Source organism: Salmo salar, chromosome ssa09 (assembly GCF_905237065.1).
Source record: "Salmo salar chromosome ssa09, Ssal_v3.1, whole genome shotgun sequence".
Taxonomy (NCBI): domain Eukaryota; kingdom Metazoa; phylum Chordata; class Actinopteri; order Salmoniformes; family Salmonidae; genus Salmo; species Salmo salar.
This window is the reverse complement of record NC_059450.1, coordinates 138,993,841-139,136,424: the sequence shown is the minus strand read 5'-3', so window position 1 is coordinate 139,136,424 and position 142,584 is coordinate 138,993,841. Positions and strand designations below refer to the sequence as shown.

The window sequence follows — 142,584 nt, the reverse complement described above, 5'->3', positions numbered from 1 at the left end:
GAAGATGGGCAACACCTGGAGGGGGTGGAGACAAGCACAAGGACAGGTGAAACACATCAGGGAGTGACAATTCTCTATATCAAATTTCAGACAGAACAAACAGCCAGCCCGAGCCGCCTGCACACCCAACCCCCACCAGTCTAGTCAATAACTCAACTCTGTCCCAACACAATTGCCTTCCTAGTTCACACCTTTCATTTCTTTTATTCCCAAGAGAAAGGTTTGATAGAAAAAAAACACACATACACCTTAAATATGTATTAACACACAGAAACAGCAAATCCTCCATATAATGAATCTCATAGGACTAATAGTACTGTAGCGCTCTTTTTACTTGCACACAATATACCTTGGTCACCCCGTTCTGTCCCTAGGGGTCCGACACCCTGCAGCGCCTCAACCCAACAGACCCCCCTCAGCTTTAGGATCTTAGTGAAACATTCATTATTGCGTCCAGGTGTATTAGGCCAAGTCCAGAGTGACAACCCACAGGACGGCAGACCCCCAGGGCCAGGACTGAGCAGCCAGCAGCTAGGGATTGCCTAAATAGGTGTCTCCCCTGACGTGGGCATGCTTTCAATACATACTCCTTTAGTCGTATTGTATTCCATATAAGGCATCCAGACCTTATGAAAGTTGCACAGTATACACTTAATCTTGTAATGAATCAAATCTAGTGATACATAACTTGACATTGTGGGAGGATAACCAACCTTCCAATTAAGTGAAATGCATTTCTTAGCTGCTATAAATGTTTGGTTGCATAGTTTCTTCAGATAACAGTCTCCAGTATCAGCAAACAAAAACAGGGAGAAGGGAGAATCTGTAGACATGCTGAGATAAAAGAATATACTCTTTGCCAGAAATCAGCCAGCCTTCACAAGACCATAACATATGCAAATATTTCCTCTTTTTGTGTTTTACACCTCCAGCAGAGGAATGACATCTCTGAGTGCATGTAATTCAGTTTCACTGGCATATAGTACGTTCTATGGATGGTCTTAAACTGCAGCAATTTATGTCTGAGATGATATGAACATGACTGGGCATTCAAACATATCGGTGTCAATTCATCATCATCATCAATAGCTTCTACCAGGTCTTCCACACATTTTTGTTATACATGTTTTGTGTCATCGGGAAAAGCCTTGATACAGTTTGGAAATCAACTTTGGAGGTTTGTCATACTGCCTTAAAATAGCATCTGGCTTGTCCAGTGTTTGCTGCACAGAGAGAATAAAAATTCACCTTACCTGTCATAGACTTCCCTGGCTACCTGACCCTGCTGAGATCCCTGTCACCGTCTGATCCTAAAATGAGGCATGACAAAGTATTACCTTGCCGTACATTTATACATTATATTATCCAAGAATAGAATCAATGGTTCAATAATTGAAATGACAGTTATTCCCAGATCCCAGACTGTAATTTTGAGCCTAAACTGCTATGCTGTAGATAATGTAGGTCTACCCATCAATTCAAGATGGAACTTTGTATCATTCACTGTAGACATGCTGAGATAAAAGAACATGCTCTTTGCCAGAATTCAGCCAGCCTTCACACCATAGACTGTGTCGTGTCTTTGGCATCATTAAAACGGAAGACATGTTTATCAAATAACTCTCTTTAATTATTATTACGCGTTTAAACTGATTAATCGTGTAACTGTAATTAACTAGGTTGGGGCACCAAGGAAAATATTCAGATTACAAAGTTATAACTTTCCTAATATAACTTTCAGATATTATAATATCTGATCGATTAGTCTCCTTTAATGATGTTAGTTTACCTCACGTCAATCTCATTCCAAACGTCGTAAATTGTTGGTTATCTGCACGAACCCAGTCTTCACTATGAGTCATCCATACATCAATTGTCTTAAAATCATTTATTTACTAACTAAATAATTCACAGAAATGCATAAAACAGATATGGTTACAAGGAAATGATAGGAGAATGTGCCCTAGTGGGCTAAACCGGCATGGCGGCTTGTTAGACAAAGAAAGGGGGTTGGGCTTGAATGAAAGAGCGGGAAGACTGAGGAACAGAGAAACAGCTCTGCCATTTTAAATACAGTATCGTATGCATTCTAAATTACCGCCCATTTGTAAAAGGAAAATGCAATAAATATTTACTCTGAGCTGCGCATAGATGCTGGCCGTGTTGGCCAACAGAGATCTTCCTGTCCTCGGAAGAATGTCACTGGTGGTAAATTGGATACGTTGTAGTATCTTCGTTGTGTGTTAGATTGGATCCGTCATCCGTCCTTTCCTAGCCCACGTCTACAGCGGCCGCTGCTAACTCAACGACTAGGAAGTATCACTTCTGTAGTGAATAAAAGTTCAAAGGTCATACCATTCGCAACCAAAGCTCACGCTGAGGTTGGCTTAGTTCTGTACTTGACATGTGTGTCCTTTTAACGCAGAGGCTGCAGACCTCACGTACCCGGAACAGGCTGGTTACATTTTGTCACTGGCTTATATAGTGGCGAGGGGAGAAGGGTGTGTTTCATCGTTTATAACCCCTGTCTCTTCACAGGGGCGGGCCACTGATTGGTCAGGGCTCTTTCCTTATGAAAACCCAATTCTCTCATTTGGAAGCTAAAATTACATTTAATCTCCTAACAAACAGTTTCAATATCAAACATTTAAATTGCACAACAATTCCATGTGAATCTGATAACTAGAATGTGTAGACTTTCCCAGATACAGTTTATGTCTTCCTGTCATCAGTCATAATGTCTCAGATGACAACAGAACTGACATCCATACTCATTACGTTCCAAAGCATATTTCCAACTGGTTTTATTACCAAAATATGGTTCCTTTCCCCCAACTTGTTTGATGTTCCCAGACTCTCTTTATTTAACACATGCTATTCAAGTCCTTCAGTAGGGTCCGAGAGAGAGGGGAAGGGAGAAAGGTATTTATGGGGGGTCATTAACCTTACCCACAGGCCAACGTCATGACAACTGGTCATTCCCTGGCTGTTTGATCCTGCTGGGACCCCTGTCACCATCTCATCCTGCTAAGATATAATGAGCAAGGTGTTGTGTACTGACTGCATTAGAGGACTGCATTCCCGCCAGATACTTTTTCATGCTGCGGGCGGGAGCGGGCGGTCAGACAGACGACTTTGGGATGAAAATATTATTGTTGTCCCACAGATTATTTGGAAACGGTCCTCTTTCTGCTTTTTATGCATTAGCCTACCTATTGTATTAAAAGCACATCTTTTTCACATTATTCACACACTCACAATTCACTACTTCAACTCACTACCTCTCCTAGTTTGGCGTGAGAGTTCAAGTGTCCCTAGTATGTGTGGTCTCATTAAAATAGAGTAGGCTGCCGACATGGGTGGAGAATGAAGTGGCTGTTAACTTGAATAGGAAATTAACTTAAATATGATTAGACTGTAGTTTACAGTGTCTATAAATAAATGTTAATAATGGAAAGATGTGGAGGGCGCTCAACCAACGTGAGTCAAAGTGCAATCAAAAAATGTAATCATCAATGAAAAGGAAAAGGCACAACACTTACATAGGTTAGGCTACTAAGCAAACATTGTGCCTTTTCATTTCAATAAATATTGATTACACACTTATTTGTCTCTGCCTGCAAGTCGTCCTCTTAAAAGGTAAACCGGTGTTATAAAGTACTTAAGTAAAAATACTTTAAAGTATTACTTATGTCGTTTTTTTAGGTATCTGTACTTTAATTTACATTTTATATTTTTGACTACTTTTACTTTACTTCACTACATTCCTAAAGAAAATAATGTACTTTTTACTCCATACATTTTCCCTGACATCCAAAAGTACTCGTTACATTTTCAACGCTTAGCAGGACAGGAAAGTGGTCCAATTCACTCACTTATCGAGATAATATCTCTGGTCATCCGTACTGCCTCTGATCTGGAGGACTCACTAAACACAAATGCTTAGTTTGTAAATTATGTCTGCATGTTGTAGTGTGCCCCTGGCTATCCATATATTTAAAAACAAGAAAATTGTGCCATCTGATTTTCGTATTATAAGCAATTTGAAATTACTCATACTTGTACTTTTACTTTTGATACTTAAGTATATTTGTGCAATGAGATTTACTTTTAATACTTAAGTATATTTAAAACCAAATACTTTTAGACTTTTACTCAAGTACTATTTTTCTGGGTGACTTTTGCTTGAGTCATTTTCTACAAAGGTATCTTTACTTTTACTCAAGTATGAAAATTGGGTACTTTTTCCACCACTGAGGTAAACTATATCCTATAGGCCTATACAAAACATAGCAAATGTCGCTGTCTTCATTATTGCTGCTTCCAGTTCAGTAGCCATACCTGCGAGATCAGGTGCACATGTGGTCTCAATTAAATAGAGTTGGCTATAGCCTATGCATTGGCAGAGAAGCACTGAACAGTTATCCTTCCAAGGAAATGTACTTCCTAAATAGGCCTATGATTAGGCTATAGTTTACTACATTGCCTAGAAATAGGCCTAAATATTGATCACCCATATTTCTCCATCTGAAAATCTTCCCACTCCTAAAAGGTAGGCTATAAAATAGCTCAAGAGAAAGTGCAAGTCTCTCCAACTCTGCTCACTTCAAACTACATCTAGCATATTGGCTGCTCTAGCCCAGTAATACAATATTAGGGCCATGTTAGAATCCCTGGTAATTTAACCTATTTCTTAAGTTATTTTTGCGCATTTGATATTTTGCCTATAGGACGCAAAATTGCTGGTCTGTGGTTGGGTTTGGGACCAGTTCTTGCGGTAGAGGGTGGGAGTCAGACCGAAAACTAGTGGGTGCAGGCGGGAGTGGGATGAAGAAATCAGTCCCACACAGACATCATGACAGTGAAGCCTGTAACATTAGAGCTGTTTAGTGTGTCAGTGTGAAAAGTAAGGAATTAGCTAGAGAAACTGTCAGATCAATAACGTTACATTGTCATACTGACTAATGAAACTCACATTGCACTGAAAAAACATCATAATATCAATCTTCAATCGTTGGCCAAAGGTTTCATCGTGTGATTCAGAAGAAAATAGCTAACATTAGCCAACTTTTGGCCAGCTAGCCAAGTTAATTTACTTCTGAAACGGGACAAAACAAAGGCTACAAAACATTTCTGCAAAAACAACAGCTGTTAGATAGTAATAACAGTCAAGTCATATCACTATCTGACAGATAACTAGAGGCTAGAGCTGACCTGGCTTTGGTAGCTACTAGCTAGCGTAGCTAATTCATTCACCTCAATCGAGAGGGGATGATACATTAGCTAACCTAACATGTCAGTTAGAATACTAGCTCAGCACAGCAAATAAACACTAGTTTAGTTGTTTTCTGTTAAGATAAAAAGCAGTTACCTTGCCAGGTACATCAGTCAACTAAAGAGTAGCCAGTTTCTGCTCTGATTGCTTTTACAACTCGGTTAAAGAGCGCAACACATACACACCGAACTAAGCTCAACTCTACCATGCTGGTCCAGCCAGCCTTCCAGATGCTTTGCCTTCACACAGCCTGTCAGCCCGCTCTGTGGTGTCCACACGGTCCTAAATCCAGCTGGCTGAACACTCCAAACAGCCTACCCGATCGCTCGGAGGCGTCCGCATGGTCCTAAAGCACACCGTTGCTGCTTTTTGTATCGCATTGCAATTATAAAACTGGGAGGGACAACAATGCAATTTCAGAATGTTGGGGGGACATGATCCCCCCTCCCCTGTCCCCAGTGAAAGTGGCGTCGCTGCTCAGAAGTAAACCCACTGAAAGAAGAGCAGAGCAACACTCTCTCACTGTGAAAAATGGGACAGACAGACCTAAACCAAAGCATTTGATCAGAAGTAGGATTGATATGTTTTTGTAAGAACAAATGCTAAATACTGGAGAGGAAGACTACTTAACGATTAGGTTAAGAGAAAGAGAGTGAGATATTCACAAAGTGAAGGAGAGGATTGCTGGCTTTATATCAACATGAAGATATGTAAAGTAAAAAAACTGCATAATAAGAATTGACAAAGGTATGTACAATTCATACAATCACATCTTGTGTACTCTGCACACCCCCACTGGTTTCCATCATGTAGTCCAGGAGGATAGCTCTCCAGGAACAGGGTTGGAGAGCCCTGATATAGTCACACACCCAGAGCCAAACACTCTGAAATAATTTTCCATGATATTCCATAGCGCCTCACTCCTCTTTCAAACCCCATCATTTGACTTTCAAACACATACACACTCACACACACTCACACAACAGCTGTGCAGTCAGCGGGGTCGCTGGCCCGTGGTAATGACAGAGGGGCTGATGGGATGGCAGCTGAATGTTTAGTGGCTTCGGAGGGTGATCCCAGCGTGTCTCCCCCCGTGCCACCCTCCCACCCATCTACAGACCTCTCTCTCTCGGCGATATGAGAGGGGGGAGGAGAGGGAGAATTGGGTGACATATGGAGAGAGAAGAGAAGAGGGAATGCTAGAAGGAAACAGCAAGGGAGCTATAGCTGGAAAAGAGGAGTGGGGAGAGGGGGATCTATAGCTGGAAAAGAGGAGTGGGGAGAGAGGGAGCTATAGCTGGAAAAGAGGAGTGGGGAGAGGGAGCTATAGCTGGAAAAGAGGAGTGGGGAGAGAGGGAGCTTTAGCTGGAAAAGAGGAGTGGGGAGAGAGGGAGCTATAGCTGGAAAAGAGGAGTGGGGAGAGGGAGCTATAGCTGGAAAAGAGGAGTGGGGAGAGAGGGAGCTATAGCTGGAAAAGAGGAGTGGGGAGAGAGGGAGCTATAGCTGGAAAAGAGGAGTGGGGAGAGAGGGAGCTATAGCTGGAAAAGAGGAGTGGGGAGAGGGATCTATAGCTGGAAAAGAGGAGTGGGGAGAGAGGGAGCTATAGCTGGAAAAGAGGAGTGGGGAGAGAGAGAGCTATAGCTGAAAAGAGGAGTGGGGAGAGAGGGAGTTATAGCTGGAAAAGAGGAGTGGGGAGAGAGGGAGCTATAGCTGGAAAAGAGGAGTGGGGAGAGAGCTATAGCTGGAAAATAGGAGTGGGGAGAGAGGGAGCTATAGCTGGAAAAGAGGAGTGGGGAGAGAGGGAGCTATAGCTGGAAAAGAGGAGTGGGGAGAGGGAGCTATAGCTGGAAAAGAGGAGTGGGGAGAGGGTGCTATAGCTGGAAAAGAGGAGTGGGGAGAGGGAGCTATAGCTGAAAAGAGGAGTGGGGAGAGAGGGAGCTATAGCTGGAAAAGAGGAGTGGGGAGAGAGGGAGCTATAGCTGGAAAAGAGGAGTGGGGAGAGAGGGAGCTATAGCTGGAAAAGAGGAGTGGGGAGAGAGGGATCTATAGCTGGAAAAGAGGAGTGGGGAGAGAGGGAGCTATAGCTGGAAAAGAGGAGTGGGAGAGAGGGAGCTATAGCTGGAAAAGAGGAGTGGGGAGAGGGAGCTATAGCTGGAAAAGAGGAGTGGGGAGAGGGAGCTATAGCTGGAAAAGAGGAGTGGGGAGAGAGGGAGCTATAGCTGGAAAAGAGGAGTGGGGAGAGAGGGAGCTATAGCTGGAAAAGAGGAGTGGGGAGACAGGGAGCTATAGCTGGAAAAGTGGAGTGGGGAGAGGGAGCTATAGCTGGAAAAGAGGAGTGGGGAGAGGGAGCTATAGCTGGAAAAGAGGAGTGGGGAGAGGGAGCTATAGCTGGAAAAGAGGAGTGGGGAGAGGGATCTATAGCTGGAAAAGAGGAGTGGGGAGAGAGGGAGCTATAGCTGGAAAAGAGGAGTGGGGAGAGAGGGAGCTATAGCTGGAAAAGAGGAGTGGGGAGAGGGAGCTATAGCTGGAAAAGAGGAGTGGGGAGAGAGATCTATAGCTGGAAAAGAGGAGTGGGGAGAGGGGAGCTATAGCTGGAAAAGAGGAGTGGGGAGAGAGGAGCTATAGCTGGAAAAGAGGAGTGGGGAGAGGGATCTATAGCTGGAAAAGAGGAGTGGGGAGAGGGAGCTATAGCTGGAAAAGAGGAGTGGGGAGAGAGGGATCTATAGCTGGAAAAGAGGAGTGGGGAGAGGGAGCTATAGCTGGAAAAGAGGAGTGGGGAGAGAGGGAGCTATAGCTGGAAAAGAGGAGTGGGGAGAGGGAGCTATAGCTGGAAAAGAGGAGTGGGGAGAGAAGATGCTATAGCTGGAAAAGAGGAGTGGGGAAAGAGGGAGCTATAGCTGGAAAAGAGGAGTGGGGAGAAGGAGCTATAGCTGGAAAAGAGGAGTGGGGAGAGAGGGAGCTATAGCTGGAAAAGAGGAGTGGGGAGAGAGGAGCTATAGCTGGAAAAGAGGAGTGGGGAGAGGGAGCTATAGCTGGAAAAGAGGAGTGGGGAGAGAGGGAGCTATAGCTGGAAAAGAGGAGTGGGGAGAGAGGGAGCTATAGCTGGAAAAGAGGAGTGGGGAGAGAGGGAGCTATAGCTGGAAAAGAGGAGTGGGGAGAGAGGGAGCTATAGCTGGAAAAGAGGAGTGGGGAGAGGGAGCTATAGCTGGAAAAGAGGAGTGGGGAGAGGGAGCTATAGCTGGAAAAGAGGAGTGGGGAGAGAGGGAGCTATAGCTGGAAAAGAGGAGTGGGGAGAGGGAGCTATAGCTGGAAAAGAGGAGTGGGGAGAGAGGGAGCTATAGCTGGAAAAGAGGAGTGGGGAGAGAGGGAGCTATAGCTGGAAAAGAGGAGTGGGGAGAGAGGGAGCTATAGCTGGAAAAGAGGAGTGGGGAGAGAGGGAGCTATAGCTGGAAAAGAGGAGTGGGGAGAGAGGGAGCTATAGCTGGAAAAGAGGAGTGGGGAGAGAGGGAGCTATAGCTGGAAAAGAGGAGTGGGGAGAGAGGGAGCTATAGCTGGAAAAGAGGAGTGGGGAGAGAGGGAGCTATAGCTGGAAAAGAGGAGTGGGGAGAGAGGAGCTATAGCTGGAAAAGAGGAGTGGGGAGAGAGGGAGCTATAGCTGGAAAAGAGGAGTGGGGAGAGAGGGAGCTATAGCTGGAAAAGAGGAGTGGGGAGAGAGGGAGCTATAGCTGGAAAAGAGGAGTGGGGAGAGAGGGAGCTATAGCTGGAAAAGAGGAGTGGGGGAGAGGGAGCTATAGCTGGAAAAGAGGAGTGGGGAGAGAGGGAGCTATAGCTGGAAAAGAGGAGTGGGGAGAGGGAGCTATAGCTGGAAAAGAGGAGTGGGGAGAGAGGGAGCTATAGCTGGAAAAGAGGAGTGGGGAGAGAGGGAGCTATAGCTGGAAAAGAGGAGTGGGGAGAGAGGGAGCTATAGCTGGAAAAGAGGAGTGGGGAGAGAGGGAGCTATAGCTGGAAAAGAGGAGTGGGGAGAGAGGGAGCTATAGCTGGAAAAGAGGAGTGGGGAGAGGGAGCTATAGCTGGAAAAGAGGAGTGGGGAGAGAGGGAGCTATAGCTGGAAAAGAGGAGTGGGGAGAGGGGAGCTATAGCTGGAAAAGAGGAGTGGGGAGAGAGGGAGCTATAGCTGGAAAAGAGGAGTGGGGAGAGAGGAGCTATAGCTGGAAAAGAGGAGTGGGGAGAGAGGGAGCTATAGCTGGAAAAGAGGAGTGGGGAGAGAGGGAGCTATAGCTGGAAAAGAGGAGTGGGAGAGGGAGCTATAGCTGGAAAAGAGGAGTGGGGAGAGGGAGCTATAGCTGGAAAAGAGGAGTGGGGAGAGAGGGAGCTATAGCTGGAAAAGAGGAGTGGGGAGAGAGGGAGCTATAGCTGGAAAAGAGGAGTGGGGAGAGAGGGAGCTATAGCTGGAAAAGAGGAGTGGGGAGAGGGAGCTATAGCTGGAAAAGAGGAGTGGGGAGAGAGGGAGCTATAGCTGGAAAAGAGGAGTGGGGAGAGAGGGAGCTATAGCTGGAAAAGAGGAGTGGGGAGAGAGGGAGCTATAGCTGGAAAAGAGGAGTGGGGAGAGAGGGAGCTATAGCTGGAAAAGAGGAGTGGGGAGAGAGGGAGCTATAGCTGGAAAAGAGGAGTGGGGAGAGGGAGCTATAGCTGGAAAAGAGGAGTGGGGAGAGAGGGAGCTATAGCTGGAAAAGAGGAGTGGGGAGAGAGGGAGCTATAGCTGGAAAAGAGGAGTGGGAGAGAGGGAGCTATAGCTGGAAAAGAGGAGTGGGAGAGAGGGAGCTATAGCTGGAAAAGAGGAGTGGGGAGAGGGAGCTATAGCTGGAAAAGAGGAGTGGGGAGAGAGGGAGCTATAGCTGGAAAAGAGGAGTGGGGAGAGGGAGCTATAGCTGGAAAAGAGGAGTGGGGAGAGAGGGAGCTATAGCTGGAAAAGAGGAGTGGGGAGAGAGGGAGCTATAGCTGGAAAAGAGGAGTGGGGAGAGAGGGAGCTATAGCTGGAAAAGAGGAGTGGGGAGAGAGGGAGCTATAGCTGGAAAAGAGGAGTGGGGAGAGGGAGCTATAGCTGGAAAAGAGGAGTGGGGAGAGGAGAGCTATAGCTGGAAAAGAGGAGTGGGGAGAGAGGGAGCTATAGCTGGAAAAGAGGAGTGGGGAGAGAGGGAGCTATAGCTGGAAAAGAGGAGTGGGGAGAGAGGGAGCTATAGCTGGAAAAGAGGAGTGGGGAGAGGGAGCTATAGCTGGAAAAGAGGAGTGGGGAGAGAGGGAGCTATAGCTGGAAAAGAGGAGTGGGGAGAGAGGGAGCTATAGCTGGAAAAGAGGAGTGGGGAGAGAGGGAGCTATAGCTGGAAAAGAGGAGTGGGGAGAGGAGGCTATAGCTGGAAAAGAGGAGTGGGGAGAGAGGGAGCTATAGCTGGAAAAGAGGAGTGGGGAGAGAGGGAGCTATAGCTGGAAAAGAGGAGTGGGGAGAGAGGGAGCTATAGCTGGAAAAGAGGAGTGGGGAGAGGGAGCTATAGCTGGAAAAGAGGAGTGGGGAGAGGGAGCTATAGCTGGAAAAGAGGAGTGGGGAGAGAGGGAGCTATAGCTGGAAAAGAGGAGTGGGGAGAGGGAGCTATAGCTGGAAAAGAGGAGTGGGGAGAGAGGGAGCTATAGCTGGAAAAGAGGAGTGGGGAGAGAGGAGCTATAGCTGGAAAAGAGGAGTGGGGAGAGAGGGAGCTATAGCTGGAAAAGAGGAGTGGGGAGAGAGGGAGCTATAGCTGGAAAAGAGGAGTGGGGAGAGAGGGAGCTATAGCTGGAAAGAGGAGTGGGGAGAGGGAGCTATAGCTGGAAAAGAGGAGTGGGGAGAGAGGGAGCTATAGCTGGAAAAGAGGAGTGGGGAGAGGGAGCTATAGCTGGAAAAGAGGAGTGGGGAGAGAGGGAGCTATAGCTGGAAAAGAGGAGTGGGGAGAGAGGAGCTATAGCTGGAAAAGAGGAGTGGGGAGAAGGAGCTATAGCTGGAAAAGAGGAGTGGGGAGAGGGAGCTATAGCTGGAAAAGAGGAGTGGGGAGAGAGGAGCTATAGCTGGAAAAGAGGAGTGGGGAGAGGGAGCTATAGCTGGAAAAGAGGAGTGGGGAGAGAGGGAGCTATAGCTGGAAAAGAGGAGTGGGGAGAGAGGGAGCTATAGCTGGAAAAGAGGAGTGGGGAGAGGGAGCTATAGCTGGAAAAGAGGAGTGGGGAGAGGGAGCTATAGCTGGAAAAGAGGAGTGGGGAGAGGGAGCTATAGCTGGAAAAGAGGAGTGGGGAGAGAGGGAGCTATAGCTGGAAAAGAGGAGTGGGGGAGAGAGGGAGCTATAGCTGGAAAAGAGGAGTGGGGAGAGAGGGAGCTATAGCTGGAAAAGAGGAGTGGGGAGAGGGGAGCTATAGCTGGAAAAGAGGAGTGGGGAGAGGGAGCTATAGCTGGAAAAGAGGAGTGGGGAGAGAGGGAGCTATAGCTGGAAAAGAGGAGTGGGGAGAGAGGGAGCTATAGCTGGAAAAGAGGAGTGGGGAGAGAGGGAGCTATAGCTGGAAAAGAGGAGTGGGGAGAGGGGAGCTATAGCTGGAAAAGAGGAGTGGGGAGAGAGGGAGCTATAGCTGGAAAAGAGGAGTGGGGAGAGGGAGCTATAGCTGGAAAAGAGGAGTGGGGAGAGAGGGAGCTATAGCTGGAAAAGAGGAGTGGGGAGAGGGAGCTATAGCTGGAAAAGAGGAGTGGGGAGAGGGAGCTATAGCTGGAAAAGAGGAGTGGGGAGAGAGGGAGCTATAGCTGGAAAAGAGGAGTGGGGAGAGGGAGCTATAGCTGGAAAAGAGGAGTGGGGAGAGAGGGATCTATAGCTGGAAAAGAGGAGTGGGGAGAGAGGGAGCTATAGCTGGAAAAGAGGAGTGGGGAGAGGGAGCTATAGCTGGAAAAGAGGAGTGGGGAGAGGGAGCTATAGCTGGAAAAGAGGAGTGGGGAGAGAGGGAGCTATAGCTGGAAAAGAGGAGTGGGGAGAGAGGGAGCTATAGCTGGAAAAGAGGAGTGGGGAGAGGGAGGAGCTATAGCTGGAAAAGAGGAGTGGGGAGAGAGGGAGCTATAGCTGGAAAAGAGGAGTGGGGAGAGGGAGCTATAGCTGGAAAAGAGGAGTGGGGAGAGAGGAGCTATAGCTGGAAAAGAGGAGTGGGGGAGAGGGAGCTATAGCTGGAAAAGAGGAGTGGGGAGAGAGGAGCTATAGCTGGAAAAGAGGAGTGGGGAGAGGGAGCTATAGCTGGAAAAGAGGAGTGGGGAGAGAGGGAGCTATAGCTGGAAAAGAGGAGTGGGGAGAGGGAGCTATAGCTGGAAAAGAGGAGTGGGGAGAGAGGAGCTATAGCTGGAAAAGAGGAGTGGGGAGAGAGGGAGCTATAGCTGGAAAAGAGGAGTGGGGAGAGAGGGAGCTATAGCTGGAAAAGAGGAGTGGGGAGAGAGGGAGCTATAGCTGGAAAAGAGGAGTGGGAGAGAGGGAGCTATAGCTGGAAAAGAGGAGGGGGAGGGAGCTATAGCTGGAAAGAGGAGTGGGGAGAGGGAGCTATAGCTGGAAAAGAGGAGTGGGGAGAGGGAGCTATAGCTGGAAAAGAGGAGTGGGGAGAGGAGCTATAGCTGGAAAAGAGGAGTGGGGAGAGGGAGCTATAGCTGGAAAAGAGGAGTGGGGAGAGGGAGCTATAGCTGGAAAAGAGGAGTGGGGAGAGAGGGAGCTATAGCTGGAAAAGAGGAGTGGGGAGAGGGAGCTATAGCTGGAAAAGAGGAGTGGGGAGAGAGGGAGCTATAGCTGGAAAAGAGGAGTGGGGAGAGGGAGCTATAGCTGGAAAAGAGGAGTGGGGAGAGAGGGAGCTATAGCTGGAAAAGAGGAGTGGGGAGAGAGGGAGCTATAGCTGGAAAAGAGGAGTGGGGAGAGGGAGCTATAGCTGGAAAAGAGGAGTGGGGAGAGGGGAGCTATAGCTGGAAAAGAGGAGTGGGGAGAGAGGGAGCTATAGCTGGAAAAGAGGAGTGGGGAGAGAGGGAGCTATAGCTGGAAAAGAGGAGTGGGGAGAAGGAGCTATAGCTGGAAAAGAGGAGTGGGGAGAGGGAGCTATAGCTGGAAAAGAGGAGTGGGGAGAGAGGGAGCTATAGCTGGAAAAGAGGAGTGGGGAGAGAGGGAGCTATAGCTGGAAAAGAGGAGTGGGGAGAGGGAGCTATAGCTGGAAAAGAGGAGTGGGGAGAGGGAGCTATAGCTGGAAAAGAGGAGTGGGGAGAGGGAGCTATAGCTGGAAAAGAGGAGTGGGGAGAGGGATCTATAGCTGGAAAAGAGGAGTGGGAGAGAGGGAGCTATAGCTGGAAAAGAGGAGTGGGGAGAGAGGGAGCTATAGCTGGAAAAGAGGAGTGGGGAGAGGGAGCTATAGCTGGAAAAGAGGAGTGGGGAGAGAGGAGCTATAGCTGGAAAAGAGGAGTGGGGAGAGGGGAGCTATAGCTGGAAAAGAGGAGTGGGGAGAGAGGAGCTATAGCTGGAAAAGAGGAGTGGGGAGAGAGGGAGCTATAGCTGGAAAAGAGGAGTGGGGAGAGAGGGAGCTATAGCTGGAAAAGAGGAGTGGGGAGAGAGGGAGCTATAGCTGGAAAAGAGGAGTGGGGAGAGAGGGAGCTATAGCTGGAAAAGAGGAGTGGGGAGAGGGAGCTATAGCTGGAAAAGAGGAGTGGGGAGAGAGGGAGCTATAGCTGGAAAAGAGGAGTGGGGAGAGGGAGCTATAGCTGGAAAAGAGGAGTGGGGAGAGAGGGAGCTATAGCTGGAAAAGAGGAGTGGGGAGAGGGAGCTATAGCTGGAAAAGAGGAGTGGGGAGAGAGGGAGCTATAGCTGGAAAAGAGGAGTGGGGAGAGAGGGAGCTATAGCTGGAAAAGAGGAGTGGGGAGAGGGAGCTATAGCTGGAAAAGAGGAGTGGGGAGAGAGGAGCTATAGCTGGAAAAGAGGAGTGGGGAGAGAGGGGAGCTATAGCTGGAAAAGAGGAGTGGGGAGAGGGAGCTATAGCTGGAAAAGAGGAGTGGGGAGAGAGGGAGCTATAGCTGGAAAAGAGGAGTGGGGAGAGGAGCTATAGCTGGAAAAGAGGAGTGGGGAGAGAGGAGCTATAGCTGGAAAAGAGGAGTGGGGAGAGAGGGAGCTATAGCTGGAAAAGAGGAGTGGGGAGAGAGGGAGCTATAGCTGGAAAAGAGGAGTGGGGAGAGAGGGAGCTATAGCTGGAAAAGAGGAGTGGGGAGAGAGGGAGCTATAGCTGGAAAAGAGGAGTGGGGAGAGAGGGAGCTATAGCTGGAAAAGAGGAGTGGGGAGAGGGAGCTATAGCTGGAAAAGAGGAGTGGGGAGAGAGGGAGCTATAGCTGGAAAAGAGGAGTGGGAGAGAGGGAGCTATAGCTGGAAAAGAGGAGTGGGGAGAGGGAGCTATAGCTGGAAAAGAGGAGTGGGGAGAGAGGGAGCTATAGCTGGAAAAGAGGAGTGGGGAGAGGGAGCTATAGCTGGAAAAGAGGAGTGGGAGAGAGGGAGCTATAGCTGGAAAAGAGGAGTGGGGAGAGAGGGAGCTATAGCTGGAAAAGAGGAGTGGGGAGAGAGGGAGCTATAGCTGGAAAAGAGGAGTGGGGAGAGAGGGAGCTATAGCTGGAAAAGAGGAGTGGGGAGAGGGAGCTATAGCTGGAAAAGAGGAGTGGGGAGAGAGGGAGCTATAGCTGGAAAAGAGGAGTGGGGAGAGAGGAGCTATAGCTGGAAAAGAGGAGTGGGGAGAGAGGGAGCTATAGCTGGAAAAGAGGAGTGGGGAGAGAGGGAGCTATAGCTGGAAAAGAGGAGTGGGGAGAGAGCTATAGCTGGAAAAGAGGAGTGGGGAGAGAGGGAGCTATAGCTGGAAAAGAGGAGTGGGGAGAGGGAGCTATAGCTGGAAAAGAGGAGTGGGGAGAGAGGGAGCTATAGCTGGAAAAGAGGAGTGGGGAGAGAGGAGCTATAGCTGGAAAAGAGGAGTGGGGAGAGGGAGCTATAGCTGGAAAAGAGGAGTGGGGAGAGGGAGCTATAGCTGGAAAAGAGGAGTGGGGAGAGGGAGCTATAGCTGGAAAAGAGGAGTGGGGAGAGAGGGAGCTATAGCTGGAAAAGAGGAGTGGGGAGAGAGGAGCTATAGCTGGAAAAGAGGAGTGGGGAGAGGGAGCTATAGCTGGAAAAGAGGAGTGGGGAGAGGGAGCTATAGCTGGAAAAGAGGAGTGGGGAGAGGGAGCTATAGCTGGAAAAGAGGAGTGGGGAGAGGGAGCTATAGCTGGAAAAGAGGAGTGGGGAGAGAGGGAGCTATAGCTGGAAAAGAGGAGTGGGGAGAGGGAGCTATAGCTGGAAAAGAGGAGTGGGGAGAGGGAGCTATAGCTGGAAAAGAGGAGTGGGGAGAGAGGGAGCTATAGCTGGAAAAGAGGAGTGGGGAGAGGGAGCTATAGCTGGAAAAGAGGAGTGGGGAGAGAGGGAGCTATAGCTGGAAAAGAGGAGTGGGAGAGAGGGAGCTATAGCTGGAAAAGAGGAGTGGGGAGAGAGGGAGCTATAGCTGGAAAAGAGGAGTGGGGAGAGAGGGAGCTATAGCTGGAAAAGAGGAGTGGGGAGAGAGGGAGCTATAGCTGGAAAAGAGGAGTGGGAGAGAGGGAGCTATAGCTGGAAAAGAGGAGTGGGGAGAGGGAGCTATAGCTGGAAAAGAGGAGTGGGGAGAGAGGGAGCTATAGCTGGAAAAGAGGAGTGGGGAGAGAGGGAGCTATAGCTGGAAAAGAGGAGTGGGGAGAGAGGGAGCTATAGCTGGAAAAGAGGAGTGGGGAGAGAGGAGCTATAGCTGGAAAGAGGAGTGGGGAGAGGGAGCTATAGCTGGAAAAGAGGAGTGGGGAGAGAGGGAGCTATAGCTGGAAAAGAGGAGTGGGGAGAGAGGGAGCTATAGCTGGAAAAGAGGAGTGGGGAGAGGGAGCTATAGCTGGAAAAGAGGAGTGGGGAGAGAGGGGAGCTATAGCTGGAAAAGAGGAGTGGGGAGAGAGGGAGCTATAGCTGGAAAAGAGGAGTGGGGAGAGAGGGAGCTATAGCTGGAAAAGAGGAGTGGGGAGAGGGAGCTATAGCTGGAAAAGAGGAGTGGGGAGAGAGGGAGCTATAGCTGGAAAAGAGGAGTGGGGAGAGAGGGAGCTATAGCTGGAAAAGAGGAGTGGGGAGAGAGGGAGCTATAGCTGGAAAAGAGGAGTGGGGAGAGAGGGAGCTATAGCTGGAAAAGAGGAGTGGGGAGAGGGGAGCTATAGCTGGAAAAGAGGAGTGGGGAGAGAGGAGCTATAGCTGGAAAAGAGGAGTGGGGAGAGAGGGAGCTATAGCTGGAAAAGAGGAGTGGGGAGAGAGGAGCTATAGCTGGAAAAGAGGAGTGGGGAGAGGGAGCTATAGCTGGAAAAGAGGAGTGGGGAGAGAGGGAGCTATAGCTGGAAAAGAGGAGTGGGGAGAGAGGGAGCTATAGCTGGAAAAGAGGAGTGGGGAGAGGGAGCTATAGCTGGAAAAGAGGAGTGGGGAGAGAGGGAGCTATAGCTGGAAAAGAGGAGTGGGGAGAGGGAGCTATAGCTGGAAAAGAGGAGTGGGGAGAGAGGGAGCTATAGCTGGAAAAGAGGAGTGGGGGAGAGGGAGCTATAGCTGGAAAAGAGGAGTGGGGAGAGAGGGAGCTATAGCTGGAAAAGAGGAGTGGGGAGAGGGAGCTATAGCTGAAAAAGAGGAGTGGGGAGAGAGGGAGCTATAGCTGGAAAAGAGGAGTGGGGAGAGGGAGCTATAGCTGGAAAAGAGGAGTGGGGAGAGAGGGAGCTATAGCTGGAAAAGAGGAGTGGGGAGAGAGGGAGCTATAGCTGGAAAAGAGGAGTGGGGAGAGGGAGCTATAGCTGGAAAAGAGGAGTGGGGAGAGAGGGAGCTATAGCTGGAAAAGAGGAGTGGGGAGAGAGGGAGCTATAGCTGGAAAAGAGGAGTGGGGAGAGAGGGAGCTATAGCTGGAAAAGAGGAGTGGGGAGAGAGGGAGCTATAGCTGGAAAAGAGGAGTGGGGAGAGGGAGCTATAGCTGGAAAAGAGGAGTGGGGAGAGAGGGAGCTATAGCTGGAAAAGAGGAGTGGGGAGAGAGGGAGCTATAGCTGGAAAAGAGGAGTGGGGAGAGGGAGCTATAGCTGGAAAAGAGGAGTGGGGAGAGGGGAGCTATAGCTGGAAAAGAGGAGTGGGGAGAGGGAGCTATAGCTGGAAAAGAGGAGTGGGGAGAGAGGAGCTATAGCTGGAAAAGAGGAGTGGGGAGAGAGGGAGCTATAGCTGGAAAGAGGAGGGGAGTATAGCTGGAGAGGAGTGGGGAGAGGGAGCTATAGCTGGAAAAGAGGAGTGGGGAGAGAGGGAGCTATAGCTGGAAAAGAGGAGTGGGGAGAGAGGGAGCTATAGCTGGAAAAGAGGAGTGGGGAGAGGGAGCTATAGCTGGAAAAGAGGAGTGGGGAGAGAGGGAGCTATAGCTGGAAAAGAGGAGTGGGGAGAGAGGAGCTATAGCTGGAAAAGAGGAGTGGGGAGAGAGGGAGCTATAGCTGGAAAAGAGGAGTGGGGAGAGAGGGAGCTATAGCTGGAAAAGAGGAGTGGGGAGAGGGAGCTATAGCTGGAAAAGAGGAGTGGGGAGAGAGGAGCTATAGCTGGAAAAGAGGAGTGGGGAGAGAGGGAGCTATAGCTGGAAAAGAGGAGTGGGGAGAGAGGGAGCTATAGCTGGAAAAGAGGAGTGGGAGAGAGGGAGCTATAGCTGGAAAAGAGGAGTGGGGAGAGAGGGAGCTATAGCTGGAAAAGAGGAGTGGGAGAGAGGGAGCTATAGCTGGAAAAGAGGAGTGGGAGAGAGGAGCTATAGCTGGAAAAGAGGAGTGGGGAGAGAGGGAGCTATAGCTGGAAAAGAGGAGTGGGGAGAGAGGGAGCTATAGCTGGAAAAGAGGAGTGGGGAGAGGGGAGCTATAGCTGGAAAAGAGGAGTGGGGAGAGGGAGCTATAGCTGGAAAAGAGGAGTGGGGAGAGAGGGAGCTATAGCTGGAAAAGAGGAGTGGGGAGAGAGGGAGCTATAGCTGGAAAAGAGGAGTGGGGAGAGAGGGAGCTATAGCTGGAAAAGAGGAGTGGGGAGAGGGAGCTATAGCTGGAAAAGAGGAGTGGGGAGAGAGGGAGCTATAGCTGGAAAAGAGGAGTGGGGAGAGAGGGAGCTATAGCTGGAAAAGAGGAGTGGGGAGAGAGGGAGCTATAGCTGGAAAAGAGGAGTGGGGAGAGGGAGCTATAGCTGGAAAAGAGGAGTGGGGAGAGAGGGAGCTATAGCTGGAAAAGAGGAGTGGGGAGAGAGGGAGCTATAGCTGGAAAAGAGGAGTGGGGAGAGGGAGCTATAGCTGGAAAAGAGGAGTGGGGAGAGAGGGAGCTATAGCTGGAAAAGAGGAGTGGGGAGAGAGGGAGCTATAGCTGGAAAAGAGGAGTGGGGAGAGAGGGAGCTATAGCTGGAAAAGAGGAGTGGGGAGAGAGGAGCTATAGCTGGAAAAGAGGAGTGGGGAGAGAGGGAGCTATAGCTGGAAAAGAGGAGTGGGGAGAGGGAGCTATAGCTGGAAAAGAGGAGTGGGGAGAGAGGGAGCTATAGCTGGAAAAGAGGAGTGGGGAGAGGGAGCTATAGCTGGAAAAGAGGAGTGGGGAGAGAAGATGCTATAGCTGGAAAAGAGGAGTGGGGAGAGGGAGCTATAGCTGGAAAAGAGGAGTGGGGAGAGGGAGCTATAGCTGGAAAAGAGGAGTGGGGAGAGAGGGAGCTATAGCTGGAAAAGAGGAGTGGGGAGAGAGGGAGCTATAGCTGGAAAAGAGGAGTGGGGAGAGAGGGAGCTATAGCTGAAAAGAGGAGTGGGGAGAGAGGGAGCTATAGCTGGAAAAGAGGAGTGGGGAGAGAGGGAGCTATAGCTGGAAAAGAGGAGTGGGGAGAGGGAGCTATAGCTGGAAAAGAGGAGTGGGGAGAGAGGGAGCTATAGCTGGAAAAGAGGAGTGGGGAGAGGGAGCTATAGCTGGAAAAGAGGAGTGGGGAGAGGGGAGCTATAGCTGGAAAAGAGGAGTGGGGAGAGAGGGAGCTATAGCTGGAAAAGAGGAGTGGGGAGAGGGAGCTATAGCTGGAAAAGAGGAGTGGGGAGAGGGAGCTATAGCTGGAAAAGAGGAGTGGGGAGAGAGGAGCTATAGCTGGAAAAGAGGAGTGGGAGAGGGAGCTATAGCTGGAAAGAGGAGTGGGGAGAGGGAGCTATAGCTGGAAAGAGGAGTGGGGAGAGAGGAGCTATAGCTGGAAAAGAGGAGTGGGGAGAGGGAGCTATAGCTGGAAAAGAGGAGTGGGGAGAGAGGGAGCTATAGCTGAAAAGAGGAGTGGGGAGAGAGGAGCTATAGCTGGAAAAGAGGAGTGGGGAGAGAGGGAGCTATAGCTGGAAAAGAGGAGTGGGGAGAGGGAGCTATAGCTGGAAAAGAGGAGTGGGGAGAGGGAGCTATAGCTGGAAAAGAGGAGTGGGGAGAGAGGGAGCTATAGCTGGAAAAGAGGAGTGGGGAGAGAGGGAGCTATAGCTGGAAAAGAGGAGTGGGGAGAGAGGGAGCTATAGCTGAAAAGAGGAGTGGGGAGAGAGGGAGCTATAGCTGGAAAAGAGGAGTGGGGAGAGGGAGCTATAGCTGGAAAAGAGGAGTGGGGAGAGAGGAGCTATAGCTGGAAAAGAGGAGTGGGGAGAGAGGGAGCTATAGCTGGAAAAGAGGAGTGGGGAGAGAGGGAGCTATAGCTGGAAAAGAGGAGTGGGGAGAGAGGGAGCTATAGCTGAAAAGAGGAGTGGGGAGAGAGGGAGCTATAGCTGGAAAAGAGGAGTGGGGAGAGGGAGCTATAGCTGGAAAAGAGGAGTGGGGAGAGAGGGAGCTATAGCTGGAAAAGAGGAGTGGGGAGAGAGGGAGCTATAGCTGGAAAAGAGGAGTGGGGAGAGAGGGAGCTATAGCTGGAAAAGAGGAGTGGGGAGAGAGGAGCTATAGCTGGAAAAGAGGAGTGGGGAGAGAGGGAGCTATAGCTGGAAAAGAGGAGTGGGGAGAGAGGGAGCTATAGCTGGAAAAGAGGAGTGGGGAGAGAGGGAGCTATAGCTGGAAAAGAGGAGTGGGGAGAGAGGGAGCTATAGCTGGAAAAGAGGAGTGGGGAGAGGGAGCTATAGCTGGAAAAGAGGAGTGGGGAGAGGGAGCTATAGCTGGAAAGAGGAGTGGGGAGAGAGGAGCTATAGCTGGAAAAGAGGAGTGGGGAGAGAGGGAGCTATAGCTGGAAAAGAGGAGTGGGGAGAGAGGGAGCTATAGCTGGAAAAGAGGAGTGGGGAGAGAGGGAGCTATAGCTGGAAAAGAGGAGTGGGGAGAGAGGGAGCTATAGCTGGAAAAGAGGAGTGGGGGAGAGGGAGCTATAGCTGGAAAAGAGGAGTGGGGAGAGAGGGAGCTATAGCTGGAAAAGAGGAGTGGGGAGAGAGGGAGCTATAGCTGGAAAAGAGGAGTGGGGAGAGGGAGCTATAGCTGGAAAAGAGGAGTGGGGAGAGAGGGAGCTATAGCTGGAAAAGAGGAGTGGGGAGAGAGGGAGCTATAGCTGGAAAAGAGGAGTGGGGAGAGAGGGAGCTATAGCTGGAAAAGAGGAGTGGGGAGAGAGGGAGCTATAGCTGGAAAAGAGGAGTGGGGAGAGAGGGAGCTATAGCTGGAAAAGAGGAGTGGGGAGAGAGGAGCTATAGCTGGAAAAGAGGAGTGGGGAGAGAGGTGCTATAGCTGGAAAAGAGGAGTGGGGAGAGAGGGAGCTATAGCTGGAAAAGAGGAGTGGGGAGAGGGAGCTATAGCTGGAAAAGAGGAGTGGGGAGAGGGAGCTATAGCTGGAAAAGAGGAGTGGGGAGAGGGAGCTATAGCTGGAAAAGAGGAGTGGGGAGAGAGGGAGCTATAGCTGGAAAAGAGGAGTGGGGAGAGAGGGAGCTATAGCTGGAAAAGAGGAGTGGGGAGAGAGGGAGCTATAGCTGGAAAAGAGGAGTGGGGAGAGAGGAGCTATAGCTGGAAAAGAGGAGTGGGGAGAGAGGGAGCTATAGCTGGAAAAGAGGAGTGGGGAGAGAGGGAGCTATAGCTGGAAAAGAGGAGTGGGAGAGAGGGAGCTATAGCTGGAAAAGAGGAGTGGGGAGAGAGGGAGCTATAGCTGGAAAAGAGGAGTGGGGAGAGGGAGCTATAGCTGGAAAAGAGGAGTGGGGAGAGAGGGAGCTATAGCTGGAAAAGAGGAGTGGGGAGAGGGAGCTATAGCTGGAAAAGAGGAGTGGGGAGAGAGGGAGCTATAGCTGGAAAAGAGGAGTGGGGAGAGGGAGCTATAGCTGGAAAAGAGGAGTGGGGAGAGGGAGCTATAGCTGGAAAAGAGGAGTGGGGAGAGAGGGAGCTATAGCTGGAAAAGAGGAGTGGGGAGAGAGGGAGCTATAGCTGGAAAAGAGGAGTGGGGAGAGAGGGAGCTATAGCTGGAAAAGAGGAGTGGGGAGAGAGGGAGCTATAGCTGGAAAAGAGGAGTGGGGAGAGAGGGAGCTATAGCTGGAAAAGAGGAGTGGGGAGAGAGGAGCTATAGCTGGAAAAGAGGAGTGGGGAGAGAGGGAGCTATAGCTGGAAAAGAGGAGTGGGGAGAGGGAGCTATAGCTGGAAAAGAGGAGTGGGGAGAGGGAGCTATAGCTGGAAAAGAGGAGTGGGGAGAGAGGGAGCTATAGCTGGAAAAGAGGAGTGGGGAGAGAGGGAGCTATAGCTGGAAAAGAGGAGTGGGGAGAGAGGGAGCTATAGCTGGAAAAGAGGAGTGGGGAGAGAGGGAGCTATAGCTGGAAAAGAGGAGTGGGGAGAGAGGGAGCTATAGCTGGAAAAGAGGAGTGGGGAGAGAGGGAGCTATAGCTGGAAAAGAGGAGTGGGGAGAGAGGGAGCTATAGCTGGAAAAGAGGAGTGGGGAGAGAGGGAGCTATAGCTGGAAAAGAGGAGTGGGGAGAGAGGGAGCTATAGCTGGAAAAGAGGAGTGGGGAGAGAGGGAGCTATAGCTGGAAAAGAGGAGTGGGGAGAGAGGGAGCTATAGCTGGAAAAGAGGAGTGGGGAGAGAGGGAGCTATAGCTGGAAAAGAGGAGTGGGGAGAGAGGGAGCTATAGCTGGAAAAGAGGAGTGGGGAGAGAGGGAGCTATAGCTGGAAAAGAGGAGTGGGGAGAGAGGGAGCTATAGCTGGAAAAGAGGAGTGGGGAGAGAGGGAGCTATAGCTGGAAAAGAGGAGTGGGGAGAGAGGGAGCTATAGCTGGAAAAGAGGAGTGGGGAGAGAGGGAGCTATAGCTGGAAAAGAGGAGTGGGGAGAGAGGGAGCTATAGCTGGAAAAGAGGAGTGGGGAGAGAGGGAGCTATAGCTGGAAAAGAGGAGTGGGGAGAGGGAGCTATAGCTGGAAAAGAGGAGTGGGGAGAGAGGGAGCTATAGCTGGAAAAGAGGAGTGGGGAGAGAGGAGCTATAGCTGGAAAAGAGGAGTGGGGAGAGAGGAGCTATAGCTGGAAAAGAGGAGTGGGGAGAGAGGGAGCTATAGCTGGAAAAGAGGAGTGGGGAGAGAGGAGCTATAGCTGGAAAAGAGGAGTGGGGAGAGAGGGAGCTATAGCTGGAAAAGAGGAGTGGGGAGAGAGGGAGCTATAGCTGGAAAAGAGGAGTGGGGAGAGAGGGAGCTATAGCTGGAAAAGAGGAGTGGGGAGAGAGGGAGCTATAGCTGGAAAAGAGGAGTGGGAGAGAGGGAGCTATAGCTGGAAAAGAGGAGTGGGGAGAGAGGGAGCTATAGCTGGAAAGAGGAGTGGGGAGAGGGAGCTATAGCTGGAAAAGAGGAGTGGGGAGAGAGGGAGCTATAGCTGGAAAAGAGGAGTGGGGAGAGAGGGAGCTATAGCTGGAAAAGAGGAGTGGGGAGAGAGGGAGCTATAGCTGGAAAAGAGGAGTGGGGAGAGAGGGAGCTATAGCTGGAAAAGAGGAGTGGGGAGAGAGGGAGCTATAGCTGGAAAAGAGGAGTGGGGAGAGAGGGAGCTATAGCTGGAAAAGAGGAGTGGGGAGAGAGGGAGCTATAGCTTGAAAAGAGGAGTGGGGAGAGAGGGAGCTATAGCTGGAAAAGAGGAGTGGGGAGAGAGGGAGCTATAGCTGGAAAAGAGGAGTGGGGAGAGGGAGCTATAGCTGGAAAAGAGGAGTGGGGAGAGAGGGATCTATAGCTGGAAAGAGGAGTGGGGAGAGAGGGAGCTATAGCTGGAAAAGAGGAGTGGGGAGAGAGGGAGCTATAGCTGGAAAAGAGGAGTGGGGAGAGAGGGAGCTATAGCTGGAAAAGAGGAGTGGGGAGAGAGGGAGCTATAGCTGGAAAAGAGGAGTGGGGAGAGGGAGCTATAGCTGGAAAAGAGGAGGGGAGAGGCCAGAGAGAGGGAGCTATAGCTGGAAAAGAGGAGTGGGGAGAGAGGGAGCTATAGCTGGAAAAGAGGAGTGGGGAGAGGGGGAGCTATAGCTGGAAAAGAGGAGTGGGGAGAGAGGGAGCTATAGCTGGAAAAGAGGAGTGGGGAGAGAGGAGCTATAGCTGGAAAAGAGGAGTGGGGAGAGAGGGAGCTATAGCTGGAAAAGAGGAGTGGGGAGAGAGGGAGCTATAGCTGGAAAAGAGGAGTGGGGAGAGAGGGAGCTATAGCTGGAAAAGAGGAGTGGGGAGAGAGGGAGCTATAGCTGGAAAAGAGGAGTGGGGAGAGAGGGAGCTATAGCTGGAAAAGAGGAGTGGGGAGAGAGGGAGCTATAGCTGGAAAAGAGGAGTGGGAGAGAGGGAGCTATAGCTGGAAAAGAGGAGTGGGGAGAGAGGGAGCTATAGCTGGAAAAGAGGAGTGGGGAGAGAGGGAGCTATAGCTGGAAAAGAGGAGTGGGGAGAGGGAGCTATAGCTGGAAAAGAGGAGTGGGGAGAGAGGAGCTATAGCTGGAAAAGAGGAGTGGGGAGAGAGGGAGCTATAGCTGGAAAAGAGGAGTGGGGAGAGAGGGAGCTATAGCTGGAAAAGAGGAGTGGGGAGAGAGGGAGCTATAGCTGGAAAAGAGGAGTGGGGAGAGAGGGAGCTATAGCTGGAAAAGAGGAGTGGGGAGAGAGGGAGCTATAGCTGGAAAAGAGGAGTGGGGAGAGAGGGAGCTATAGCTGGAAAAGAGGAGTGGGGAGAGGGAGCTATAGCTGGAAAAGAGGAGTGGGGAGAGAGGGGAGCTATAGCTGGAAAAGAGGAGTGGGGAGAGAGGGAGCTATAGCTGGAAAAGAGGAGTGGGGAGAGGGAGCTATAGCTGAAAAAGAGGAGTGGGGAGAGGGAGCTATAGCTGGAAAAGAGGAGTGGGGAGAGAGGAGCTATAGCTGGAAAAGAGGAGTGGGGGAGAGGGAGCTATAGCTGGAAAAGAGGAGTGGGGAGAGAGGGAGCTATAGCTGGAAAAGAGGAGTGGGGAGAGAGGGAGCTATAGCTGGAAAAGAGGAGTGGGAGAGAGGAGCTATAGCTGGAAAAGAGGAGTGGGGAGAGAGGGAGCTATAGCTGGAAAAGAGGAGTGGGGAGAGAGGGAGCTATAGCTGGAAAAGAGGAGTGGGGAGAGAGGAGCTATAGCTGGAAAAGAGGAGTGGGGAGAGAGAGGAGCTATAGCTGGAAAAGAGGAGTGGGGAGAGAGGGAGCTATAGCTGGAAAAGAGGAGTGGGGAGAGAGGGAGCTATAGCTGGAAAAGAGGAGTGGGGAGAGGGAGCTATAGCTGGAAAAGAGGAGTGGGGAGAGAGGGAGCTATAGCTGGAAAAGAGGAGTGGGGAGAGAGGGAGCTATAGCTGGAAAAGAGGAGTGGGAGAGAGGGAGCTATAGCTGGAAAAGAGGAGTGGGGAGAGAGGAGCTATAGCTGGAAAGAGGAGTGGGGAGAGGGAGCTATAGCTGGAAAAGAGGAGTGGGGAGAGAGGGAGCTATAGCTGGAAAGAGGAGTGGGGAGAGAGGGAGCTATAGCTGGAAAAGAGGAGTGGGGAGAGAGGGAGCTATAGCTGGAAAAGAGGAGTGGGGAGAGAGGGAGCTATAGCTGGAAAAGAGGAGTGGGGAGAGAGGGAGCTATAGCTGGAAAAGAGGAGTGGGGAGAGAGGGAGCTATAGCTGGAAAAGAGGAGTGGGGAGAGAGGGAGCTATAGCTGGAAAAGAGGAGTGGGGAGAGAGGGAGCTATAGCTGGAAAAGAGGAGTGGGGAGAGAGGGAGCTATAGCTGGAAAAGAGGAGTGGGGAGAGAGGGAGCTATAGCTGGAAAAGAGGAGTGGGGAGAGAGGAGCTATAGCTGGAAAAGAGGAGTGGGGAGAGAGGAGCTATAGCTGGAAAAGAGGAGTGGGGAGAGAGGGAGCTATAGCTGGAAAAGAGGAGTGGGGAGAGAGGGAGCTATAGCTGGAAAAGAGGAGTGGGAGAGAGGGAGCTATAGCTGGAAAAGAGGAGTGGGGAGAGAGGAGCTATAGCTGGAAAAGAGGAGTGGGGAGAGGGAGCTATAGCTGGAAAAGAGGAGTGGGGAGAGAGGGAGCTATAGCTGGAAAAGAGGAGTGGGGAGAGAGGGAGCTATAGCTGGAAAAGAGGAGTGGGGAGAGGAGCTATAGCTGGAAAAGAGGAGTGGGGAGAGCTAGCTGAAAGAGGTGGGAAAGGAGCTATAGCTGGAAAAGAGGAGTGGGGAGAGAGGGAGCTATAGCTGGAAAAGAGGAGTGGGGAGAGAGGGAGCTATAGCTGGAAAAGAGGAGTGGGGAGAGAGGGAGCTATAGCTGGAAAAGAGGAGTGGGGAGAGAGGGAGCTATAGCTGGAAAAGAGGAGTGGGGAGAGAGGGAGCTATAGCTGGAAAAGAGGAGTGGGGAGAGAGGGAGCTATAGCTGGAAAGAGGAGTGGGGAGAGAGGGAGCTATAGCTGGAAAAGAGGAGTGGGGAGAGAGGGAGCTATAGCTGGAAAAGAGGAGTGGGGAGAGAGGGAGCTATAGCTGGAAAAGAGGAGTGGGAGAGAGGGAGCTATAGCTGGAAAAGAGGAGTGGGGAGAGAGGGAGCTATAGCTGGAAAAGAGGAGTGGGGAGAGAGGGAGCTATAGCTGGAAAAGAGGAGTGGGGAGAGAGGGAGCTATAGCTGGAAAAGAGGAGTGGGGAGAGAGGGAGCTATAGCTGGAAAAGAGGAGTGGGGAGAGAGGGAGCTATAGCTGGAAAAGAGGAGTGGGGAGAGAGGGAGCTATAGCTGGAAAAGAGGAGTGGGGAGAGAGGGAGCTATAGCTGGAAAAGAGGAGTGGGAGAGAGGGAGCTATAGCTGGAAAAGAGGAGTGGGGAGAGAGGGAGCTATAGCTGGAAAAGAGGAGTGGGGAGAGAGGGAGCTATAGCTGGAAAAGAGGAGTGGGGAGAGAGGGAGCTATAGCTGGAAAAGAGGAGTGGGGAGAGGAGCTATAGCTGGAAAAGAGGAGTGGGGAGAGGAGAGCTATAGCTGGAAAAGAGGAGTGGGGAGAGAGGGAGCTATAGCTGGAAAAGAGGAGTGGGGAGAGAGGGAGCTATAGCTGGAAAAGAGGAGTGGGGAGAGAGGGAGCTATAGCTGGAAAAGAGGAGTGGGGAGAGAGAGCTATAGCTGGAAAAGAGGAGTGGGGAGAGAGGGAGCTATAGCTGGAAAAGAGGAGTGGGAGAGAGGGAGCTATAGCTGGAAAAGAGGAGTGGGGAGAGAGGGAGCTATAGCTGGAAAAGAGGAGTGGGGAGAGAGGAGCTATAGCTGGAAAAGAGGAGTGGGGAGAGAGGGAGCTATAGCTGGAAAAGAGGAGTGGGGAGAGAGGGAGCTATAGCTGGAAAAGAGGAGTGGGGAGAGAGGGAGCTATAGCTGGAAAAGAGGAGTGGGGAGAGAGGGAGCTATAGCTGGAAAAGAGGAGTGGGGAGAGAGGGAGCTATAGCTGGAAAAGAGGAGTGGGGAGAGAGGGAGCTATAGCTGGAAAAGAGGAGTGGGGAGAGAGGGAGCTATAGCTGGAAAAGAGGAGTGGGGAGAGGGAGCTATAGCTGGAAAAGAGGAGGGGGAGAGAGCTATAGCTGGAAAAGAGGAGTGGGGAGAGGGAGCTATAGCTGGAAAAGAGGAGTGGGGAGAGAGGGAGCTATAGCTGGAAAAGAGGAGTGGGGAGAGAGGGAGCTATAGCTGGAAAAGAGGAGTGGGGAGAGGGAGCTATAGCTGGAAAAGAGGAGTGGGGAGAGAGGGAGCTATAGCTGGAAAAGAGGAGTGGGGAGAGAGGGAGCTATAGCTGGAAAAGAGGAGTGGGGAGAGAGGGAGCTATAGCTGGAAAAGAGGAGTGGGGAGAGAGGGAGCTATAGCTGGAAAAGAGGAGTGGGGAGAGAGGGAGCTATAGCTGGAAAAGAGGAGTGGGGAGAGAGGGAGCTATAGCTGGAAAAGAGGAGTGGGGAGAGAGGGAGCTATAGCTGGAAAAGAGGAGTGGGGAGAGAGGGAGCTATAGCTGGAAAAGAGGAGTGGGGAGAGAGGGAGCTATAGCTGGAAAAGAGGAGTGGGGAGAGAGGGAGCTATAGCTGGAAAAGAGGAGTGGGGAGAGAGGGAGCTATAGCTGGAAAAGAGGAGTGGGGAGAGAGGGAGCTATAGCTGGAAAAGAGGAGTGGGGAGAGAGGGAGCTATAGCTGGAAAAGAGGAGTGGGGAGAGGGAGCTATAGCTGGAAAAGAGGAGTGGGGAGAGAGGGAGCTATAGCTGGAAAAGAGGAGTGGGGAGAGAGGGAGCTATAGCTGGAAAAGAGGAGTGGGGAGAGAGGGAGCTATAGCTGGAAAAGAGGAGTGGGGAGAGAGGGAGCTATAGCTGGAAAAGAGGAGTGGGGAGAGAGGGAGCTATAGCTGGAAAAGAGGAGTGGGGAGAGAGGGAGCTATAGCTGGAAAAGAGGAGTGGGGAGAGAGGGAGCTATAGCTGGAAAAGAGGAGTGGGGAGAGAGGGAGCTATAGCTGGAAAAGAGGAGTGGGGAGAGAGAGCTATAGCTGGAAAAGAGGAGTGGGGAGAGAGGGAGCTATAGCTGGAAAAGAGGAGTGGGGAGAGAGGGAGCTATAGCTGGAAAAGAGGAGTGGGGAGAGAGGGAGCTATAGCTGGAAAAGAGGAGTGGGGAGAGAGGGAGCTATAGCTGGAAAAGAGGAGTGGGGAGAGAGGAGCTATAGCTTGAAAAGAGGAGTGGGGAGAGGGAGCTATAGCTGGAAAAGAGGAGTGGGGAGAGAAGGAGCTATAGCTGGAAAAGAGGAGTGGGGAGAGAGGGAGCTATAGCTGGAAAAGAGGAGTGGGGAGAGGGGAGCTATAGCTGGAAAAGAGGAGTGGGGAGAGAGGGAGCTATAGCTGGAAAAGAGGAGTGGGGAGAGAGGGAGCTATAGCTGGAAAAGAGGAGTGGGGAGAGAGGGAGCTATAGCTGGAAAAGAGGAGTGGGGAGAGAGGGAGCTATAGCTGGAAAAGAGGAGTGGGGAGAGGGAGCTATAGCTGGAAAAGAGGAGTGGGGAGAGAGGGAGCTATAGCTGGAAAAGGAGTGGGGAGAGAGAGCTATAGCTGGAAAAGAGGAGTGGGGAGAGGGAGCTATAGCTGGAAAAGAGGAGTGGGGAGAGAGGGAGCTATAGCTGGAAAAGAGGAGTGGGGAGAGAGGGAGCTATAGCTGGAAAAGAGGAGTGGGGAGAGGGAGCTATAGCTGGAAAAGAGGAGTGGGGAGAGAGGGAGCTATAGCTGGAAAAGAGGAGTGGGGAGAGAGGGAGCTATAGCTGGAAAAGAGGAGTGGGGAGAGAGGGAGCTATAGCTGGAAAAGAGGAGTGGGGAGAGAGGGAGCTATAGCTGGAAAAGAGGAGTGGGGAGAGAGGAGCTATAGCTGGAAAAGAGGAGTGGGGAGAGAGGGAGCTATAGCTGGAAAAGAGGAGTGGGGAGAGAGGGAGCTATAGCTGGAAAAGAGGAGTGGGGAGAGAGGGAGCTATAGCTGGAAAAGAGGAGTGGGGAGAGAGGGAGCTATAGCTGGAAAAGAGGAGTGGGGAGAGGGAGCTATAGCTGGAAAAGAGGAGTGGGGAGAGAGGGAGCTATAGCTGGAAAAGAGGAGTGGGGAGAGAGGGAGCTATAGCTGGAAAAGAGGAGTGGGGAGAGAGGGAGCTATAGCTGGAAAAGAGGAGTGGGGAGAGAGGGAGCTATAGCTGGAAAAGAGGAGTGGGGAGAGGGAGCTATAGCTGGAAAAGAGGAGTGGGGAGAGGGAGCTATAGCTGGAAAAGAGGAGTGGGGAGAGAGGAGCTATAGCTGGAAAAGAGGAGTGGGGAGAGAGGGAGCTATAGCTGGAAAATAGGAGTGGGGAGAGGGAGCTATAGCTGGAAAAGAGGAGTGGGGAGAGAGGGAGCTATAGCTTGAAAACAGGAGTGGGGAGACAGAGAGCTATAGCTGGAAAAGAGGAGTGGGGAGAGAGGGAGCTATAGCTGGAAAAGAGGAGTGGGGAGAGAGGGAGCTATAGCTGGAAAAGAGGAGTGGGGAGAGAGGGAGCTATAGCTGAAAAGAGGAGTGGGGAGAGAGGGAGTTATAGCTGGAAAAGAGGAGTGGGGAGAGAGGGAGCTATAGCTGGAAAAGAGGAGTGGGGAGAGAGCTATAGCTGGACAATAGGAGTGGGGAGAGAGGGAGCTATAGCTGGAAAAGAGGAGTGGGGAGAGAGGGAGCTATAGCTGGAAAAGAGGATTGGGGAGAGGGAGCTATAGCTGGAAAAGAGGAGTGGGGAGAGAGGGAGCTATAGCTGGAAAAGAGGAGTGGGGAGAGGGAGCTATAGCTGGAAAAGAGGAGTGGGGAGAGAGCTATAGCTTGAAAATAGGAGTGTGGAGAGATGGAGCTATAGCTGGAAAAGAGGAGTGGGGAGAGAGGGAGCTATAGCTTGAAAACAGGAGTGGGGAGAGAGGGAGCTATAGCTGGAAAAGAGGAGTGGGGAGAGAGGGAGCTATAGCTGGAAAAGAGGAGTGGGGAGAGAGGGAGCTATAGCTGGAAAAGAGGAGTGGGGAGAGGGAGCTATAGCTGGAAAAGAGGAGTGGGGAGAGAGGGAGCTATAGCTGGAAAAGAGGAGTGGGGAGAGAGGGAGCTATTGCTGGAAAAGAGGAGTGGGGAGAGAGGGAGCTATAGCTGGAAAAGAGGAGTGGGGAGAGAGGGAGCTATAGCTGGAAAAGAGGAGTGGGGAGAGGGAGCTATAGCTGGAAAAGAGGAGTGGGGAGAGAAGATGCTATCGCTGGAAAAGAGGAGTGGGGAGAGAGGGAGCTATAGCTGGAAAATAGGAGTGGGGAGAGAGGGAGCTATAGCTGGAAAAGAGGAGTGGGGAGAGAGGGAGCTATAGCTTGAAAACAGGAGTGGGGAGACAGAGAGCTATAGCTGGAAAAGAGGAGTGGGGAGAGAGGGAGCTATAGCTGGAAAAGAGGAGTGGGGAGAGAGGGAGCTATAGCTGGAAAAGAGGAGTGGGGAGAGAGGGAGCTATAGCTGGAAAAGAGGAGTGGGGAGAGAGGGAGTTATAGCTGGAAAAGAGGAGTGGGGAGAGAGGAAGCTATAGCTGGAAAAGAGGAGTGGGGAGAGAGGGAGCTATAGCTGGAAAAGAGGAGTGGGGAGAGAGGGAGCTATAGCTGGAAAAGAGGAGTGGGGAGAGAGGGAGCTATAGCTGGAAAAGAGGAGTGGGGAGAGGGAGCTATAGCTGGAAAAGAGGAGTGGGGAGAGAGGGAGCTATAGCTGGAAAAGAGGAGTGGGGAGAGGGAGCTATAGCTGGAAAAGAGGAGTGGGGAGAGAGGGAGCTATAGCTGGAAAAGAGGAGTGGGGAGAGGGAGCTATAGCTGGAAAAGAGGAGTGGGGAGAGAAAAGGGGGTGAGGGAGAGAAAGGATGGGAGAGAGAAGAGGGCAGAGAGAGGGAGAGAAAAGAGGGGAGAGAGAGGGAGAGAAAGGAGGGGTGGTTGGAGAAGAGAGAAGGAGAGTTGAAGTGCATGTGTGTGTCTCCAACATAAACATTATCATTCAGGCGAGAAAGTTATTGACAGGTGTCGTCAACAAGGGCTGCCGTTGTTTCTTTGTGTTTGTTGCCAGTGGCCCATTTTTACTTGTGTACGTTGCACGTACAAGCCTGCTTGTGCATGCACGTGTGTGTGTGTGTGTGTGTGTGTGTGTGTGTGTGTGTGTGTGTGTGTGTGTGTGTGTGTGTGTGTGTGTGTGTGTGTGTGTGTGTGTGCGTGCGTGCGTGCGTGCGTGCGTGCGTGCGTGCGTGCGTGCGTGCATTAATGTTTAGTGCTTATGGCGTTTGTGTCTGGCTGTGTAAAGCTGATAGAACAGAAAGGAGCACGTGTTTGCATGCTGTGCTGGAGCTCACTTATTTCCCTCTTTTATATCCAAAACCAACAAGCCTCCATGGAGGAAAGTGGACTTGAGTTGAGCACCATACATCACTCTAAACGTTCATTACTTTCTGTGTCAATTTAATGGCCAATTAGTCATCAGCAACAATTTGAAACAATACATTTTCTAAACGACCAGGAAAAGGGAAATCAGACAATGAAAAATGGAGTGAGATCAAAGTTATTAATTATTGGCATTTGGAGGTTCATTATTAAAAGTCAACGGGTGGGTTTTCAATCGGGTGGTACGGCATTCAAATCAGCGGGAAGAGATTAAAGTTTCAGCATTAAAACACTCCACAGATTAAACATTAGCGGCTTATTTAAGCTTTGATTTGTTTCAATTGTTTCATTTAGTTAAACACAAATAATAGGCCTGAAACATGGAAATGGTAGTATGATCATACTAGGTTTGGGCGCAGCACACACACACAAACACACACACACACACAGGTGTACGGAGGATGTGGGCTTACAAGTGTGTGTGTGGAATGCGCATGTATGTTATGTGTATGTGTCTGTATAATGTACATCTATGTCGTGTGTGTAGGAACTGCATACGTGATTGGAGGGGAAGGGGTTATTGCAGGTGACAGGGAATTAAGAAGAGATCTTTGAAAACGAGTCCTGAAGGTGGCTCCTCATTTACAAAAGGCAATTGGAATCAATGTTAATTAAAGCACAACCATGCAATAACTGTCATCTCATTACGGGGAATAATAAAATTCAAATCACAACGTCACTCTCTCAAATGCCGACTGGTCTCTTGGAGAAAGAAAATTACAATTGAGTTTAGAGTGATCGTTCCCCTCGTCTCCTTGCCTCATCCTTTCTCTCATCCCTTTCACTCGGTCGTAGGCTGTTGCTGGTGGGTTGGGGGTAGCTTGAAGGGGGGTGGAGCTGTGGAGGGGGAGATATAGGGGCCTGAGGGGTATTGGGGATTGTTACACATGACATATGAAATGAGGAAAGATCTAACAGAATCTCAGAATCATGCCATCCATGCCCATGGGCGCTTGTTTTCTGTGTTTGTATTCAGGTCCTATAGTGAGTAGAGCCAACCCACTTGTTTTTGTATTCAATTGCCATATTCAATCCGATTGCATTTTGTCTGCTATGCACACATTATAGCCAATGTTCCAGTGTTCACAGAGACCATATTCCCTAAATGCTGCATATGTCGCCTCAATCGGAAGTTACCTTTAAATATTAATCGCGCTATAACGCGGATCTTCCATGGTTCGGATTGAATCTAGACCTTAATCTTAGCACCCAGAACCAAATGATTATGGCCTTCTGTAACTGGGAACAGTTATGTTTTTGGCTTCTGTCTTTGTGTGCCTTCGGTTTGCCAGTGTAACTAACCCCGACGGCGGGGTTAGCAAACAATCTTTGGACTGGTAATTAGTCTAGCCAGCTATCCAAACTTGTAGTAATCATGGCTGAATACCTACCGGTCACGCATGGTACATGCCCCCCTCCAAGGGGCCACCTTTATTTTGTTAGTCATTCTCACACAGATATCACATTAACATGACATAAGTCGTTACAAAATTGTAGAAATGCAGGAAATGAGCTTTAAAAATGCCAAAATGTGTCTTTGCCCCATGGCAAAATGTGTACAATTGCAGAAAACTTTCTTAAAAAACATTCATGGCATATTTTTTTTAAATTGCAGTAAATCAACTTTCTCCACCGTCAGTTAAAATGTTTTACTGCGAGGTGGCGACCCCCCCAAAAAAACATCTTGGGTAGGGCCCCCGAAAGCCACCCCGAAAGCCATCCATCCAAATAGGAACATGGGTGCTGTTTGGCAAATGGACAACATGTCACTACTATTGTTGAGGGCCAGCTCCTTTTTGTGTGTGTGTGTGTGTGTGTGTGTGTGTGTGTGTGTGTGTGTGTGTGTGTGTGTGTGTGTGTGTGTGTGTGTGTGTGTGTGTGTGTGTGTGTGTGTGTGTGTGTGTGTGAGAGAGAGTGTGCTTGGGTGTGGAGAGTTCAGGTGGTCAGTCCAATTCAAGTGTTCAGCAGATAGAAACTGTCTCTGGGCCTGTTTGTATTAGACCTCAGCTTGTGGCTGGGGTGTGTGGGGTCCGTATGGTTTGTGTGGCTCCAGTTACCGTGACCATCTCTTCATTGCTTACCGTAAAACAGTGATTATGAGAGAAAGAGAGATGGAGAGGGAGAGAGCGACACATTCTCCTACAGCACATACAATTTAATTACAGCCACAATCAATCTGATTTACGCACTTACACACACTCACAGAGAGAGAGAGAGAGAGAGAGAGAGAGAGAGAGGGATCGAAAGAGAAACACAGAGAGAGGGAGAGAAAATACACTTAAGCAAGCCCTTGGTCTTACTAATACACACTTACATACTAACACACACTAATACATATGCCCAAACTCACAATTCAGTAAAGAAAAACATACTCACACCCTAAAAAATGCACTTACACACTACACACATACACAGTTTCCTTTGCCAGAGGGTACTACAACAAATAAGGCTTGATGGATTGATTTAATTTTTATTAAAAAAATCACCTTTATTTAACCAGGTAGCCCAGTTGAGAATAAGTTCTCATTTACAACTGCGACCTGGCCAAGATAAAGCAAAGCAGTGCGACAAAAACAACAACACAGAGTTACACATGGGATAAACAAACGTACAGTCAATAACACAAGAGAAAAATCTATGTACAGTGTGTGCAAATGCAGTAAGGTTAGGGAGGTAAGGCAATAAATAGGCCATAGTGGCAAAATAATTACAATTTAGCATTAACATTTGAGTGATAGATGTGCAAATGATGATGTGCAAGTTGAGATACTGGGGTGCAAAAGAGCAAAATAAATAAATAACAATATGGGGGTGAGGTAGTTGGGTGGGCTATTTACAGATGGGCTGTGTACAGGTACAGTGATCGGTAAGCTGCTCTGACAGCTGGTGCAGTTAGTGGGAGATATAAGTCTCCAGCTTCAGTGATTTTTGCAATACGTTCCAGTCATTGGCAGCAGAGAACCGGAAGGAAAGGCGGCTAAAGCAGGTGTTGGCTTTGGGGATGACCAGTGAAATATACCTGTTGGAGCGTGTGCTATGGGTGGGTGTTGCTATGGTGACCAGGGAGCTGAGATAAGGCGGGGCTTTACCTAGCAAAGACTTATAGATGACCTGGAGCCAGTGGGTTTGTCGACAAATATGTAGCAAGGGCCAGCCAACGAGAGCATACAGGTCACAGTGGTGGGTAGTATATGGGGCTTTGGTGACAAAACGGATGGCACTGTGATAGACTGCATCCAATTTGCTGAGTAGAGTGTTGGAGGCTATTTTGTAAATGACATCGCCGAAGTCAAGGATCGGTAGGATAGTCAGTTTTACAAGGGTATGTTTGGCAGCATGAGTGAAGGAGGCTTGTTGCAAAATAGGAAGCCGATACTAGATTTCATTTTGTATTGGAGATGCTTAATGTGAGTCTGGAAGGAAAGTTTACAGTCTAACCAGACACCCAGGTATTTGTAGTTGTCCACATATTCTAAGTCAGCACCGTCCAGAGTAGTGATGCAAGTCGGGCGGGCGGGTGTGGGCAGCGATCGGTTGAAGAGCATGCACTTAGTTTTACTAGCATTTAAGGGCAGTTGGAGGCCACGAAAGGAGTGTTTTATGGCATTGAAGCTCGTATGGAGGTTTGTTAACACAGTGTCCAAGGAAGGGCCAGCTGTATACAGAATGGTGTCGTCTGATAAGACGTGGATCAGAGAATCACCAGCAGCAAGAGCGACATCATTGATATATACAGAGAAAAGAGTCGGCCCGAGAATTGAACCCTATGACACCCCCATAGAGACTGCCAGAGGTCCGGACAACAGGCCCTCCGATTTGACACACTGAACTCTATCTGAGAAGTAGTTGGTGAACCAGGCGAGGCAGTCATTTGAGAAACCAAGGCTGTTGAGTCTGCCGATAAGAATGTGGTGATTGACAGAGTCGAAAGCCTTGGCCAGGTCAATGAAAATGGATGCACAGTACTGTCTTTTATCTATGGCGGTTATTATATAGTTTAGGACCTTGAGCATGGCTGAGGTGCACCCATGACCAGCTCGGAAGCAAGATTGCATAGTGGAGAAGGTACGGTGGGATTTGAAATGGTCGGTGATCTGTTTGTTAACTTGGCTTTCAAAGACTTTAGAAAGGCAGGGCAGGATGGATATAGGTCTGTAACAGTTTGGGTCTAGAGTGTCTCCCCCTTTGAAGAGGGGGATGACCGCGGCAGCTCTTCAATCTTTAGGGATCTCAGATGATATGAAAGAGAGGTTGAACAGGCTAGTAATAGGGGTTGCAACAATTTCGGCTGATAATTTTTGATAAAGAGTGTCCAGTCTCGCCCAGCTGATTTGTTGGGATCCAGATTTTGCAGCTCTTTCAGAACAGCAGCTATCTGGATTTGGGTGAAGGAGAAGCGGGGGGGGGGTGGTACGCAGGGGGTAAGGTGGAAAGCATGGCCAGCTGTAGAAAAATACTTCTTGTAATTCGCGATTATTGTAGATTTATCGGTGGTGACAGTATTTCCTAGCCTCAGTGCAGTTGGCAGCTGAGAGGAGATGGTCTTATTCTCCATGGACTTTAAAGAGTCCCAAAACATTTTGGAATTAGTGCAAAAGGATGCAAATTTCTGTTTGAAAAAGCTAGCCTTAGCTTTCATAACTGACTGTGTATATTGGTTCCTGACTTCCCTGAAAAGTTGCATATCGCAGAGGCTATTCGATGCTAATGCAGTACACCACAGGATGCTTTTGTGCTGGTCAAGGGCAGTCAAGTCTGGAGTGAACCAAGGGCTATATCTGTTCTTAGTTCCACATTTTTTGAATGGGGCATGCTTATTTAAGATGGTGAGGAAAGCACTTTCAAAGAACAGCCAGGCATCCTCTACTGACGGGATGAGGTCAATATCCTCCAGGATCCCCGGGCCAGGTCGATTTGGAAAGGCCTGCTCACAGAAGCGTTTTAGGGAGCGTTTGACAGTGATGAGGGGTGGTCGTTTGACCACGGGCCCATTACGGACGCAGACAATGAGGCAGTGATCGATGAGATCCTGGTTGAAGACAGCAGAGGTGTATTTAGAGGGCAAGTTGGTCAGGATGATATCTATGAGGGTGCCCATGTTTACGGATTTAGGGTTGTACCTGGTAGGTTCCTTGATAATTTGTGTGAGCCGGGGCTAGCAGATGGGTCTTCGGTGACATCGCAACGGAAAAGCCTGTTGAAACCACATCGGACAATTACGTAGGCAGACCAGTCGTGATGGATTGGTGTGGCTCCGTGTCGGCAATAAAGGGTCCAGGCCAATTGGCAAAAGAGGTATTTTAGCCCACGAATTAGCGGGTATACCTCTTCGGCTATCCGGGAGATGGGCCTAGCTCGAGGCTAACTGGTGCTTACTTCGGGACAGAGGCATTAGCCAGCCGTAGCCCCTCGGTTGCAGCTAGCTAGCTGTGATGATCCGGCGTAATGGCCCAGAGCTTGCGGCAGGAATCCGGTGATGTGGTGGAGAAAAGCAGTCCGATATGCTCTGGGTTGATATCGCGCTGTGCAGACTGGCAGGTATTGACCGAGCTAAAACTGGCTGGTGTCCGAGCTAAAGGTGAAGACCGCTAGCCGTGGCTAACAGTGACTACTAGCTTTCCTACTAGCTCTGACTTTGCTTATAACTACATTGTTGAGGGAAAATGTACTTGCTACAATTGTGATATGTTGTTGTCTCACCTAGCTACAGTATCTTAAAATGAATGCACTAATGTAAGTCATGCTGCATAAGAGCATTTGCTAAATTACTAAAATGTATAAAAAAATATGATATCATAAGAGGTGCGTCTGTGAGACCTATCCAATCACAGTAAAGATACTTTACCTCTTCACAAATGATTGAATCAAAGGGTTTATAAATGTAACATGTTTCCCTTCACTCCTAAAAGGCTCAAAAGAAAAAATGTCCCAAATGACCTACTAAATCACATTAACGCTGAGTAGGGACAGTCTGGATGACGGTCGCTGGCTTCTTAACAGCCCAAGCTCCCAAGCTTAATTAAATAGATGTATGTCTTTGTAGGATGACATAAGTGACACAGTCAGCATTTTTGCTCATGTTCTTATTTAATATATAATAATAATATATGCTTTTATCCAATGCGACTTACAGTCATACATGCATAGATTTTACATATTGTTGGTCCCGGGAATCAAACCCACTACCCTGGCATTACATGCACCATGCACAACCAACTGAGCTACAAAGGGCATTGGAAGTGTGGTTCCCTGTGGCATTTTCATATTGTATGTTCATTACCCTTGTAGAGATATCATATTATCTGTTCATCACCCTTGTAGGGATATCATATTGTCTGTTCAATACCCTTGTAGGGATATCATATTGTCTGTTCATTATCCTTGTAGGGATATCATATTGTCTGTTCAATACTCTTGTAAAGATATTGATTCACCTCATAATGTGCAATTGGCATGAAAAACATGTAGCACATAATGCTGAAAAATAGGTATATCATGTTTCCATGACTACAATCAATGTCCATGTGTGGTGATTTGCCACTTTTGTGTTGGAGGCATTTCTACACAGGAAGTATTATTTTAGAGGATGTCAGAATTGTACCATTTTCTATTATGATGGTGATGGTTGTGTTCAAAGTTTCCAGCTTTCATTTCCCCCTTTTCTCTACTTTAAGAATACAGCTGGTAAAATGGATCAAGTAAATCTCAATCTGAATGTGACCATGACCTTGCTCTAAGGTGAAGCACTACAGGCCTCCTTTAGTATTCTGGTTGCTCAAGGCTTCTATAAACATCACGAGGAAAGATTCTGGTGACAGACCCACTCCAGGTAGAGATGAAGTGATGAAGTATAGATGTGCCCATTTATGAGTATACTTACAGTACAGTTTGTGTTTGCACAGCAAAACAAAATTGGTTCAGTGAATGTTCCCAGAACATTTCATTACGTTGTAGAAAAAGGTGTATGAACATTTCTCCCAAAAGTTCTAATAACACAAAATCTGTCCAGTTGTGCTGATGATTATACAATGTTTGTATTAGGATGCATGGAAAATTCCTCTGATGTTGCAAGAATGTTCACAGAACACACTTTTAATGTTCTCTAAAAGTTCCCAAAACATTTTATTTTATTAGGTTGAGGGAACAGTGTGAGGACATTAGGATATAGGTTCCCAAAACACAAAATATGTCCTGAAGTGATAAAAAAAGTGTATCAGGATGCAGAAAACATGCCACTGATGTTGAATGTTCACACAAAAATGTATTTGCATTCTTTAGAGGTTACCAACATAGTATATTTTGTTTTTACCCAACATTTTCCAATGTTCTTAGAATTATAGTATTGGGTTCATAGAATCATAAAATTGCATTGGAAATGATTGACAACCAGATTGTGGTAACATGTCAATAGATGCACATATCTACTAAGACAAACAGTACTCTATATCCATGAGACTTGAAATTCTTAGCCTATGTGACACAATAGATAAGCTCCATCCTGGTCCCCACTTCTTCACATTATATGTTGGACAACATCTAAACATTAATTGATACCGATAAGCCATCAGAAGGTTCCAAGATGGCATAGCAGTCAGACGTCCATTGTCCTCGTCTTGTCGTGTCCCGTGTATATATATATTTACATATTTTCTTTGCATACCTTTTTATATATATTTTTTTCAAAAAACTCAACTCAACCTCAAAACACTCTCCTGCAACCTGCATCACCAATTTTTAAAAAAAGGTATTACTTACCTCAAATCTGAAATCCACAACAGAAGCTAGCCAGAAGTTAGCCAGTTCACTAGCTAATGTTAGAATTCAGCTAACCACGGTTGGCGGTCATCAGCTATCCCTTAGCTCGAAAGCTATCGCCAGTTTTGTACAACGCGACTCAGACCAGAGCATACCGGACCTATTTTCTCTCCATATCCCCGGATTCCTACTGCAAGCTCTGGACATTTACACCTGGATCTTGCAGCTAGCTAGCTGCTATCCGAGTGACTATTGGCTAATGTCGGTCCCGGAGCTAACATCAATTATTCCGGAGCTAGCCAGCTGAAGAGTTCCATCAGCCACTCCTGGGCTACAATCACCTATCCGGACCCGTTTTACTGCCGATGCAGAGCCCCATCGGGCCTTCACGACTGGACTACCAACGTTATCTGCCCGAGGGAGTTATCCAACTGGCCCCTCCGTCACGACGTAACCTGAACGCCCATCTGCGGCCCACTAATCGTTAGCTGTCTTATCGGTTGCTATCTGAATAGGTGTATCGGACAATTGTCTTGGGCCACTATAACTATTTTGCCAATTGGATTGGTCCCCCCCTACCACACTGAACCCCACTAATCTACAGACGGAAATGCACGAGGAGGCAAAAAATCCGACCTCCCTCCATCTTCTGCCAGCTTGCTACCTATGGCCCGGCTAACTGTCTGAATCTCACTGGACCCTTATGATCCCTCGGCTAAGCATGCCTCTCCTTAATGTCAATATGCCTGGTCCATTGCTGTTCTGGTTAGTGTTTATTGGCTTATTTCACTGTAGAGCCTCTAGCCCTGCTCATTATACCTTATCCAACCTTTCAGTTCCACCACCCACACATGCTATGACATCTTCTGGTTTCAATGATGTTTCTAGAGACAATATCTCTCTCATCATCACTCAATGCCTAGGTTTACCTCCACTGTATTCACATCCTACCATACCTTTGTCTGACATTATACCTTGAAGCTATTTTATCGCCCCCAGAAACCTGCTCCTTTTACTCTCTATTCCGGACGTCATAGACGACCAATTCTCATAGCTTTTAGCCGTACCCTTATCCTAGTCCTCCTCTGTTCCTCTGGTGATGTAGAGGTGAATCCAGGCCCTGCAGTGCCTAGCTCCACTCCTATTCCCCAGGAGCTCTCTTTTGATGATTTCTGTAACCGTAATAGCCTTGGTTTCATGCATGTTAACATTAGAAGCCTCCTCCCTAATATTGTTTAATTCACTGCTTTAGCACACTCTGCCAACCCGCATGTCCTAGCCGTGTCTGAATCCTGGCTTAGGAAGGCCACCAAAACCTCTGAAATCTTCATCCCTAACTACAACATTTTCAGACAAGATAGAATGGCCAAAGGGGGCGGAGTTGCAATCTACTGCAGAGATAGCCTGCAGAGTTCTGTCCTACTATCCAGGTCTGTACCCAAACAATTTGAACTTCTACTTTTAAAAATCAATCTCTCTAAAAACAAGTCTCTCACCGTTGCCGCCTGCTATAGACCACCCTCTGCCCCCAGCTGTGCTCTGGACACCATATGTGAACTGATTGCCCCCCATCTATCTTCAGAGCTCGTGCTGATAGGTGACCTAAACTGGGACATGCTTAACACCCCAGCCATCCTACAATCTAAGCTTGATGCCCTCAATCTCACACAAATTATCAATGAACCTACCAAGTACCACCTCAATGCCGTAAACACGGGCACCCTCATAGATATCATCCTGACCAATTTGCCCTCTAAATACACCTCTGCTGTTTTCAACCAAGATCTCAGATATCACTGCCTCATTGCCTGCATCCGTAATGGGTCAGCGGTCAAATGACCTCCACTCATCACTGTCAAACGCTCCCTGAAACACTTCAGCGAGCAAGCCTTTCTAATCGACCTGGCTCGGGTATCCTGGAAGGATATTGACCTCATCCCGTCAGTAGAGGATGCCTGGTTATTTTTTTTAAATGCCTTCCTCACCATCTTAAATAAGCATGCCCCATTCAAGAAATTTAGAACCAGGAACAGATATCGCCCTTGGTTCTCTCCAGACCTGACTGCCCTTTACCAACACAAAAACATCCTGTGGCGTTCTGCATTAGCATTGAACAGCCCCCGTGATATACAACTTTTCAGGGAAGTTAGAAACCAATATACACAGGCAGTTAGAAAAGCCAAGGCTAGCTTTTTCAAGCAGAAATTTTCTTCCTGCAACACAAACTCAGAAAAGTTCTGGGACACTGTAAAGTCCATGGAGAATAAGAACACCTCCTCCCAGCTGCCCACTGCACTGAGGATAGGAAACTCTGTCACCACCGATAAATCCACTATAATTGAGAATTTCAATAAGCATTTTTCTACGGCTGGCCATGCTTTCCACCTGGCTACCCCTACCACGGTCAACAGCACTGCACCCCCCACAGCTACTCGCCCAAGCCTTCCCCATTTCTCCTTCTCCCAAATCCAGTCAGCTGATGTTCTGAAAGAGCTGCAAAATCTGGACCCTACAAATCAGCTGGGCTAGACAATCTGGACCCTTTCTTTCTAAAATTATCTGCCGAAATTGTCGCAACCCCTATTACCAGCCTGTTCAACCTCTCTTTCGTGTCGTCTGAAATTCCCAAAAATTGGAAAGCAGCTGCGGTCATCCCCCTCTTCAAAGGGGGGGGACACTCTTGACCCAAACTGCTACAGACCTATATCTATCCTACCCTGCCTTTCTAAGGTCTTCGAAACCCAAGTCAACAAACAGATTACCGACCATTTCAAGTCCCACCGCACCTTCTCCGCTATGCAATCTGGTTTCAGAGCTGGTCAGCCACGCTCAAGGTCCTAAACGATATCGTAACCACCATCGATAAGAAACAATACTGTGCTGCCGTATTCATTGACCTGTCCAAGGCTTTCGAACTCTGTCAATCACCACATCCTCATCGGCAGACTCGATAGACTTGGTTTCTCAAATGATTTCCTCGCCTGGTTCACCAACTACTTCTCTGATAGAGTTCAATGTGTCAAATCGGATGGCCTGTTGTCCGGGCCTCTGGTAAGTCTCTATGGGGGTGCCAAAGGGTTCAATTCTTGGGCCAACTCTTTTCTCTGTATTCATCAATGATGTCGCTCTTGCTGCTGGTGTGTCTCTGATCCATCTCTATGCAGACGACACCATTCTGTATACTTCTGGCCCTTCTTTGAACACTGTGTTAACAACCCTCCAGACGAGCTTCAATGCCATACAACTCTCCTTCCGTGGCCTCCAAATGCTTTTAAATACAAGTAAAACTAAATGCATGCTCTTCAACCGATCGCCGCCTGCACCTGCCCGCCCGTCCAGCATCACTACTCTGGACAGTTCTGACTTAGAATATGTGGACAACTACAAATACCTAGTTGTCTGGTTAGACTGTAAACTCTCCTTCCAGACTCACATCAAACATCTCCAATCCAAAGTTAAATCTAGAATTGGCTTCCTATTTCGCAACAAAGCATCCTTCACTCATGCTGCCAAACATGCCCTCATAAAACTGACCATCCAACCGATACTTGACTTCGGCGATGTCATTTACAAAATAGCCTCCAACACCCTACTCAATAAACTGGATGCAGTCTATCACAGTGCCATCCGTTTTGTCACCAAAGCCCCATATACTACCCACCACTGCGACCTGTACGCTCTCGTTGACTGGCCCTCGCTTCATACTCGTCGCCAAACCCACTGGCTCCAGGTCATCTACAAGACCCTGCTAGGTAAAGTCCCCCCTTATCTCCGCTCACTGGTCACCATAGCAGCACCCACCTGTAGCACGCACTCCAGCAGGTATATCTCTCTGGTCACCCCCAAAGCTACCTCTTTCCCTACTGCATTTATTTATTTTGCTCCTTTGCACCCCATTATTTCTATTTCTACTTTGCACTTTCTTCCACTACAAATCTACCATTCCAGTGTTTTACTTGCTATATTGTATTTACTTTGCCACCATGGCCTTTTTTGCCTTTACCTCCCTTATCTCACCTCATTTGCTCACATTGTATATAGACTTTTCGACTGTATTATTGACTGCATGTTTGTTTTACTCCATGTGTAACTCTGTGTTGTTGTATGTGTCGAACTGCTTTGCTTTATCTTGGCCAGGTCACAATTGTAAATGAGAACTTGTTCTCAACTTGCCTACCTGGTTAAATAAAGGTGAAATAAAAAAGTTTTAAAAAATCTACATAAACATAATGGAACATTAAAATAGTGTTTTCTCATAAACACTTTCATTGTATTCAGGAAATATTGCTGAAGTATGTTGAGGGGAAACATTATTGGAAAAATCAAGTCATAATATCACACTGTAACTTTATGAGACCATTCCCTGCTGTTTGTTAACAGTGTTTTGAATAACATCTCCAACAACGTAAGCAGATCGTTCCTGTAATGTTTTCTTAGAACCTCTTCTACTGCTCCCACATTTTGTTGCGGCAATATGTTGTTATCGCATTACTGCAATATTGTGTTATTACATTCCCTGGCAACCTAACAAGAACCTCAGGGGAATGTTCTGTGGTAGTTGTCACAAATATGTACATTTAGTGAATATTAGAAGAACATTCCACAGATATTTAATGTCAATCATTTTCTTAGAAAAAAACATTTTGTTAGATCAAACCTTATTTAGAACTGAACAAGAATGTAAGCTAATGTCGTGGGAATGTTTTCAGTTTGCTGGGAAGGATCACACACTGATCCAGAAGAGCTGACTTAGGATCATTTTCCACTGGACAAGTCGTCATCATAACCATCAGGAGCTCAAATGCTAAAACTGGCACTGGGCCAGTTGTTAGAGGAACAAGGCTACATTGCTTTTAACTTTTCACCTTGAGGATGCAGTTGACCAAAATCTATTCATCTGTTTTCCTCTGAGTTGCTGGAGGACTGAAGTGTTACAGTGGCGTTATCGTAGGTGGTAAAATACCACAGAGGAAAACATGATGCTGATGGAAAGAGTTGTATTATTTTTGTAACTTCTTGGTCTGAAGACTCTGCATCTTTTATCCATATAATCTCGCCCTGCTTTCACATACAATGATAATACTGATTATTCTACAATCATATTCAATCTTACTAGCCTGGTCCCAGATCTGTCAACTCATTGCCACTCATGATGGCACAAACAGACTGGTAGCCAGGCTACAATCATACAATAGTCTACATGGCACAAACAGACTGGTAGCCAGGCTACAATCATACAATAGTCTACATGGCACAAACAGACTGGTAGCCAGGCTACAATCATACATTAGTCTACATGACACAAACAGACTGGTAGCCAGGCTACAATCATACAATAGTCTACATGACACAAACAGACTGGTAGCCAGGCTACAATCATACAATAGTCTACATGGCACAAACAGACTGGTAGCCAGGCTACAATCATACAATAGTCTACATGACACAAACAGACTGGTAGCCAGGCTACAATCATACAATAGTCTACATGGCACAAACAGACTGGTAGCCAGGCTACAATCATACAATAGTCTACATGACACAAACAGACTGGTAGCCAGGCTACAATCATACAATAGTCTACATGACACAAACAGACTGGTAGCCAGGCTACAATCATACAATAGTCTACATGACACAAACAGACTGGTAGCCAGGCTACAATCATACAATAGTCTACATGACACAAACAGACTGGTAGCCAGGCTACAATCATACAATAGTCTACATGACACAAACAGACTGGTAGCCAGGCTACAATCATACAATAGTCTACATGGCACAAACAGACTGGTAGCCTTATTGTTTATACAGGTTATTCCCATTTAGATCATGTATTTTTCAAGAGTGACCTACCTGTTCAAGAGTTTGTTTAAAGTGACAATCCGTAGCTGAAACAATAACAAAGTGTTACCCCGCCCTTGTTTCTGTAAAACGCTGAGGGATGGGGCTAGAGAAATGTAACCACTCCGAAATTCATAGCCAGCACTATGGATGCAAGGATTGACCATCCATGATAACACAATTATAGTTTTAACAATGTTTTGAGGCTTTATAGTGTGAATTTATTACCTTTACTTTGTTTACAAACATTTGAGTAAAACAAGTTTATATTTTGGGTTCTGATTGGTGTACAAGAGTTGAACTAAGCTCATGAGGCACTTATATGTTTATAAGAATCAATGGGTACATAAACTCAGCAAAAAAAGAAACGTCCCTTTATCAGAACCCTGTCTTTCAAAGATAATTCATAAAAATCCAAATAACTTCACAGATCTTAATTGTAAATGGTTTAAACACTGTTTCCCATGCTTATTCAATGAACCATAAACAATTAATGAACATGCACCTATGGAACAGTCTATAAGACACTAACAGCTTACAGACGGTAGGCAATTAAAGGTCCCAGTCATGAAAACGTAGGACACTAAAGAGGCCTTTCTACTGACTCTGAAAAACACCAAAAGAAAGATGCCCAGGGTCCCTGCTCATCTGCGAGAACGTGCCTTAGGCATGCTGCAAGGAGGCATGAGGACTGCAGATGTGGCCAGGGCAATAAATTGCAATGTCCGTACTGTGAGACGCCTAAGACAGCGCTACAGGGAGACAGGACAGACAGCTGATTGCCCTCGCAGTGGCAGACCACGTGTAACAACACCTGCACAGGATTGGTACATCCGAACATCACATCTGCGGGACATGTATAGCATGGCAACAACAACTGCCCGATTTACACTTTGGAATGCACAATCCCTCCATCAGTGCTCAGACTGTCCGCAATAGGCTGATAGAGGCTGGACTGAGGGCTTGTAGGCCTGTTGTAAGGCAGGTCCTCACCAGACATCACTGGCAACAACGTCACCTATGGGCACAAACCCACCATCACTGGACCAGACAGGACTGGCAAAAAGTGCTATTCTCTGACGAGTCGCGGTTTTGTCTTACCAGGGGTGATGGTCGGATTCGCGTTTATCGTCGAAGGAATGAGCGTTACACCGAGGCCTGTAGTCTGGAGCGGGATCGATTTGGAGGTGGAGGGTCTGTCATGGTCTGGGCGGTGTGTCACAGCATCATCGGACTGAGCTTGTTGTCATTGCAGGCAATCTCAACGCTGTGTGTTACAGGGAAGACATCCTCCTCCCTCATGTGGTACCCTTCCTGCAGGCTCATCCTGACCCTCCAGCATGACAATGCCACCAGCCATACTGCTCGTTCTGTGCGTGATTTCCTGCAAGACAGGAATGTCAGTGTTCTGCCATGGCCAGTGAAGACCCCGGATCTCAATCCCATTGAGCACGTCTGGGATCTGTTGGATCGGAGGATGAGGGCTAGGGCCATTCCCCCCAGAAATGTCCGGGAACTTGCAGGTGCCTTGGTGGAACAGTGGGGTAACATCTCACAGCAAGAACTGGCAAATCTGGTGCAGTCCATGAGGAGGAGATGAACTGCAGTACTTAATGCAGCTGGTGGCCACACCAGATACTGACTGTTACTTTTGATTTTGACCCCCCCCCCCCCCTGTTCAGGGACACATTATTCCATTTCTGTTAGTCACATGTCTGTGGAACTTGTTCAGTTTTATGTCTCAGTTGTTCAAATCAAATTTATTTATATAGCCCTTCGTACATCAGCTGATATCTCAAAGTGCTGTCCAGAAACCCAGCCTAAAACCCCAAACAGCAAGCAATGCATGTGAAAGAAGCACGGTGGCTAGGAAAAACTCCCTAGGAAAAACTCCCTAGAAAGGCCAAAAACCTAGGAAGAAACCTAGAGAGGAACCAGGCTATGAGGGGTGGCCAGTCCTCTTCTGGCTGTGCCGGGTGGATATTATAACAGAACATGGTCAAGATGTTAAAATGTTCATAAATGACCAGCATGGTCAAATAATAATAATCATAGTAGTTGTCGAGGGTGCAACAAGCACGTCCGGTGAACAGGTCAGGGTTCCATAGCCGCAGGCAGAACAGTTGAAACTGGAGCAGCAGCACGGCCAGGTGGACTGGGGACAGCAAGGAGTCATCATACCAGGTAGTCCTGAGGCATGGTCCTAGGGCTCAGGTCCTCCGAGAGAAAGACAGAAAGAGAGAAAGAGAGAATTAGAGAGAGCATATTTAAATTCACACAGGACACCGGATAAGACAAGAGAAATACTCCAGATGTAACAGACTGACCCTAGCCCCCCGACACATAAACTACTGCAGCATAAATACTGGAGGCTGAGACAGGAGGGATCAGAAGACACTGTGGCCCCATCCGATGATACCCCCGGACAGGGCCAAACAGGCAGGATATAACCCCACCCACTTTGCCAAAGCACAGCCCCCACACCACCAACTTACCGTCCTAAGACAAGGCCGAGTATAGCCCACAACGATCTCCGCCATGGCACAACCCAAGGGGGGGCGCCAACCCAGACAGGAAGACCACGTCAGTGACTCAACCCACTCAAGTGACGCACCCCTCCCATGGACGGCATGGAAGAACACCAGTAAGCCAGTGACTCAGCCCCTGTAAAAGGGTTAGAGGCAGAGAATCCCAGTGGAAAGAGGGGAACCGGCAAGGCAGAGACAGCAAGGGCAGTTCCTTGCTCCAGCCTTTCCGTTCACCTTCACACTCCTGGGCCAGACTATACTTAATCATAGGACCTACTGAAGAGATAAGTCTTCAGTAAAGACTTAAAGGTTGAGACTGAGTCTGCGTCTCTCACATTGGTAGGCAGACCATTCCATAAAAATGGAGCTCTATAGGAGAAAGCCCTACCTCCAGCCGTTTGCTTAGAAATTCTAGGGACAATTAGGAGGCCTGCGTCTTGTGACCGTAGCGTACGTGTAGGTATGTACGGCAGGACCAAATCGGAAAGATAGGTAGGAGCAAGCCCATGTAATGCTTTGTAGGTTAGCAGTAAAACCTTGAAATCAGCTCTTGCCTTAACAGGAAGCCAGTGTAGGGAGGCTAGCACTGGAGTAATATGATCAAATTTTTTGGTTCTAGTCAGGATTCTAGCAGCCGTATTTAGCACTAACTGAAGTTTGTTTAGTGCTTTATCCGGGTAGCCGGAAAGTAGAGCATTGCAGTAGTCCAGCCTAGAAGTAACAAAAGCATGGATTAATTTTTCTGCGTCATTTTTGGACAGAAAGTTTCTGATTTTTGCAATGTTACGTAGATGGAAAAAAGCTGTCCTTGAAACAGTCTTGATATGTTCTTCAAAAGAGAGATCAGGGTCCAGAGTAACGCCGAGGTCCTTCACAGTTTTATTTGAGACGACTGTACAACCATCCAGATTTATTGTCAGATTCAACAGAAGATCTCTTTGTTTCTTGGGACCTAGAACAAGCATCTCTGTTTTGTCCGAGTTTAAAAGTAGAAAGTTTGCAGCCATCCACTTCTTTATGTCTGAAACACAGACTTCTAGCGAGGGCAATTTTGGGGCTTCACCATGTTTCATTGAAATGTACAGCTGTGTGTTGTCCGCATAGCAGTGAAATTTAACATTATGTTTTCGAATGACATCCCCAAGAGGTAAAATATATTGTGAAAACAATAGTGGTCCTAAAACGGAACCTTGAGGAACACCGAAATTTACAATTGATTTGTCAGAGGACAAACCATTCACAGAGACAAACTGATATCTTTCCGACAGATAAGATCTAAACCAGGCCAGAACTTGTCCATGTAGACCAATTTGGGTTTCCAATCTCTCCAAAAGAATGTGGTGATCGATGGCATCAAAACCGGCACTAAGATCTAGGAGCACGAGGACAGAAGCAGAGCCTCGGTCTGACGTCATTAAAAGGTCATTTACCACCTTCACAAGTGCAGTCTCAGTGCTATGATGGGGTCTAAAACCAGACTGAAGCGTTTCGTATACATTGTTTGTCTTCAGGAAGGCAGTGAGTTGCTGTGCAACAGCTTTTTCTAAAATTTTTGAGAGGAATGGAAGATTCGATATAGGCCGATAGTTTTTTATAATTTCTGGGTCAAGATTCGTCTTTTTCAAGAGAGGCTTTATTACTGTCACTTTTAGTGAGCTTGGTACACATCCGGTGGATAGAGAGCCGTTTATTATGTTCAACATAGGAGGGCCAAGCACAGGAAGCAGCTCTTTCAGTAGTTTAGTTGGAATAGGGTCCAGTATGCAGCTTGAGGGTTTGGAGGCCATGATTATTTTCATCATTGTGTCAAGAGATATAGTACTAAAACACTTTAGTATCTCCCTTGATCCTAGGTCCTGGCAGAGTTGTGTAGACTCAGGACAATGGAGCTTTGGAGGAATACCCAGATTTAAAGAGGAGTCCGTAATTTGCTTTCTAATGATCATGATCTTTTCCTCAAAGAAGTTCATCATTTTATTACTGCTGAAGTGAAAGCCATCCTCCATTTGCGAAGGCTGCTTTTTAGTTAGCTTTGCGACAGTATCAAAAATAAATTTCGGATTGTTCTTATATTCCTCAATTAAGTTGGAAAAATAGGATGATCGAGCAGCAGTGAGGGCTCTTCGATACTGCACGGTACTGTCTTTCCAAGCAAGTCGGAAGACTTCCAGTTTGGTGTGGCACCATTTCCGTTCCAATTTTCTGGAAGCTTGCTTCAGAGCTCGTGTATTTTCTGTATACCAGGGAGCTAGTTTCTTATGACAGATGTTTTTAATTTTTAGGGGTGCAACTGCATCTAGGGTATTGCGCAAGGTTAAATTGAGTTCCTCGGTTAGGTGGTTAACTGATTTTTGTCCTCTGATGTCCTTCGGTAGGCAGAGGGAGTCTGGAAGGGCATCAAGGAATCTTTGGGTTGTCTGAGAATTTATAGCACGACTTTTAATGCTCCTTGGTTGAATCTTATGTTCATACAAATATTTACACATGTTAAGTTTGCTGAAAATAAACTCTTTCTTTTATTATCATTCATCATTCAAGTCCAGATTGCCCCTTTAATGTAAAACAGAAGAAAAAAAACATTTTGTTATCAAAAACATTCTTAGAGTGTTTGTGGGATGGTATCATCCTAATGTTAGATAAAACCATAACTAGAACTTATTGTAAGTATTTAGACATACCATGTGCGCTTCAATCCACACACTCATACACACCGCACACTCTCTCTTATCACTCTCTATGTCACACACACACACGCCAAGGTGTGGTGGTTTGGTTCTGTCTGAGAGAATTCCTATCCTAGCAGGAGCGTTTTTCTCCTGTCTTTTTTCCTTAATGAGCCAGTGAAGCTTCGCTCATCAGCCCTTTGTCAGCGGGTGGCTGGAGCTTTACAGCCGGATTAAAACCGATTATGTTTTCATTTCACGCTCTTTTATTGGGCCCGATAATAGAATTTGGTGTAGTGGCTTAGGAAGAAGAGAGGGAGGGAGATAGAGGGATGAGAACACAGAAAGAGTGTCTTTCTAACCCCCCCCTTTCTTCTACTCATCTCTCTCTCTCTCTCTCTCTCTCTTTCTCGTGAATACACGCTCACGACTGATCAAAATAATATCCAATTATAGAGACTAACCTACAAGCACAGTCATAAATTCACACCTCTCTTCGCTTTACTCTTTTTCACCCTTTCTTTTCCCTGTCCTCTCTCGTTCTCTTTTCTATCTCTCTTTCTCTCTCTCGCTTCTCTCTTTCGTTCTCTCTCTCTTTCTCTCTCACTCTCTCTATCTCTCACTGTGCCACTAAACATTTTCTGGCCCATTCCTCTCTCTCGGTCTCTTTCCAATCAAACTCAAGGCAATGACTTTTGGCCTCTGTGAATTCTGTATATATCCCCTTCTCCCTCACCCTCACTCTTGCTCTCGCCGTCAATCAATCATCCATACCCTTCTAACTCACCCCCCCATCTCGCTGCCGTCGCCACCATAACACTTTAATTACGCTGAATAAAAATTACGAGCCGGAACACCAAGTCGCAAGCAGGTTGGCTTTAATTGCCTTGGTTTTAATTCCAGTCTGCGGAGAGAGTTTCATAAGAGAGAGAGAGAAAGAGAGAGGAAGAAAGGGATGAGAGGGGAGGGAGAGAGCGAGAGTGTGACTTTCAGATGACCTCCTTATCAATCGACAACCAATAGCATGAGACTGCGTTTTCCATTTCTCCTGCACACACAACGCCTCCTCAATAAAAACAAAAGATTAAGATGGGCAAAAGAACACAGACACTGGACAGAGGAACTCTGACTTGAAGGCCAGCATCCCGGAGTCGCCTCTTCACTGTTGACGTTGAGACTGGTGTTTTGCGGGTACTATTTAATGAAGCTGCCAGTTGAGGACTTGTGAGGCATCTGTTTCTCAAACTAGACACTCTAATGTAGTTGTCCTCTTGCTCAGTTGTGCACCGGGGCCTCTCACTCCTCTTTCTATTCTGGTTAGAGCCAGTTTATGCTGTTCTCTGAAGGGAGTAGTACACAGCGTTGAATGAGATCTTCAGGTTCTTCGCAATTTCTCGCATGGAATAGCCTTCATTTCTCAGAACAAGAATAGACTGATGAGTTTCAGAAGAAAGTTCTTTGTTTCTGGCCATTTTGAGCCTGTAATCGAACCCACAAATGCTGATGCTCCAGATACTCAACTAGTCTAAAGAAGGCCCGTTTTATTGCTTCTTTAATCAGTACAACAGTTTTCAGCTGTGCTAACATAATTGCAAAAGAGTTTTCTAATGATCAATTAGCCTTTTAAAATGAAAAACTTGGATTAGCTAACACAATGTGCCATTGGAACACAGGAGTGATGGTTGCTGATAATTGGCCTCTGTACGCCCATGTAGATATTCCATAAAAAAATATTCAGTTTCCAGCTACAATAGTCATTTACAACATTAGCACATTACCCCCCCCCCCAGCCCCCCTAGACCCTTGGCAGCGACCTGAGGGAGAAATAAAGAAAACATCCCCCAACCTCGCTCTCTCCCACTTCCTTCTGTGCATTTATAATGAGTATGATTTATAGATCCTCCCACAGCCAGGGTCACTACTGTAAACACTCAGAGATATTAAAATGGAGGCCCTGCCACCGCCCACTTTCAAATCTAGACTGCTGGGAGAGGAGGATGAGATGCCAAAATAACAGCACTGAATAGTTACCATCATCCAATCAAGAACGGTAAATACAAGCACTAACCATGCCCTGATGGTTGGCGATTCCTTGGTGATAGTATATCTGAACCCCTATTCCTAACCGAACCACATCCATTGTTGAGGCCACTCCTGCTCTCTCCGCTAATGTTTCATATGTATTTATGTTCTTTGTGCTAAATGGTAAATGTGGATCAGGGTTGGAGAGAGGGTAAGTGGTGGTGAGGTGCAGTGATACTGATAGTGGCATCTGACCAAGTGCTCCATATAGGATGACATCACACTTTTAGGGCGTGTTTGAGAGAGTGGGGGAGGAGAGAGATGAGGGCAGTTGTCAGCGAGGCATGAGCTCAGAATATCAATGAGAGAGGACAGCACTAACTCGCAGGCACTGAATCTCACCGTCTCTCCCAGTCCCAATCCCCGCCCTCTCCTTCTCTCCCGCCCTCCCTCCTCCTTCTCTCCCTCCCGATCTATAACTCCTCTCCTCGCTGGCTTTTATCAACAGGCCTGACACCTGTCCTTTTCTCTTCCCTCTCTCCTGTTCTCCCTCTCTCAGAATCTGCCTCTGATGGTGTAACCAGCTCTCTTTCTTTCTCACATACTCACCGCCCCTGATATGGCTGGTAGATGGTGTATTCACAGTGGCTTCAGAAAGTATTCATACCCCTTGACTTATTTCAAAATGTTTTCTGTTACAGCCTGAATTCAAAATTAATTAAATTGTTTTCATTTTTTTTTACAAAATACCACATAATGACAAAGTGAAAACATGTTTTTAGAAAATGTTGCTAATTTATTGAAAATGTGATACAGACATATCTCATTTACATAAATATTCACACCCCTTTGCTATGACACTCCAAATTGAGCTCAGGTGCATCCAATTTCCTTTGATCATCCTTGAAATGTCACTACAACTTTATTGGATTCCACCTGTGGCCAATTCAATTGTTTGGACATGATTTAGAAAAAAAACACACCTGCCTATATAAGGTCCAATAGTTGACAGTTCATGTCAGAGCAGAAACTATAACATGAAGTCCAAAGAACTTTCCATAGATCTCTGAGATAGAATTGCGATGAAGCATATATCTGCGGAAGGATATAAAACAATTTCTAGTGGTGAATGTTTCCAAGAGCACAGTGGTCTCTATCATTGGGAAATGTAAAAAAAATATGGAACTACCCAGACTCTGCCTAGAACTGGCCGTCCGACCAAACTTGCGTAACAGGGCAAGAAGGACCTTGGTCAGGGAGGTGACCAAGAACCCATTGACCACTCAGACAGAACTACAGAGTTCTTTGGCTGAGATAGGAGAACCTGCCAGAAGGACAACAGTCTCTACAGGATCTCACCAATCTGGGCTTTATGGGAGAGTGGCCAGACGGAAGCCACTCCTGAGAAAAAGGCACATGACAGCACGCCTGGAGTTTGCAAAAAGGCACGTGAAAGACTCTAAAGAGCATAAGGAAAAAGATTGTGGTCTGATGAGACAAAAATTGTACTTTTTGTCATGATTGCAAATTGCTATATCTGGAGAAAACCAGGCACAGCTCATCACCCATCTAACACTATTCCTACCGTGAAGCAGCGTGGTGGCAGCATCATGCTATTGGGATGCTTTTCAGCGGCAGGGACTGGGAGATTGGTAAGGATAGAGGGAACAATGAATGGAGACAAATACAGGTAAAGTATTGCTGAAAACCTGCTTCAGAGTGCAAGCAACCTTGGACTTGGGGGTGAAGGTTTACTTTCCAACAGGACAATGACCCCAAGCATACAACCAAAGCAACATTGGAATGGCTTCAGAACAAGAAAGTGAAAGTCCTTGAGTGACCCAGCCAAAGCCCAGACTTGAATCCCATTGAAAATCTGTGGAAAAACCTGAAGATTGCTGTTCACCACCGCTCCCCATCTAACTTAACAGAGCTTGAGAAAATCTGTGAGGAAGAATGGGAGAAATACCCAAATCCAGATGTGCAAAGCTGATGCAGATATACCCAAGACAACTCAAAGCTGTAATTGCCACCAAAGGTGCTTCTACAAAGTATTGTCTCAGGGGTGTGAATACTTATGTAAATGAGACATTTCAGTATTTCATTTTCAATAAATTTGATCAAAATTCTAAAAACATGTTGTACAGAGGAGTAATCAAACACTTTGAAATTTGACGTTTGGAACAACTTCGAAATATGAAGTTTGAGAAGCATGGATGAATGTCTAATTGTGACATGAGACTGTGGAATCTTGTTGGGTATTGTGTGTAGATTGTTGAGAAAAAATGTATAGTTAATCCATTTTGAATTCAGGCTGTAACACAACTAAATGTGAAATAAGTCAAGGGGTATGAATACTTTCTGAAGGCACTGTATATTTATTTACCTTCTTTTCTCTTTATCACTTGTTTCTACCTCTTCCTAACTGGTCCAGATGCCTCACCCTGTTATCCATCTCCCTGATTTATGTTGCTCTCTCATGAGCTCTATGCCATCTCTTACTCATGTCTCCACCCCTCTCTTCCCCTCCCTCCCTCTCACCATCCACACTCTCTCTCTTTCTCTCTCTACCGCCCTGTTTGCCTCGTCTTTCATTATCTCTACTTTCCCCCGCCTCCCCCTCTCACCCCCCCTCCCTCCCTCTCTGGCGGTCTAACTCCAGACCCAAGGGAGGGCTCTTTGAGGGTCTACAGACTTAATTACTGTAATGGGGTTTCTGACACTTCCCACCGGGGAGGGAGGGAGGTTATTGGTTTTATATAAGAGCCTCTGTCTTCAAGCAAACAAAAGTATTTCATTGGTCCTTAGAGAAGCCATTCTTTCCAGAGCACCACAGCAGCAGTTTGGGGCTCTTTTCATTACTCCCTTCATTATTGTGTGAGCGTGTGTGTGTTTGCGTTTGTGTGTTTAGAGGCTTGAGAAACTCTTAGTGAAAGTGTTAATTAAGCATTTAATGAACGCTGAATAATTTGAGTGGTTCCAGAGTTTTTTTGGGGGGTTCCTCAGCTTGTTTGTCGTTGTTTGCGGGAGGGGAAACGTTCTTCAGAAGTCTGCAATTCTCTGTTATGGCTCGGCAGGGAGTAAGAACCAAGCTGGGCCAGAGCTGGGCCTGGGGAACAGACTGCCACTGCAGCCTTAAAGAGGGGGGAGAGGAAAAGAGGAGGAGAGGAAGAAAGCCTGCCAGAGTAATTTGCCAAGTTCTGTACATCATCATCAGTTCCTTTCAATGTTTATCAATCACATCCATGTCTCAGATGTCTGGTTGGAGGAGGAAAAGGAGAGGCAGACTGGCATATAGACACATGCATGTGCAAACTGTAAGGTCGTGGCCAGAAGTTTTGAGAATGACACAAATATTAATTTCCACAAAGTCTGCTGCCTCAGTGTCTAGATATTTTTGTCAGATGTTACTATGGAATACTGAAGTAAAATTACAAGCATTTCATAAGTGTCAAAGGCTTTTATTGACAATTACATAAAGTTGATGCAAAGAGTCAATATTTGCAGTGTTGACCCTTCTTTTTCAAGACCTCTGCAATCTGCCCTGGCATGCTGTCAATTAACTTCTGGACCACATCCTGACTGATGGCAGCCCATTCTTGCATAATCAATGCTTGGAGTTTGTCAGAATCTGTGGGTTTTTGTTTGTCCACCCGCCTCTTGAGGATTGACCACAAGTTCTCAATGGGATTAAGGTCTGGGGAGTTTCCTGGCCATGGACCCAAAATATCAATGTTTTGTTCCCTGAGCCACTTAGTTATCACTTTTGCCTTATGGCAAGGTGCTCCATCAGGCTGGAAAAGGCATTGTTCATCACCAAACTGTTCCTGGATGGTTGGGAGAAGTTGCTCTCGGAGGATGTGTTGGTACCATTCTTTATTCATGGCTGTGTTCTTAGGCAAAATTGTGAGTGAGCCCACTCCCTTGGCTGAGAAGCAACCCCACACATGAATGGTCTCAGGATGCTTTACTGTTGTCATGACACAGGACTGATGGTAGCGCTCACCTTGTCTTCTCCGGACAAGCTTTTTCCAGATGCCCCAAATAATCGGAAAGGGGATTCATCAGAGAAAATTACTTTACCCCAGTCCTCAGCAGTCCAATCCCTGTACCTTTTGCAGAATATCAGTCTGTCCCTGATGTTTTTCCTGGAGCGAAGTGGCTTCTTTGCTGCCCTTCTTGACACCAGGCCATCCTCCAAAAGTCTTCGCCTCACTGTGCGTGCAGATGCACTCACACCTGCCTGCTGCCATTCCTGAGCAAGCTCTGTACGATCCCGCAGCTGAATCAACTTTAGGAGACGGTCCTGGCACTTGCTGGACTTTCTTGGGTGCCCTGAAGCCTTCTTCACAACAATTGAACCGCTCTCCTTGAAGTTCTTGATGATCCGATAAATGGTTGATTTAGGTGCAATCTTACTGGCAGCAACATCCTTGCCTGTGAAGCCCTTTTTGTGCAAAGCAATGATGACGGCACGTGTTTCCTTGCAGGTAACCATGGTAGACAGAGGAAGAACAATGATTCCAAGCACCACCCTCCTTTCGAAGCTTCCAGTCTGTTATTCGAACTCAATCAGCATGACATAGTGATCTCCAGCCTTGTCCTCGTCAACACTCACACCTGTGTTAACTTCTTTGAGATAGGTGTGACTTTAGTGTCCCATCTGGCCAACATTCAGTGAAATTGCAGAGCGCGAAATTCAAATTAAATTACTATAAATATTAAACTTTCATGAAATCACAACTGCAATACATCAAAATATAGCTTAACTTGTTGTTAATCCAGCCAAGATTTCAAAAAGGCTTTACGGCGAAAGCAAACCATGCGATTATCTGAGGACAGCGTCCAGCCCACAAATGCATAACAAATCATTTTCAACCAAGGAGTTGCGACATGAAAGTCAGAAATAGCGATATAATATATGCCTTACCTTTGAAGATCTTCTTCTGTTGGCACTCCAAAAGGTCCCAGTTACATTACAAATTGTCCTTTTGTTCGATAGTCCTTTTTTATATCCATAAAAACTCAGTTTAGCTGGCGCGCTCAGTCAATAATCCACTCGGTTTCCCTCTTTCAAAATGCATACAAAATTAATCCCAAACGTTACCAATAAACTTATCCAAACAAGTCAATCAACATTTATAATCAATCCTTAGGTACCCTAATACGCAAATAAACAATCAAATTTAAGATAAACAAAAAGAACGCGCTGTCTCGGGCCATGCGCTTGGAAACTACAGCCAAAATGGGAGCCACTTAGAAAAACTACAACTTCTCCCTCATTTTTCCAAAAAACAGCCTCAAACTCTTTCTAAAGACTGTTGACATCTAGTGGAAGCCATAGGAACTGCAATCGGGGACGATTTCACCCTATTATAAAAGTGCCAGGCATTAAAATCAGTGGTATGCTGAATTTTATTTTTTTGGATGGTTTGTCCTCGGGGTTTCGCCTGCCATTTCAGTTCTGTTATACTCACAGACATTATTTTAACGGTTATAGAAACTTTAGAAACTTTGTTTTCTATCCAAATCTACCAATTATATGCATATCCTAGCTTCTGGGCCTGAGTAGCAGGCAGTTTACTTTGGGCACGCTTTTCATTCGGACGTCAAAATACCGCCCCCTATCCCACAGAAGTTTTAACGAGAGAATCACTGACATGATGTCAGCTGGTCCTTTTGTGGCAGGGCTGAAATGCAGTGGAAATGTTTTTGGGGGATTCAGTTAATTTGCATGGCAAAGCAGGACTTTGCAATTAATTGCAATTCATCTGATCACTCTTCATAACATTCTGGAGTATATGCAAATTGCCATCATACAAACTGAGGCAGCAGATTTTGTGAAAATGTATATTTGTGTCATTCTCCAAACTTTTGGCCACGACTGTACTCTCTCTCTCTCTCAAACACACACACGCACAGGGGAGGTCTTTCCTACAGGCTCCAACTGAGAGGCAAGTCCTGTTGGTTGGTGGGAAGTTAGGAATATAAATGGCCTGCTTCACTTCCCATTAGTCTGGCTGAGTCAGGGGGCAGCATGGCAGTGGCATGGTCAGGTGCTGCTGAGTGAACAGACACAGAAAACACTCTGTTTTCTCTTCACCCTTTTGGCCATCTTTCTCATGTTAAGTCACCTGCCTTTAATCACACTATCACCCCTCTCCTTAAACCATTAAGATGTTTTTCTCATTTTAAGGGGGTTTAGAGTGGATATTCACATCATTCTAAACTGGAAACAGACTTTAGCTTTGAAATATCAAAAACTCTTCACTTTGAATGTAATGTGCCATTTTTTTATTTTTTATTATTACATTCTGTTCTATTTACATTTATGAAATGTAGGCCTATTGCAAGGGGCCCTGGCGCTGAATGAACCAGTAGCCTACTTTATTGATATTTTTAGAATCTCAAAAATAGACTCAAGAGTTATGGCTTATAAACTCTTCGATTTTTGTCCTGAAGTGGTTGTATGGGTGAGGTTAACATGGTGTGGGTTTCCTCCCTCGTGTCACTGGCGGCATGTGCGTAAATAACACCTTCATTAAACTCGAATAAATAAAAGTCCCATGGTATCCGCGCGCGCCACTCACCTGAAAGCCCCTCATCAAAACCCTCATCGATCGTGGCTCATCTGTTCACAGTCGGTGTCCTAACCGATACCCCGTCACTCCCTACCGTACAGGGGCTGGTTAGAATGATATAGGCTAGGTGTTTCACTCGCAGTGTAATTTCGCCGAGTGCTCGGTCGTGTGAACGTTACACCAGAACGAGCAGATTAGACAGGTCTACTGTGGACCGGCTCAGTGTCTACTGTTTATCACCGATGTTTACCTTTCAGTTCCTATCAGAGCTAGGCTAGGCTAGACAGTAGCTTGGTAATACACGACACTAATGAGTTCTACACACTGACCGGGTTTAAAGTGAAAACTGTCGATACATGGCTATAGACATTCTGGACTCGAAGTAATTTGACACATACGTCAGCTCTTCCGAAATGTTTTCGTTTTCTTTGGGTGGGTGAGGGCTGAGGGTCAGCAAATTGTTAGTATATCCAGGCACCGGGGAGCCATGGAAAGCAACCGAACTGTGTTCGATTTATTTTGGCCATCTGTTGACACCTTTACAACTTGATCATCAGTCTTGAACGTCAAGATCGCGGGCAACAGCATGGTTTCCCGCCACCTCTTATTCTGGCAAATGCAGTATGAGATAGGATAAGGTTTAATGAAATGGGCCGTTATTGAACTGATTTGCATAGTAACTATAGATTGAATGTTTGCATTCTATGTGGCTCTCTGGGCTTGGATGAGATTTCTCAGCAGTTTAATAACCTGTACAACTGACTTTTGATAATAATTTTGACTGTTTCATTATGTTTAGGCTATAGCCTAGTGCTTATGTTATTCATATTTGATGAGATGATTCAACTGGCAACATTGAACGACAGTCTACTCACTTATTATAGTAGTAACATTGAACGACAGTCTACTCACTTATTATAGTAGTAACATTGAACGACAGTCTACTCACTTATTATAGTAGTAACATTGAACCACAGTCTACTCACTTATTATAGTAGCAACATTGAACGACAGTCTACTCACTTATTATAGTAGCAACATTGAACGACAGTCTACTCACTTATTATAGTAGTACCATTGAACGACAGGCTACTCACTTATTCGCTACTGTGGTGGTGGTAGGCTACATCGTCCATTTTAGTCTCTCTCTCCCCTTCCCAACTCCTCTACCTCCCTGTCTGTCACACACGCTCTCTCTCTCTCTCTCTCTCTCTCTCTCTCTCTCTCTCTCTCTCTCTCTCTCTCTCTCCTCACACACACACAGTCATGTTGAGCAAATGAGCGCTGCTCCTATTCGGGTCTTTGGATTTGCAGTGAGTGGCATGTTTCACAGCGTCTAGCCCTCTGACCAGCTTCTGTATGTACATGTATCAACAGGACACGATCTGAACCACTATCGCAGACCACACTTGCATCAAAAGCGCATGGAAAGACTCTGAACACTGCATTTGTGCCGGTAAGTGTGTGTGTGTACCCATTGTACATTTCTATCGTGGCATGTCTGTCTAATTCCCAGCAGTTAGATCTGTTTGCAACAGCACTGACGTCAAGTTAATACTGTTTTCTATCATAGCCACTGACAGACAGTCGAATGTTAATGTGCGTCCCAAAGCCCATGTATGCTAAACGGGGAGCAGTGCTCTGGTTTCTCCAGTGGGACCAATGCAACCACCACATCCCATATGAGTGATGGTGAGAACGTTTAATATAAAAGTTATAAAGATGGACATTATTGACTTTGACAACTGAAAACAAAATAATGTCAGAATGAGATTAGGAGGCTATTTCATGCGTTTTTACCCGCCATGAGTTTTCCACAGTGTAGAAAGAAACAGAGAGCTCTCCGACCATCTGCCCCTCTTTTTTTCCTTTAACCTTTTTTAACTAGACAAGTCAGTTAAGAACAAATTCTTATTTGCTGTGACGGCCTACACTGGCCAAACCCGGACGACGCTGGGCCAATTGTGTGCCGCCCTATGGGACTCCCAATCACGGCCAGTTGTGATACAGCCTGGAATCGAACCAGGGTCTGTAGTGACGCCTCTAGCACTGAGATGCCGTGCTTAGACCGCTGCGCCACTCGGGAGTCCCCACTTGTTCTCACTCTCGTAGCTCCGCCGCTTATCCTCGTATCCATTTCAGTGACTCCAATAATATCGAGTGGCGGTAGCGAGCGTATTGGCTGTGTGTAAGGGCTCGATGGGGTCACCCTAGCCGGGTTAATTGAGTTAGCAGCCCGCGCCTGGTGGCTGCGTGACAGGGGAGAAAGGAAGGGACCCGGGATGCCCTGGTGGGTCTGGGACGCACAATTATTTGTGCAATAGCGGTCCATCTAGTGGTTAAACGATCCCCCGGGAACGCGTGTGGTTATGTCACACATGAGTACCAGTGACTGTGTGTAAGAGAGACACGGAAAGTGTAAATTCTTGTGAGAAGTAGTTATGTTTCAGGTTCCCTTTGGTCCTTATGCAACAGTGTTCTCGAAAACGCTGTCACACTATAGCTGTCTGTCGCCCTTACACCGTCACCACGGCACTCTGTTCTGTGCGCAGGCTCTGGCAGGCGGCGATAAGAGTTAGTGGGAACCGGCCTGCTCAGAAACTCCAGTACCGCTGAATGTGATCCGTCAGGGTCCATGACCACTTTGATTAGAAGAAAATAAACCTTTTTACAGTACGGCGCTAACCCGGGTCTCCAAGCCCGGCCCGTGTGGTTGCGCGTTCAGGGCAGGCGGCAGGAAAGCCAGAGACGTGTGCGCCCTCCCCTGCTCCCATTCTATATGATAACCTATTGTGCGCTGCAATGAATTGGGTAATAATAGCATTGATCTGAACCTGACCCCTCGGGCGTCGTGCCCTTCGGTCCATTGATCGTATCTAGGATTTATGGAGGGTGGTTAGGGACCTAGGCCATACTCTGGCCAAGATGGGTGTGGTGGGCTTTTGTGCATAACAGAGGTTTTCTTGTGTGCAATGTTTATGTATAATAATGTTTTATGTGTATGTGCCTAGAGTCGTTTGAACTGGACTTTGGCCTACTGCTATCTATGTGCTCCTCCTGATTGGTTACATATGAGAAGCTTTGACAACTGGTTGGGTACTATGCATCATCCTGAGTGTGTATATATATATATATATATATATATATATATAGAGAGAGAGAGAGAGAGAGAGAGAGAGAGAGAGAGAATCCGCATAGAAGAATGTGTGTGTATGGACCGTGCAGGACAGAGCGCAGCATTAATATCACTCTCAGACATTAGACCTATCATGTCTGGTACAGAACCATTCATCAGCCTCTCCTCTCATAGTGATGCCACTCAGATCCAATCCATTAGCCAAGCAGTGTGGGCAACACAAGTTTATGTCTGCCCACTGCAAGAGGACTCAGTTAGTGTGTGTTATGATTCTGTAATTGTTTTAAGGACAGATTGGATGTAAGTGTATGTGTCCCTCTCCATGCTCGAGGCTATCCTACGAATGTGTGTGTATGTTGATAAGAGATACAGCTTAAGGTGGGTGTGTGGGGAGTGTGAGTAAGTATGTTTGTAATGTGTGTGTGTGAAAGAGGGAGAGAGTTGTGACTCGTGATGGATGATGGAGAGGATAGATAATGACATCTTGTGAAGAAACACCATTCCCTCTTTTCCACCCCCTTCATTTCACACCAGTACACCCCCCCCCCCCCACTTGTTAGCAAAGGTGTCAACTAGAGAGGCCATGCAGGAGCTTTCAGGGATTTGTAGTTTTGCATGATGTCTACTTTGATGCAAATTAGCATTTTTGAATCGGAAAGTAAATAGAGCCGAATATATTAATAAAAGTCACCTTGTCCAAGAGAGATTTACATGGTTATCAAAATATCACGCCAGGGTAAGCCTACATGAAACACAGCCCTTATTTTAAGTTTTTCTAAAAATCCCCTACGGGAAAAATGAATAGTGGATAAACAATTGGAACCATTTCCCTGTTTGACCGCTAGGATTTATGGGTATTATGACACCTCCACTGTGGGGCTCTATTCACAGTCAACCCTTTTTCTATCACCCTTTTTTCTTCCTATTTTCCCCTTCCACAAAGAGAGCAACAAATATTTTCTACCTCACTCCATCTCTCCCTTGATTGCACTTTCTCTCTTCCCCCTTTCCCCCATTCCCACTGGGCAAAAACTGGTTGAATCAACGTTGTTTCCACGTCATTTCAACTCCAAAAATCTATGTTATGGGATTTGCAAAAAGTATTCAACGTAAGGGCATTTAGTATTTTTTCACGCAACTTTTAACCTAAAGCCAATGACATGGTGAGATTTTTGGTTGATTTAACAATGAAATTACAATAGTGTACAACTCAATCAAATTGAAATCAAAACTAGACATTGAATTGACATCTGTGCCCAGTGTGTTCTCTCCTCACACACAGAGAAACAACTCTGCCTCTACCACTCTCTCTCCCCCTCTCCTCTCTTGCTCTCTTCCTCCTCTCTATAGTTCCTGTACTGGCTAAAGTTCAGCAGGTGTGCATAGCGATGTTGATTTGCAGTCTGGTATCTCATCAGTGGGAGGCAGGTCATTGATGTGATTGTGTCTCTGTCCCCAATGTCTCTCCCTCCGCACAAACATCATCTTCCTCCCCTCCTCTCTTCCTCCCCTCCTCTCTTCCTCCCCTCCTATCCTGTTACAGATTATGCAAACCACAATTATAGTTAGATCTAGTTATACACAGACATGCTCAAATTCAGATTCTGGACACACACACGCTGATATAATGAAGACTGTTTGTGTGTCGTTCTTTCTCACACTCAAAAACAATGACTTTGTTGTGTACTTATATTTCTTATTCTTTCAGTGTGCGGTTTATACTCTTGTTTATGAATACTAATTGTTCCTTCCAAAACCAGCACTGGACCTAGGTCCACTGCTGTGCAAAGGGTTTATCTAGATGTTTTACACTCAAAACCAATATTTGGTGTACTGGACCATAGTAGACGTCAGGTCATCATAGAGTACATATTGAAAAGTTTCATTCCAAAACGCCATATATCAATTTTCTGAAATGTTGTTAAATTAGCTTATATTGTTTAAAGAACTTGTGAAAGAGATTGGTGTGTTTTTTTCCCAATATCTAATCATGGCATGGGTTTGTTCAATGACAGACATGTATTTGTTTAAAATCTATCACTTAATGGTTTCATTTCAGAGAGACACATAATAATGTTTTTTTGCAAAACACTATATATTCGCATTACTCAGAGAAATAAGTAGTACTGCTAGGTTTTACACAGTTAAATGTAGCAAATAACTACACTTTTAATAATGACATTTACAAATTATAAATTTGTAACATCAATATTTGTAAAATAATTATAAATAATAGTTCAAACAAATAATGTGAGATCTGTATGTAAAACATTTCCATTTGATATTTTAGTCATTTAGTAATGTTCTTATCCAGAGTGACTTAGAGTTAATGTAGTCATCTGAAGATACTGTTTCTAGTTGAGACCACCACATATCACAATCAAATATGCAGGATACTAACATTCTATTCCAGCTAAACAATGGATACATATAAAATATATGAATTCAAAATCATAGAACAATAATATTTTACACACACACGAAGATACCCATACGCAATCATTTCTGATGAAAAAACACAAATGTGAAAAATTGGTGGATACATCGTTTTGGAATTAAACTCTTCAATAATGAATTGTAGAGAAAGATAATCACAATTACAATGGCTGCCAAGTCTAAATGCAAGGGAAATACAACTCACTGGTTTGATTTGGTAGACTAGTAACAGCCAAACAAACACAGAGCCAGATGCTCACACACTGTTGTCTCAACACACACCCTGGGTTTCAACACACACCCTGGGCCTCAACACACACCCTGGGCCTCAACACACACCCTGGGCCTCAACACACACCCTGGGCCTCAACACACACCCTGGGCCTCAACACACACCCTGGGCCTCAACACACACCCTAGGTTTCAACACACACCCTGGGCCTCAACACACACCCTGGGCCTCAACACACACCCTGGGCCTCAACACACACCCTGGGCCTCAACACACATTGGCCCACACTGGGCCTCAACACACACCCTGGGCCTCAACACACATCCTAGGGCTCAACACACACCCTGGGCCTCAACACACACCCTAGGTCTCAACACACACCCTGGGCCTCAACACACACCCTGGGCCTCAACACACACCCTAGGGCTCAACACACACCCTGGGCCTCAACACACACCCTAGGTCTCAACACACACCCTAGGGCTCAACACACACCCTGGGCCTCAGCACACACCCTAGGGCTCAACACACATCCTAGGGCTCAACACACACCCTGGGGCTCAACACACACCCTGGGCCTCAACACACACCCTAGGGCTCAACACACACCCTGGGCCTCAACACACACCCTAGGTCTCAACACACATCCTAGGCCTCAACACACACCCTAGGGCTCAACACACACCCTGGGTCTCAACACACACCCTAGGGCTCAACACACATCCTAGGGCTCAACACACACCCTGGGTCTCAACACACACCCTAGGTCTCAACACACATCCTAGGCCTCAACACACACCCTAGGGCTCAACACACACCCTGGGCCTCAACACACACCCTGGGCCTCAACACACACCCTAGGGCTCAACACACACCCTGGGCCTCAACACACACCCTAGGTCTCAACACACACCCTAGGGCTCAACACACATCCTAGGCCTCAACACACACCCTAGGGCTCAACACACACCCTGGGCCTCAACACACACCCTAGGGCTCAACACACACCCTGGGCCTCAACACACACCCTAGGTCTCAACACACACCCTGGGCCTCAACACACACCCTGGGCGTCAACACACACACTGGGCCTCAACACACAGCCTGGGCCTCAACACACATCCTAGGCCTCAACACACACCCTGGGCCTCAACACACACCCTAGGTCTCAACACACACACTGGGCCTCAACACACACACTGGGCCTCAACACACACACTGGCATACTACACATGTGATGTATTGAGGATCTGGAGCAGTCTGCCCACTTTCCAAATCTTTGATCTCTCTGCTCACTTTCCTGAGGCAAAAAATGTGTGTTTGTGTCTGTGTGTGTATGTGTTATGATGATAGGTGTGTATTGCTGTTTGTCACACTCCACTATAGTGAAAAGCCATTGTCAGACTTATCGAACTTCTGAAACCTGGGATAGCGATCTCTGTTAATTTATACTTCTTTTTACGTGCGTGTGAAGTTATCACCAGCTCCATTTGTGTGTGTGTGTGTGTGTGTGTGTGTGTGTGTGTGTGTGTGTGTGTGTGTGTGTGTGTGTGTGTGTGTGTGTGTGTGTGTGTGTGTGTGTGTGTGTGTGTGTGTGTGTGTGTGTGTGTGTGCTACCAGCTCTCACCATCTCATGTCAGAATTAGATGTTCATCCATGTTTCTTACACGTCAAATTTCAAAGTGATTCCAAACGTCAAATTTCAAAGTGTTTAAGGTGAAGTTTAGGCATTAACTCAGAAATGTAAGGTTAGGCATTGACTACAAATGGTTAAGGTTTGAGATAGGCTTAAAACAAAAATACATTTCTAACACTGGATTTGAGCTTGAATCATTCCATCTCTGTCCACAACACCTTAACAAAACCAAAACCTCCTCGAAGGTAACCGCGGTCACTCACTGTTGCCCCTAGTGGCCAGTTTTCACATCATCAGACATGGATGGACATTGAATACTGACTTGTATTGTGTGTGTGTGTGTGTGTGTCCTCACAACCAGTCCTGCAGAATGTCCATTCCTGCCTGTCTGAATAACTCCCCCACACTATTTCCATCTCTGTCTACCCCTCCTCTCTCACTCTCTCCTGTCCTTCCTTCCCTCTCTCTTCTCTTCTCCTCCCCTCATCCTCTCTCTCCATCTTCCTAACCCTCCCTCTCTCTTCTCCTCCACTACTCCCTATCGATCCATCCAAGTCATGAGTCACAGAGCAACATCATCTCCCTGATTGATGGGTGTCAGAAATCAATCCAAAATAACTTTAGGAAAGAATGACAGAATGAAAGAAAAAAAAAAAGAGCATCTCAACAGACAGTACCCTTCGTCATCTCTGTGTTGTAATCATGGATTCCATCTTCTGTCTCATCGCCCCTCCCTCCCTTTACCTCCCGAGTGGCGCAGCGGTCTAAGGCACTGCATTTCAGTGCAAGAGGCGTCCCTACAGACCCTGGTTCGATTCCAGGCTGTATCTCAACCAGCTGTGATTGGGAGTCCCATAGGGCGGCGTACAATTGGCCCACGCTCGTCCAGGTTAGGGTTTGGCCGGGGTAGACCATCATTGTAAATAAGAACTTGTTCTTAACTGACTTGCCTAGATAAAAAATAATAATTCTCTCTCCTCCTTTTCTATTGAAAGGCAGGCTGAGGCTCCACTGGTGGGAAAGGAAAGAGACCAAGACCCAAGAGATACACTGACAGACAAGAAGAGAGATAGCCTCAGTTGTCCCTAACTCTCTAACGGTAAGGGTAGCAGAGGAGACATACAAGAGGCAGTGTGTTAAGGAGAGCCAAGGTCATTTGGGCTGCGTTACCCCTTTAGCCCTCTAGTGGGCGCCCTCCTCTCTCATATCAGGCCTGGAGGGACATGGCCATCTGAAAGACTCCTCTCTCTACCACCTTCCACCACTCCCTCTATCAGTCTCTCTTTTTACAACAACGTAACGCTAATCAACCCTCGTTGCCATGGAGAAGACATACTCCCTCACGGCCCACTACGATGAGTTCCAGGAGGTCAAGTATGGTGGTCGCTATAGCAGCGGCACCCTTAGCAACGGCATGAGCCTGCACTTGGGCGGGAGCCTGGACCGTAATGTTGGGCGGGGCCGAGGCAAAGGGGGCGGGGCTAGTGATCGGAGTCGGGACCTGAGTGGCATCAACAGCGGACAGGGACTTCCTCGTTGGAGCCGCAGGGAGATCTGCCTGCTCTCTGCTCTGGTGTTCGCTGCGGGGATGTGTGTCATCCTGGGCAGCATGCTGGCACTCAAATACATCTCCCTGGACTTCCAGCAGGAGGCGCACTGCAGACAGGACTGCCAGAAGAAACGCTCGTTAGTCCGAGCCGCACGCTTCGTCCAGGCCAACATCGACCCCACCATCCAGCCCTGCCAGGACTTCTACAGCTTTGCCTGCGGCGGCTGGCTACGACGCCATGGCATCCCAGAGGACAAGCTGAGCTATGGCATCATCACCGCCATCGGAGAGCACAACGAGGAGAAGCTACGACGCCTCCTGCTGGAGCCCGTGCGCCGGCGCACCGTGGACTCGGCTGAACGCAAGGTGAAAGAGTTCTACCGCTCCTGTGTGAACATCCAGGAGATTGACAAGCTGGGGTCAGGGCCCATGACGGAGGTGATTGACAGCTGTGGCGGGTGGGACCTGGTTGGAGCGCCCTCTGGTGGTGCGGGGTGGGAGAGCAGTACTGCACCAGCCAGACCAGACTTTGATGAGCTGCTCTATAGGACCCAGGGGGTGTATAGCACGGCTGTCTTCTTCTCTCTCACTGTCAACGTAGACGATAAGAACTCCTCACGCAACGCTATCAGGGTAAGAATGTGTGTATGTATGTGTCTGTCTGTCTGTGAACAACTACTGTTCATCATCTGACTGATATACCATCTGTTTACTTACATGTCGGTGTTGTTAACACGTGTTCATATGTGTTCTCTTAACTGTGTGTGTATTTATAGATTGATCAGGAGGGGCTCACACTGCCTGAGAGGACTCTGTACCTGGGGCAGGATGAGGACAGTGTGAAGGTAAAGGATTACCCCCTCCCTCTTTCTATCCACCATTCCATCTCTCCATCTGTTCACTTATCGACCCATTCCTTTCTTCTCCATCTATCCACCTGTTTGTTCCTGTCATCGCTGTTTTATTTTGTTATCCCGTCTGCTCCGCCATATGTCACACTGCTGTCCATTGACCATTAATAATGATGTCATGTTGTTGTCCAATCTCCATTAATGATGATGTCATGGACAGATCCTGGCAGCTTACAAGGCCCTGATGGAGCGTCTGCTAAGCATGCTGGGAGCTCACAATGCCACTCAGAAGTCCAAAGAGATCCTACAGCTGGAAACACGCCTGGCCAGCGTAAGTGTATGTCTGTGTGTGTGTGTGTGTGTGTGTGTGTGTGTGTGTGTGTGTGTGTGTTCAGTTGTAATGTTTCTTCCCCTCTGTTTCAGATCACTGTGTCTGAGTATGATGAACAGAGAAAGGACATCAGCATTATGTACAACCGCATCACCCTGAGACAACTACAGCGCATCGCTCCCAGTGTGAGTACCACACACACACACATCTTTATATCTGTATTGTGTGTGTGTGTGTGTGTGTGTGTGTGTGTGTGTGTGTGTGTGTGTGTGTGTGTGTGTGTGTGTGTGTGTGTGTGTGTGTGTGTGTGTGTGTGTGTGTGTGTATGTGTGTGTGTGCAGAAGTATGATGGATTAAGAGCTGAACTCCAGCAGAGCATTGTGAAGAGTGTGTGTGCGTGCGAGGCGGGGGTCCATTCTACGCCCTGTAAACCATTCATACTCACGCCTCTGTGGCTCAGCGAAGCTGTCCGCCCTGCAGGGATAGAAGGAGACCAACGGGGGGCTACGGAACGAGGGAGGTGGGAGGGAGAGAGAGGGTAGAGAAAGGGAGAGGACTGGATAAATGGTGGTCGACAGGGGGACTACAGAAGGAGGATAGAGGGAGGAGGGGGGAAAGGAGAGAGAGGGGAACCGATGGGGGAGCATATGGAATGAATCTGGGGGACAGAGGGACTGGGCGGGTAGAGAAAGAGGGAGGAGAGGGGGGAAGACAGGAGGGGAGAGCCATAAGGTGCGTTGGAGAGCAGCAGGAAACTGATGGAGAATTCAGAGCTGCTCCATCACTTCTGATTGGAGAAGAAGGGAGGGGAGGGGAGCGAAGGGGGGAGTGGACATGAACGGAGAGAGAGATGGATGATGTGAGCTTCACTAGCATCACTGATAAAACGAGAGAAAGAAACATGAGAGAAAAAGAAAGAAAGAAAGAAAGAAAGAAAGAATACAAGAAATGTGAAAGAGATTACTAAAAATATGCAAATGGAGAGTGAAAATGACATACAGAGAGACAGACAGATGGATGTAGAGACAGACAGCAAAACCCAGGGGAGGAGTAATAGGCAGTAGCTGTAACTGTTGGTTAGAAAGATGGACAATTAGATATACAGATGTAGGATATTAATTGATCACTCTTTTGTTGCTGAGAATTTTATTGCGCAGCACGAAATGCAAATTTGTAGTGTATTTGGATTTTAAAAAGGCTTCTAAGGTTTGTAATTTCCACTTTGAAATTTCTGACTTGATTTGCCCGAAAAAAAAGTGTCAACAGCTTCAAAAATGTACATTCATTAAAATCCTCATAATAATTCACATTTCCTTTTGCTGCAGGATTATTTTCCAGCTGAAGCAAACTGGCTCAAATTAAGAGAGCCTACATCAGTCCACGCTCAGACAGACAGACATGGTCAAATTACGTTCATACTGATTTATCCCTCTCCACCTTTCCCGCTTTCACTCTCTCGCACTCTTTTCTACTATCCCACTATTGCCTGTTAATAATAGTGGGAGATTATGAGACCATTTGGGATTACAGGGATGCTGTATGCTTAGAAGTTAAGGAGGAACTTTGTGTTGTGGATGACCTAAACTGTGAGCAGCAGTTTCTAGGGCTTTACCTTCTTGTTATCCTCTATATGTTTTTGATATTGTGGAGGCAGCATTTTCACTTTCCTTACTGATAAAATAAAGGCTTGTTGGAACTCCCCCTTCCTTTCATCAGAGCAGTGTGACAACAATCATGTTTTCTTATCTTGCTGAAACTCAAACCTCCTCTCCCTCCCCTTTCCTCTTCTGGCTCTCTCCTCTCCTCTTTTCTCCTCTCCTCTCCTCTCCTCTCCTCTCCTCTCCTCTCCTCTCCTCTCCTCTCCTCTCCTCTCCTCTCCTCTCCTCTCCTCTCCTCTCCTCTCCCTGCTCTCTCCCTCTCCTTTTTCTTCCTGCTCCCTCCCTCTCCTTTCCTCTTCCTCCTCTCCTCTCCTTTCTTTTCCTCTTCCTGCTTCTTTCTGCTCTCTCCTCTCCTGTCCTCTCCTTCCTCTCCTTTCCTCTCCTTTCCTCTCCTGTCCTCTCCTCTTTCTGCTCTCTCCTCTCCTGTAACCTGTCTCCACAGCTGCACTGGAAACGTTTGTTGGACAGAATCTTCCATGATAACTTCTCTGAGGATGAAGAGATTGTGGTGTTGGCTACTGACTACATGGAGAAAGTCTCCGAGATCATCAAGACCACCTCCAAAAGGTGAGGGAGGGAGGGAGGGAGGGAGGTGGGAGGGTGGGAGGAGGTGAAGGGTGGGAGGAGGGAAGGGTGGGAGGAGGGGAGGAGGTGAAGGGTGGGAGAGTGGGAGGAGGGAAGGGTGGGAGGAGGGGAAGGGTGGGAGGGTGGGTGGGAGGAGAGGAGGGAAAGGGTGGATGAGAGGCAGAGGAAGAATGCAAAGGTTAGAGAGTTACATGGAAAATCAATGGCATAAGATACATGAGTTTTGAGCATGTGTAAGAACTTTTGTAGGAGTTGCTGAATTAGTGTGTGTGGCCTTTACTAGGGTTGTTACTATACGTTGAAGTGTCATAGTGTGTATACATGTGTTTTACTAGGGTTGTTACTATACGTTGAAGTGTCATAGTGTGTATACATTTGTTTTACTAGGGTTGTTACTATACGTTGAAGTGTCATAGTGTGTATACATTTGTTTTACTAGGGTTGTTACTATATGTTGTGTCATGTTGAAGTGTCACAGTGTGTATACATTTGTTTTACTAGGGTTGTTACTATACGTTGTAGTGTCACAGTGTGTATACATTTGTTTTACTAGGGTTGTTACTATACGTTATGTCATGTTGAAGTGTCATAGTGTGTATACATTTGTTTTACTAGGGTTGTTACTATATGTTGTAGTGTCACAGTGTGTATACATTTGTTTTACTAGGGTTGTTACTATACGTTGTAGTGTCACAGTGTGTATACATTTGTTTTACTAGGGTTGTTACTATACGTTGAAGTGTCACAGTGTGTATACATTTGTTTTACTAGGGTTGTTACTATATGTTGAAGTGTCATAGCGTGTATACATTTGTTTTACTAGGGTTGTTACTATACGTTATGTCATGTTGAAGTGTCATAGTGTGTATACATTTGTTTTACTAGGGTTGTTACTATACGTTGTAGTGTCACAGTGTGTATACATTTGTTTTACTAGGGTTGTTACTATACGTTTTAGTGCCATAGTGTGTATGCATTTGTTTTACTAGGGTTGTTACTATACGTTATGTCATGTTGAAGTGTCATAGTGTGTATACATTTGTTTTACTAGGGTTGTTACTAGTAGGGTTGTTACTATACGTTGTGTCATGTTGAAGTGTCACAGTGTGTATACATTTGTTTTACTAGGGTTGTTACTATATGTTGTGTCATGTTGAAGTGTCATAGTGTGTATACATTTGTTTTACTAGGGTTGTTACTATATGTTGTGTCATGTTGTAGTGTCACAGTGTGTATACATTTGTTTTACTAGGGTCGTTACTATATGTTGTGTCATGTTGAAGTGTCATAGTGTGTATACATTTGTTTTACTAGGGTTGTTACTATATGTTGTGTCATGTTGAAGTGTCATAGTGTGTATACATTTGTTTTACTAGGGTTGTTACTAGTAGGGTTGTTACTATACGTTATGTCATGTTGAAGTGTCACAGTTTGTATACTGTGGTTTTACTAGGGTTGTTACTATACGTTGTAGTGTCACAGTGTGTATACATTTGTTTTACTAGGGTTGTTACTATACGTTGTAGTGTCATAGTGTGTATGCATTTGTTTTACTAGGGTTGTTACTATATGTTGTGTCATGTTGAAGTGTCATAGTGTGTATACATTTGTTTTACTAGGGTTGTTACTATACGTTGTGTCATGTTGAAGTGTCACAGTGTGTATACATTTGTTTTACTAGGGTTGTTACTATACGTTGTAGTGTCACAGTGTGTATACATTTGTTTTACTAGGGTTGTTACTATACGTTATGTCATGTTGAAGTGTCATAGTGTGTATACATTTGTTTTACTAGGGTTGTTACTATATGTTGTGTCATGTTCAAGTGTCATAGTGTGTATACATTTGTTTTACTAGGGTTGTTACTATATGTTGTGTCATGTTGAAGTGTCATAGTGTGTATACATTTGTTTTACTAGGGTTGTTACTAGTAGGGTTGTTACTATACGTTGTGTCATGTTGAAGTGTCATAGTGTGTATACATTTGTTTTACTAGGGTTGTTACTATATGTTGTAGTGTCACAGTGTGTATACATTTGTTTTACTAGGGTTGTTACTAGTAGGGTTGTTACTATACGTTGTGTCATGTTGAAGTGTCATAGTGTGTATACATTTGTTTTACTAGGGTTGTTACTATACGTTGAAGTGTCACAGTGTGTATACATTTGTTTTACTAGGGTTGTTACTATATGTTGTGTCATGTTCAAGTGTCATAGTGTGTATACATTTGTTTTACTAGGGTTGTTACTATATGTTGTGTCATGTTGAAGTGTCATAGTGTGTATACATTTGTTTTACTAGGGTTGTTACTATATGTTGTGTCATGTTGAAGTGTCACAGTGTGTATACATTTGTTTTACTAGGGTTGTTACTATATGTTGTGTCATGTTGAAGTGTCATAGTGTGTATACATTTGTTTTACTAGGGTTGTTACTATATGTTGTGTCATGTTGAAGTGTCACAGTGTGTATACATTTGTTTTACTAGGGTTGTTACTATATGTTGTGTCATGTTGAAGTGTCATAGTGTGTATACATTTGTTTTACTAGGGTTGTTACTAGTAGGGTTGTTACTATACGTTATGTCATGTTGAAGTGTCACAGTGTGTATACATTTGTTTTACTAGGGTTGTTACTATATGTTGAAGTGTCATAGTGTGTATACATTTGTTTTACTAGGGTTGTTACTAGTAGGGTTGTTACTATACGTTATGTCATGTTGAAGTGTCATAGTGTGTATACATTTGTTTTACTAGGGTTGTTACTATATGTTATGTCATGTTGAAGTGTCATAGTGTGTATACATTTGTTTTACTAGGGTTGTTACTATACGTTGTAGTGTCATAGTGTGTATACATTTGTTTTACTGGGGTTGTTACTATACGTTGTAGTGTCACAGTGTGTATACATTTGTTTTACTAGGGTTGTTACTATACGTTGTGTCATGTTGAAGTGTCATAGTGTGTATACATTTGTTTTACTAGGGTTGTTACTATACGTTATGTCATGTTGAAGTGTCATAGTGTGTATACATTTGTATTTCTAGGGTTGTTACTATACGTTGAAGTGTCATAGTGTGTATACATTTGTTTTACTAGGGTTGTTACTATACGATGAAGTGTCACAGTGTGTATACATTTGTTTTACTAGGGTTGTTCCTATACGTTGAAGTGTCACAGTGTGTATACATTTGTTTTACTAGGGTTGTTACTATACGTTGTGTCATGTTGAATTGTCATAGTGTGTATACATTTGTTTTACTAGGGTTGTTACTATATGTTGTGTCATGTTGAAGTGTCATAGTGTGTATACATTGTTTTTACTAGGGTTGTTACTATACGTTGAAGTGTCACAGTGTGTATACATTTGTTTTACTAGGGTTGTTACTATACGTTGAAGTGTCACAGTGTGTATACATTTGTTTTACTAGGGTTGTTACTATACGTTGAAGTGTCAGTGTGTATACATTTGTTTTACTAGGGTTGTTACTATATGTTGTGTCATGTTGAAGTGTCACAGTGTGTATACATTTGTTTTACTAGGGTTGTTACTAGTAGGGTTGTTACTATACGTTATGTCATGTTGAAGTGTCATAGTGTGTATACATTTGTTTTACTAGGGTTGTTACTATACATTGTGTCATGTTGAAGTGTCACAGTGTGTATACATTTGTTTTACTAGGGTTGTTACTATACGTTGCGTCATGTTGAAGTGTCATAGTGTGTATACATTTGTTTTACTAGGGTTGTTACTAGTAGGGTTGTTACTATACGTTATGTCATGTTGAAGTGTCATAGTGTGTATACATTTGTTTTACTAGGGTTGTTACTATATGTTGTGTCATGTTGAAGTGTCACAGTGTGTATACATTTGTTTTACTAGGGTTGTTACTATACGTTATGTCATGTTGAAGTGTCATAGTGTGTATACATTTGTTTTACTAGGGTTGTTACTATACATTGTGTCATGTTGAAGTGTCACAGTGTGTATACATTTGTTTTACTAGGGTTGTTACTAGTAGGGTTGTTACTTTATGTTGTGTCATGTTGAAGTGTCACAGTGTGTATACATTTGTTTTTGAGTGTGTGTGTATGTGGGGGTGTTGTGCTGTTGTGATGTTAAAGGCAGCTCTTGCCAGACTCCAGAGGTGGCTGTGAGGGCTAGTGGGAGTCAGGTTGCCTGTTACTACTGCTGACAGCTCTCCAATACTGACTGGTGTTATGCTCTATTCTACACTACACTACACTACACTACACTACACTACACTACACTACACTACACTACGCTACACTACGCTACTCTACGCTACTCTACTCTACACTACACTACACTACTCTACTCTACTCTACTCTACTCTACACTACACTACACTACACTTCACACCTGTCTGTCTGTAGCTTACTGTCTCTCAGTTCATTTTAGTTCATATAATTACAGTACATTTCAATTGATGGTCTGTCTCTATAGCTTTTTTATATTTCAATTTCAATATATTTCTTTACACCTCCACCCTCCCTCTCTCATCCTCATACCCCCCCTCCCTCATCCTTCATACACCCTCTCTCATCCTTCATACCCCCCCTCCCTCATCCTTCATACACCCTCCCTCATCCTTCATACCCCCTCCCCCTCCTTCATCCTTCATACCAACTCCCTCCCTCCCTCCCTCCCTCTCTCCCTCCCTCATCCTTCATACCAACTCCCTCCCTCCCTTATCCTTCATACCCCCTCCCTCATCCGTCATACCTCCTCCCTCTCTCTCTCCCTCATCCCTCATACTACTCCCCTCCCTCTCTCTCTCCCTCATCCCTCATACTAACTCCCTCTCCCTCATCATTTATACCCCCTCCCTCATCCTTCATAACCCCTCCCTCATCATTCATACTCCCTCCCTCATCCTTCATACCTCCTCCCTCCCTCATCCTTCATACCCCCTCCCTCTTGCCTTCCCTCATCCTTCATACCCCCTCCTTCCCTCATCCTTCATACCTCCTCCCTCCCTCATCCTTCATACCCCCTCCCTCTCGCCTTCCCTCATCCTTCATACCCCCTCCTTCCCTCATCCTTCATCCCCTCCCTCATCCTTCATACCCCCTCCCTCTCGCCTTCCCTCATCCTTCATACCCCCCCTCCCTCATCCTTCATACACCCTCCCTCATCCTTCATACCCCCTCCCCTCCTTCATCCTTCATACCAACTCCCTCCCTCCCTCCCTCATCCTTCATACCCCCCTCCCTCCCTCTCTCCCTCCCTCATCCTTCATACCAACTCCCTCCCTCCCTCCCTCATCCTTCATACCCCCTCCCTCCCTCTCTCCCTCCTTCATCCTTCATACCAACTCCCTCCCTCCCTCCCTCATCCTTCATACCCCCTCCCTCCCTCTCTCCCTCCCTCATCCTTCATACCAACTCCCTCATCCGTCATACCCCCTCCCTCTCGCCTTCCCTCATCCTTCATACCCCCCCTCCCTCATCCTTCATACACCCTCCCTCATCCTTCATACCCCCCTCCCCCTCCTTCATCCTTCATACCAACTCCCTCCCTCCCTCCCTCATCCTTCATACCCCCTCCCTCCCTCTCTCCCTCCCTCATCCTTCATACCAACTCCCTCCCTCCCTCCCTCATCCTTCATACCCCCTCCCTCCCTCTCTCCCTCCCTCATCCTTCATACCAACTCCCTCATCCGTCATACCCCCTCCCTCTCGCCTTCCCTCATCCTTCATACCCCCTCCCTCCCTCATCCTTCATACCCCCTCCCTCTCGCCTTCCCTCATCCTTCATACCCCCTCCTTCCCTCATCCTTCATACCCCCTCCCTCTCTCATCATTCATACCCCCCTCCTTCCCTCATCATTCATACCCCCTCCCTCCCTCATCCTTCATACCAACTCCCTCTCTCATCATTCATACCCCCTCCCTCCCTCATCCTTCATACCAACTCCCTCTCTCCCTCCAGCTGTATTCCTGCTCTTATCTCCTTTCCTCCTTTTCTCTGTTCTTGTATATAGTTATATCAGTTCTTGAGTAAGATGTTCTTTGAAATGAGAAAAGAGACACACAGTGGGGTGAGTGCTCTCATAAAATGTCACGTCACCTAATATCAGATAATGTAATAATAATCTTATCATAATCCTCTTTACTATAATCACCCTTATTATCGTCACTGTGGTGACGACCGGCATTACAGCCAATCCACTTTGATCCTCAAGTCGCTGGAGATTTTGTCTTTTCTTTAGTTTTTTCCCCCTTTCTCTCCATCCTGGTGATTTCAGTGATAAACCCCTCACTTCATGTTCCCTCCTCTCTCTGTTTTCTCCTTCCTCTCTCTTTTTACTGTCTGTTTTCTCCCCCTCCCCCTCCCTCCCCCTCTCCCCTCCCTCCCTCAATGGGAAACATATGTTAACATTGCCAAAGCAAGTTAAGTAGATAATAAACAAAAGTTAAATAAACAATAAAAATGTACGGTAAACATTACACTCCCAAAAGTTCCGAAAGAATAAAGACATTTCAAATGTCATTATGTGCAAATAGTTAAAGTACAAAAGGGAAGATAAATAAACATAGATATGGGTTGTATTTACAATGGTGTTTGTTCTTCACTGGTTGCCCTTTTCTTGTGGCAACAGGTCACAAATCTTGCTGCTGTGATGGCACACTGTGGTATTTCACCCAATAGATATGGGAGTTTATCGAAATTGGGTTTGTTTTCAAATTAAATTTTAACCGCACACTTGTTTGTGTACATGGATTTTATAGTGTCGTATGTTTTTCCCCCAACACCACTTTCCATCAATTTGCATAGCAGACCCTCATGCCAAATTGAGTCAGAAGCTTTTTTGAAATCAACAAAGCATGAGAAGACTTTGTCTTTTTTTGTTTGTTTATCAATTAGGGTGTGCAGGGTGAATATGTGGTCTGTCGTACGGTAGTTTGGTAAAAAGCCAATTTGACATTTGCTCAATACATTGTTTTCACTGAGGAAATGTACGAGTCTGTTGTTAATGATAATGCAGAGGATTTTCCCAAGGTTGCTGTTGACACATATCCCACAGTAGTTATTGGGGTCAAATTTGTCTCCAATTTTGTGGATTGGGGTGATCAGTCCTTGGTTCCAAATATTGGGGAAAATGCCAGAGCTAAGGATGATGTTAAAGAGTTTAAGTATAGCCAATTGGAATTTGTGGTCTGTATATTTAAGGATACCATCAACATCAGAGGCCTTTTTGGGTTGGAAGGTTTGTAATTTGTCCTGTAGTTCATTCAATGTAATTGGAGAATTCAGTGGGTTCTGGTAGTCCTTAATAGTTGATTCTAAGATTTTTATTTGATGATGTATATATTTTTGCTGTTTGTTCTTTGTTATAGGGCCAAAAAGATTGGAGAAGTGGTTTACCCATACATCTCCATTTTGGATAGATAACCTTTCGTGTTGTTGTTAGTTTAGTGTTTTCCAATTTTCCCTGAAGTGGTTAGATTCTATGGATTTGCGTGGTAAGTGTTCATACTTTATTATAGATAACGAAACACTTAAACAAAAGAAACAAAATGAAAGCCAACAGTTCTGTCAGGTCACTGAATAACAAAACAGAAAATAGCTACCCACAAAACACAGGTGGGAAAAGGCTGCCTAAGTATGGTTCCCAATCAGAGACAACGATAGACAGCTGCCTCTGATTGGAAACCATACCTGGCCAAAACATAGAAATATAAATACATAGAATGCCCACCCCATATCACACCCTGACCTAACTAAACAGAGAAAAACGTCTCTCTCAGATCAGGGCGTGACAGGATTCCTCAATTACATTGATCTGATTTCTGACGTGCTGTTCCTTCTTTTTCCGTAGTGTATTTCTGTATTGTTTTAGTGATTCACCATGGTGAAGGCGTAGGCTCAAGGTTTCTGGTCTCTATGTTTTTGGTTTGAATAGGTTTCTCAATTTCTTTCTTAGGTTTTTACATTCTTCATCAAACCATTTGTCATTGTTGTTCATTTTCTTCAGTTTTCCGTTTTACATTTTTAGATTTGATAGGGAAGCTGAGAGGTCAAAATATATTGTTTAGGTTTTCTACTGCCAAGTTTACACCTTCACTATTACAGTGAAATGTATTGTCCAGGAAGTTGTCTAAAAGGGATAAAAAATGTTGTTGCCTAATTGTTTTTAGGTAGGTTTCCACACTACTTTCCTTCCATCTATAGCATTTCTTAATATTATTCAGTTCCTTAGACTTTGATGCCTCATGATTGAGTATTGCTCTGTTCAAGTAGACTGTGATTTTTTCTGTGATCTGATAGGGGTGTCAGTGGGCTGACTGTGAATGCACTGAGAGACTCTGAGTTGAGGTCAGTGATAAAGTAGTCTACAGTACTACTGCCAAGAGATGAGCTATAGGTGTACCTACCATAGGAGTCCCCTCGAAGCCTACCATTGACTATGTACATACACAACGTGCAACAGAGCTGCAGGAGTTGTGACCCGTTTTTGTTGATATGTTGTCTTAGTTGTGCCTAAGGGGGCATATGGGGGAGGGAATGCTGTCACCTCCAGGTAGGTGTTTGTCCACCTGTGTGCTGAGAGTGTCAGGTTCTTGTCCAGTTCTGACATTTAGCCACAGACTATTACATGTCCCTGGACTGGAAATTATTGATTTCCCCCTCCAGGGGACTGCCAGCTCTCTGTAAACTACAGTAGAGGGAAACCAGTGGGCCCATTGCCTCTATACCATGTTTCTTGTAGGATGACAATGTCTGTACTTCTGATTTTTTGGTGAAGTCTTTAAGCCAAAGGCAGATGACCTCAGGCCTTGGATATTCCAGGATGAGATAGTGAAGGCTTTGTGTTCCATAAAGTGTCCAATGTTGTTATTCATGTGGTTTAGCCTCAGACCAGTACATTTACATTTACATTTAAGTCATTTAGCAGAGCGACTTACAAATTGGTGCATTCACCTTATAATATCCAGTGGAACAACCACTTTACAATAGTGCATCTAAATCTTTTAAGCGGGGGTAAGGATTACTTTATCCTATCCTAGGTATTCCTTAAAGAGGTGGGGTTTCAGGTGTCTCCGGAAGGTGGTGATTGACTCCGCTGTCCTGGCGTCGTGAGGGAGCTTGTTCCACCATTGGGGTGCCAGAGCAGCGAACAGTTTTGACTGGGCTGAGCGGGAACTGTGCTTCCTCAGAGGTAGGGAGGCGAGCAGGCCAGAGGTGGATGAACGCAGTGCCCTTGTTTGAGTGTAGGGCCTGATCAGAGCCTGAAGGTACGGAGGTGCCGTTCCCCTCACAGCTCCGTAGGCAAGCACCATGGTCTTGTAGCGGATGCGAGCTTCGACTGGAAGCCAGTGGAGAGAGCGGAGGAGCGGGGTGACGTGAGAGAACTTGGGAAGGTTGAACACCAGACGGGCTGCGGCGTTCTGGATGAGTTGGAGGGGTTTAATGGCACAGGCAGGGAGCCCAGCCAACAACGAGTTGCAGTAATCCAGACGGGAGATGACAAGTGCCTGGATTAGGACCTGCGCCGCTTCCTGTGTGAGGCAGGGTCGTACTCTGCGAATGTTGTAGAGCATGAACCTACAGGATCGGGTCACCGCCTTGATGTTAGTGGAGAACGACAGGGTGTTGTCCAGGGTCACGCCGAGGCTCTTAGCACTCTGGGAGGAGGACACAAGGGAGTTGTCAACCGTGATGGCGAGATCATGGAACGGGCAGTCCTTCCCCAGGAGGAAGAGCAGCTCCGTCTTGCCGAGGTTCAGCTTGAGGTGGTGATCCGTCATCCACACTGATATGTCTGCCAGACATGCAGAGATGCGATTCGCCACCAGTAAATGTGAGCAGAGCCTGCTGAGCATCTGGTACATGCCATTGGCTTGGGCTAGTGTAAGAGTGGGAGTTGGGCCTGTTTGCCTGCTCATGGCCTGGGCATATTTGTGACTTTCATGTTGAGGCCCTCTTTGCGGGGGTGAGGTGTATGGGGTGGGCAGGATTTACATTTACCGTCATTTTGCAGACGCTCTTATCCAGAGCGACTTACAAATTGGGGCATAGGTCTGATCTGATGGGACCTAAATGGGGGTGTGGGCATAGTTGACTTGGGGTGTTGATTGGTTGGGGTGGGGGTGTGGATGTCGCTGGTAGTGCTGTGGTCTGGATGTATGTCCTCTCGGCGTGGGTCCTCTATGTGTAGGTCCGGGGGGAGGGGCCCGGCAGGTCTGGGAGAGTTTCTCGCTGGTCTGGGCGGGGTGTCTGTTGATCTGTTGCTCCTGTGTGAAGTGTTGGAGCTGCGGTTGAGGGTGAGATCCTTTATGGTCCGGGCGAAGATGGGCACTGCTGCCTTGTATAGGTGGACCTGGTCAAAAAGGCTGTTCAAGTCCAGGGTGGAGTGGGGGGCCAGGTAGACATTTGGTTTTGAGGCACAGTCGCGGGAAATACTTGTGTTTACCCACTGTATGGTAGCAGGGTGGAAGTCTTTTCGTGGTAGCAGGGTGGAGATAACCACTTGTGCATTAGGGAAAGTAGAAGAAGATTTTTCAATCACTCCCTTGAGTGCTGTGGCCACCCTTTCCTGCTGTGCTCCTAGGTTGTTTGTGTCTGTGTGTATTATTATGTAGCTGGGTGACCCTATTTGGTCCTCAGACAGAAGGTCTAGGGAGCGTTGAGTGTTTGGACACCAGAGTTTAGACACTGTATGTTTGGGAAAAAGTTTATTTTCTTCTATATATTTCCAGTTTGAGTCCATAAGGAGTAAAATCTGTGGCTTGTATATGTTCTCAGTGAGTGTGGGGGGGTTGTCAGGTGGGCTATCAGGGTGGCTGACAGGGGGGTGCTCAGAGGGGGTGGGATCCCCTGGGCTTGGGGTTCTTCATTTGTCTGTCCTGCGGTGATGTTGAGGCTGTGGTCAGGTTCTGAGGTGGGCTGTTCCGCTGGCTTCTCGGGGGTGGCCAGCTCCCTTATGGGTTGTTCTCTGTCACACGTCGTCTTTCTCACACGTCGTCTTTCTCTTATGGGTTGTTCTCTGTCACACGTCGTCTTTCTCACACGTCGTCTTTCTCACACGTCGTCTTTCTCTTATGGGTTGTTCTCTGTCACACGTCGTCTTTCTCACACGTCGTCTTTCTCTTATGGGTTGTTCTCTGTCACACGTCATCTTTCTCACACGTCGTCTTTCTCTTATGGGTTGTTCTCTGTCACACGTCGTCTTTCTCACCTTCTCCTCTAGTGTTATGTTCTTCGCCTGCTCCTTCTCCTGTTGATGTTATCTCACCACAGGCCAGAGTGCAGATATGTCTCTCTCCACCTCCAGCTCTCCAGGTCTGGTTGAGGGGTTGTTGTTGAGCTGGACCATTTTTTTGTGCTGACTGAAGTGTGTTCACCTGCTGTTCCTGCTCCACCTAACTTACCTCCAGGTGGGTGAATTGATCCTTCATTTCAATGAGGGAGTAGTACTTTGTGCTGGGAGGTTGACTTACCACTTGGGGTTGCTCGTCTGTGGGGTTGTATAATTAAGAGGTCTGGTCTGACACGCTCGGGTGGGGGTATCTTTCTCAAGAGAGAGCTTCTCCCGCTGAGCTCTCTCTTTGATTATGTGAACGTCCAGCTGAAACTGTTTGGGGTTGCCCTGTAGCATTACTGTTCCAGACTTGTACAGGTTGACATTGGCTGACTCAGAGTCCTCGTTGTCTAATATCCTGAGTTTCCACCCATCACTAACAACCCCCTTCTTATCAGAGAGGTAGTGTGTTAATATTGCACTGTGCCATGCCAGGGGATGATCTGTGAGGAAGATTAAGTTGCTTATCTTCCCATTTTATGGCAGTCAGCAAAGTGTCTCTTGATTTTCCATAAAGAGCTTCTTTTTGTACTTTTTCGTGCCTTCTCATTTTTTACTTCCAGAGGGTACTGTATTGTAATGACCTCTGAACAGCAGCAGGGGTTTCAAAGGCCTCTGCATTTGGGTGGGGTAGGCTGTGCAACTCTCCTGCCATTGTTGGGCTCAAAGGCTTTGACACCTCTCACTTCACACCTCAGTGCTAATTCAAGTTACAGTCAGATCTGTTCTGTCCTAGCAAGCTTGGTAGCCTTAACTTAGCATTCAGTCCTTATAAAGTCAAATATATCATTGTAATGTGTTTTTCTTCTTGGCTTTAAAAGTAGCTTCAGACTTAACATGACTACTCAGTTCCAGGTTGGATGGTGTTTTCAGGTTTTTGTTGTTTGTTTGTCAGAGCATTTGCTGTATAGCGTGGAAATAAGAATCTTTGGTAGTAGGAATGGTTCCAGGTCATTTTGTCCAAAATCAGGTTGTAGGTTTGGAGTTTAGATTTGGAGTGAAGGTTATGTTGTGGAGGGTAGTATCCTGTATATGTCCTTGGCGAAAAATCCAAGTTTATCTAACTCTAAATCTATCGATTTGTAAAAACATGCTGAAAAATGCGGGAGCTCATCTGCTCATCTGTTCTCTCTCTCTCTCTCTCTCTCTCTCTCTCTCTCCATTATCTGTTTTTAATCAAAGGTTAGTGTCGCTGTTTCCTCACACACACACTGGGTGTGGCGAACTCCTGTTCCTACCGCTACCCACTGTGCACCCCTTTGTTCATTTGCATAAGTGATGAGAAATGCCCCTGTGCTTCTCAGTGTGGGGTCTCTCCACTGCTCTTTATGAGTCTCCAATTACACAGCTACACACACACACACACACACACACACACACACACACACACACACACACACACACACACACACACACACACACACACCATCAAACATTCACACCTACATGTGAGCGATCCCATTGATATAAACAACCACACACTCACGCCCAGACACACACATATGCTCACAAGCACTCTTTCTCTTTCTTATAAACACACACAGACAGACAGAGGGACACACACACACCTCTTTTGGAACACACACACAGACAGAGGGACACACACACAGACAGAGGGACACACACACACATCTCTTTGGGAGACACACACAGACAGAGGAACACACACACAGACAGAGGAACACACACACAGACAGAGGAACACACACAGACAGAGGAACACACACAGACAGAGGAACACACACAGACAGAGGAACACACACACAGACAGAGGAACACACACAGACAGAGGAACACACACACAGACAGAGGAACACACACAGACAGAGGAACACACACACAGACAGAGGAACACAGCTCTTTGGGACAAACACACACAGACAGAGGAACACACACACACACATCTCTTTGGGAGACACACACAGACAGAGGAACACACACACATCTCCTTGGGAGACACACACAGACAGAGGAACACAGACAGAGGAACGCACACACAGACAGAGGAACACACACACAGACAGAGGAACACACACACAGACAGAGGAACACACACACAGACAGAGGAACACACACACAGACAGAGGAACACACACAGACAGAGGAACACACACACACAGACAAAGGAACACAGCTCTTTGGGACAAACACACACAGACAGAGGGACACACACACAGTCACATTTGGGCCAGGCAGGGGGTGAGGCTGTGACAGAGGTGTTTGACGGAGGCCAGCCGTGCATCTGTCTGCTTTATGGAGCAGCAGAGCTGAGAGGCCCTGGGAGGTCACTAATGCAGCCCAGAAACAGGTCTTTGTCTGGGCTCTGGACACACTGGGCTGTGGCCTCCTCATGGGTTACTGTCACTCACACCACATACTGCCTGGAGAGAGGGGGCGGGCGGACACACACACTCACTCATAGACACACTTGCAGGAATGCATACAGTCTCAGTCTGTTCTCGCAGTGGGAACTCACTGAGCTTCTCTACCTGCTGAGTGGCAAAAGGGTGACAGACAGGGAAAGAAAAGAAAACACACAGACCTACATCCACTGAGTTCTGGAACAGTATGTGGTTAGAGAGTTGGACTAGTAACCGAAAGGTTGCAAGATCGAATCCCTGAGCTGACAAGGTGAAAATCTGTCATTCTGCCCACTGATCCTAGGCCACCATTGAAAATAAGAATTTGTTCTTACTGACTTGCCTAGTTAAATAAAGGTAAAAAAAAATGTACAAAAAAAAGTGTTCCCCTCCTGTCATTCAGACAGTTCAGATCCATGTGTCAGAGCCCCAGAGGGAGAGTGGAGAAGCAATTCCACACACACTTAAACTTTTTACATGGCCTCCTTTGTGTGTGGGTTTCTGCTTTCTGTCACCCGCAGTTTAATTCTCTAGTTGTTTGCTTGCACATATTCCTTTTTAAACCCTGTGCCGTCCCATCTCTCTCTCTTTCGCTTTCTCTCTCGCTCCCTTCTCTCCCCCACCCTCCTTCTCGCTCCCTTCCCTCCCCACACCCTCCTTCTCCCTCCCTTCTCTCCCCCCACCCTCCTTCTCCCTCCCTTCTCTCCCCCACCCTCCTTCTCCCTCCCTTCTCTCCCCCACCCTCCTTCTCCTCCTCCTCTTCTCCCCTTCTCTCCCCCACCCTCCTTCTCCCTCCCTTCTCTCCCCCACCCTCCTTTTCCCTCCTTCTCTCCCCCCCACCCTCCTTCTCCCTCCCTTCCTTCTCTCCCCCACCCTCCCTTCTCTCCCCCACCCTCCTTCTCCCTCCCTTCTCTCCCCCCACCCTCCTTTTCCCTCCCTTCTCTCCCCCACACTCCTTCTCCCTCCCTTCCTTCTCTCCCCCACCCTCCCTTCTCTCCCCCACCCTCCTTCTCCCTCCCTTCTCTCCTCCCACCCTCCTTCTCCCTCCTTTCTCTCCCCCCACCCTCCTCCCTCCCTCCCTTCTCTCCCCCACCTCCTTCTCCCTCCCTTCTCTCCCCCACCCTCCTTCTCCCTCCCTTCTCTCCCCCCACCCTCCTCCCTCCCTCCCTCTGGCAGTGTGTGTAATGCCCATGTTGCTGGGTTCTATTGACAAGACCCAGACAACTGCATCCAATCCCATTAACCAGATGAGCTGATGTCCAATGAGGCTGAAACATTAATGACAACACCAGCATCTCTTTACAACCTCTCCTCCTCTCCCTATCGTTCCCTCCTTTCTCTCTGCTCATCCATCTGTCACTCTATCACTGACGCTCACCTCAATGGGAAGTGTGTATGAATGTGGTTGTGTGTGTGTGTGTGTGAATAGGGAAGTTAGACTGTGGGTAGAAGCTGTACGACCATTATTACAGAAGGTAATGTCTGCAGGTATTCTGGACGGACAATGTATTCTGTCTTAATAATGGCTCCATTACAAACCAGTCTTCTAATGATTTTTAATTCCCATCCCATTGTGATTCAGGGCTATTGTTTGATCATTAGAATACATTTTACTAAAGCTTTTTCCATCTAATGTAACAGGTCTCCTAAATCTTCCCACCACCCCACACACCAACTCTATCTGGGATTAGATTTTGACACACACACACACACACACACACAAACTCTAGCTATGCCCCTTGCAAACAAGTCATCTGCAACAAATGAATAAAACAGGTGTTTTATTCAACCAAGAAAACAAACTCAAACACACAAAACCAAGCGAAGCTGCCACACCTACAACATACTGATCTGTACTGATTATAAGGTATAAAAGAGCAAGGACACTGAGTCTTCTTCCTCCCTCCCTCCTCCTCGCTCTCCCTCTCTCTTCTCAATTAATTTCACTTCAGAAGTGCTTTGTTGGCGAGACACTGGGGCTGCCTTGCCAAAGCAATTTTGATTTAATATGCAGCACTCGTGTCAAAAATAAAAACCGAAAACAAAAAGCATTTCACGTGGAGCGAAGTCTCGCAGTAGGAGACAGAGCCAATTGTCCTGAGGACAGAATGGTGTGTTCATTCTGTGGGATCCCTCAACACATTAAATACAACTTTACTTTACCGAGAAGAGAAAATAACATTTGAATACATGAATGAAATACACATTTTTTCTTCTACTCATCTGAGTCACTCTTGGACTCTTTTCATTTGCTGTCCATCTCTCCTCTCTTCCCCCCACCGATACTCTCGGTCTCTCTCCTCTTCTCTAACCTGCTTGTATCTCCTTTGCTTTACTCCCCCTCTCTCTCTGTCCACCTTTTCTGTCTTCCCCCTTCTATATTTCAGAGGATTCTACATTGAATCTCTGTAGGGGCACTCCTTAATTATACAAAAAAGGCTTGTTAAAAACTAAAACTCATCGTTCCCCCCTTCTCTCTACCTCCTCCCTCTCTTGCCAGGGTTCTCCATAACTACATGCTGTGGCGGATTGTAGCAGCTCTCAGTGAACACCTGTCCACGGCGTTCCGGAGCACCATCCATGAGTTTTCCCGGGAGATTGATGGTACGGAGCGTCAGCTGGAGCTGGGGATGCTGTGTCTCACTCAGGCTAACAAACACTTCGGCATGGCCCTGGGAGCACTCTTCGTCAAGCAACACTTCTCCTCTCACAGCAGGGCCAAGGTAGGGCAGCTTCTATCTCTGTCTCTCTGTTTCTACATCTCTCCTCACAGCAGGGCCAAGGTAGGGCAGCTTCTATCTCTGTCTCTCTGTTTCTACATCTCTCCTCACAGCAGGGCCAAGGTAGGGCAGCTTCTATCTCTGTCTCTCTGTTTCTACATCTCTCCTCACAGCAGGGCCAAGGTAGGGCAGCTTCTATCTCTGTCCCTCTGTTTCTACATCTCTCCTCACAGCAGGGCCAAGGTAGGGCAGCTTCTATCTCTGTCTCTCTGTTTCTACATCTCTCCTCACAGCAGGGCCAAGGTAGGGCAGCTTCTATCTCTGTCTCTCTGTTTCTACATCTCTCCTCACAGCAGGGCAGCTTCTATCTCTGTCCCTCTGTTTCTACATCTCTCCTCACAGCAGGGCCAAGGTAGGGCAGCTTCTATCTCTGTCCCTCTGTTTCTACATCTCTCCTCACAGCAGGGCCAAGGTAGGGCAGCTTCTATCTCTGTCCCTCTGTTTCTACATCTCTCCTCACAGCAGGGCCAAGGTAGGGCAGCTTCTATCTCTGTCCCTCTGTTTCTACATCTCTCCTCACAGCAGGGCCAAGATAGGGCAGCTTCTATCTCTGTCCCTCTATCTCTGACTGTCTCTCTTTCTTTGTTACTTTCTGTAATTGTTTGGTGAAGTAGAATTGAAAACATATCTCTCTCTCTCGCCATCCCACTCTTCCATCGTCACACTGTAACCCTCTCTTTTCTAGTCTGCCTCTATATATTGTCTTCATTCTAGGGGATGTGGTTTCCAATGGCATTTCTAACCCCTCTGACCCTTCTCTTTATTTAAGCTCTTCATCCTCTATTCCTCCTTCTGCCTCATCCCTCTCTCCCCCTCTGTTGTGTTCAATGCCAACCTAGCCTCAACCCCAGAACCTAGCCCTAGGCACTTTATGTTGGAATTCCATACTTATGACAGCTAACCCATCCTTTCAGTTTCAGATCTATGAAAAGTGCCTAGGGGTAGGATCAGGGAGCGAAGGGTCTATTTGGCGTTGGGCGTACCCAATATAGCTATCTCTCTGGCCCACTCCCAATGGAACTTTTAGACAACTGACCTCTAACCTCCTACCCATATTATCTTCCCACAGGTACAGGAGCTGGTAGAGGACATAAAGCACTCACTTGACCTCCGCCTGCAAGAGCTGGACTGGATGGATGAGGTGACCAAGGAGGCAGCCAGGGCCAAGGTCAGGATACCACACTACCTTATATATAACCAAAAAGATACTGTAGGCCTGCTGTATTACCATTTAGGATGAAAGCAGGGGTTATTTTATTCTGGATCAGTCTAATACTGCTTTATTAAATCCCTATCTGAGAATGTTGTCTAATAATTTCAGAATATAAGGTCTTAATCCTTTTAGAGCATGTGCTGAAACAAACAGGTCTCCAGTATAATCCCATTATAACGGTCTGCTCATGTTTGTGTGGTCTATGAAGGATATGGCAGCTAAATATTTGCAGTCTATTTTTCACTCCCCATCTTCTCTTTCACTCTCTCTCTCTTTATCTCCCCCTCTTTATTCTCTGACTCTTTCCTCCCTTCCCTCTCTCAGCTGCAGCATATGATGGTGATGACAGGCTATCCAGACTTCCTCCTCAAACCAGAGCTCATAGACCAGGAGTATGGGGTGAGACAACGTTTACTTTTGTGAAATAGCACAGTTACAAATATATGGCAAATAGAAATCAAACTGGATGGAAATAGAGGAAGGCCAGGACTAAAAACAAAGAAAATATAACCACTGTAAAATAGATTGTGTCTGTAAAATGTGTATAGTATGTATAAGCTGGAAGTGGAAGCCTAAGTGTTATTGTTTAATAGCTTATTCCAGTTGGGGGAGGGGTGGTAGAGTTTGGGGAATAATAAAGGCATATTCTAAAAATATGTGTATATGTATGTATGTATATGTATGCATGTTTCTATATATATATATATATATATATATATATATGTGTGTATATGTATGCATATTTTTACACACACACACACATATATATATGTATGTGTATGTATGTATATACAGTACTGTGCAAAAGTTTTAGGCAGGTGTGAAAAAATGCTGAGAAAGAATGCTTTAAAAAACACATGTTAATAGTTTATATTTATCCATTAACGAAATGCAAAGTGAGTGAACAGAAGAAAAATCTACATCAAATCAATATTTGGTGTGACCACCCTTTGCCTTCAAAACAGCATCAATTCTTCTATGTACACTTGCATACAGTTTTTGAAGGAACTCGGCAGGTAGGTTGACCAAAACATCTTGGATAACTAACCACAGTTCTTCTGTGGATTTAGGCAGCCTCAGGTGCTTCTCTCTCTACATGTAATCCCAGACAGACTCGATGATGTTGAGATCAGGGCTCTGTGGGGGCCATACCATCACTTCCAGGACTCCTTGTTCTTCTTTACGCTGAAGATAGTTCTTAATGACTTTCGCTGTATGTTTGGGGTCATTGTCATGCTGCAGAATAAATTTGGGGCCAATCAGATGCCTACCTGATGGTATTGCATGATAGATAAGTATCTGCCTGTACTTCTCAGCATTGAGGAGACCATTAATTCTGACCAAATCACCAACTCCATTTGCAGAAATGCAGACCCAAACTTGCAAGGAACCTCCTCCATGCTTCACTGTTGCCTGCAGACACTCATTTGTGTACCGCTCTCCAGCCCTTCGGCGAACAAACTGCCTTCTGCTACAGCCAAATATTTCGATCCAGAGCACCTGCTGCCATTTTTCTGCACCCCAATTCCTGTGTTTTCGTGCATAGTTGAGTCGCTTGGCCTTGTTTCCACGTCGGAGGTATGGCTTTTTGGCCGCAAGACTTCCATGAAGGCCACTTCTGACAAGACTTCTCCGGACAGTAGATGGGTGTACGAGGGTCCCACTGTTTTCTGCCAATTCTGAGCTGATGGCACTGCTGGACATCTTCTGATTGCGAAGGGAAGTAAGCATGATGTGTCTTTCATCTGCTGCAGTAAGTTTCCTTGGCCGACCACTGCTTCTATGGTCCTCAACGTTGCCTGTTTCTTTGTGCTTCTTCAAAAAGAGCTTGGACAGCACATCTGGAAACCCCTGTCTGTCTTGAAATGTGTGTCTTGTTGCTGTGCTCAATCTTGCCATGGTGTATGACTTTTAACAGTAAACTGTCTTCAGCAACCTCACCTAGTTAGCTGAGTTTGGCTGTTCCTCAACCAGTTTTATTCCTCCTACACAGCTGTTTCTGTTTCAGTTAATGATTGTGTTTCAACCTACATATGGAATTGATGATCATTAGCACCTGTTTGGTATAAATGTTTAATCATACACCTGACTATATACCTACAAATCCCTGACCCTTTGTTTTGAAGGCAAAGGGTGGTCACACCAAATATGGATTTGATTTAGATTTTTCTTCTGTTCACTCACTTTGCATTTACTTAATTGATAAATATAATCTATTAACATGTCTATTTTTGAAAGCATTCTTACTTTACAGCATGTTCACACCTGCCTAAAACTTTTGCACAGTACTGTATATAAATATATCTTTATCCCCAAAAAATATAGGGGACTGGAAATGATGTAGACAATTACATTGATGGAAGTGACAATCTATCCGCAATATTAAAGCTGATCTACCCCCTAAAAAAAACATACAAAATGTCAAACTTTTACTCACTCACAGATGTACTCTCTCTCCCTCTATTGCTCTTATTGACTCTCTCTCCATCTCTGTTATTTGTTATCCAGTTTGATGTGGATGAAAATACCTATTTCAAAAACATCCTCAACAGCATCAAGTTCAACATCAAGATGTCTGTCAAGAAGATCCACAAGCAGGTGGACAAGACTGCGTGAGTGATGCGTTCAACTGCTCCAGATGTTCAGTGTCACAAGAACACAACTAAACACAACTACACACAGATTCAAAATTATATGCACCTCTTGACACAAAACATTACATTTTATGACAAAAGTAATAGAAGTGATTGAAGATACCATAAGCTTGTCTTTTGTGTGACTGTTTAAAATGTGCTCCTAGGACAGCACTCAAAACTGATTTTGTGTCCAAACAAGCTGAAGCCCTCCACCCTGTACTGCCAAATCATGTCTTCCTCCTTTATCACAAATACACTCCTTTCATGGTTCTTCTCTCTCTCTGCAGAGAAAACATGTCCTCCTACCTCCATCCGTGTCCCCATCTCTCCGCTGCCGTAGGGCCATTTGTCTTTCCCACCAGAACAGGGGCATCTCTGAATTTCAAAGTTTTCATTTGGGAAATTTCCACAAATCAATGTGTCTGGATTTAAAAAGATTATGATGAAGGGACTGTTTTCTTGTGAAGACAGGAACTCTCAATATTGGTTCACCTTAAAATATCTCAAGTTTTGAGATAAATTGCCTGTGACACTTGAGAAGTGTCTGTACTCTTGTTGTTTGAAGATGTTTAGTGAATGTAGGATTAAGAAACCCCTGATTGACTGTTTCCCACTCAGGTGGCTCCTTCCCCCTCAGGCCCTCAATGCCTACTATCTCCCAAACAAGAACCAGATGGGTGAGTCAGTGTGTGATCCCAATGCACATCAATGCTCTTAGTATATACAAGATAACACACTCCTTCTTCTTCTTTCTGGTCCATCCATGTGATGAGGCACCCACACGTCCTAACCCACGTATTCTGCATTCACTTACTTACACCAGCCCCCTAGACTTTCCTCCGCCCCACACACACTTTGTCATCTCCCCTCACTTTCCCACCAGTGTTGGCCTCTACTGGTGTCTGCGTCTGCCTCGTGGATCAAATTTACCTCACAGAAAAATCAATGGTGAGTTACAGAGCAGGCAGCAGAGGACAGAGAAAGCCAGACAAACACAGCCATCAGCCACAAGAGCTCATTTTTTACCCTACCTCTCCCTCTCTCTCCCTCTATCTACCCGTCTCTTTATCTTATGCTATCATCACTTTCTTTACTTTTAGTATTTCCCGCTGGAATCCTTCAGCCCACGCTGTACGACCCTGAGTTTCCACAGTGAGTACAACTGAATATTTTGAAGTCATTCAACTAATCAAGACATTGATTAGTTGTATCAAGTGCGTTAGTTAGTAGCCTACTAGGCTGGAACAAAAGCCTGCACCCGCTGTACTGTAGTTGTCCAGGACAACCCCTATACACCATTACTTTCCCCTTACATTACCCCTCGTATTCTACCTCCAAACCATTCCCCTCTCCCTTAATGATCACAACACAATCACAGCTATACTGCAACCCTCAACCCTCACAGCACAGTATTATTTATTCCCATACTTATTCCATTAGAGGTGATCACTACCACTCCACATAAACGACCGCTGCATCCACCCATGCATACTGATGAATGGAATATGATATTAGATGTGTGTGCGTGATCGTGGTACCTTTCCCTGGAGTTATTACTGCAGTAGCCCTAACCTGCCATGAAGACTGAGGCTAGTCCAGCGCTGCTATCAGGCCCCAGGTAATGAAGCCTCACTCAGCCAGTTAGTTTATTCAGGTTTGGAGGGCAACTCTCAGCAGGGTATCGACGTCCTGTCAGAAAGTCATTTTCAGACTTGGTCATGTGGATAGCCGCAGGCCTCGGGCAGTCCCTGCATCGCATCAGTCTCCATCTGCATGGTCTGCCAGACTACACCCACCCAGGTCAAGGAGAGGTGGCCAGAACTCTCCCTCTATTCAGTTATTAACAGAGTTAGATATGATATCAACGGGTCAGATTATGATTCATGTAACATTCTACTGTCCCCTTCAGGACAGGGGTGAGAACTGCAGGCTGATAACAAGTTTCAGTTTGTGTTATGTGTTATTATAAATACATTAAGCTGTTGTCCTCATATGCTAAGTGATTAGTAACTCATCCCCTCTCTCCCTCCTCCCTCTAGATCTCTGAACTATGGAGGAATAGGAGCCATCATCGGTCATGAGCTGACACATGGATATGATGACTGGGGTGAGAGAACGCTTCCTTGTCTTACACGTGTCCTAGAAAATATTAAAATCCAATGGGGCATGACCAGTAGTAGCCTAACAGTAGGAAAACTGTAATGTCAGTGTAATATCAGTTCTGAATAAGGGGTTCATGTCTTTTGTCCACATTGGTCATCCTAACTCAAGCCTCTTGCCCCCATCTAAGTGGGTCGTCACTATCAGACCATGCTGCAAGGTATGGAAGTCCCACTCCACTTAACCCAACCAATGAAATCAGTCAAATGACTTAAGAGAGTAAAAGGTTATAGCCAACAACTGTACCTTGCAGCATGGCCGAATAGTGACCACCATGCTAAATTATGTCATATTCCTCTTAGGGGGCCAGTATGATCGCCACGGCAACTTGAAGCAGTGGTGGACGGAGGAGTCATACAAGAAGTTTCAGAAGAAAGCAGAGTGCATCGTCAAACTCTACGACAACTTCACGGTCTACAACCAGAGAGTGGGTGCATAGCATACCTTGTTACACTGCTTACTAGACACTCACCTGTAATGGGAGTTGCAATGGTATCTTTTCCCTGTGTGTCTGTAGGTGAATGGCCGTCTGACTCTGGGGGAGAATATAGCAGATATGGGAGGCCTTAAACTGTCTTACTTTGTGAGTGAAATCTTTCAATAGGCTGTGCTAGCTGTCAATCAATATTGATTACCATATGTCAGGGCTCTATTCAATCAGCATCACGGAAGTTCAGCTTTACAGCGTGATTTACATTTTAAAGAAATGTTCCTGCTTCACCGTAAACGCTGCATGTCGGCTCAATCGGAAATGACCTTAACATTTATATAGCAGAATCCTTTTCAGCGTTACAGATTAAATAGAGCCCTCAATCACTATCTCTGTGGACTAATGACAAGCTACAGTATGTTTATAAGCCCAGGTCTCAAATATCTCTCTCCATCCATCTCTCCAGGCATATCAGAAGTGGATCAGAGAACATGGTCCGGAAAGACCTCTCCCTGGACTCAAATACACACATGAACAACTACTCTTCATTGCCTTCGCACAGGTACACAAACAACCATGTACAGACTGTTTAGTCTTGGGAATCTTTTTATTTTTAGTTGGAGTAAAGATATTTTTTATGGTCTTTACTGCTGTCTCCTCTCTCCTATTAGAACTGGTGTATGAAGAGACGGTCTCAGTCCATATACCTGCAGTTACTGACTGACAAGCACGCACCAGAGCATTACAGGTACATACACTTCCTCACTTTCCTGATGTGCATCAGCCTATCACAGGCCACACCTAATGACTCCCCTCTCCGATTGGACCGTTCTCTCTCTATCCCCTCTACCTCTGCAGGGTGATTGGCAGCGTGTCCCAGTTTGATGAGTTTGCCCGAGTGTTCCACTGTCCAAAGGGTTCCCCCATGCACCCTGTCGACAAATGTTCTGTATGGTGACCCCTCAACACTGACCTCTGAACTTCACCACCCACCAACAACTAGAACTTACCTGTGACCTGAACTAAACTCTTCTAACCAACCTATCAGACATTATGTTCAGTTTCACTTTCACTTCCATCTCAATCCTGGGACTACCTTTTCAATATTATCACAGAATTTGCAAGCAAATAATGTCATCACCACCAGGCAAAACCATGATCACTTCACTGTCTACTCATGTAGATATCCAGTGCTTGACTTGGGCAGGAGCTCCCCAGAGCAGAGTACCGGCACCTCAAAGTTTCTACTGCTTGAGCTCCTGTTTCTCTTATAGAATATTAGCTCAAAGTATTGTGGAGCTCTTAAACCTAAATAAACAGTGTCGGCACCCAACATGAGTACCTGCACCTATTTAAATCCAAGTCAAGCACTCAATTTAAGCATATATTTTTAGATATACATCTATTTTTTTCAACAGATGTACTGTATCATGGGATTACCTTGTTGGTTTTGAGTTGTGTGATGTCAATTCATTATAATTATTTGAATCACTTTTGACAGTAGTAAAGTGTTATTAAATCCAATTTAATGCAACAAGTTCAGAGTTGGTGTTATCAAGAACTTTGTGTAGAAGGGATTTGGAATGGGGATTGTACTGCCTGAATGACAATGGCCAGTATGGACTGCACTCACTGGGATCAGTGTGTTGCCTGCCAATGTTTTTGTGAGTCTTTTCTACGAGGTAAATAGTGGACACCGTGCTGCCATGCTGCCCTCAAGTGGCTGAACAAAGAAGTGGTCTCCGCTGTGGAGTCCTTGTTCGTCTTGACTGTTGTTTCTTGTCTGGTCTTGGCCTTGTGGACATCATTGGAATGGTGTTACTGTGAGTATGTGTGTGTTTGTACGGTTTTGAAGGTCCCCTTTTTAATGAGAGTGGAATCCATAGTGACCTTTTGCTCAGGATTTGTAGCTAAGTGTGTGTCCAGTGGCCAAAGTGCCAAAGAATAGTGATGGAACATCATGGATTAGTCCGTCTAAACCCTTAACCCCTCCACTCCTACCTTAGTGTACGTCATGGTGAACTATGCTTCTCGATCCACCGGATACTCCTCACAACCCCATGTCTCACTGTCACACCCTAGAGTATGGATTCTTTAGCAAGAAGACTGTGTTTCTAAGATGGAAGCATGGTCCTGTTGAACAACTTCATCTATCCTATTGGACAACTTCAACTGAGAGTCATTTCGATTGGACATTATGGACTCGGAGCCCTTCCTATAGGATTATGTTAACTCTGGGGCCTTCCTTGATACAGCACATACTCTCTCTGATGAACGCCCCTGGCCTGGTCTGAATAGCCAAGAAGCTTTCAAAGGAAGGATCAATATGACTGATATTCCACGGTCATAACAAATCATCTACATGCTGTACATACAAAACTGTGACTCCAGTCAAGTCAGAGAAAAAAATGAAAAAACATTTGTACAGTGAAATAAAAATATTATAATTTTGTATAAAGAATCTAAAAATAAGAACAATATATGTATAAGTTATAATTGTACAGTTCTTTTTCTGAAAACAGCATGTTCAAAACCAGCTTTACAGTTAAGACTGAGATAAAAGGATGACATCACACACAGTTCTCAGCATTCAGCTGCCATGTCATATATGTGGCTGCTATCTCATATATGTGGCTGCTATCTCATATATGTGGCTGCTCGTGCTCGCTCATATTTCTTGGTGTTCAATGTTTTAAATAAATAAATGGGATCACTGTGAGGGGCTGGTTTCTCCATGTGCCTTGGTCCAGTAGTTGTGTGTGTATGTATGCACTATACAGTATGCACATCTTGTTGTGTGTGTGTCAGTGTGTTAGCGCATATGTCCCACCAGGTTTGTATCCACTTGCGATGCGAGCCAGCTCGCTCTTGGTCTACCAGCGTTGCATGGTGGATCTCCATCTCTCCCACTCTGGAGGTTCTGGAAGCCTGCTATCACACAGTCTGGAACATAACAAGAATAAAATAGAGAACTTATGTGTCTACGTCTGGAACCGCTCTCATCCCCTGTTCAAATACAGACAGTTACCCAGCGGCTATGGGGATGTGTAAGACAACACCAATCTCTTTGACAAGACACAGAATAACCCCATTGAGACAAACACCTCAGGCAATTTTCATAAAGTGTCTGACAAAGTTATTTGGATCACATAACTGTGCTTAACATTCCCACCAAGAGGTTTCAATAAGGTGTGTGCTTATAAAAATGCTCAGGGCAAAGTCGTGACCGTATTTCAAAAATATAAAATTGGATGGTTCCAGCCTTAATGTTTTTCCAGCTACAGTTCTGCACGTCTTTGTTAACTTTGGTGGAGAACTTTAAATCGCCATTACAGAGAGACATTTTTGTACAGCAAATTTACTCAGTACCTCCTTTTTATTAGAAATCTCCTTCCCTGAAAAATGCGAATAGTCTGTGCCTGCAACCGAGAAAATTCTCAGGTCTTTAAACCCCCTCTAGAGAACCAAACATTTACCCGATAGTGCTTTTAGAGCTAAAAGGCTTTCTCAGAGGGTGTGAGGACTTAAATATTTGATAAGTGAATGAATAGCTGTAATTCCTACTCCTAACGGATTGGACAATTCTCTGAATTTCACAGGCAGTTAAGACATACTAGTGATTTTAGCACTTCCTAGCACTCTAGAGTCTATCTTTCATTGAGTTTAATGGAGTCACTTTGGGAGAACTGTGGTAAAGAAGTACCACTGAAACACCAAACAAAGAATGCATTAAAAGCTGAGAGGACTGCAGACTCATGGCATTATAAGTGAGAGTTGATAAAGGGATTGTTGCGTTTGCATGATGAACTGTGTGCACTCACTTTTTTGTTGTTGACTATTTGTGTTTGACATTTGACTTCATTGTTAGGAGCTAGTAACATAAGCATTTCACTGCATCCGCTATAACATCTGCTAAACTGTGTACGCGACCAACACACTGATTTGATATAGTAGACAGTACTGTAGATACTTCTATTTTCTGAGAGTTGCCCAGAGTGGCTCTGTTATCCAGATGTTGCTTGAGCTGTGTCTTCTGATCTCTGAGACGGGCATTCTGATTGGACACCACTTTCTCCAACTCAGACATCTTCTCCCGCAGCTCCCGATTGGCCCTGGAGAGGTCAGCTGACCTAGATGACGAGTCCTCAAGAGCTTTTCTCAACTGAAGAGATAGAGAGAGAGACATAAACAGAAGGGAAAGACAGAGTGATGAGGACAGAGGCCGGATGATATTTCAGAGTTCTGACTGATGATGGAGTATGAGAGAGAGTGCAGTACCTCTGAGATTTCTCTCTGTGACAACCTCTTCACAGAGTCCCTCTCTTTCCTCATCTGAAGCTTCATAGATTCCAGATGCTCTGACCATCGACCAATCTCTGTTCTGGCCTCAGCCAGCTCCGTCTCTCTGACATTCATGTCTAAATTTTGCATGTCTGTCACATTCATGCTAAGTAACCATGTACGCTTTCACATAATTAAACCACACTAAAATAAACCCCCACTATCCACATTAGTCCTAGTTAGTTACCTCTGTGATATGGTGTTCTGGGGTTGGTCTCTGGCTCGGTCTAGGTTGGCCTGCAGAGTGCTGTTGGCCAACACAACCTGCTCCAAACTCTGGGCTAGTTTCTTGTTGTCCAGCCTTGCTACATCCAGAGCCTTATGCAAGGCTTCCAGCTAGAGAATCAAATGTATCTTTGTAAACTACTATGACTACTAAAAGCTAAGAGCTGTCTGTGGGTATATGTGTTTTGATGACTCATTAATCGATGTAGTTTCCATTTAGTTTTTCTTGGAGTGAGTTGTTGCCATGATGTCTTGGAGCTTCTCCACCTCTGCCTGTAGCCTCTGAATCACTCTCTGACAAATACTTTGGTTGTTCAAACATACACCCATATATACATGCACAACAGACAGACACACACCTACCCATCTCTCCTGAGTGAGGCTAGCTCCTGCTCTAGTCGCCCCACCTCCTTCTGTACAGACTCAGTGTTGTGTTGCAGACGGGAGTGGGAAGCCAAAACATTCTCCAGGGTCTGAGCCACACTGCCCCCACCCTGACGAGAGACACCTAGCCAGCCCTCCAGCTCACACAGCTACAGGACAAACACAAAGAGCAGAATCAGGTGGGTTAGTGCTGGGCTGGAACAAAAGCATGCATACACCCTGTAGCTCTCCAGGACCCAGGTTGGGTAACCATTTTACTAGCCCCCATGCTGCTCCTGCAGTTTGTCCAGTTGTCCCCTCAGGGTCTGGCTGTCCCTCAGAGCCTTGTCTCTGGCTGACACAGCTGACACCACCTCCCCCTCCTTCACCTGGACTGCAGCCTGGGCCTGCCTGAGCTGAGCCTCCAGTTTATGACAGGTTGTCTTTAGGGTGCTAATTTCAGAGCTGACCTGTAGGGGACTAAACAGGTGTATGTTAGGAGTTAACTTATTTTTGACATATGAACACATTACAACCATGAGTGTGTGTACTTGTCCTCTAACACAGAGCTCAACTTGCATTGTTGGACACTTCCTACATGGGTGTCCCTTAAAGCTTTCAGCTCCTCCTGGAGTTGATCTACCCTGGTCTGGTCAAGAGGAAGAGCATTAGGAGGAAATACACTTCAACGTGAGGATACATGAACACACACACACAAATCAACAGGTGTGGTTGGTGTGTTTTAGTCAGTGGTACACAGTGAGGGAAAAAAGTATTTGATCCCCTGCTGATTTTGTATGTTTGCCCACTGACAAAGAAAGGATCAGTCTATAATTTTAATGGTAGTTTTATTTGAACAGTGAGAGACAGAATAACAACAAAAATATCCAGAAAAACGCATGTCAAAAATGTTATAAATTGATTTGCATTTTAATGAGGGAAATAAGTATTTGACCCCCTCTCAATCAGAAAGATTTCTGGCTCCCAGGTGTCTTTTATACAGGTAACGAGCTGAGATTAGGAGCACACTCTTAAAGGGAGTGCTTGTTACCTGTAAAAAAGACACCTGTCCACAGAAGCAATCACTCAATCAGATTCCAAACTCTCCACCATGGCCCAGACCAAAGAGCTCTCCAAGGATGTCAGGGACAAGATTGTAGACCTACACAAGGCTGGAATGGGCTACAAGACCATCGCCAAGCAGCTTGGTGAGAAGATGACAACATTTGGTGCGATTATTCGCAAATGGATGAAACACAAAAGAACTGTCAATATCCCTCGGCCTGGGGCTCCATGCAAGATCTCACCTCATGGAGTTGCAATGATCATGAGAACAGTGAGGAATCAGCCCAGAACTCCACGGGAGGATCTTGTCAATGATCTCAAGGCAGCTGGGACCATAGTCACCAAGAAAACAATTGGTAACACACTACGCCGTGAAGGACTGAAATCCTGCAGCGCCTGCAAGGTCCCCCTGCTCAAGAATACATATACATGCCCATCTGAAGTTTGCCAATGAACATCTGACTGACTCAGAGGACAACTGGTGAAAGTGTTGTGGTCAGATGAGACCAAAATGGAGCTCTTTGACATCAACTCAACGTGTTTGGAAGAGGAGGAATGCTGCCTATGACCCCAAGAACACCATCTCCCCCGTCAAACATGGAGGTGGAAACATTATGCTTTGGGGGTGTTTTTCTGCTAAGGGGACAGGACAACTTCACCGCATCAAAGGGACGATGGAAGGGGCCATGTACCGTCAAATCTTGGGTGAGAACCTCCTTCCCTCAGCCAGGGCATTGAAAATGTGTCGTGGATGGGTATTCCAGCATGACAATGACCCAAAACACACGGCCAAGGAAACAAAGGAGTGGCTCAAGAAGAAGCACATTAAGGTCCTGGGAGTGGCCTAGCCAGTCTCCAGACCTTAATGCCATAGAAAATCTGTGGAGGGAGCTGAAGGTTCGAGTTGCCAAATGTCAGCGTCGAAACCTTAATGACTTGGAGATGATCTGCAAAGAGATGTGGGACAAAATCCCTCCTGAGATGTGTGCAAACCTGGTGGCCAACTACAAGAAACGTCTGACCTCTGATTGCCAACAAGGGTTTTGCCACCAAGTACTAAGTCATGTTTTGCAGAGGGGTCAAATAGTTATTTCCCTCATTAAAATGCAAATCATTTTGTAACATTTTTGACATGCGTTTTTCTGGATTTTTGTTGTAGTTATTCTGTCTCTCACCGTTCAAATAAACCTACTATTAAAATTCTAGACTGATCATTTCTTTGTAAGTGGGCAAATGTACAAAATCAGCAGGGGATCAAATACTTTTTTCCCCCCACTGTATGTGTAGATTGCTGAGAATAAGGCTGTAATGTAACAACATGTGGAAAATGGGAAGGGGTCTTAATACTTTCCGAATGCACTGCAGGTCTTTCTTGGCAGCACTTCACCACATGGCTGGACAATAATCAATATAAGACAAAACTAGCGCCTGCAGGATTTGCTTTGCTGAGTGTGGTGTCAAAAAAGCATAACATCTCTTTATTACAGACAAACCTATCCTATCTTTATAACTATTGAATCTATTTGCTTTAACCATGACAGTTTACAATCTAAGCTAATGCCAAGTAATTTAGTCTCAACTTGTACAACAGCCACACCATTCATTACCAGATTCAGCTAAGGTCTATAGCTTAGGGAAAGATTTGTACCAAATACAATTTGTTTGGCCCTATCCGGGGGTATCATCGGATGGGGCCACAGTGTCTCCTGACCCCTCCTGTCTCAGCCTCCAGTATTTATGCTGCAGTAGTTTATGTGTCGGGGGGCTTGGGTCAGTCTGTTATATCTGGAGTATTTCTCCAGTGTCCTGTGTGAATTTAAGTATGCTCTCTCTAATTCTCTCGGGGGACCTGAGCCCTAGGACCATGCCTCAGGACTACCTGGCATGATGAATCCTTGCTGTCCCCAGTCCACCTGGCCGTGCTGCTGCTCCAGTTTCAACTGTTCTGCCTGCGGCTATGGAACCCTGACCTGTTCACCGGACGTGCTACCTTTCCCAGACCTGCTGTTTTCAACTCTCTAGAGACAGCAGGAGCGGTAGAGATACTCTCAATGATCGGCTATGAAAAGCCAAATGACATTTACTCCTGAGGTGCTGACCTGTTGCACCCTCGACAACTACTGTGATGATGATGATGATTATTATTATTATTATTATTATTATTTGACCATGCTGGTCATTTACGAACATTTGAACATCTTGGCCATGTTCTGTTATAATCTCCACCTGGCACAGTCAGAAGAGGACTGGCCACCCCTCATAGCCTGGATCCTCTCTAGGTTTCTTCCTAGGTTTTGGCCTTTCTAGGGAATTTTTCCTAGCCACCATGCTTCTACACCTGCATTGCTTGCTGTTTGGGGTTTTAGGCTGGGTTTCTGTACAGCACTTTGAGATATCAGCTGATGTAAGAAGGGCTATATAAATACATTTGATTTGACAACGCTCTTAGTTTTAAAGATGTTCATGACCAGTTTATTACTGGCCACCCATTCCAAAATGGACTGCAACTCCTTGTTTAGGGTTTCAGTGACTTCATTAACTGTGGATGCTGACACGTATATGGTTGAATCATCAGCATACATAGACACACAGGCTTTGTTAAATTCCAGTGGCATGTCATTGGTAAAAATAGAAAAAGTAGAGAGAGAACTGCCCTGCGGTACACCACACCCTACAGGTTTGACATTAGATAATCTTCCATTAAAGAAAACCCTTTGAGTTATTTTAGATTGCCATATCGTGGATTCAGAGCTGAGGTTGAAAAGCCATAAAACATAAGTTCTCTCAACAACAGGTTATGGTTAATAACGTCAATGCACTGAAATCTAAGTACAACTCCCACAATCTTCTTATCAATTTCTTTCAACCAATCATCAGTAATTTGTGTCAGTACAGTACATGTTGAGTGCCCCTTTCTTTAAGCATGCTGAAAGTCTTGTCAATTTGTTAAAACCTCTTAAGGATCCGCACCTTTTTTCAATTTTCGCCTAAAATGACATACCCAAATCTAACTGCCTGTAGCTCAGGACCTGATACCATTTGAAAGGAAACACTTTGAAGTTTGTGGAAATGTGAAATTAATGTAGGAGAATATAACACATTAGAGCTGGTAAAAGATAATACAAACAAAAAAAAAAGGCCATAATGTCTTATTCCAGCCCAGGCGCAATTTAGATTTTGGCCACTAGATGCCAGCAGTGTATGTGCAAAGTTTTCGACTGATCCAATGAACCATTGCATATCTGTTCAAAATGTTGTATCAAGACTGCCCAAATGTGCCTAATTGATTTATTAATACATTTAAGTTCATAATTGTGCACTCTCCTCAAACAATAGCATGGTATTCTTTCACTGTAATAACTACTGTAAATTGGACAGTGCAGTTAGATTAACAACAACTTAAGCTTTCTGCCAATATCAGATACATCTATGTCCTGGGAAATGTTCATGTTACTTACAACCTCATGCTAATCACATTAGCCTACGTTAGCTTAACCGTCCCGTGGGGGGGACACCGATACTGTAGAGAAATAGCATTGTATTTGCTAACACCATTTTTTCCAACAGTTTGCTCAGAGCTGGTAGCAAGCTTATAGGTCTGCTGTTAGAACCAGTAAAGGCTGCTTTACCACTCTTCTTTTTTTGTATGCATGAATACAATGACTCACTGTTCGTTGTTGGCATTTCCTGCCTAAGTCTTCCCACTTTGCCAATTAAGTAATCATTAAAATTGCCAACATCAAATGGTTGTGATGAATAAGATCTGATTAAAGATGGAGTTGAATGTGTCTTTCTGCCCATAGTTTCATTTAAAGTAAGCAACAATTTTTTTTTTTCATCATTCTTTATATCATTGATATTGGCTTCATAATACAGTTTCAGTTAAGTCACATAATTTCTCAATTTGTGCTGCTAGACTTATTAGCCACTCCTTTTGCCCAATATCTTTCAACCATACAGTTTTTCAATTCCTCATCAATCCATGGAACCTTACCAGTTCAAACAGTCAGTTTCTTAACAGGTGCATGTCTATCAATAATTGGAAGAAGCAATTTCATAAATGCATCAAGTGCAGCATCTGGATGCTCCTTATTAAAACACATCAGACCAAAAATTATTTTTTACATCATCCACATAAGAGTCACAGAAAAACTTTCGTACACTATTTTAGGCCCAGCTTTTGGAACCATGGTTCTCCTAGATATAGCTACTATATTGTGATCACTGCATCCAATGGGTATGGATACAGATTAAGTGGTAACCTACACATGGTCTTAGAAATACTGTATACTCCAGTCTATTGTTAAATAAGGGATAATCAACGAGGGGCTATGCGTTCTTTGTGAAATAATGAATGACGTGGAAGGTACAGTATGTTCAACGACGTGCCAGCGGAAATGAACTGACCTTCCACAGAGTTGCATTATTTTCCAGAGAACGCATAGAGTCCCGAGTTGACTATCCTTTTTATACCATGGCTATAATTGACCAGATTTGCCGCTAGAAGTAGCTAGCAAGTTTACGAGATAGGAACAGTAGTTGCCATGGTAACCAAACAAACAGACCTAGTTTTGTTTAGTACTAGCTTGCCATTATGAAAATCGAATTCAACAACGCCAATAATGGTTTTCAATTAGACTTTTGCTTTCAAAAGCAGCTCAAACATAGAACATGTAAGAATGAAATATATCCACTGAATTCTACCGTGCAAATATACTGTGTGTTAAAGGGAAATAATGCACGATCAAGAATGCCCTTCAAGCCAATAAGAAATAAGTATTCAACAATGCGACGGTATAATGATCTTTAATGTATAGTATGTATATTCTGAGATGAGCCACTGACCTGGAATTTGTCAGCTGCAGTCCTCAGATCTCCATCTCTCAGTAACCTGCTGTTCTCCTGCTGCTGCTTCTGCAGGGCTAGCCATGCACACTGCATACACAATTTACTAATTAACACACACAATACACATTCATGTACACACACTCGACACAGTTGATTGATATCACTCAAGTGCTGGCACTTACTTTTAGTTCACCTGTCAACTCCAAAACAAGGGAATCTTTCACCTCTGTAAAAGGATGAGGCGTTCAACCATTTAATTGTCCACATGAAATCTGTCATTCAGGAACCCTAACACATCAAATGATGGGACCACACTGTACAGTATAATATGAAAACATCCAGAGAAACTTCAACTCCCATAATACAGTGTTGCTGACCTGCCTGCCCTTTGAATTGCTCACACTGCTCCTGTAGCCTCTGTCCTTCTCCTCTTTGTCTGTGTGGTGGCCTGTCCATCAGAATGCAGGGCATGGCAGTCTGCCTAAACTGTCTGGGCCTGGGGTCAGAGAGGGACAGGATATCAATGTTCTCTCTGTTTTCTTTCTCTTCCTTTTCCTCAACTTGTATTACTTCACACCTACTGTACCCGTCTCCTCTCCCTCACCACCACTCTCTCCATTTCATCCACACTCTGGAGCAGTGCACTGTGGGATTTCTCGTTCTCAAAAAACTGAGCAGACTCCTGGGACATCTGATCCTTCAGCTAAAAAAGTTAGGGGTCATTAGAGTTGAAGGGTTGTTTTGTTTAGGTAAATAAGTATATCAGGCATCATATACTCCCTTCTCTGTCAGACGGCCCATGTGACGCCTACAGTGACCGCACCTGCAGCAGCTTCTCACTCATTTGGACTTTGACAATCTTCAGCTCCTCTACAGCCAGAGCCACAACCATCTGCAATAACAGCACCAGAACTATTAGGGTTATCTAAATATCAGAACATGGCTATATTTGCCATATACTCATAGTAAATAAAAGGTGTGTAAACTCTGACAAAGACTGTTTGTGTTGATGAGAGCATTTAAGAGCAGTTGGAGGCCACGGAAGGAGTGTTGTATGGCATTGAAGCTCGTTTGGAGGTTAGTTAACACAGTGTCCAAAGAAGGGCCAGATGTATACAGAATGGTGTCGTCTGTGTAGAGGTGGATCAGCAAGAGCGACATCAATGATATATACAGAGAAAAGAGTCGGCCCGATAATTGAACCCTGTGGCACCCCCATAGAGACTGCCAGAGGTCCGGACAACAGGCCCTCCGATTTGACACACTGAACTCTATCAGAGAAGTAGTTGGTGAACCAGGCGAGGTAGTCATTTGAGAAACCAAGGCTGTTGAGTCTGCTGATAAGAATACAGTGATTGACAGAGTCGAAAGCCTTGGCCAGGGTGATGAAGACGGCTGCACAGTACTGTCTTTTATTGATTCCGGTTATATCGTTTAGTACCTTGAGCGTGGTTGAGGTGCACCTGTGACCAGCTCGGAAACCGGATTGCACAGCGGAGAAAGTACGGTGGAATTTGAAATGGTCAGTGATCTGTTAACTAGGCTTTCCATGTGACATACCCTGCTCACTAGGCCATCACACTGGCAGCACAGTAGTCCTTCTCCTCCGGGCTCTCTCAGGGTACGGTGCATCTTCAGGGGACTAACGGGATGCTGGATGGGGTCACTCACCATGGGCTCCAGGAGCTGCTCTCTGGACACCCCCAGACTACCCCTATCTCTGATGAGAGCCTCTGCCTGTTCCTCAGCCACCAAGAGGCACTGTTGTAGCAGGGACAACGCCTCTGGGGCAGGAGCCCCTGCACTCTGGGTCTGGATCACTGAGCTGGACATTACTGGTGAGTGCAAGGGGGTGGAGAAGGGGCACAGCATCAAGATGCGCATGACTCACTCGAACAATACAGCCTTCCTTTAGTAACATGCATTAGTTGCAATAAACCGTTTATACATGTAGCATAATTCATACTAATTTACCTAGTTTGACAAGTTGGTAAACAAATTCGCTGGCTTATGTTATCCACATGACGTAGTTAGCGTGCTTGCCAACAAGCATCAATAAACATTTGAACCGACAGTAACGTTACTGTAAGTAGCTAAATTGCATCAATGAGTGTTGGCTAAAGTTAGTTTCTAGCTAACGTTAACATTAGCTTACGTCTATGAGACTAGACGTTTTCCAATCTTTTCAGGTCAAGTGGCCTCCCATAATACAACTTATAAGGATAGGCAAAATCAGCAACAAACAACTTTATTGGTTATAAAAACCTGAAACTAAAATATTTTTACAGGCAACATAACATTCTCATAATGCAATGGGTGTACCGCCAGCATTCAAGGTGCAATAGTGCACTGGCTGCCTTTGTTGTGTGAACACAGTAAATTGTGATGAATAGACTGAACGCAGATTATATACACACTCGTAAAATATATTTTACATTACTGATTAAACTGTACAAAAACACATGTAAGTACAAAATAAGTGCAAACACAGAACACACGACAACAGATAAAACTGATATTCAGTATCATTGCGGAGACTGCTTGGCCCGTAGCTTCTGTGAAGAGAGAAAACAGAATTCATATCAATTCAAACTGACTAATGTATCTCAATCCACTTCAACTTTCAATTAATTCAATATACAGTAATGCCAGATACAGTATCATGTTTAATTCCTTTAAAAATTGGGGTATTTTAAATGTTACCTTGTGAAACTCTTTGGCCTTCTCCCGTTTTTGGCATATGCCTCCTGTCTGCTCCTGACCTCCTCCTGAAGCTTTACCTCATCTAGTCGGCTGTACAACCTGCAGAGAGACCATGAGAGAAACGGGTGCCGCTGAAAAAAACTCTTAGGTACCAGAGTAGGATATCATGTTAATGTGATGTGTGGTTGGGTCTTGTTCCAGCAGAATAGAAAGAACTTGTCACCTCTCTGTTCTCTGGCGCATGTCAGCCACATCCTGTATCCTCATCTCAGGAGTGCTGATCCTCACCTCCCCAACCTTCTTCAGCTTGGCTTCACTCACCGAGGACAAAGAGAGGACTCTGTTCAGTAACACTACAACACCTAAGACCAAGTGTTTGACCCATTACTAACCCCACATTCCTTCCCCAAGATTTGCAATGTGTTGGTTGGTTAACACAATATTAGACGTATCTATTGTTACCTAGCATGGGAGGCTGCAAGGGAGTTTGGAGCTTTGGCTGTTGCTTTTTCTGCTTGGAATCCACTCCTGCATGGGTTGACTCTGCACTCCTCCCCTCCCTCCTGGGTTTAGTAGTGGATGACTGAACAGTGGTTGGGTCAGACTGGGCCCTGGTGGTTGTGTTGGCCCTGGTCTCAGTGGTTTCAGACTGGGCCCTGGTGTTTGCTTTGTCTTCAGACGTCTTGGCCTGAATCTCCTCCACCCTGCGGGCAGACCTCTGGATCAGGGCTCTGCGTTTCTGCTGGAAGGCCTCCTGTAGATTCACGCTGGGACACGACTGGAACTCCAGCAGCATTACTTGCCATGGAAAGAAAAAATATATATAAACAAGGATTCACGTATGTACTTACAGCACTTCAGGACCTTGTACAGACCAAGAAAGGACTCAGAAGGAAAGAGAGAAGAGTCAGAAGTTTCAGGTCTTCTGGTTCTCACCTGCATGAGAGGGGGTTGTCCTGTAGGCTGGCGTCCTCCTCTGGCAACACTGTCCACTCTGATTCCTAGAAAACATCACACCAAGGTCAGAGACTACCCAACAAAATGCATGCAGCGGAGGAGGTTACAGCCGAGACTCAGTTGCTCAGTCTTCACAGACTCCTCTGGTCATTGGGAAATTACCTTTTCCACAATGCCTTATTGGTCTGATACCTCATCCATCTCTCCTTCCTCAGCGAGTCCGTGGTCCTTTAATGTGGTGTCTGTCAGGCTCATCAGGGTCAGCATGGAATCGTCCATTATCCCCTTCACACTGCCCACCTAAGAGAAGAAGAGAAAGACATCAAATCACAAAGATCAACTAATAGCATTACAGAAGACACCTTCTCAAAGCCCGCCTCGAGTGACATCCGTTAAACATCCCCTTCACTGGACCAATAGTCTGAAACATTTGAATAGTGAATTAAATGTAATGACATACCATTATTCTCTCCCAGATGGGAGGGCTGATCTTTGACTCTGAACATAGCTGGGCATCCGGCTCTCCTGCACCCAGGTCCTTAATGGTAATAGCACCTCATTGGTCAACTGTCTGAGGTGCTGGTGTGCTCTCCATATCAGTGTCCCCGCCTTCAAGTGGCTTGTCCAAAGTGGGGACATCTTCACAGAGAGAGGGAACATGCTGCCAGACCCCCCCACCTCTGCTCCTGGGGATACATCCAGAGCAGAGTTATGAGGGAGGCACTGGGACATGGTCAGCTGGTACAAGGAGTCGTGCAGGGCGGGCGAGGGCTGAGGTGGTTCCTCCCCTCCTCTCAGGCACTCAGGAGGGGGGGGGTCAGAGGTGACAGACCAAGTGTCGTCCACAAACTCAACTGAGCATGCAGAGAGTTCAAGGTCCCCTGCAGGTTCTTCATGGTCACTTTCTTCTTCGTGGGAACATAGCCCCTCCACTTCCTCTTCTGGAAGGTGAAAGGTCATGGAGGGTTCAGCTGTCTTGTTGTGTGTGACTTCAGCCAGGAGGGGGTGGAAGGAGTCGGAGGCTGGATCCACAGAGACATAACATAGCAAAATATGATTAACAGTCTGAACCTAGTACCTCAGCCATACCATCACAACAAACGAGGGAAAGAGGATTACTAGTTAGGTGGGTCAACGTCAATGATGTAGGAAACGGAGGATGAGGTCAGAAAAAAATATCAGGAAATCCTGATTCATCAATAGAAAACATCTCGAATAGACTTACCCCCAGTCCTGTCTGCTTCCTGGGAGCTGGTGCCAGAGCGTTGCAGGCACTGGTAGTGTGGCAGAAGTTCCAGTCCAGGGAGAAAGGAGCTGCTCAATGAATGGGCTTCAGGGGCTCCCTCTGGGTCAGATGACACTCCTGTCTGGCCTGAGCCTCTCAGATCCACCCAGCCTAGGGAGTTAGACCCATCAGCTCCTAATGTAGGGGGGGTTCAGCACAGCATTAGCAAGAAATGTGCAAAAAGAATTAGAGAGGAAGGGGAATTGTAAGAGGCTGCTGTTTGGAAATTCCCTAAAATAGGATACTGCAATCAAAAAGAAAGATTCTAATTTTATGTGTACCCATCTGGTTCCCAGCAGAACTGAGAGAGAGGTTGAGCTCCCGGGTGTATTTGTCTATGATGCGCTGGATACTGCTGCTGTGTAGGAGTGAGTCTGAGATGGGAGACCCAGGACCAGATACGTCTCTACAGGAACTGTGTCTTCATGAAGAGGAGCCATTGACCGATGATTTCTTCCCTCTTCTAAACCCAGCCAAGAGCAGGGAAGAGTCTTATGGGGGTGGGGAATAAAACAGAGGATTAGATTTCTCCATTTTAAATGCAACTATCATTTATCACATAGAATTTCTGACATGACTGGCCTGGATAGATACTCAATTGATTAGGCTTATAAACAAGTCACACACACACACACTTTTGGTGGAGGTGTGTTCAGGGTCAGTGGTGGCGAAGCTGCCAGAAGAGATGGTGGTGGAAGACAGGTAGTCTGGTTCTGAGGGTCTACCGGCTGACTGGAAGGACAGGATCTCCAACTGGACAAAACTGTTGACAGGGACACAACACAGGGGAAGACACCAGGGTTAGACAAGGTTTGATAACATAGCGACTGTATATACTGTGCATTCAGAAAGTGTTCAGACCCCTTGACTTTTCCACATTTTGTTACATTACAGCCTTATTCTAAAATTGATTAAATAAATGTTTTTCCTCAATCTACACACAACACCCCATAATGACAAAGCGAAAACAGGTTTTTAGAATTTAGACTAGAAATACCTTATTTACATCCTTGTGATGTTTCTACAACTTGATTGGAGTCCACCTGTGGTAAATTCAATTGAATGGACATGATTTGGAAAGGCACAAACCTGTCTATATAAGGTCCCACAGTTGACAGTGCATGTCAGAGCAAAAACCAAGCCATGAGGTTGAAGGAATTGTCCATAGAGCACCGAGACAGGATTGTGTCAAGGCAGAGATCTGGGGAAGGGTACAAAAACATTTCTGCAGGATTGACGGTCCCCAAGAACACAGTGGCCTCCATCATTCTTAAATGAAAGAAGTCTAGAACCACCAAGACTCTTCCAAGAGCTGGCCGCCCGGCTAAACTGAGCAATCGGGGGAGAAGAGCCTTGGTCAGGAAGGTGACCAATAACTTGATGGTCACTGACAGAGCTCCAGAGTTTCTCTGTGGAGATGGGAGAACCTTCCAGAAGGACAAACATCTCTGCAACACTCCACCAATCAGGCCTTTATGGTAGAGTGGCTGGACGGAAACCACTCCTCAGTAAAAAAGGCACATGACAGCACGCTTGGAGTTTGCCAAAAGGCACCTAAAGACTCTCAGACCATGAGAAACAAGATTCTCTAGTCTGATGAAACCTAGATTGAACTCTTTGGCCTGAATGCCAAGCATCACGTCTGGAGGAAACTTGGCACCATCCCTACGGTGAAGCAATGTGGTGGCAGCATCATGCTGTGGGGATGTTTTTCAGCGGCAGGGACTGGGAGACTAGTCAAGATCAAGGGAAAGATGAACAGAGAAAAGTAAAGAGAGATCCTTGATGAAAACCTGCTCCAGAGCACTCAGGACTTCAGGCTGGGAAGGTTCACCTTCCAACAGGACAACGACCCCAAGCACACAGCCAAGACACCGCAGGCATGGCTTCGGGACAAGTCTCTGAATGTCCTTGAGAGGCCCAGCCAGATTGTAAACATGTTGTTGTCGATTCAGCTGTTTGATCCTTTGGGAAGAATAAACTTGGTTTAAGTTTTCATAATGTCCGTCAAGTTCTTACTCTGATAATTAGAACCTAACAAACATAACAAAATGTGGAAAAAGTCAAGGAGTCTGAATACACTGTAAATAATACTGTGGAAAGAGCTCAGTTCAAGTGTAGAAACCCTCATGAAATATGTTTTCACATATACTTCAGGAATATTTGATTTACATCATGGCTCAGAAAAAAAACACAGGCACACACACACACACACACACACACACACACACACACACACACACACACACACACACACACACACACACACACACACACACACACACACACACACACACACACACACAGAGAGCTCAGTTCAAGTGTAGAAACCATCATGACATATATTTCAAATATACTTCAGGACAATATTGATTTACATCATCGCTCAGAAAGGAAACAGAAATCCAGACACGATCACAAGACACACAAATACAACAAACTTATTCTCAAGCAATATCATGGGCATTGTAGGACAGACCACAAACCCTCAGATTTGGTAACTCCTCAATTTATCCACAATATGGTGGACCTCCGAGGGAGCCAAATATAACCAGTAAAAACCCTCAGACATAAATCATGGGTTAAACTTGCCTCAGGAGATTTTCCAGGGACACCTCTCCCAAACTCAGAGGAGTGATGAGACTATTCTGGGCAGACCGGGATGGGATCTAGGTGAAAGGATCCCTGTCCTATACTCCTGTGGTAACCACCCTGGCATAAGATATCTCCCTATTCCCCTTCATCCATTTCCTCCTTTCCTTACCAGGTTCAGGAGAGGCACCAGCCTCCAGCTGTAATCTCTCTCTCTCCAGGATAGCTTGCTGGATCTACCAGACCTGGTTAATGTCTCACTCCCAGCTGTGTGTTCCCCTGCACTGAACACAGAGGTGCTGGAGTGACCTCTCTCAGAGTGGGCCAAGGGGTCCTGTTCTTCTGGAAATGCCCTTTCAATACGAGACAGCCTCACACTCACTTCTGGACCTGTGGACACAGCACACAGTAGCTGGTTAGAGATACACGCTTGTTTATGAAGGATGTATACAAGTGGTCACCAGAGCTGACCACTGCCACATTTGGTGTAGTGTATGGTGCCCCCTGAGGGTGTGGCTGGCTGACCGACCTGTGATCAGGCCTGAGCTCATGCTGCTCTGTCATCACCATGACGACCAGCCTGGCGCAGGCCACCAGGGGTTTGGCTGCTCGGGGGTGGTGGTTGGGGAAGTTGGTGAGGGGCGGGTCTGTCTGGGTGTGAACTCTGGACATTGAGTGTGTTGTCTTGGCTCTGATTAGCTTCTACAGATGATGATGTTTGCCCATTGGACTCCGATGGCCCTGAGCAGAGCTGCAATCAGATGGACACACTCTGACCCCAGGACCTTTGACCCCAAACCATCAGCGATCTCTGAACCAGGCTGGGGGAGCCACACACACACACACCGACACAGAGAGAGACCGGCAGACACAGAAAAGTCTAAACTACTTTAGAGTCAGTAGACAAGAGAGTATATCCACACAATTTCATTGACAATTTACATGTTTGGGCTACCTATTTATTTGTTAGTGTTAATCTTACTTTTTGAATCACTTTAAACCAATAGTGGCCCTGCCAGCAGGTAAAACCCTTGAGGTGTTGTTTGTTTCCTCACCTGTGTGTCGTCAGCAGTGAGCAGTGTCTAACACCTCCCTCTGTCTCCTCCTCTGCTCTTCCTCCAGCCATCTCCGTTCTTCCCTCTGCTCCCTCTGGGCCTCACGTATCTCCTGCCTCTGCCTCTCCACCTCTTCCCCAGACCTGGCTGAGGCCCACAGGACAGGCCCAGGCTTCACCGGGGCCTCCCCAGGGAGAGTAGCTGACTCTTCTCAAAGGGTTGGGCTAATGGCTGGGATGGAGTCAGCTGTTGATGGGAGTGGGATGCGTGGAGTAGAGTGGAGGGAAACAGGATGTGGTCTGTAGGACTGGGGGTCCAACGAGGTAGAGGTGCCAGGTAGCTTCTCAGGGAGGTCCTCTGTGACCCTACTAAACACATTGTCCGCCAGCCAAGCAGAAACACCTGCTCTTTGGTCTCTTAGGCTTTAAGCGGTGGGTTCGAGCTGCACTGGTGAGGCCCTGGAGTTGATATGCGAGCAGACTGTTGCGCCAGGAAGGAAGAGAGTTTGAGCCAAGATGGAGGGCTCCCGTGTGGAGAGGTCCAGAGGGGTGTGAGCTCTAGAGTGGGTACTAAGTGCTACAGGGAGACAGGGGAGCCAGAGGGGAGTTCTAGTGGCACTACCGGGGGAATGATTCCTCCTTTAAAGTGTGGTAGAGGACGGGCTGTGGTACCAGGAGGGAGACATGTTGCCGTAGTTACACCAGAATAGCGGTTTCTTAGCGTGTGTTGGTACTCTTCCAGACGCCGGTGAGACTCTTCCACTGACTGCTTATGAAGCCTAAGAGATGGAAACATTGAAAAATATTGGGGGTTATTCCCAAAAACAACCATAACAGAAGATGTTCATTTTATTGTTACATACAATAGATAGGTGCAGTGAGATGTGTTGTTTTACAAGGTCAGCCACAGCAAATTAGCATTCAGTGCCCTGTTCAAGGGCACAGACAGATTTTTCACCTTGTCGGCTCGGGTTTTCTAACTAGCAACCCTTTGGTTACTGGCCCAACACTCTAACCGCAAGGCTACCTGCCACCCTACGATATCGGCTGTGCACATGTGATACACAAATCAGCAATAGGCAGCTCTTTTAAATTTCATGATACGAATCAACCATTGCGAGAAACACACCTGTTCTGGTCTAAGAGACGCTGCTGATACTCTCTGATTCTCCTGGGGTGGTCATCCTCAGCAGCTGAGTGTATAGTAGACTGCACAGGGACAAACAAAGAACAAGTCAGTGTCGCTATTGCATGTGGAAACACAAACAGTCACACACAGAGCGCAGTTCAAGTGTAGAAACCATCATGAAATATATTGAAAAATTAAATTCTGGGTATTATTGATTTACATCATGACTCAGAGATACTGTGGTGGCTAATTTCTGCATTACCAAATTAGGAGAGTTACAAACACACAGGTCTGAGTTAAACTACATCTTTAATACTTAAGATACTTTTGCAAAAGCACTTTGACCTACAATGATGCCATTGAAAAGTGATTACACAAAAGTACAAATATCTTTTATACCCAAGACCCACCCCTCTCAATGTACATGACGAACAACAGATCTTAGGAACAGTTCAAAGGTTAAGTTCTGTTTGAAAGATATCTATAAAACATAGCAGAGAGCAACTGCTGTATCAAGTGTTCATTGTATAGACCAGTATCTGGTCCTCCTACTCCAAACTGGAACTGTCTCTCCCTGGTACAGTATAGAACAGAACCATTAGCTCATCCAATGGCATAAATCAATTGACAACTCTAGATATTGCCATCTCAAGTAAACCCCCTCTTGACTCCACTCCTGGACAAGCTCACTGAGGGGAGTGAGCCTCTAGGTCATACACTATCCCACAACATAGAAAAGGAGGGAGTGACTTGCGCACAGACATTGTGGAGACAAGTAATTGGTTCCCCATTAAATCACGCCATCCCTTCACATGGTTTAAGAATAGGTAAAGACAATGTTTCATTCTGACTTCTCCCCTCTCTGGGCCCTAGCTAAGGGAAAAGTACAACTGTCAACACCAGAGTCCAAAGGTCACGCCATCCTAATGACAAGTATCTCACATAAGCATATTATGCTAATAAAAACACCTTAATTATCTATGTTACCCAACTAATTCTGATTCATCCGCCACAATACATCCACACAATCCCACCCACATCCACCTACCTCAGGAGATGGAGCAGCAGGGCTGACGTCCTGGGCTGGTGTTTTCAGTGTTCCAGATGCAGCAGCAGTGTCTTGGGTCATGGCCGTCTGCAGCTGCTCCCTCTCTTCCTGGGCCTCCTGCAGTAGCTCCAGCTTGCTCTTCTTCTCCCCTAAATCCTGTAGCAGGGCAATCTGCTCCTGCCTCTCTAGCTCCTCCTCCTGGAAAACAGAGGCACCCACAGGTCAAACTATGAGCTTTCAGCTTTAGAGACACTTTCCCAGAAAGGTAAATACACATTCACTTGTTTTATTATACATCCCCCTTAAGACAGAAATATTACGCAGACATGTTATAGACATGCATGAATACATAGATACAAAAACACACACCCTTCTCTTCCTCTCAGTTTAAATGTGTGGATCTTGATGGCTTGTTTATCAGGATGGAGCAGGGTACCAGCTACTATGGAGTCCTCTATTGTCTCTATAGCTGAACAGATAAGATACATGAAGTAAATAATCAAACAAACACTGGGACGCTATTTTCTCAATCAATGCTTTTCTTGACTCTTCAACGTTTGGTAGCAAATAAAGACGGTCTACTAAGGGCTCTCTAACCTTGTGCTGGCTGAGAGGGGTCAGGGAGTCTGGGACTAGTGGTCAACGGTCAGCCCTGCTTTTCGCTGGCCAGAAAGCCTGACTCAATGGTCGTACCATCTGAGGTCGTGTCGCGCTCTGCTGTCTGAATAGTTTGGCAGTCAGATGTGGGGTCAACCAGCCTCCGGTAGCTCCACTGGTCTCTCTGTGACCTGACACGGGTCAGTAGCTTCTTCAAGGCCTGTCTGGGAGCACCACCTAGAGGCCTGGATGGTTCTACCATTAAAGGTAAAATAATTGTTTACTTTGTGCACATGATCCAACTCCATTTATTACAGTTTGCATAACCTTTTTTGACAACACTATGGTCATCCTCTGATAGTCAGTGATTCAAACATTAATCAAAGCCAGAGTCCAACATCAGAATGTCATCCATCACTTCACCTTCATCCGGTTGTTCCTCTGCCCCAGCCGAGGGTGTAAGGTCAGGAGTGGCCTCCTCCAGGGTCAGGTCTAGGTGTTCATCCTGGCTGCCAGTGGACACAGCTGGGAGAGGCTCTGGGACCAGCTGCAGCACCAGGTCACCTTTCACTCCTGCAGGCAAAAGAGCAGTACAGGTTTAATTAGATGAATAGAGAAACTCCATGCCAATGTACTAATGGTAATTAGGTCTCATAACGATGTGTCCACACTACTGTCTAGGATAGGGTAAATCTCTCCATTTCAATCAAGTAAAACAACTTATCTATGCACCAGGGCAATACCAACAAATTGTGTACTCGGGGCCAGAGCAGAGCACGGAAAAATTCATCCTGATTTGGACCCCCCACCCTTACTACTCTCTCCAGTGTACATGTCCTCAAAGGTGAACTCCATGTCCCTCTGCCAGTCCTCCCTCATCTCCTGTCTCTTGTAGAGCAGCTAGAAGATCTGGGCAGGCATCTGAGCCATCATCTGCCTGCGCCTCAACAGGTCTGTCTGATGCATGTGTTCCAGCTCCACCAGGAGGCACTCTCGGTCCTGACACAGCAGAAACAAACATAGGTATTGTTGTTGTCTTGGCCTTGACGCATACAATATGCATTGAAAGGATTTCAGGCATTCCTTTAACAGCTCAGGACAGATTTAGCCTCATAATGCAGAAAGTTGTACATGGACTTTTCTGTCATGTTATCACTTGAATAGTCTTCAACAAGGTGAGTGTGATTGTGTAGAAATATGTACCTGTGTGAGCCGTTCCCTCCTCAGCGCGTGGTTGCCCCTAAGACGAGCTTTCTCCAGCTGCTCCCGTCTCTCCCTCTGCTCCTCCCGTTCTAGCTCCTGCAGGCGCCGCACCTCCTCCTCTGCCACCTCCCATGCCTTTGGCTGAGGGAACAAAACACACCGGTTACATTAGAAATATCACACTGGGCCATTGCATATTTTTTAGCTTTGAAAGAGTAGATTACCTGTACTGTCAACTTCCCTGTCCACTGCAGTCTCTGGCATGTGATAGTGGGTCACAGAGAAGGCATCTCTGTCCGATTTCTTCACTCCAGGTAGCTTCCTTGACTCAATATTCTGTTAATAGTCAAATGAAATGCACAAAAACCTTAGAATATATTTTCTGGTATTGTTTTGAAAAGCTCTATTCAGACTGCTGTTAGCTCGTACTACAATGGAATACTTTTAAATGTGTGCTTTTAGAATGTTATGTGGGTTCTGTATTCCATTGTTTCCCGCTGCATCTGATTATGAACTATCCATCCGAAACCCACAGGCTCATAATACAACTTTTTAATGGTAGGACCATAGGTCACAATGTGCCCGAATCCTAAACCTGAATTGTACCTCAATTGGGTTGGGTGGAAGGGATGGGAGGTTGGCCACAGTTGCTGCCCTCTCCTTCTCCACTTGTATGGCCTTCTTCCTAGCCTCAATAAAACTTTGGGGAGAAGAAAAACGAATTAATATAAAACAAAGTAAAAATACCATGTTTGTTTGGCCAAATAAAATCCAGTGGATAGGCTCACCGATTTTGCTCCTCCTCCTTTCTGTCTCTGTGATTTGAGCTGTTTGATGGCGTCTCGATAGCGCTCATCTGCCGAACGTTATTCCCCTAATTTCTCTGTGCAATTGCCTCACAGTCAGGCTTCTGGGGAAACATAGAAACATGAAGTGTGCCTTGATCAACCCGTTGTATAGTGAAGTAAAGAGTTATTTTCTGCTCTGGGGCAAGACCTATGACCCTAAACATTCCAACAAAACCCAGTAACATTACACTGGCAGTCTGCAATGGATCACACATAGCTAAGACATGGGTTGAGAGATTTTACATTTTCTTTGGCACTTCTATGTCCCTCTCCCAAAACTCGGAGATTGTCCTGATATAACTTTTGCAGGGTCTCCTGTTTCTCCCTCTGTTGTCGCTCCCACTCCTCCTTCAACTCCTGCGCCAGGTTCTGCAGCTCGCGCTCCCGTCGCTGCCGCACCTCCGTGCGGATTTGCAGGGCGATATACCGCTCCTGTTCCCGCACCTGTGAAAGAGTGGTAGCTAATGATCCGCACTTGGCAGTGTATGCATTGGCATACTGACAGCGAGTGGTTGCTAGCCGTTAGCTACGGTATACCTGTTCTATTCACAGCTTCCTTCTCCTTTCGTGTTCATCTCGAATGAGTTGCGCTTCTTCATTTGGACTTAACCGTAATCGAGCCACTTTTCTCTTCATCTTTAGAAAATCCAGGGATGTTGACAGGCGAAAAGACTAGTTCGCTGGTCAGCACTGGCTGAAAAACACCCATGAAAAACAAAGGCCATCCAGTTGTTGTGATAAGCTAGCTAGCTAGCACCAGACGCTTCATAGCAAAACAAATATACCCGTTTTCCCATTCTACATTGTTTTAAATCTTTATGATGCGTTAGCTAAACAAATAAATAAAACACTCTGCTAATTTGAATTAGCTAACGTTCAAAAGCGTTGCAAAATCATCTTCGAAAGTGTTGTTTATTAACCAAAGCGTTACATCGTCGTCAAACGTCACTTCCTGTATTTTAAACTGCCCGCTAAATCATGTGATTGGATGCGTTCCACCATGACCAAAAACTGAGCGACTATTGCTGCGTTTAGACAGGCAGCCCAATTCTGAAATATAATTGGGTGTTTTTCAGAGCTGATCTTTTTATTCGAAAGACCAAATAGTTAAATAAATCAGAATTGGGCTGCCAGTCTAAACACAGCCTTAGAAATGCTTACAACATGTCATTTATCTGTTGCTGCATTGCGGATGAAAGGACCAGTGCTGTTTAAAGGACCAGTGCAGTCAACTTGATTTTCTTGTGTTTATATATATTTCCACTCTATGACGTTGGAATAATACCGTGAAATTGGGAAAATTATGATAAAGCCCTTTTAGTACAAGTCTTTGGAAAGACCTCCTGAAATGTCAGCCTGTTTTGATGGGATTGAGTTTTGGCCTGCCTGGTGAAATCACAGGCGGTAAACTATTTAATAGACCAATAAGAAAGAGAGTTCCAACCCAATCTGACAATAACAGCTAGTTTTCAGTTTTCCCCTCCCTAATCCCAGACAGTCCTAGCTAAATTCTTGCTTGAGATATTGCTCTTCCACTACAAGACAACGGTACTAGCCTACGGATCAGCAAGAGGAACTGCCCCTCCATACCTTTAGGTTATGCTCAAACCCTACACCCCTAAACCGAACACTCCGTCACAGATAGAACATGAGACAGATATTTCAACGGATTTATAAATGTGAAGCACCTGCCAAATATGGTAGTGAGAGGAAGCCCAGTATCCGGCAGTGGGAGAAGATGGAACGAGATGGATTTTGCCCGACATTCTGCAAATTTTCTCATTGATGAAACATTTGATCTTAATACAGTTTTCTGAGTGCAAAGGCGAATTGAGTTATTGCACACGCGCACTTCACAGAGTAGGCGTTCCCTAACGGGATCTCGCTAGCTTGCTAGCTCGTGCTTGGCTCTGCCCACCTCCTTGCTTGTTCTGCCCACTATGACTCATTTGTTCCCATTGGAAACAACAGGCTGTGGTCTATCTTGGTTTAGTTATAAACACCCTGTTCTGCCACCTCTGGTCTCATTAGCCCTCCCACCCCTACGAGAGGGCAGCACCCGCTCAGTCCAGTCCAAGCTCTTCTCTTTCCTGGCACCCCAATGGTGGAACCAGCTTCCCCCTGAAGCTAGGACAGCAGAGTCCCTGCCCCTCTTCCAAAAACATCTGAACCCTACCTCTTCAAAGAGTCTTTTAAATAATCCCACAGCGCCCCTCTCGCACCCCTTCCTCACCCTGCCCCCAAAATGCCTTTTGTGAACTAACACTCGCACCTTACTTTTTTCCCCCTTACTAGCTCTGACTTTGCTGATAGATTCTTTATTGAGATCAAATGTACTTTTGATTTGATATTGAGTTAAACACGGCTGCATTGGACCTTTAATAAACAAAATCTTTATCAGTTATTAAACACAAAATTGCCTGAACACACAGTATGTGTGGAACGTACCCATATTGAACACTGAAATGCACTGTAGGTGGCAGCATAGCCCACGTCCAGTGGTAGGTTTCCAGGACAGTACACACGAAGAAGACATTGTAAAAGTCGTCCTTTTCCTAACGGTGAGCTATATTTATATTTAGCTAGTTAGCTATCTATCTCACATTCCGTTGAAAATCGTTTGTATAACATAAATTGTATTCCGCTTTTATCTAATTGTAATGTGCATTAGGGAGCTGGATTTTATACTAGGCTAATCGGACTGGCTTGTTTGCTTTGTTTAGCTAGCTATCTGTTGTTAGCCAATGCTAATGTTAACTAGCTACAGTATGTGATAATGTCTAGCTAGCGTCACTCAATGCCAACTAGCTATGGCTAGCTGTAGTCTTTTTAGCGAGGTCCTTATTTGTCTAAACTTGCCCATGGTCTGTGATCATCATAGTTATGGTGGGTAAAATGTAGTGATTAGAATGGTTTTGTGTGCTTTAGGTGTGATTCCTCTTCGCCATCAACATGTCGGGTAGTGGTCCAGCAGTGCGTGTCAGCATCGAGTCGTCCTGCGAGAAGCAGGTCCAGGAGGTGTCTTTGGATGGCATGGAGACATATGTCCCTCCCCTGTCCATGTCCCAGAACCTGGCCAAGCTAGCCCAGAGGATCGACTTTGGCCAGGGATCAGACTCTGATGAAGAGGGGGCGGAAACAGAGCCCAGGGACCCCCAGGAGTGGGGGAAGCAAGAGCCAGAGGAGGATGAAGGTATGTCACCCCATGGACACATTCAGTGTTTGTCTTGTGATAGAAAAATTACACATTTACCTGATTTTGTTTGATATTAATAGTTAGCAATTAATACTTAACAAATATGAGGATATTTCTGTCCTGTTAGTGTCTGTGTTTTTATGGTCTCCACTCTAGTTCCCTGCAGAGATGGCTTGAGCTGACAAATGAGTTAAAGACAGAGTTGCATAGACAATAATGTGTTTTCCTAGAGATAGCTTAGGAGTAGAACAATCCCTCATTGTCTCAAAGTCATCTTTGCATCTGGGAAACTAAGCCAGGGTTTGGGTTAAGACAACAACCCACATGCAGATAATGACAGGATGAACCCAGAGTGGCTTATGGTGCTCCTTGGTCTGCATGAGGGGGGTTGAACCAACCATGGCTGAGCATTGTTAGTGTCAGCAATATAAAGTACTCTGCATTTGTGTGAAGGTTAGGTTTCTCGGTCCAACAGTTAAGGGTGGGGGGTCGACCAGCCTCATTATTGCAATAATTAATCGATATAAAATAAAGATGATTGTTTGAAGAAATTACCAAATCTCTCTCAGTACTGAATTTCTACGACAGTCTACACCAGCTTCATTAATTGACTGTAAAGGTATTATTTCTGCCTTGGAGAGTTATTATCGAAAAACCACCGTACCTTATGTTCCTGAGACCATCTGATAGACATCTGTAGCAGGGCTTTGATGATACCAATAGCACAATATTTTTTCCATGCCAAAAATGAAAACACGAAGCAGACCTAACTCTTTGGTCTTTTGAAAACCTGCTGTCTGTAAAACATTGTGTGCTAAAGCTTGGAAAATAAATAAATGTGACTGGATGACAACATAATGACATTTGTTTCCAACATTAGGTCTGTTTTACTAAAAAGTTAAATCCGCTTCGTGTTTTGTTTCCTTGCCAAGATACTAATGATTATCGCAATACTGGTATGTACCCGGCCCAAATCTGAAGCAACACTTATGATTTCTATTAAGTGCTCTGTAGGGAGTTGATCTGAACAGAATGGTTGATTGATACTTGCTCCTTCTTCTTCCAGCCACAGTGAAGTTCCAGCCGTCCTTGTGGCCCTGGGACTCTGTGCGTAACAACCTCCGCAGCTCCCTGACAGAGATGTGTGTGCTATACGACGTCCTCAGCGTAGTCAAGGAGAAGAAGTACATGGCCCTGGACCCAGTGTCCCAGGACCCCTCAGCCGGAAAGGTAGGCCTAGCTAAGTGGCTTTACTCAGGACTTCAATCTTTTCAATGCATCTCAGTAGTCTTAAGTGGTTCATTCTTCATTTGCACTGACGTGGAAGAACTAAACTGATAATGAAAGCTAATTCCTGGTACACAATACACATCCAACATCTTGCTTACTTTGATCTATCCTGTGTTTTGAGGTCACTGCAGATGAAGGAGATGAAGCCACTGGACTATTTGACATGTACCTATGACCTCCCTCTCTCTCCCCTGACCTCCCTACCTCACTCCTTACTATAGACGCCCCAGGTGTTCCAGCTCATCAGTAAGAAGAAGTCTTTGGCCACAGCAGCTCAGCTGCTCCTGAAGGGGGCAGATAAACTAAGCAAGTCAGTGGCAGAGAACCAGGAGAACAGGAGACAGAGAGACTTCAACTCAGAGCTGCTGCGGCTCCGCTCGCAGTGGAAACTACGCAAAGTAGGAGACAAGATCCTGGGAGACCTCAGCTACAGGAGCGCAGGTGTGGAGGCTTTAACTCTGCTCAAATGTCTCATTTAGTGTCATTGCAGTGTTTACCACCTTCTGCACATTCATTGTTTTTCTGACATTATATATCTAATTTCTAATGCCATGTATCTCTCTGCAGGATCCTTGTTTCCTCATGCCGGCACCTTTGAGGTGATAAAGAACACGGACATCGACCTGGACAAGAAGCTCCCGGAGGATTACTGTCCACTGAACGTCCAGATCCCCAGTGATCTGGAGGGATCAGCTTACATCAAAGTGAATAGATACTGCTCAGGGAACATACCTCATTGTGATAATGTTGATGTTCGGCCTGGCCTCTCAAACATTATGTGTTGTCTTCCAGGTTTCAATCCAGAAACAAGCCCCTGACATAGGTGACCTAGGTACTGTGAGCCTGTTCAGAAGGCAGCCTAAAGCTAAAGCAGGTACTCAGCCGTGGCATGTGAAGCTGGAAGCTGCCCAGAACGTGCTGCTCTGTAAGGAGATTTTCGCCCAGCTGTCCCGGGAGGCGGTTCAGATCAAGTCCCAGATCCCCCACATCGTAGTCAAGAACCAGATAATTTCTCAACCCTTCCCAGGTGAGGATACTTCACGATGGATGCTTTTAGGAGAGTTATTGTAGCCTATGGAAAATGAATACTCCATGAAACCATGCATTTTTCAAAATCAATCAATTTTACATGTTTTTTGTTGTTGTCTGTTACCTGGAGTAGTATGTTCTAAGTGTCCAGAAATGCTTTAGCTGTTATTTAGCTGTTATTCACCCCTCGTCAGATGTGCAGAGTCCTACTCTTGGAGATTTCTGTATTACACCACTATTAAGGTTGTCTATCCTCCCTGCAGGTCTCCAGTTGTCCATTTCTCTGTGTCACTCCACTGGAGAGAAGAAGAACCAGAGGGCTTCACCAGAGAAACCCAAACCCGACGACCACCTCTACGTTTTAGAACACAACCTGCACCAGCTCATGAGAGAGGTGGGTCCGCCAGTCTTTCTGGGTGGAAAATTCTGGAAGTAAATTGAACCTTACCATCTAGTAATTATATTGTTGACCAAAAGACATACTCAGACAGATACTGACCAAACTAAGTCCCCTGTGTTTTATTTCATCTTATACATATGCACATGTGTGTATCACTGCTGATTGTGTGAACTGTGATACATATTGATCAGTATATAAATGCCCCACCCTTCCCACCCACAGTTCCACAAGCAGACCTTGAGTTCCATAGTGATGCCCCATCCGGCTAGTGCCCCCTTTGGCCACAAAAGGCAGCGTATGGCAGGGCCCATGGCCTATGACAAGGCTGAGATCTCCAACCTGCAGCAGAATGAGGGCCTACTGGAGAAGATCATCAAACAGGCCAAACACATCTTCCTACGCAGCAGGTAGGCACAAACACACACCACATCAATGATAAGCTCATACTGTTTTATTAATTATAATATTCTTCTGTCAGGCTTGTTGTTTCACTCAAAGCACCCCTTATCTTTTTTGTCAAATCACAAATCATCAAAAATGTTTGCACAAGGAAACAATATGTTACTGAATAAACATTTTACAGGACAGCAAATCAACATTGACTGCAAGTCCACCCCTGGTGTCTGTTTCAGGACGGCGCGGACCATCGACAGCCTGGCCAGCCGTATAGAAGACCCCCAGATCCAGGCCCACTGGTCCAACATCAACGATGTGTACGAGTCCAGTGTCAAAGTCCTCATCACCTCCCAGGGTTACGAGCAGATCTGCAAGTAAGTGAAGCAGGAGCCAAGCCAGAGTAACAGAGGCAGAGTACTGTTAAAGCCAGGAGGACTGGCTAGGCCAGAGCAACAGAGACAGAGTACTGTTAAAGCCAGGAGGATTGGCTAGGCCAGAGCAACAGAGACAGAGTACTGTTAAAGCCAGGAGGACTGGCTAGGCCAGAGCAACAGAGGCAGAGTACTGTTAAAGCCAGGAGGACTGGCTAGGCCAGAGCAACAGAGACAGAGTACTGTTAAAGCCAGGAGGACTGGCTAGGCCAGAGCAACAGAGACGGAGTACTGTTAAAGCCAGGAGGACTGGCCAGGCCAGAGCAACAGAGGCAGAGTACTGTTAAAGCCAGGAGGACTGGCTAGGCCAGAGCAACAGAGGCAGAGTACTGTTAAAGCCAGGAGGACTGGCCAGGCCAGAGCAACAGAGGCAGAGTACTGTTAAAGCCAGGAGGACTGGCCAGGCCAGAGCAACAGAGGCAGAGTACTGTTAAAGCCAGGAGGACTGGCTAGGCCAGAGCAACAGAGGCAGAGTACTGTTAAAGCCAGGAGGACTGGCCAGGCCAGAGCAACAGAGGCAGAATACTATTTCTACATGGTTTAAGGGACAGTGTTTAGAGAATATACTTCTGGGCCAGGAAGTGTCAACATATCTTCTAGGCAAGTTGGTTAAGAAAAATATCTTATTTACAATGACGGCCTTCACTGGCCAAACCCGGCTGACGCTGGGCCAGTTGTGCGCCGCCCTATGGGACTCCCAATTACAGCCAGTTGTGATACAGCCTGGATATATGGTGAGAATACATTAAAAGGGAAAAAGTTAGGTTCCTTGCTCGAACAACAGAAGAAGAGGTTTCACCTTAATGAATTACCACCAATTTAATTGGCCAATTTTTCAGCTTTTTCAACGTTCGGTAAAAATAAAAAGTCTTGTCTAGCAAAAACTTTGACCATGGAGAAAGAATGTTCGATGACCTTCTGTGTGGGTGTGTGCAGGTCTATCCAGCTGCAGCTGAACATAGGGGTTGAGCAGATACGAGTGGTGCACAGGGACGGCCGTGTCATCACACTCTCTCACCAGGAACAGGAGCTGCAGGACTTCCTTCTCTCCCAGGTCAAGGGACACAGTGACTGCTGTCATACCACCGCCAACTGCTGTTTATGTACCCTGTATTACACTCAAGTATAGCTAGAAGCCACCTATATTTTCTGAAGTGCATAACATTTGCTAGACCTAGTTCTTCACTTGGCTTATTGCTCCAGGGAAACTTTTATTCAAATCAATTTCAAAGTATTGATGTAGCCTTTTTGTAGCTGCCTGTTAGAACCAGTGTGAGTAACAGTGTCCCCTGTGTCTGTCCCCTGGTACTACAGATGTCTCAGCACCAGGTCCATGCGGTACAGCAGCTAGCTAAGGTGATGGGTTGGCATGTTCTGAGCTTCAGTAACCATGTGGGCCTGGGCTCTGTGGAGAGCATCGGAAATGCCTCGGCCATCACCGTCGCCTCCTCCAACGGGGAGTACGCCATCTCAGGTACCGTCTTCAATCAATCAATCAATCAGGCATATTGGATGTCATACACCTTAAACAACTAATTTAGTCTGAAAACTAATATAATGACTGAAATGTATAAGATAATGGTAACATTTGTCCAAATGAATGTATCTTCTCCAGTGCGTAATGGTCCAGAGAGCGGCTGTAAGGTCCTGGTCCAGTTCCCACGCAGCCAGAGCAAGGAGCTGCCCAAGTCTGACGTCATCCAAGATGGGAAGTGGAACCACCTGCGAGGGCCCTACAAGGAGGTCCACTGGAGTAAGATGGAGGGACGCAACTTTGTCTACAAGATGGAGCTTCTCATGGCTGCTCTCACCCCCTGTCCTTAGGTCTCTCTCTCTCGATCCACTTTTGTGGAAATCATGCATTGATGTTAGTAGAATTGCTTGGACATTTGACTTACCCGTGTCGATGTAAAAAAAAAAATATATATATATATATATTTCAAATGTTGTTACAGTAAAAAAAACTCAGCTGTGAAAATAAATATATAATTTGTTTCCACTTGTCAGTGTGTTTCCTTACATAAAATAGCATGGACTAATATCAGCTGTTGTGTGTGTGTGTGTGTGTGATAGTAAAAGAATACATGCAGCTAGTCTTGAGGCACGTAGGTTGACGATCCTTCATCTGTTCCTGGAATCAGTGACCTGGTGAAATTTACACGCTGTGGACGCTTAACATTAGTCTTTCATTTTAGCTCAGAGTGGTTGTTGGGCAGTGTCATCTGGCTGTTGCATAGATCTTCATATCAGAGAGGTTGCAGGTCAGTTAAATCATTCTCTGGAGAGAAAAACATGACATTCAATGACGCACAAACCGAGTACACACAAGAACAGTTAAACTTGAGTCTTTGAATTACTAAATGTATCTATTACACCAAAAAGCATTCTAAAATAATTTACCTGGCATCTGCCTCCTCTGTCTCCATGCCTTGATCCGGCAGTAGGCTTTGTCCATGAGCCACATGGAGACCATGAGGAAGCCAGCCAGGGAGGCCAGCCCTACAGCAAACACTGCCAGGAACTGGAGGTCCTCATACAGAACCTCTACAAGACAAGGAGGGAGATCACACCATGTTCATTCTCACTTCCACTAACTAGCTTACTCAGAAATGAAGGTCACTTGTACTGAACTACTTGTAAAGATACTGTTCATTAACACCATAAGGCCGCTACAGAAGCCATCTCCAGGACTGAGAAGGAAACAGTTCCATAAAGGGGTTCTTGTAAATGTCAGCTATGATGAAACACTAACACTGTAGCCTAAAGCAAAATGCCACATTGTGATACAGGCCTGCGCCCACTATTCACTCACCTTCCACCTTCAAGACAAATCCTTCATCTTTGCTGCTCCCGGACAGTTCAGTCACAGTGATCACGTAGAAGCCGGCGTCCTGAATACGTAGGGCCGACAGTCCCATAGATCCATTAGTGTATGTGTGGACTCTGTCCATGTAGTCCTCTGATACATTGGTAAACCCCCCAGGTTGCCAGGCCCCAATGTCTCTGCTCACCCTGCCAGACATAAAGGTCCATTGTATGGTGGGAGTCCCAACACAGGAGATGTCTACAGAGAACAATACATCCTGTTGGACAGGCCTGGTCAGACTCTGCTGAGGAGACTGTATGGAGATGGCTCCAGCTGCCAGAGAAAGAACATAGTGGAGGGAGGAAGGGAAAGAGAGGAACAGTGCTGGTTAATGTATGATAGATAGAGAGAACCTGATATATATGATTTGTATTTTAGAATCAGATAAATCAACATTATGACCCACACACTGATGTGTTATTGACATGTTATCACCATAGTAACTTCCTGACTCCTGTACTGACTCGAGCCCACTTGCCTTTTTATGAGCAAGGGATCAAATACCTTCAGTTTTTCTTTTCTTTAGAGCACAATTGGCCCCTCAGTTCTGGACATAAGAAATACCCACCCTTTACACTACTCCCTTACATAACCATATTCAAAATACAGGATGTTTTCAGTTCCACAACAGACATTACATAACATATTATTCTATAAAAACAGACTTTTACATTTATATTGGCCTATTTCATACTTTATGATGGGTTTGCTGTCATCAAATGACTTTGAGATGGCTCACTGGCATGTGATTCTAGCGCATCGCTCATTTCAAATCAAAGTTTATTGGTTGCGTACACAGATTTGCAGATGTTATTGCAGGTGCAGCGAAATGCTTGTGTCAACTTCAACAGTGCAGTAATACCTAGAAAATACAAAACAATACACACGTTAACCCTCGCAAGGCTGCTGGCCCAGACAGCATCCCTAGCCACGTCCTCAGAGCATGCGCAGACCAGCTGGCTGGAGTGTTTACAGACATATGCAATCTTTCCCTTTCCGTCTGTTGTCCCCACGTGCTTCAAGATGTCCACCATTGTTCCTGTACCCAAGAAAGCAAATGTAACTGAACTAAATAACTATCGCCCCGTAGCACTCACTTCTGTCATCATGAAGTGCTTTGAGAGACTAGTCAAGGATCATATCACCTCCACCTTACCTGACACCCTAGACCCATTTCAATTTGCTTACCGCCCCAATAGATCCACAGACGATGCAATCGCCATCACACTGCACACTGCCCTATCCCATCTGGACAAGAGGAATACCTATGTAAGAATGCTGTTCATTGACTATAGCTCAGCATTCAACACCATAGTACCCTCCAAGTTCATCATAAGCTTAAGGACCTGGGTCTGAACCCAGCCCTGTGAAACTGGGTTCTGGACTTCCTGACAGGCCGCCCCCGGGTGGTGAAGGTAGGAAACAACACCTCCACTTCGCTGATCCTCAACACTGGGGCCCCACAAGGATGCGTGCTCAGCCCCCTCCTGTATTCCCTATTCACCCATGACCACGTAGCCATGCACGACTCCAACTCAATCATCAAGTTTGCAGACGACACAACAGTAGTAGACTTGATTACCAACAATGACGAGACAGGGAGGAGGTGAGGACCCTGGGAGAGTGGTGCCAGGAAAATAACCTCTCACCCAACATCAACAAAACAAAGGAGATGATCGTGTACTTCAGGAAACAGCAGAGACAGTGTGCTGAAGAAGGCGCAACAGTGCCTCTTCAACCTCAGGAGGCTGAAGAAATTTGCTTGGCACCTAAAACCCTCACAAACTTTTACAGATGCACAATTGATAGCATCCTGTCGGGCTGTATCACCGCCTGGTATGGCAACTGCACCGCCTGCAACCGCAGGGCTCTCCAGAGGGTGGTGTGGTCTGCCCAGCCCAACGCAAACTACCTGCCCTCCAGGACACCTACAGCACCCGATGTCACAGGAGTGCCAAAAGGTTAATCAAGGACAACCACCACACGAGCCACTGCCTGTTCACCCTGCTATCATCCAGAAGGCTAGGTCAGTACAGGTGCATCAAAGTGAAACAGAGAGACTGAAAAACAGCTTCTATCTCAAGGCCATCAGACTGTTATACAGCTATTTTCAGGCCTCTCCAGTAGATGTTCGATCGGGTTCAATTTCGGGCTCTGGCTGGGCCACTCAAGGACATTCAGAGGTGTGTCCCGAAACCACTCTTGCGTTGTCTTGGCTGTGTGCTTAGGGTCGTTGTCCCGTTGGAAGCTGAACCTTCTCCCCAGTCTGAGGTCCTGAATGCTCTGGAGCAGGTTTTCATCAAGGGTCTTTCTGTACTTTTCTCCGCTCATCTTTCTCTCAATCCTGACTAGTCTCCCAGTCCCTGCCACTGAAAAACATCCCCACAGCATGATGCTGCCACCACAATGCTTCACCGTAGGGATGGTGCCAGGTTTTCTCCAGACGTGATGCTTGGCATTCAGGCCAAAGAGTTCAATCTTGGTTTCATCAGACCAGAGAATCTTGTTTCTCATGGTCTGAGAGTCTTTAGGTACCTTTTGGCAAACTCCAAGATGGCTATCATGTGCCTTTTACTGAGGAGTGGATTCTTACTGGCTACTCTACCATAAAAGGCCTGATTGGTAGAGTGTTGCAAAGATGGTTGTCCTTCTGGAAGGTTCTCCCATCTCCACAGACGAACTCTGGAGCTCTGTCATAGTGACCACCGGGTTCTTGGTCACCTCCCTGACCAAGGCCCTTCTTCCCCGATTGCTCAGTTTGGCCGGGCGGCTAGCACTAGGAAGAGTCTTGGTGTTTCCAAACTTCTTCCATTTAAGAATGATGGAGGCCACTGTGTTCTTGAGGACCTTCAATGCTGCAGAAATCTTTTGGTACCCTTCCCCAGATCTGTGCCTCGACACAATCCTGTCTCGGAGCTCTACGGACAATTCCTTCAACCTCATGGCTTGGTTTTTACTCTGACTTGCACAGTCAACTGTGGGACCTTATATAGACAGGTGTGTGCCTTTCCAAATCATGTTCAATCAATTGAATTTACCACAGGTGGACTCCCATCAAGTTGTAGAAACATCTCAAGGATGATCAATGGAAACAGGTTACACCTGAGCTCAATTTCGAGTCTCATAGCAAAGGGTCTGAATACTTATGTAAATAAGATATTTCTGTTTTAAATTTTCTATATATTTGCAAAAATTTCTAAAAACCTGTTTTCGCTTCGTCATTATGAGGTATTATGTGTAGATTGATGAGGATTTTTTTTTCATCCATTTTAGAATAAGGCAAAATGTAACAAAATGTAGAAAAGTCAAGGGGTCTGAATACTTTCCGAATGCAATGTACCTATAAAGTGGGAAAAACAGTACAGTATGTAAACATTATTAAATGCAATTTTATAAGGTGCAGAGTAGTGTACCGGGTGGTAGCCTTCTAGTAACAGTGACTAAGGTTCAGGGCAGGGTACTGGGTGAAGGATGGCTAGTGGTGACCTGGAGATAAAAGCTGTTTATCAGTCTCTCGCTCCCAGCTTTGCACCTGTACTGTCTTCACCTTCTAGATGGTAGAGGGGTAAGATAGCCATGGCTCGTGGCTGAGGTCCTTGATGGCCTTCCTGTGACACCAGGTGCTGTAGATGTCCAGGAGGGCAGGCCGTTTGCCCCCAGTAATGCGTTGGTCTGATGGTACCAACCTCTGGAGAGCCCTGCGGTTGCGAATGGTGCAATTGCCGTTCAAGGCGGTGATACAGCCCGACAGGAGGTTCTTAATGGTGCATCTGTAGAAGTTCATGAGGGTTTTACGAGCCATGCCAAATTTCTTCAGCCTCCTCTGGTTGAAGAGGCGCTGTTGCACCTTCTTCACCACACTGTCTGTGTGAAGGGACCATTCCAGGTTGTCAATGACGTGCACGCCTAAAAGCCTGAAGTCTAAGTCGTGTCCAAGTCAGTCTTGAGATCAGTAAGATGTTAGAAATGTTAGGAACTTAAAAAATATATTATACTATAGAACAGGTTCTTCCAGGTACAGTGAACCTTCTGCGTCACTCGCTTTAATAACAGGTTGTTCTTAGTTCGTCTTGCTTGAAACTTGCCAAACAAGCTTATGGCTTCTGGAAAGAAATGCTGTCGGCATGCTCAACCATTGTCGCTCATTAAGCCGATAGAAACTTTCAACTGGTTTTCCCCACCAACCAACAAGTCGGAGTCAGAGCCCGAGTCAGAGCCCAAGCCGTTCCAGGTCTCTCCTCCACCCGTTACCAGGTCTGAGCTGCCGAAGCCTCCCACCACTAGCTCTGACAAATTGAAAACACTAGTCATTGGCGACTCCATTAACCGCAGTATTAGACTTAAAAAGAATTATCCAGCAATCATACATTGTTTACCAGGGGGCAGGCTACCGACTTAAAGGCTAATCTGAAGAGTGTAGGGTATAGGGATATTGTTATCAATGTCGGCACCGACGATATTAGGATGAAACAGTCAGAGGTCACCAAGCGCAACACAACTTTGGCGTGTAACTTAACTAGAAAGATGTGTTGGCATTGAGTAATTGTCTCTGGCCCCCTCCCAGTTAGGGGGAGTGATGAGCTCTACAGCAGACTAACACAACTCAAACTGTTTTCTGCCCCTCCCAAAATATAACATTTATACAAAACTGGCCCTCTTCCTGCCACTCACCACCAACAGGACCAAGTCTGGCCTGCTGAGGAGCGAAGGACTGGAGTGGTGCTCTCATCTTATCTATCAACATAGACAGGTCTCTAACTCCTCTAGCTCCACAATGAGATGGGTGCAGGCATCAGGCTGTTAGCCAGCCTGCCAGCTTAGTGGAGTCTGTTCTCAGCACAGTCAGTGTAGTCAGCTCAGTTTCCCCATTGAGACCGTCTGTGCCTCGATCTAGGCAGGGAAAAACTAAACATGGCGGTGTTCACCTTAGCAATCTCCCTGAAATAAAGACCTCCATTCCTGTCATCATTATTGAAAGAGATTGTGTTAATAACTACGACTACTTAATGTTAGATCCCTCATTTCAAAGGCAGTCATAGTCAATGAACTAATCACTAATCATATGATGTGATTGGCCTGACTAAAACATGGCTCAAGCTTGATGAATTTACTGTGTTAAATGAGGCCTCTCCTCCTGGTTACACTAGCGACCATATCCCCTGAGCATCCTGCAAAGGTGGAGGTGTTGCTAACATTTATGAAAGCAAATTTCAATTTACAAAAAAAATATATGCAGCCCTCTCAATCACTTTCTATAGCTACTGTTTACAGACCTTCTGGGCCGTATACAGTGTTCCTCACCGAGTTCCCTGAATTCCTATCGGACATTGTAGTCATGGCAGATAATGTTCACATTTTTTGTGACTTCAATATTCACATCGAGAAGTCCACAGACGCACTCGAAAAGGCTTTCGAGCCATCATCGACTCAGTGGGTTTTGTCCAACATGTCTACGGACCTACGCATTGTCACAATCATACCCTGGATTTAGTTTTGTCCCATGGAATAGGTATTGTGGATCTAAATGTTTTTCCTCATAATCCTGGACTATAGGACCAGCATTTTATTAGCTCAGACCCCAACCAAGGATTATTAAAACCCTTGCTATACATTTTCAGACAACCCAAAGATTCCTAAATGCCCTTCCAGACTCCCTCCACCTACCTAAGGATCAGTTAACCACCTAACCAAGGATCTAAACTTAACCTCGCGTAATACCCTAGATGCCGTTGCACTGCTAAAAACAAAAACATTTGTCACAAGAAACTAGCTCCCTGATATACAGAAAATACCCAAGCCCTGAAGCAAGCTTCCAGAAAATTGGAACGGAAATAGCACTCCACCAAATTGGAATTCTTCCAACTAGCTTGGATACTCAGATCTTATCTGACAGGAAGATATCAGTTTGTTTCTGTGGATGGTTTCAGTGTTGCTCAAAGTTCCATTTTAGGACCACTACTGTTTTCACTGAGTGTATAAAACATTAGGAACACCTTCCTAATATTGAGTTGCACCCTCTTTTGCCCTCAGAACAGCCTCAATTAGACAGGGCATGGAATCTACGAAAGCGTTCCACAGGGATGCTGGCCCATGTTGACTCAAATGCTTCCCACAGTTGTGTCAAGTCGGCTGGATGTTCTTTGGGTGGTGGACCATTCTTGATATACACGGGAGACTGTTGAGCATGAAGACCCAGCAGCATTGCAGTTCTTGACACATTCAAACCAGTGCGACTGGCACCTACTACCATACCCCGTTCAAAGGCACATAAATCTTTTGTCTTGCCCATTCAGCTTCTGAATGGCACACATACACAATCCATGTCTCAAGGCTTAAAAGTCCTTATTTAACCTGTCTCCTCCCCATCTACACTGATTGAAGTGGATTTCACAAGTGACATCAATAAGGGATAATAGCTTTCACCTGGATTCACCTATGTCATGGAAAGAGCAGGTGTTCCTAATGTTTGGGACACTCAGTGTATACCTCTTAGGGATGTCATTCGGAAACACAATGTTAACTTTCACTGCTATGCAGACGACACACAGCGGTACATTTTGATGAAACATGGTGAATCACCAAAATTGCCTACCTTGAAGGCCTGTGTTTCAGACATAAGGAAGTGAATAGCGGCAAATGTTTTACTTTTAAACTTGGACAAATTAGAGATGCTAGCTCTAGGTCTCAAGAAACAAAGCGATCTTCTGTTTGATCTAACAAATTAATCTCAATGGTTGTACAGTTGTATCAAAATAAAACTGTAAAGGACCTGAATGTTACTCTGGACCCTGATCTCTCTTTTGACAAATATATCAACAATATTTCAAGAGCAGCTTTTTTCCATCTTCAAAACATTGCAAAAATCTTTTACTTTTTGTCAGAATACTATGCAGAAATGCCAATCCATGCTTTTGTCACATCGAGATTAGAATTCTGCAAAGCTCTACTCCCTGGATACCCGGATAAAGCACTAAATCGACTTCAGCTAGTGCTAAATACAGCCGCTAGAATCTTGACTGTTAAGGCGAGGGCTGATTTCAAGGTTTTACTGCTAACCTACAAAGCATTACATGGGCTTGCTTCTACCTATCTCTCCAATTTGGTCCAGCCGTACACACATGCACGTACCCCACGGTCATGCAGGCCTCCTTGTTGTTCCTATAATTATAAAGCAAACAGCTGGAGGCAGGGCTTTCTCCTATAGAGCTCCATTTTTATGGAATGGTCTGCCTATCTATGTGAGAGAGACAGACTTGGTCTTGACCTTTACATTTTTTCTGAAGTCTCATCTCTTCAGTAGGTCCTACTGAGTGTAGTCTGGCCCAGGGGTGCGAAGGTGAACTGCAAAGCACTAGAGTGATGAACCACCCTTGCTGTCTCTGCCTGGCCGGCTCCACTCTCTCCACTAGGATTCTCTGTCTCTTACCATACTACGGGGGCTGAGTCACTGACTTGCTAGTGCTCTCTCATGCCATCCCTATGAGGGGTGCATCACGTCGTGCCAGGCTTTTTTTGCTATACTCGAATTGTCCGGTTTTGCGCCCACTCAGGCTCGTGCGGTGGGGGAGATCTTCATTTATGCTGTTCTGCCTGCGGCTATGGAACCTTGACCTGTTCACCGGATGTGCTACCTTGTCCTGGACCTGCTGTTTCGACCCTCCCTCTCCCTCTTTCACTCTCTCTCTCTACCGCACCTTCTTTTTCGACCTCTGAATGCTTGTCTATGAAAAGCCAACTGACATTTACTCCTGAGGTGCTGACCTGTTGCAACCTCTATAACCACTGTGATTATTATTTGACCCTGCTGGTCATCTATGAACGTTTGAACATCTTGAAGAACAATCTGGCCTAAATGGCCATGTACTCTTAAAATCTGCACCGTGCACAGACAGAAGAGGACTGGCCCCTCCTCAGAGCCTGGTTCCTCTCTAGGTTTCTTCCTAGGTTCCTGCCTTTCTAGGGAGTTCTTCCTAGCCACCGTGCTTCTAAATCTGCTTTGCTTGCTCTTTAGAGTTTTAGGCTGGGTTTCTGTAGAAGCACTCTGCTGATGTAAAAAGGGCTTTATAAATACATTTGATTGATTGATTGATGGGTTTTGAATTGCCCACATGGCTACCTGCTTTCGGTTGTTTTATCATGTAAGATGTGTTGGAATCAATGTGAATTACTGACTCAGACACACCAGTCCAACTAAAAGTGTGTGTGTACACAAGATGAAGCGTGCACTCAAGATGAAGCATGCATAAATCATTTTGTTACAGTGTGGAAAGAATGACAGAGAAACATTTGGCTGCCAGAAGAATGCCTTGAAACCATCATTCTGTATCAAAGTTTTGGTGAATTAACAAACCACTGTGTGTCTAACTGTACTATTATTACTATACACCGGTACAAACCACATCAGAGCAAATGTTGGAGAATACTCAGTTAGTCAACTGATACCAGAAGAAAGTTTCTTCTGCAAGTGATTGGCATACATGATACACCCTGAGGCAAACATAGGCATGCCCTTAAACACGCAAGTACTCACACATTTAAGCACATTCAAATCAGTATTTCCATATATGAATACATGCTGACAGAAGTGTTTCCATGTATGAGTAGGATACATACCTAGGTGGCACACATACAATGTGAGGCTGAGGAAAATAGCGACTTCCTGTGCGTCCCAGAGCCGCAAAGGCCACATTAGATCCCCAGGTCCATATATTCTCACCAGTACGGAGTGTCTACTGGGTCATTCCGCATTCTGGAGCATTCGCTTTACTCTTCTCTGAAAATCCATTATTTCCCGTGTTTCTCCTTCCTTTTTATTCTCAGTGTATTGTTAATGTTTTATTCTGGTGGAAAACATTATCTCTCTTTTGTTGGTGATGTTCTCTTCTGTCCTTCTCAGTTCTGTGCTCTCTGGCTACCTGTGCAACGGCAGCTCGCCTATCAGACAGGATCAGGAGGAGATTACTGTGTAAAACTAACACAGAGAGAGAGAGAGAGAGAGAGAGAGGGAGGGAGGGAGCCAATAACAGAGTAAACACACATGCAGACACACACACATGCAAAAACACACACACAGAGAGACACACCTGTACTGCCACCCTGTACTGCCTCCCTGTACTGCCTCCCAGAAACGCACCACCGTGGGATGAATAACTGGTATTCGAGTTTGGACACACCTTGCTGAGCAGGCCAGACAGGAAGGAGTGTCTATTCATAGATATATTCTAAGAGGACTGCACCTCTCTATGATGGCCACATGAATAAAAGTTGCAATGTAGTAAATCACAAATCGTCTTTGCCTATTGGCCGCCTGGTCACTGTTGCAATAGCTTAGAATAGTACGGTTTTTTTTTCCTCAAAATGTGTTTTGTTTAGTCAAGGATCAATGTAAGAACTGTGATCCTTCTGTTTTAATCTGCAGTCAGCCTTTCTCCTATCTAAAGGGTTTTGGTGTAACACTGTATTATGCATGAATTGGATTAGATGAGTTGTGTTTTTTTGTCACTTCTTCAACCACTCTCAATCAATGTACAGAAGTAGGATCTTAATTTGCATAGCAGGAAATACAAACTTGTAGTGTATTCAAAGTTTATAAAGGCTTCTTAACTTTGTAATTTCCACGTAAACATATATTTTTTTGCCCTATAAAACAGTCCATTAATTATAATCTGCTGTGAGAAACTGGTTAAATTAAGATCATATATCTGTAGACCTGTCTACTTTTGAGGTGAGGACCAATGACTGCATATGATTAGACAAACCATTGACACCATTCATTCCTATGTGAAGACTCAATAGAGCTCGTCAGCTTGTAGTCCTAAAGCCCGGAAATGAGTTATCTCTGGTTCATTCAGCCATCCTATGGGGAAAGAATAGGGTTTTGAGATAAATGCTGAAAAGGTATGTGGTAAACACAGGCTTAGGAGGTTTTGTACTATGAGATAATATCAGTTAGTTAACATGATCTTTATAAATTATGAAGTCTTTATGTGCTTTTTTAAATTACATAAATGCTTAAAAATTCACAAAACGTTGTGTAGCTGATGAAGATTATCTCATAGAAAAAAAACGGTGTTTAGCACAGACCTTATTTTCGGTGTTAATCCAAAAACCCTACAAAAATGCCATTCATTTGCCCATAAGCTTTGTCCAACGAACCATGGCGGAGGTAGCGCCTACAAAAATACGCAATTTATATTTCTCTCTATAGCGCATTGAAGCCAAATAAAGTCGGTTAAGATGGCATCTCATGGAGACAACATACACAGCTTGAACTCAACCATGAAGTGATGTTGCAGGCAGGCTCAGTGCTGCTGCCTTTGACTCCTCTCATTGACACAAGTTGAAGGCCGACCAGGTTACTGCAGACTGCCATTAACAACAATTATTCTTATAACTTCTTCTGTGTGATTTTTAAATGATCGGTTCAAGGACATACTTCTGGTGTATTAGAAGCAATTATTGGTACCATGATTGTCTTCCAAACATGTTTTTATTTACATGAAGATTCAAATTTTTCCATTCACTATAATGGCGGTGTCCTCTTTTCTGCTATCAATGCCTGCAGTACCGGGTAGGCCTTGAACTCCCATGGCTTCAATGAGAGTAGGCTGTAGTTCTCCCCTGGTGAGGACGTAACCTTGACTGGTAAACAAGAGAGCTGGCGTTATTGAACATAATGCCAACATTACTATATTTGACCTGAAGAGGGCACTGTTAACCACTTGCCACTCTTCTCAGTTCCACACAAGTCAGCATGTGATGTGCTGTAAAGTGGTTTGGTTTCAAAGGGCGTTTTGGATCCCTTCAATTTCATTTTCATTTTAATCTGAACCTTTATTTAACTAGGCAAGTCAGTTGAGAACAAATTCTTATTTACAATGACAGCCTACCAGGGAACAGTGGGTTAACTGCCTTGTTCAGGGGCAGAACAACAGATTTTTACCTTGTCAGCTCAGGGATTTGATCCAGCAATGCTCTAACCACTAGGCTACCTGCCACCCCAATTAAATATAGGTAAACATGTAGTAGTTATTCTAGCAGCCTTTACCCAACTGCAACTATAAGGCAATGTGAGATGGAGTGAAAGGTTGCAAGAGGCTTCATCAAAGGTAACATTACGCCCCACCAGCTACTAGTCTTAGCAAGGCCATGCAAACCTTAACCTTATGTAAGATATTTCCATGAAGTCTTTGAAAAACAGATGTATTCCTTAGTAGACTATTGGTTGTAATGCTGTATGTCATCTGTGTCACACATTCCTACAGAGACAGACTGACCATAGGGCCAGATGGGCTAATCGATCTGTAGCACAATGGGCCTGTCTAAGTTGGTGTTTTTGCACATATGTATAATTATTTGGCTAATAATGGGGCATCTGGAGGAAAAATGGGCCGGTGTGTTAGAAATGCCTAATTTCTGGTCCTAGTTGGTCCCTGCATACCAATATGAAAACTTCTGAAAGTAATGCTTTTTAAAAATAATGAATAGGACTATGCTTGTGAAGTTCTATTCATTTAGTTGTTTGGACTGTAATGAAAGAATGCAGTCCAACTGGTTAGGTTATTTAATCAGGTTATTTCCTGGTTATTTCCCAGCAATGTGGACAACACTCTATTGTCTGATTTGCATGCCCAGATGCTGATGACACATTCACTGGCAAGAATGCATTCCTAGAACATAGAGAGGACTAAAAAACCACCTCACCAGTCCCTCCACTGTAGTTTCTCCTCCTCCTTGTCTCGCTTCATTACTTGAATTTGTCTTAGAAAATGAAGGGGGAAGGAATGCATTTAATGTAAGTGCACAATGAAACAAACCAGTCTGTTTAGGTGAGTAGTCAGTACAGTGCGAGGTGTATCAGTACAAAAGCTGTACCTGTACATTACTCCTTCACACTACTGGAGAACATGAGGACCCTGCTACTGACAACCGTGTTGCTGGTGCTGCTCTGTAGCACTCAAGGTGAGCAAACTTAATAAATATAGACTGGTTTATAAACATGATAGATGCAACTCTTGGTTGAGGTGTGCTTTTAAAAAACTCAATTTCAGGTCCACTGCAAAATGATTAATATGTAGCCTATGTTGCATGATGTTGTTGAACTATGTTTGTTAGGGGAAAAGTTTGATCTTATAACAGTGAAGGATCTTCAACAACTTAGTAAAGGAATGAAAATGCTCACACTCTCATAACCAATGAATTTATTTGCAGTGGTGTAAAGTACTTCAGTAAAAATACTTTAAAGTACTACTTAAGTTGTTTTTGGGGTATCTGTACTTTACTTTACTGTTTATATTTTTGACAACTTTTACTTTAACTTCACTACATTCCTAAAGAAAACAATGTACTTCTTACTCCATACATTTTCACTGACACCCAAAAGTACCAGTTACATTTTGAACGCTTAGCAAGACAGGAAAATGGTCGAATTCACACACTTTTCAAGAGAAAATCCCTGGTCATCCCTACGGCCTCTTATCTGGCAGACTCACTAAACACAAATGTTTTGTTTGTAAATGATGTCTGAGTGTTGAAATGTGCCCCAGGCTATCCGCCAATTAAATCAACAACAAAACCGTGCCGTCTAGTTTGCTTAATATAAGGAATTTGAAATGATTTATACTTTTACTTTTACTGTTGATACTTAAGTATATTTGAGCAATTACCTTTGCTTTTGATACTTAAGTATATTTAAAACGAAATACTTTTAGACTTTTACTCAAGTAGTATTTTACTAGATGACTTTCACTTTTATTTTTGTCATTTTCTATTAAGGTATCTTTACTTTTACTCAAGTATGACAATTGGGTACTTTTTCCACCAGTGTTTATTTGATAAGCAAATGATGATCCACACTTTAAATATCCTATCATCACTTCTGCTCTAAATGAGAATTTCTCCACAGTGCTTACACTCAGCTGTTACACCTGTGAGGAGGATGACGCTGACTGCAAGCAAGTGACAGAATGTCCACCATCGAGCATGTACTGCAGAACTGTGGTGACTGGTAAATATTCTACTTTTCTTCTTCCATTCAGTCCTTTCAACCTGTATCAATAATATTTATGTATTATTAATCAACTGAGTGCAATAATCATCTGTAAATTGCTCTAACATTTTCTACTTCCTTCTTTTCCTTCACAGCGGACACAGTGACTCGTACCTGCGAGGAGATGTGTGTTTCGGGTGTCAACGCCTACTGTTGCCAGGGTGACCTGTGTGAGAACTGACATGATCCACGGAGAACCATCGCCACTGACTACACACGGTCACCTTCTGTTTAGATACAGTTGAATGTTGTGTGGGAAATACTTTGGAATATGGGTTACATTATAACCTTTCAATTAATTACATTTACATTTTAGTAATTTAGCAGACACTCTTATCCAGAGCGACTTAGTTAGTGCATTCATCTCAAGATAGCTAGGTGAGACAACCTATATCACAGTCATAGTAAGTTCATTTTTCCTCAATAAAGATGTAATCATTGTTTGTGATAATCTTTAAAAAAAGGCAATCTTATACTTTCTGTCGTGCAAAAAAATCTAGCCCTTTGAATGACTCTCAACTGTTTCTGCTGTCCTTCAAAGCTTGACTTAATGCCATAAAACATGGAGGTTTTACAGTAATGAGGATTTCCAATGCCTGAGCTGTGATTCTAGTGTAGCCTCTCCTAGTCTCCTCTCTCTCCGGATGCTCCTGAGTGGGTCATGCTGGCTCATGGCCTCCTGCTGGGATGTGGGTCGCCGACGGGGACAATGCTGGCCTGTTGTGGCCGTATGCATCTGGGCATGCAGGATTATCTAAATCCATCTGATGAGGGTACCACTCACCTGGCAACTCAATCCCACTCTCCTCTGAAAAAAGTATGCTTGATCATGGTGTAGATTGCTTTGTTTTCGAGAGATTAAAAACCAAGAAAATGACTGTTTTAGAGTGAGAAAAGAGGAAGACTTTACACATATAAAAGAATCTTATTCTGCATAACTGTAGATAAGGCAAATGTTTAAATGTCATCACTCAGCACAGGTCAGTGCCCGTTCGGCACAGACGTTAATTCAACGTCTACTCCATGTTGGTTCAACGTAATTTCATTGAAATGACGTGGAAACAACGTTGATTCAACCAGTGTGTGCCCAGTGTGTGGTCTGAGGCTGGTCATCTAAATCAAACAGGCAAATATGTGTCACATCTAGATATGTATTTATCTTCCATTATTTCCTTTTCCATTAGAGCTCTAAATCTGAGGATTTGTGGGTGTTAA

At 45.9% G+C, this 142,584-nt stretch overlaps 4 protein-coding genes and 1 long non-coding RNA gene across 17 annotated transcripts; 3 read left to right on the top strand and 2 right to left on the bottom strand.

Annotated features, from left to right (window-relative positions):
• Positions 1–60,356: 60,356 nt before the first annotated feature.
• On the top strand, positions 60,357–97,174 carry LOC106613064 (endothelin-converting enzyme-like 1). Of its 4 annotated transcripts, none has more exons than XM_014214949.2 (18): positions 60,357–60,590; positions 67,574–68,756; positions 68,900–68,968; positions 69,195–69,305; positions 69,398–69,490; positions 71,406–71,530; positions 87,737–87,959; positions 89,086–89,184; positions 89,554–89,628; positions 91,738–91,841; positions 92,484–92,542; positions 92,966–93,017; positions 93,905–93,972; positions 94,328–94,452; positions 94,543–94,608; positions 94,922–95,017; positions 95,127–95,203; positions 95,314–97,174. In XM_014214949.2, the coding sequence occupies exons 2-18, from the start codon at positions 67,896–67,898 to the stop codon at positions 95,411–95,413; spliced, it is 2,403 nt and encodes an 800-aa protein (XP_014070424.2). In that variant the 5' UTR covers positions 60,357–60,590; positions 67,574–67,895; the 3' UTR covers positions 95,414–97,174. The 4 variants fall into 4 exon arrangements, 3 of the variants coding, with proteins under 3 accessions (XP_014070424.2, XP_014070426.2, XP_014070423.2); XM_014214948.2 differs by having other exon boundaries at positions 60,378–60,590; positions 67,570–68,756; XM_014214951.2 differs by lacking the exon at positions 94,543–94,608 and having other exon boundaries at positions 60,376–60,590; positions 67,570–68,756.
• Positions 97,175–107,529: 10,355 nt separating this feature from the next.
• LOC106613053 (uncharacterized) lies at positions 107,530–119,678 on the bottom strand. Of its 10 annotated transcripts, none has more exons than XR_006771210.1 (25): positions 119,251–119,678; positions 118,957–119,157; positions 118,654–118,775; positions 118,472–118,565; positions 118,090–118,201; positions 117,866–118,006; positions 117,472–117,661; positions 117,086–117,235; positions 116,663–116,917; positions 116,435–116,534; positions 116,066–116,263; positions 115,018–115,097; positions 113,890–114,667; positions 113,364–113,655; positions 113,007–113,224; positions 110,876–111,005; positions 110,524–110,733; positions 110,183–110,377; positions 109,418–109,979; positions 109,120–109,257; positions 108,937–109,001; positions 108,463–108,798; positions 108,224–108,311; positions 108,001–108,099; positions 107,530–107,852 (listed from the first exon to the last, which is right to left on the bottom strand). It is a non-coding gene; the product is annotated as an uncharacterized lncRNA (long non-coding RNA). The 10 variants fall into 10 exon arrangements; XR_006771209.1 differs by having other exon boundaries at positions 117,478–117,661; XR_006771208.1 differs by having other exon boundaries at positions 113,364–113,714; positions 117,086–117,661.
• A 1,562-nt stretch (positions 119,679–121,240) lies between these two features.
• Positions 121,241–127,450, top strand: med17 (mediator complex subunit 17). The gene is given in 12 exon segments (NM_001173859.1): positions 121,241–121,274; positions 121,642–121,906; positions 122,976–123,139; positions 123,421–123,640; positions 123,767–123,903; positions 123,992–124,226; positions 124,492–124,622; positions 124,851–125,035; positions 125,261–125,398; positions 126,392–126,509; positions 126,770–126,929; positions 127,071–127,450. Coding segments are annotated over 11 exon segments (1,938 nt in total). The 5' UTR covers positions 121,241–121,274; positions 121,642–121,665; the 3' UTR covers positions 127,280–127,450.
• LOC106613066 (V-set and transmembrane domain-containing protein 5) lies at positions 125,065–137,424 on the bottom strand. The gene is made up of 4 exons (XM_014214954.2): positions 136,935–137,424; positions 128,268–128,594; positions 127,856–127,999; positions 125,065–127,733 (listed from the first exon to the last, which is right to left on the bottom strand). Exons 1-4 carry the CDS (start codon positions 137,008–137,010, stop codon positions 127,702–127,704), a joined length of 579 nt encoding a protein of 192 aa, XP_014070429.1. The 5' UTR covers positions 137,011–137,424; the 3' UTR covers positions 125,065–127,701.
• Positions 137,425–139,989: 2,565 nt separating this feature from the next.
• ly6d (lymphocyte antigen 6 family member D) lies at positions 139,990–142,246 on the top strand. The gene is made up of 3 exons (XM_014214956.2): positions 139,990–140,282; positions 141,226–141,327; positions 141,465–142,246. The coding sequence occupies exons 1-3, from the start codon at positions 140,228–140,230 to the stop codon at positions 141,548–141,550; spliced, it is 243 nt and encodes an 80-aa protein (XP_014070431.1). The 5' UTR covers positions 139,990–140,227; the 3' UTR covers positions 141,551–142,246.
• The last annotated feature ends 338 nt before the right edge of the window (positions 142,247–142,584 follow it).

Excerpts from the sequence above, each read along its gene's own strand:
- LOC106613064 (XM_014214949.2), top strand. The coding sequence starts at position 67,896 with ATGGAGAAGACATACTCCCTCACGGCCCACTACGATGAGTTCCAGGAG. Across the intron at positions 69,491-71,405 it reads TACAGCGCATCGCTCCCAGT|CTGCACTGGAAACGTTTGTT; the intron begins GTGAGTACCACA and ends CTGTCTCCACAG. Across the intron at positions 95,018-95,126 it reads TCTTCATTGCCTTCGCACAG|AACTGGTGTATGAAGAGACG; the intron begins GTACACAAACAA and ends CTCTCCTATTAG.
- LOC106613066 (XM_014214954.2), bottom strand. The coding sequence starts at position 137,010 with ATGTGGCCTTTGCGGCTCTGGGACGCACAGGAAGTCGCTATTTTCCTC. Across the intron at positions 128,595-136,934 it reads ATTGTATGTGTGCCACCTAG|CTGGAGCCATCTCCATACAG; the intron begins GTATGTATCCTA and ends TTTCTCTGGCAG. Across the intron at positions 128,000-128,267 it reads ATTTGTCTTGAAGGTGGAAG|AGGTTCTGTATGAGGACCTC; the intron begins GTGAGTGAATAG and ends CTTGTCTTGTAG.
- ly6d (XM_014214956.2), top strand. The coding sequence starts at position 140,228 with ATGAGGACCCTGCTACTGACAACCGTGTTGCTGGTGCTGCTCTGTAGC. Across the intron at positions 140,283-141,225 it reads GCTGCTCTGTAGCACTCAAG|TGCTTACACTCAGCTGTTAC; the intron begins GTGAGCAAACTT and ends ATTTCTCCACAG. Across the intron at positions 141,328-141,464 it reads CTGCAGAACTGTGGTGACTG|CGGACACAGTGACTCGTACC; the intron begins GTAAATATTCTA and ends TTTCCTTCACAG.